Source organism: Macrotis lagotis, chromosome 5 (assembly GCF_037893015.1).
Source record: "Macrotis lagotis isolate mMagLag1 chromosome 5, bilby.v1.9.chrom.fasta, whole genome shotgun sequence".
NCBI lineage: Eukaryota > Metazoa > Chordata > Mammalia > Peramelemorphia > Peramelidae > Macrotis > Macrotis lagotis.
The window spans coordinates 242,770,537-242,891,227 of record NC_133662.1 but is presented as its reverse complement, the minus strand read 5'-3'; the positions used below and the strand labels follow the sequence as shown (position 1 = coordinate 242,891,227).

General features: G+C 44.1%; 1 protein-coding gene and 1 non-coding gene across 2 annotated transcripts; both read right to left on the bottom strand.

Moving 5' to 3' along the window:
- Positions 1-8,081: 8,081 nt before the first annotated feature.
- LOC141490274 (U6 spliceosomal RNA) lies at positions 8,082-8,184 on the bottom strand. Its single transcript, XR_012469129.1, has one exon. It is a non-coding gene; the product is annotated as a U6 spliceosomal RNA (small nuclear RNA).
- A 3,093-nt stretch (positions 8,185-11,277) lies between these two features.
- Positions 11,278-75,494, bottom strand: DOC2B (double C2 domain beta). Its single transcript, XM_074189161.1, has 9 exons — positions 75,062-75,494; positions 51,935-52,014; positions 39,120-39,194; positions 33,811-33,920; positions 31,769-31,895; positions 28,119-28,276; positions 22,162-22,243; positions 20,034-20,130; positions 11,278-17,816 (listed from the first exon to the last, which is right to left on the bottom strand). The coding sequence occupies exons 1-9, from the start codon at positions 75,438-75,440 to the stop codon at positions 17,680-17,682; spliced, it is 1,245 nt and encodes a 414-aa protein (XP_074045262.1). The 5' UTR covers positions 75,441-75,494; the 3' UTR covers positions 11,278-17,679.
- Between the last annotated feature and the right edge of the window lie 45,197 nt (positions 75,495-120,691).

The following is a 120,691-nucleotide window of genomic DNA, read 5'->3' as shown; positions in this document are numbered from 1 at the left end:
AAATATGTTTAACAAAATATATATTAAAATGCTAACCTGACTGTTCCCTACTGAAGGGGGGGGGAAGGAAGGATGGAGAGAAATTTTGTAACTTGGAAATATGCATGTACAAATGGATGAAAACTTTAAAAATAGTAAAAAGAAAAAGGGAAACAGGTACAAGTAAAGAGGGGATGGCCATTGCAAAGGAGAAAGTGCTGTATGTGAGTGGTGGACCGTTTGCCTGGATGACAATGTGGAAGGGGGAATGTCCAATTCGACTAGAGGAGGTCTTGTCTAGAGTGGCTGACTTGTGTAGGGTTTTAAGTGGATAAAGCACCGGCCCTGGAGTCAGGAGTACCTGGGTTCAAATCCGACCTCAGACACTTAATAATTACCTAGCTGTGTGGCCTTGGGCAAGTCACTTTAACCCCATTGCCTTGCAAAAACCTAAAAAAAAAATATAAAGAAAAAGCTACACAGAAGAGCTTCTAAGTTTATCCTAGAGATAATAAAGAATCATTGGAATTGGCATGAGGAGTCACATAGTTAATTTGTAAATGCAGAACTGTTTTCTTTTAAAAGGAAAAATAGGAATAAGCAATTAGGTATAATGCAAAGAATCCCAGCCTTGGGAATCAAAACTAGGTTGAACTTCTATCATGGCTGTGTGGCCACTAATTTGCTGTATCATTTTGGCTGAGTCTCTTATTAATTCAATGTATCTAAAACTGAACTTACTGTTTCCCTCCACACTCTCCCCCTTCCAAATTTTTCTAGTTCTGAGACCCTTCAAAGATCTCAGCATTGTCTTTGATTCCTTTCTCTTCCTCATGCCATATATTTGAAAACTTTTGAGGTTTCTACCTTTGGCAGCATCCCACCATTTCTCCATCCCCACCCCTCTCTATTGCGGGATAGATTATTTTAGGGAGTGATTGGAGACAGAGACACCAATTAGGAGGCTGGGACTCTTTCCATCACACCTATTTGCTTATTCCTGTTTTTCTTTTATATTCTGGATGTGTTCCTGTGCCTAGTCTATTGTATTACCACTACTGTTATTTACTGCCTTCCCCCTCAAACTTTTAAATAATGTGGATTGTTCTTTTGAATTTGTTTTTGTACTTAAGGCTTGTGTTTCCATTTTTCATATTTATATGTTTTTTTCTGCTTTGGGATTTGTTACTATTATTTTTTTGGTCCCTAAAGGAGCCACAGTACTTTTTGCTTATTTTTTTCAGCATCTTTTAAAAAATTGTTGCTCTTTTATTTTAATTTTTCAATTACATATGTCATACATACATACATATTTCAACATTCATCCACTTGCATATTTATAAGTTATACCTTTTTCTACCCCCCTCCCTTCCCAACTCTCTCCCCTAAGCTGTGAAGAATCTGGTAAAAGTTGTCTATTTGTGTTTAACATGTTTACGTATTAGTCGTTTTATGTATGAGCAATTAGGACTAAGGAAAAAAGAAAGAAAACTGTGGGATAGGAAGGAAAAACGTAAGAGAAGTTTTAAAAAAGTGAATATATAGTATCCATTCAGATTCTGTTTGGTTTTTTCATTTATTTGTTTTGTTTTTCCTCTGGATGTGGATGGCCTTGTCCATAGCAGGTCTCCCGGGGTTCTCCTAGCTTTCTGAACTGCAGAGAGGCGCATCCGTCACTAACTTGTTGTCGATGTGTACAATGTTCTCTTGGTTCTGCTTCCCTCACTCAGCCTCAGTTTGGGTCATTCCTTCCATAGAGCTTTGTTCTGAGGAAAGTGAAAAAAAAAAGCTAAAAGTATGTAAGGGTTAGTGGAAAGAATGGTAGGTTTGCAAGCAAGGAACCTGAAGTATATATACTGGAGCATTAAGGCCCTGACTCCAGTTGGGACTGGCTGTGTGATCCTGGGCAAGCCCCTTCCCCTCTCTTCCTTTAAAACAAGGGTGGTATCATGGTGATAACTTTGTGAGAAAAGTGCCATGGAAGTGTTAGCTCTTTGGAAAGGACCCAATGCCGTTGATACCAGCTGCCTGTTCTTGGCCTAGAAAGCCCCCTGGGACAGGGATCTGGACTCTACAATCCTGGAACAACATACTTGGGAGCCCACAGGGAAGGCGTATAGGAAATCTGACACCAACCAAAAACTGACCTGCCATTTGGGCCTTGTTAATAAAAACCACTGAGAAATTGGTAGCAATTATCATAGGGTTTTGCTTACTTTCAGCTTCAAAACAACCTTGTGAAGTAGGTCTAGTGAAAACCCCATTTTGCAGATGGGACAACTTAGGTTATGCATCTTTTCCATGGTCCAACAGTTGACATGGGTCAGAGGTAAGATCTGAACCCAGGGCATCTTGATTCTAAGTCTGTTTTGCCTCTGGACCGGATCCCTTCCAGCTTCCTCTCTGCCTTTCCTGCTCTGCTGCTCTCGTTCCCTGCCCAGTCCTGTAACCACAGGAATCCCAAGAACCCCCCCTTTCCTTTCCTCCTTGATCCCAAGATCTTCCCTGAGGCTAATGATGGATGCCAATCCTGTTGCTTCCCCGTCCTGAGCCCTAGTGGCTTATGCGTTTCTGGCTCTCTCTGACGAGGTCAGAGGCACAAGCTGTCCCAGATCACTTTCCCTCCGGTCCCCCTCATTTTGGGTCACTCTTGTGCTCTTCCAGTAAATGATGTGGAATAAGCCCATTCAACCAAGGGCCAAATATGTGTGTGTGTGTGTGTGGGGGGGGGTGTGTATGTGTGTGTGTGTGATCCAAAGATAAAGGAAACTCTGTGTGTCCTTAGGCCGCTTGGGTTCTATAGGGAGGGAGATAGAATATTGACATGGAATTTAAGGAGAAAAAGAGTGAGCATCAATCATTTCTTAGGGGTCAGGAGACCTTGAAGGAAGCCAAGGATTCTAAGAGGCAGAAAAGGGGAAGGAGGGTATCCCAGGTATGGGTGGAAGAGACTGCTGATTGCACAGGCAGCAAGTTGTGACTAGAATGCAGTGTGTGTGGAGGGGTGAGAAATGTGAAACAAGGCTAGAAAGGTAGACTGGGGCTAAACCAGGAAGGACTTTAACAAAGAAAGGACTCCCTTTCTCCCTTTCATGGAAATAGGACCCTGGAGAAATTGTGAATGAGAACTTTGGAAACCAGGGACATTCCCCCATTCTCTGGACTCTGGAATATTTAAGCATCACTGGCTGATTAAGGGAAGCTGATTGTGGAGAACTCTTCTTGTTCCTGGGTATCCTTTCCTGATTTGTTTTGCCCACCCTGGCACTGTCCCCCTTCTCTTATGGAAGGGTTTGGAAACTCCTCTTGTGTGCCAGTGTGAGTGGCCAATGGGGAAGTGTGATCACCTGTCTTGAGGCAGAAGCAGAGCACAAAGCCAGGTCAAAAGTGATTCTGAACACTCACCCCAGGCAGCAGAGTTCAAGTTCCATCAAGATGGAAAGATCTGGAGTATGGGCCTGGCAAGAGACTGGCATCGGAGGAATGGCATCCCTGGCTACATTCAGAGGGACTGGTGATCCATCATGAGTCTTTGGCTGTGGAATCTCAATAAATCATCATAGAGGGGTTGTGGCCTGCATCAGAGCAGGGAGCATAAATACACATGGAATCACAGATCCAGGAAATGTTGAAGTAAGTAAACTGGGTTGGATGTGGAGGAGTTCCTCTCTAGGTCTTGTGTGATGGGAGCCCATTTTTGGCCTAGGAATGCTGTTGGGTTCAAGGCCAGCATGCCCTCCAGCCTAGTTGCTTCTTTGGATGACCTTCTGTTCTCTTCTATGTACATCTTTCTAAAAATACTTTACTAATTTTTTTTAAGGTTTTTTTTTTTTTGCAAGGCAATGGGGTTCAGTGGCTTGCCCAAGGCCACACAGCTAGGTCATTATTGAGTATCTGAGGCCGGATTTGAACTCAGGAACTCCTGACTCCAGGGCCGGTGCTCTATCCTCTGTGCCATCTAGCTGCCCCATTAATATTCTTACTAATTACTAATATTCTTTTTCAAAAGCATCCACTTGTTGGCCACATCTGGAAATGCAAGTTTCATTCTAAACTTCCTGCCCATCAACTCTCAGAGAAAGCGTGGAATGCTTGCTTCATCCTGGTCTTCTGGAACTGTGGTGTTGATGCTTTACTTTGAATTTTTAGTGGTTTTCCTCCTCCAGGTTATAGTCACATTTTTTAGTCATTCTGTTTGTTCCAGCTTCATTTCATATTGGTTCATATGAGTTCCCATTCAGATTCATCTTGTGGAGTCCATTCCACAACAGCCTTCCACATCCTCCAGCTTTTCAACCAACACTGCTTCCACCAACTTGAATTAATCGAAGCCTGACTCCTCCCAGAGTGTACCCTTGTATCCCTATCTAGTGGTGACTTTTTTTCCCTCCTTTTCCCCTCTCTTCCCCACTCCCCTCCAAGGGTCAGTAGTGACACTCTCAAAGCATTCTTCTCCCCCTACCCCATCCCTCAATCATCTCTTGTGTTACCCACTATTATATCTTGGTTTCCAAGTCTTCCCCCCAACTTTTTCCATTAGCTTCATGTATGGTTCGTGGGCTTCCTCTCTATTGCCATCATCCTGGGGAAAATTTGAAATTTATGTTGTAACCTCGTTTAACAACCCAACCATAGCATTCTGCAAATTTCTTAACTTGAATGACCTTCTTATTTAACTTGTCCTAACCACACCTCAGCTCACGTCATCTCTCACAATTTCTCCAAATCTAAGATCTGGCACTTGAAACTTCCTCCCTGATCACCTTCCACAGGTGACCTTCCCCTTCTTCATGTGGGTTCACTCAGTCGCTTTCACCGCCTTTGCCCTTTGGTCCACGTCTGTTCTCTTAGTCCACGATTCACCCACTCTGGCTTCATTGCCTTCCTGCCTTGACCCTATGGTTTACCACTTAGCCTTTTCAGCAGATCTTATCCTAGATTCCTGACCTGCTATTCACAGTTTGGGAATTTTTATTTCTGAATCACCTCTGCCTAACACAGGTCAAAATTCTCCACCTGGGGAGGCAAAGAGGAATCCTGAGCTTTGTTAGGAGTTTGGACTGTGGACAGTTGTAACAGAGGAGAAAGGGAATAAGCAGAGACTGAAGTGTCTGAGGCTAAGCAGCAAGGATCTGGCTCTTCTCAGGGATGAAGGAGCTCCTCAAAGGAAGCAAGTTTCAGTTACTCCAAGGATCCATGACAAGGGAGCTACAGGCAAGATCTGGGAAGATATAGAGGAAAGAGAGAGAAGCTCTGGAGGGTATGTGACCCTCATAATGGCAGCAGAGAGGCCCACATTCCTGGGATATGTTTTAAAATAAAGCAAGATATATAAAGTGCTTTGCTAACCTTCAAGTGTATATAAATGCTGGTGGTGATAGTAACCACTGAACCCTGAAAGCCTTGTTAAACTGGATGACTTGCTAGCCCTTTTTTTAAGGTTTTTGCAAGGCAAATGGGGTTAAGTGGTTTGCCCAAGGCCACACAGCTAAGTCATTATTAAGTGTCTGAGGTCGGATTTGAACCCAGGTACTCCTAACTCCAGGGCCAGTGCTCTATCCACTGTGCCACCTAGCCCCCCCTTTTGCTAGCTATTTTTCTGGGGATTCATGTGATTACAAACTTTATTGCAATGCTAAAGGTAATAATCTTTTTCTTTTCCAAATTTTTATGTTTTCTTCAAGTTCTTCACATTCATTTTTTAAAATATGTAAGATTCATATTCTCTCCCTCTTTATCCTCATATATATGCATAGAAGTAGTTAGCTGGCTCAGTGAATAGAGCTCCAGGTCTGGAGTCCAGGCCTCTTGAGTAAGACCTGGGTTCAAATGTGACCTCAGACACTTATTAGCTGTGTGAACCTGGGCACGTCACCTAATCCTCTGTCTGCCTTCATCCGTCAAAGAAGGAAATGGCAAACCAATCTTTCCCAAGATAGTATTGGTGTGCTGTGGTCCATGGAATCATGAAGAATGGAAAACGATGAACAGATGCATAATAACATACATGTGTAATCATGGTAAATATATTCCATATCAGCCATGTTGTAAAAGATAACAGACCAAATAAGAAGCCCATCTTCTCTCTCTCTCTCTCTCTCTCTCTCTCTCTCTCTCTCTCTCTCTCTCTCTTTCTCTCTCTCTCTCCCTTTTTGATTTTTACAAGGTAATGAGGTTAAGTGACGTGTCTAAGCTCAAACAGTTAAGCATATATTAAGTGTCTGGGGTCAGATTTGAACTCAGGCCCTCCTGACTCCAGAGCTACCCATGGGCTACCTCCTAGCTACCCCTGAAGCAAACGCATCTCAAGAAAAATAAAATTAAAACAGTATGCTTCAATCTGCAGAATCAGTTCTTTCTCTGGAGGTGGATAGTTTTTTTTCATCATTGATCCTTTGGAATCGTTTTGGATCATTGTATTACTGAGAAAGCTAAGTCATTCACAGTTGCTCATCATGCAGTATTGTTACTGCTGTTACTGCTGTTACTGTGTAGATTGTTCTCTTGGTTCTGCTTACTTCACTTAGCCTCAATTCACACAAGTTTTTCCAGGTTTTTCTGAAATCATCCTGCTCAACATTTTTTATAAGAAAATAGTATTCCATCACATTCATGTGCCATAGCTTGGTAAATCATTCCCTAATTGATGGGTATCTTCTCTGTTTCTAATTCTTTGCCTCCACAAAAAGAGATTCTATAAATATTTTTGTATATTTATGGGTTCTTTCCCTTTTTCTTTGACCTACTAATGGTATTTCTGGGTCAAGGGGTATGTGTAGTTTTATAGTTCTTTGGGCATAGTTCCAAATTGCTTAGCAGAATGGTTGGATCAGATCCCAACTCTACCAACCATGAATTAGCATCCCAATTTTTCCAACTCCCCTCCAACATTTGTCATTTCCCTTCTCTGTCCTTGTAGTCAAACTGATGGGTGTGAGATGATACCTAAGAGTTGTTTTAATTTATATTGTTCTAATCAATAGTGATTTAGAGCATTTTTTCATATGACTATAGATGACTTGGGGGCAGCTAGAAGGCACAGTGGATAGAGCTGTAGACTTGAAATCAGGCAGACACTTTTTCCTGAGTTGAAATCTGGTTTTAGACACTAGCTGTGAGGGAAAGTCACTTAATCTTATTTGCCTCAGTTCATCATTTGTAAAATGAATGCAGAAGAAAATGGCAAACCCCCTCCAGGAGCTCAGAGGGAGTCACAAAGAATCCGACATGATTAAAACCACTCAACAACAACAGTAAATTTGATACCTTCTTCTGAAAACTGGCTCTTCATGTTCTTTGACCATTTACCAATTGAGGAATGATTCAAGATGATAGTCTCTGGCCAGAAACTGAAGACCTTTTAGGCAGGAATGATGCTTCTGTTCCTGGTTAGCTGCTTCAGAGGCAAGGACTTCAGAGTAAAAGACCTATTTGAGGGGGGCAGCTAGGTGGTGCAGTAGATAGAGCACTGGCCCTGGATTCAGGAGTACCTGATTCAAATCTGACCTCAAACACTTAATAATTGCCTAGCTATGTGACCTTGGGCAAGTCATTTAACCCCATTGCCCTGCAAAAAATAAAAGAAAAAAGATCTGATTTTTTCCCCCTAGGAAGTTGGCATTAAGTGACCTTCCCAGGGTCACACAGCTAGTATCTGAGGGCAGATTTAAACTCTTGACTCCAGGGCTAGGTCCATCCACTGAACCTCTTAGCTGCCCCTAAAAGGGCCTATTTGGGAACTAAACTGGTGGAGGAGATTGGATCTGGGAGAAGGACTGGAATTTCTAGACCATGGTCTCCTCTTGAGGCATGATGCTCAGAGATAATAGCTGACATTTAGGGTTTGTAGAGAGCATTTGACGTCATGCTGTTTAGTTTGAACCAGAGATGAGTCGTACCTCAGGAGGGTCGTACAAATGGAATCCAAGGAGATGAATCTGAATGGGGGAGGGAGAAAACTGCTTCTGTCTGCCCAGCTTGAAAACACAGAGAATGACTATAGGAAGAGCATCAGAGACACTGCCAAGTCTCTGAGCATGTCCTATCCCTATCCAAAGGAGGAGATAGAAAGGTGGGGCCCTGCGGGAGGCAGAGCAGCATCCTGCATCGTGGGACGCTTCTCAGATCTGTGTGTCATCCTTGTGCAGGGCCATGCTAATCTTTGTATCGTTCCAGTTTTAGTATATGTGCTGCCAAAGTGAGCACGCTGCGAAGATAGAATCGGGAAGTTCAGTGGTCTGAAAAGAAAGGGATGTATTTGACAGTTATAGCAATAGAAATAACTAGCCATGGACTTGGGTGAAGGAATGAGGACTTGAGGACACAGCTTTTAATAATGGGAGGATTATTATTCATTATTACTGTGAACTTCAGAAGGAGGTTTGGGGGTTTTTTCTTTTGGTTTTTTTTTTTTGCAAGGCAGTGTGGTTAAGTGGCTTGCCCAAGGCCACACAGCTAGGTCATTATTTAGTGTCTGAGGTCAGATTTGAACCACTGCGCCACCTAGCCGCCCCACCCCTGGGGTTTCTTTTTTTTCTTTTATTCTTTTTTTTGCAAGGCAAATGGGGTTAAGTGGCTTGCCCAAGGCCTCACAGCTAGGTAATTACTAAGTGTCTGAGACCGGATTTGAACCCAGGTCCTCCTGACTCCAGGGCCGGTGCTTTATCCACTACGCCACCTAGCCACCCCCCTGGGTTTTCTTAAAAGAAGTTTTTCAGAGAGAGATGACTTTGTTCTGGACATTTTGAGTTTAAGATGCCTTCTAGGTGTAATGTCCAAAAGACACTCGTGATATTATCTCCAGAGAGATGATAATAGAACTATACAGAATAAAGGGGGGGGGGCTAATATAGTCTTAAAATATTTTGAGGGGTTATCTAGGAGATTGATGAGGGATGATCTGATGGGTATAAAGAGAACCAAGATTTAAAAATAAATATTAAAACTTGTTTTTGCCTTTAACTTGGAAAATTTTTCAAAAGAGAGAATCAAGAAAGCAGTTTCATGAAAACACAAAGAATGAATAAGGCATTTTTATAAAGTGCTTACCATGGGGAAAACACTATTCTACATGTCAGGGACACCACGAGACAGGTAAGGGAGCCCCTGTCCTCTTGGAGCTTCCGTTCTAAAGGAAGAAGTAGCACATTTGTTTTCCTTTTTTTTCTTTTTCTTTTTAATTTGCATTTTTATTTGTTTACACATTGCTAAAAATTCTCATGAGAAATAAAGTAAAAAAAAAAAAGAGGAAAAAAATGTGCTTCAGTTTGTGTTCAGATGCTGTCAGCTCTGTCTCTGGTGGATCACATTCTTTATCATAAGTCCATCAGAGAAGTTACTTCCATAGTTTTCCACAACTGCTGCTGCTGATTGTAATTTCCTCCATCCATTCCTCCCCACGACCATTTATTATATTTTCTCTCTTTTCACTCTATCCCTCTTCAAGTGTGTGCTATGGGGCAGCTGAGTAATGCAGTAGACTGAGCACCAGCCCTGGGGCTAGGAGACCCCTAAGCCCACATCCCACCCAGCTCTGTGGTCCCAGACACGCCACCCGATCCAACCACCTGCAAAAAGTAAAACAAGGAAATGTTTTATATCTGATTATCCTCTCCCATGAGCCCCCCCTCGCCCTGTCCCTTTTCTCTCATTCCTTTTCTCTCCTTTTTCTTCTAGATTTCTGTACCCTATTAAGTATGTATGTTGTTTCCTCTCTGAGCCATTTCTGATGAGAATGAAGGTTCCCTCACCCCGCCCCCCATCTTCCCCCTTTCCATACCCTTGCAAAAGCTAAGAAATAGCACATTTGGAAGGTGTCAGCTATAAGTCAGGTGGAAAGATCCCTTGGTCTTTAAGACGCAGTCAGACAGCAGATGGTAAAGTCTCTTCTCTAATGTCTTTTCCAGTGATATAGTCATCTATTTCTGATGATTATATTTGACAAGACCAAGGACGTGGGTAGCATGAGCTTTACTTTCTGAGTCTTCAGTATGTAGCTACAGAAGCTGCTGGAGCAGTTGCCAAGCTCTGTCTCCTGGGATGATGACTGAGGACATGGAACTGGAAAGATTGTTGTCCCAAAGTCTCTTGGGCTCAGGGTCCTGGGATGTCTCCATTGGCATCTGATGGGAGATGATGGTGTTAGTTTGAATGACCTGGCACATGCTGCCCCCTTATTTAAAAAGGAATAGAGAGAGCTGAGGGGGTCCAGGAAAGGGTGATCAGCATCAGACTCAAAATCTCAACTGAGATTAAAGATCATAAATTTGTAGTATAAGAAAGCAACAGTGAATTCTGGGAGCAGGAGGGCCGAGTAGTGTGAGAAACCCAGTGTTGGGGTCTGGCAGAGTTTAAGTGGCGATAGGAGAAGGGTGTCAGGGATTCCCGAGGATTGTTGAAGAGGTTCCCTAAAGGGTCAGGATTGGGAAAGGAGAATAACTTGAGTGGGAGGTGATAATATTGAGGGATGAGGGGTTGACGGTCTTAGTGAACATGAAAAACGGGTCCAAAGTATAAAGCAAAGGGAGAGAGGTGGAATCCGTAGACTACGAACGGATCAAGGAGTCTAATAATGGAAGTGGAACACTAGGGAGGGATGACAAGGACCTGGCAGTAGTAGTCATGTATGTTACTTCCAGCTTTCTTGGCTCTACATCAGTTCATAGAAGTCTTTCATCATTGCTCCCTCCCATTCCTTTGCCATAATTCTTTCAGTCAATTCTGTCAGTGGATTGGGCCCCCATCCCTTCACCTACATGATGTCACAGCATCTGGCAATGCCTCTGGTATTCTTAGTGAAGGGGTCAGTCTGGTTCATTGATCAGAATAGTCATTCATGGCTCTAAATTGGCGAAGCGAAGGAGAGCAGGGAGGGATAGTTTACCCATTGGATGACCGAGTTAGTATCCGAAAAGATCTTGATACATCCAAAGAGCAGGTTAACGGCTCAATGGAGAGAGAGATGTCTCTAGGCCATAAGTCTGCTTGCCCCCAAAATGATCTGCATTTTATTATTGACTTATTATTACCTGAGGTAGCTTTGCAAAAGACACAAAACTAAGAAGAAATAGCAAACCCTTTAGATGAAAGTTAAGAGTCTTGGGTTCAAATACTTCTTTTAACCCTTATCAGCAAGTATGTGATTGCAGTCAAGCCTGTTCATTTCCCTATCTGTATAATGGGAATAATAATACTGATATCAACTCCCAGGTTTTTGTAAATCTTAAGATTTCAACAGGGTGAGTAATTTCCCTCCTCTCTTCCATCCCTTCCCCCTTCCACCACCCTTTGATGCCTTTTCTTTTGACAGCCCCTTCATTTCCAAACATTTCTTTCCTCATTGCCCTAGCCATCAAGCTAGGGTCCTCTCCAGTCATCCTGATCCATATCTGGTCACTGGACCAGAGGCTGGTAACCTTGCACAGCCCCCTCACTCAAATGCAATTCACTCAGATGTCATGGGATCACCTCCCTGATATCATGGTCTTCGTCGAGAAGGAAGGACACACAACAACTAAATCTTCTAAAACAGAAGCAGCCAGGGTAAGATCTCATTGGCCTTTTCATTTTACTTTGGATTATATGTCATTATAAATATTAACAAATAAGACCCGAAAAGGACACTGCTGGGATAGATCATACCGAAGTACAAAATCGATTTTGTGGGAGGCAGTTTAAGGATAATTTCTGTGACCCTCACATTGTAGCAAAACCATTATCAAACATGGAGGTTTTGAGTTGACAACAGTGAGGGTCCATGCATTTGTTTATATGCTCGGTTAGAAAAGTTACAAAGGGTGGAAACGACATGCACCGTTCCTCCTGTCCAGGCCTGTTTACTCCAGGGTCCCCCCCCCCCCACCTTGGCTTCCCATCAGCCCATCCCCCCCATGTCCCCATCCCCGGATCCTCTGCTAGAAGCAGCAAAGCTGATGTCAGTAGGGGACTGCTTCAGTTGGGGAAGACTGGTCAAAGCTTGGTCAGTGACCGGGAGAAGATGGCAGCTACACGTGTCTTTAGATGACCTCTTTAGAGCTGGATGGGACCTTAGAGATCAACCTCCTCACTTTACAGATAAGGAAACTGAAGCCCAGAGATGAAGTAACTTGTCCAGTGTCACTTGGGTAACATCTTAGGGAATGGACACACCAAAGTTTTGGGCAATCCATACATAAATCATCCTATGTGACCCTGGAATGTGGTAAAGGATATTTTGGGAGAGGTGGTACGTGAAGTTCCTTTTGGACCAATGGGTAAGTCTGGGTGCAGTTTGGAATTTATAATTTGGTTTGGGTGATTTGCCATGGTGACATTCCGGAAGGTTCAGGAGTTGACTTGTGATGCCATAGGAGTATGGAGACATCAAGCCTCTCCTTGACTTGTGGGATAGAGCTAATGCAGGCCTGGGCCCTGAGGGATTTGAGCTGGGGACTGCTCCCTGCCTCCCTCCTTTCCTCCTCTTCATCTCCTTCTCAAAACCTAGAGACTCCTTTCTTTCCCACCATATACTGAGCCTGTTTCCCTGCACTAGGGTATCCCCTCTTTCTGGTGGCTATTGAATCTCCCTTTACTAATGGGTTCTTCCTCCTATAACTCTCTGTATAGCAGCTAACCTTTTTCTGGGTTTTTTTTTTTTAGTTTTATTTTTTTTTTACAACGCATCAGTGCTTTCTTTTTTGTTGTTTTTTTTTTTAAAGTTTTTGACCAGGCAGTGGGGTTAAGTGACTTGCCCAAGGTCACACAGGTAATTATTATGTGTCTGAGACTGGATTTGAACTCAGGTCCTCCTGACTCCAGGGCTGGTGCTCTATTCACTGTATCACCTAGCTGCCCCTAGGAGGTGCTTTCTTTTTTTTTTCTTTTTTTAGGTTTTTGCTAGGCAATGGGGTTGAGTGGTTTGCCCAAGGCCACACAGCTAGGTAATTATTAAGTGTATGAGACCGGACTTGAACCCAGGTACTCCTGACTCCAGGGCCAGTGCTCCATCCACTGCGCCACCTAGCCGCCCCCTAGCAGGTGCTTTCTTGACTCTCTTTTTGTCAATATGATATAATGGAAGAAATCCTGGACTTGGAACTGGATGATGTGGGTTTGAATCTTTTGCCACTGCCCCTCACCTCTCTGGGGGGGACTGCACTATGATCATAGGACTTAGAGATATAAGAAAGCCTTAGATCGTCTAATCCAATATCTTACAGATGAAGAAACTGAGGCCCATAAAGTACCTTTCCCAGGGTCATATGGGTAATCTGAGGCACCCTGAAACTCTAAAATTCTGTGCTCCCCCCCTTCCCTAATGTGAGCAAATGGCTCTCTCTCTCTCTCTGGACTTTGCACTAGCTCTTCATCCATCTACTCACTCCAACATTCTGTGGTTCAGAACCTTCAGAGTCAGACAGCTAGAATCACCTCCCAATGGGCAAGCAAGGGGGACAGAGGGCCAGATACTCCACCTGAATCACTGCTGGGACCTCACCTGGTGAGGTCCCTGTTGCTCTGGGGCCTCAGAAGGAAGACAAGACTCCTAAGCGCCCGAGTTTGGAGGGAATGGTGGGGAAAACATGCCAACCCCTGAACATGCATAGGTCCTCCCTGTGTCTGCTCATTGGGTCAGGAGATTGGAGCAGTTGAGCCGCGGGGCTTGTGGGAAGTAGGGAACCAGGGAGTGGACAGGGTGACAGAGGCCTTCAGAGAGGGTCCTCAGTAGCCCCGTCAACTAAACCATTTCATCAAAAAAGGCAAGAACCAGGCTGCCGGGAGGGCAAGGGGCAAGGCAAAGCAGATGGCAGAGAATCCAGGCTCCTTAAGATTTGAGAGGAAGGGAGGAAAGACAGCAAGATGGGCAATTCCAGAATAGCGAATCCAGAAGTTATTTTTGTGATGTGTGTTTTGTTTTTGCTTACAGAATTGCAGGTTTGCCATAGAGTCAGGGTGAGGGGGGAATGTCCGGGCTGAAAGGCACGTCTGAACCCATTTATTTCAACCCTTTCATTTTACATGGGAGGAAACTGAGGACCAGAGAAGGGACTTCTGTGTAAAATGAGAGAGTTGGACTCGATGTCACTTTGGGTCCCTTCCAGCTCTTCATCCAGGATCCTGGTACTGGAACTGCCCTGCCGGGTCACTTGTCCTTTGACCTAGGCTGACCGTACGTGCCATGACTAATATTAGAGGAAGCAAGCTCAGAGAGTTTTGGAAAGCTGGGTGCAGATTGAGCCTCAGGGAGAGAGCGGAGAGCAGTTTCTGTGTTTTCTTTTGGGTTTTCCCATTTGCCCTGGGCAAAGCTGGGACAGGACTAGCTGTCTGTACTCCTCAAGATGCCAGCCAATAGGGCTCATAAATGAAGGGGAGGGTGCATATACATTAATGGGAGAGAGCTGGAGCAGGGAGAGTCTGGAGTATGTGTATTCTAATGGGACATCTAGAGACATCACCCCCTCCCTACCTCTCTCTTAACTCACTCTTGATATCATGATGGGCATTGCCAGTCGCTAGGGTGAAGGTGGGCTCGCAACCTCTGGGGCCATTGTCACATCTTGGTATTGGATGACTCCATCTTCACCAAGGATGAGCTTGGTTGGGAAAGTACTTTGGGACATTTCTGCCTTTGGGGGCTTCCCATAGCCATACACCCTGCAAGACTGGGGAGGCAGGGGCCTCTTCCCTTTCTGCTATCCATTCATGTGACTTTGAACAAGTTGCTCCCTCTCCCTGGCCTTCCTCTGAGATGATGTTGGCATGTGTCTGGGGCAGCTTGATCCATTCAGTTGCTGGTTCAGAGACTGCCCCTTCGCCGAATGAGCTGGCTGCCCATTTCCAGCTCCTTCCTAGCCACTTAACTCTTACTTTCTCTCAGACTCTCCAAACGACTGAAAGGTAATATCTCCTTGATATTGTTTCCCCAGCCTTGGTTATTTGACAGGTGTGTCTCTTCCCCAGTGGGCAGAGTGTGACCCTGACCTTGACCCTTCCCTCAAAACTTGGGGGAGTCTTCCCCAAAGATCACCATATAGGCTTGTATGGGCATGTAGGACAGTGCCAGGATCAGATTTGTCAGGGCCTGACCATAGGAGTCAAAGGGAATCTTCTCCCCTCGAGGCAGTGGGTTTTTGCAGGAAGTAGCACCTTTGGTTGGCTCCTCAGGGTTGGGGGATCACTCCAACCAGGTCCTGGTGGGAAGGGAAGCCATCAGAGGAGGAGGAGGAGGAGGAAGGAGAAGCAGGGTGGAGGTGAGCAGAGGGATGCTGATCAGGGCATTGCTGTAGAACTGCACCTCAAAGATTATTCAGTGTACCCCCCCATTTTACAGATGTGGAAGCTGAGGACTAAGAAGAGGAAGAGATCAATTAGCCCAAGGTCACCCTCACAGGTAGAAAATTGCAAGCCTCCCTCCCTCTCACGGCCCCTTTCTTTTTCTTTTTTTTTTAGGCTTTTTTTTTTTTTTGCAAGGCAAACAGGGTTAAGTGGCTTGCCCAAGGCCACACAGCTAGATAATTATTAAGTGTCTGAGACCGGATTTGAACCCAGGTACTCCTGACTCCAGGGCCAGTGCTCTATCCACTGCGCCACCTAGCTGCCCCTCTCACGGCCCTTTTCTCTGGAAATATTCCTGATGCCCTGGGTTGACTGAGTAGACCACTCAACTTTTCAGGAAGATTAGTCTTCTGGAAGTCTTCTCTTCTCAGATGGTTCCCATATGGTCTTTTACCATGGGCCTGGCTGGAGGGGAAATGGGAAAAACCCTTCAGAGCAACAGGGGGGATAAAGGACTAAGCAGAGGGAAGACAGGGTAGATCTCGATATTCAGTCGGCACAAAACCACCTCCTCTCTTGTCCAACTGATAGAAAGCTCAAACAGGTTTGGTCATCACCCTTTCTTCTCCCACACTCTTGACCCAGAATGCTCCCTGCCTCATTTTCCACTCCAGGGAAATGCTTTCTCTGCCTCCACCCTTAATAGAGACTTTCCTGTGACTTATAGAATGTTCCACGTCCGACCCAGGCAGCTAGGTGGCTGCATGGAGTGTTGAACTTGGAATCAGGAAGACTCATCTTCCTGAGTTCAAATCTGCCCTTACTTGCAAGCTGGGTGACCCTGGGCATGTCCCTTGACCCTGGTTGTCTCAGTTTCCTCATCTGTCAAATAAGCCAGAGAAGGAAATGGCCAGCCTGCTCCACTATCTCTACCAAGAAAACCCCAAATAACAACCCCCACATTACACCATCTAGACTCATAGTTGTGTGTGTGTGTGTGTGTGTGCGTGTGTGTCTGTCTGACTGTTAGTGGCAGCAGCCCTGGGTTTCTACTTGGGCTCTGCTGCTCTCATTCCCTGGGGGACCTGGCAAGGCCATGCAGTGGCGTGGATGATGCCCAAGGTCCCTTCCAGCTCGAAATCCTGTCATTTCGTCAGCAGTTAGGGCCATGTTATTTCTTGGCGATCATATCCTTGACTGTTTAGGGAGGAGGGAGGAGAGCCTCCCTCAGGTCCTGTCAGGTCAGGATGGGCTCAGGGCATGGTGACTAACAGCGGGAAACATGCATCTTAGTCCCCTGACCCTCAACTCTGGGCCTCATGTGGAGGAAAGGCAGTGACCTGGTGGCTGGAGCCTGGGCCTTGGACCTTGGGGAAACTGGTCTCTTCTAAGAGCCTCAGTTTCTTCATTTGTAAAATGGGGTACAGGGGCAGCATTGCTTTGAGGAGGGGTGAGAGGAGGAAGATCGGCCGCCGTACCCCCTTCAGGCCCGCCTGGCCTTCTTGAGGAGGGTCGGCTGGCCGCCCTCTTTAAACTTGCCTGGTCTTCTCGAGCAACTTGACCTTTATGGCTCAGTAGCGAGGAGCCAGTCCCGTAGCAAGGGAGGATTCGGCCTCTTCCTGGATCACTTGAAACATCAGGGTGTATTTGGGTGGTTTGGTTTGCCTTTGTTGGATAGAGCCTTAGGACCTCCCATCTCCCTGGGTTGCCCCGTGGGCCTGTGGCCACCAGCTATCACCACCCGAAGTCCTGAAAGTCTTTTGCCCCGCTGTAGAATGTCTGGCCAAGGAGAGATCTTCCCTGTAACAGGTGGGTCAGTAGACTGGGGAGTAGAGATCTCTCCTATACTCTTGGAGGTCTCCTGCAATCTCAGACCAGCTGTTGGATCTTAGGCTAGTTGTCACAGAGGAAAGCCATGGCACTGGGACTCAGAATCCCAGGCTGCCCCTTCCTACAGCGTCCCCCCAGCCTCATTTACTGCTCTGGGGTTAGAACTGGGCACCTGATGCCAACCCCTTAGCTCTCCCCTGCTTGACGGTCAACCCACTCTGGCTTTATGCTTGGCCCCATCCTGGGCCTATTTCTGCCTATCCTTCCTGCCTTCCTGATATGGTGCCAACTGGACTCGGGTAGGGGCATACTCTCCTCTCCACCCCCTCCCTAACCCCTGTGGCCCCTTTGGAGGCAGAGAGAGAAGAAGGGGGCACAGGGACCAGAAGAGGGGCCTGGCCCCACCTCCAGCTTCCAGCAGTGGGGGGCAGCTGGCTCTCGGGGCCCGTGTCTCCATCCCTCTGAGACCCAGCCTGGCACCATTCCCAATGTCCAGAGTGGACAGATGAGGTGGCGTTTTTGCGTACGTGGTGGTTCAGGAGCCTTTTGATGCTGCTGAGTAAACATGACTCTCAGACCCTGAATTGTTGCTGGCACGGGGTGGGGTGGGGGTGGAGGTCAGTCACTGAGGACAGCCCCGGGCAGCTCGTTGGTCAGCGTGTGCCAGCGCTCGATTTTCTTGTCCTTGTTTTTTAGGCAGTCAAACCAGTGCTTTAGGCGTTCGCCCTTGGCATTGATGCCCAACACCACGCCTCCTGAAAAAACAAAAGGGACCTGGGTCAAGAAGAGTGGCGTGTTTTCATTAACTGAGATACACCTGAGATGTGATCACAGGCAAGTCAGGTGACTCTCCTGTGCCTCAGTTTCCTCATTTGTACATGGACTATGTGACATGGAGAGGATCTCTATGGTCTTCCCTGGCTTTAAATTCTACAAACCCAGAACCCCAACTACTCCAGGGGAAGAGATTCCATACATCGCTGACCATACCCTCTCCTGTTGGAACCTTTCCTTGGTCTCAGGGACCCACCAGCCTAGTTGAATCTGTCTCTGGGGGTTTGGCATCTGGCCCTTGAGTCTTGTCTCTTGTGAGCTCAAATGGGCCCAAATAAAGAGCCCTTGCTGATGCATCACCCGCCCACCTGACTGTTCTGCGAAACCCTCTCAAAAGAATCCAAATCCTATCAGAAGCTCAGGTATAAATTCACCCGGGTTCTGATTTGGGAGCATTTAATGGAAACATCAAAGTTTCCACTGCCAGTTAATTCACTGTGTGACTTTTCATTTAGTCCCAACCCCATCCTAGGCCTCAGTTGCCTCTTCTGTAAAATAAAGGGGTTGGGTTAGATAAGTGTTTCCCAGAATAACAGGACCAAAGAATTCAAGTTTGAAATACATCAAAGGAGACCATGAGAATGGCGTTCCACAGCCAAGGTCTCGAGCCCCCATATTTAATTTGGGGTCAAAGCTTTGATAGGGATGTTTGTGGAAATCACTGGTGAGGCAGAGGCTATTATGGGTCAGTACAGGGATCGGAATCTCAGATGGGACAGAGTCTCACTAGAAATCTTCCCATACCTGGGAATTCTGGCAAGGAAGGAATACTGAACTTGCCAGCAGGGAAAATTCAGGACTGGACATCAGCCAGCAATGGAGGGATTGCATAACTTAGTGCCCAGTGGGCAAGATTTATAGATTCCATGGACATCCTATGGTTTGTGGGTTGACCCTGTCTTATCTTCTTCCTCTTGTCCATTCCCTACAGTTGTACTGGCAGTAGGGTGACCATCTCAGTTGGTAGCCACCATTTTCTAGATCCTGGTGGCTGGTAAGAATGGGTATATGGGTCACTCCATCAGTGAGTCCTCTGGGAATTTGTGGAGATAGGGTGGTTCCCTCAGCCCCAAGCTTTATGGGAATGTGGGATCCAAGCACAGAAGACTCTCTCTACATAATTGCTGACATTGGCATTCCTAATCGGTAGCCAGGCCCAGACAGGAGACAGGGTTTTTATAGAGTCTCTCTCCTTTTGGTTGGAGAAAAGGGCCAGGACTCTGTTCCGAGAGGGACAAGGGGCCGGGGCTCCTGCTCGCTGGGCTGGGTTATGTCTCTGGCTCCGTCGAGTTGGATGTGAAAGTGATTAGAGCCAAGGCTGCAGAAAGGAGAGTCTGGCGCCTAAAGACCTTCACAATCTTCTTCTGTCCTAGCCTTCCAGGCTTATGGGGCATTACTTACCCTCCTGCATTCTGCTAGCCAACTCAACTGACTTTCTTTCTATTAGATGATGGCATCACGCCTTTGCAATGGTCATCCCCCCCCACCTGACTGTACTCAATCCTCACTTCCATCTAACTGAATCTCTTTCAGGGCAGCTTAGACATCATATTCTACATGAAGCTTTTCCTGATCTCCCCCCGCCAACCTTTAACTGCCAATGGCCTCTCTCCCCAACTACTTTGAATTTATTTTCTCTACATTTTTCCTGTGCATCCCTTGTTGTCTCCTCCTGTTAGAATAGAAGATCTTTGAGAGGAGGGATTATTTCATTCTTTGTCTGTGTATCTCAGCACTTGACTTAAAATAGATTTAATAAATTCTTGTCTGATTGCCCCTGGGGTGAGATGACCATGTTGGTTTGGGGGTGGCATGGGTATTTTCTCATAGAAATTCTATTCCTATCAGGTGCAATCCAAGGTCCCATGGGACAGCCCTTGGGAATTGTTGGATGGACTAACTCCAGCTTCTCTGACAGCTCTGACTCGGTGGGATTCTCTGTCCAAGGCTTGGGATGAAATAACTGGTACTCATAGAATTTACATTACTTGAACTCCTTCCCAGGAAGCTATGCCAACCACAGGTTGGAGTCCCCTCCCTTTCAACTTCTCAGTAGCTTTCCACATCCAAGGAAATCCCCTCTGATAGTGCCCTGGTCATAAGGAGGACCCCCCCTTGGGACCCCTTGCTTTCCTTACCAATGAAATCATTTGATTTGCCGATATCATAATCCCAAACAGTGACCTCCAGGGTCTTCTTAGCCAGGTCCCCGTGCTTTATTTCATAGCAGAATTCCTAATGTCCAAAAAAAAGCATTTATCAGCACAGGTTGTATGACCCAGATAGGCTTGGCGTAGTCACTGCCAGATGTGGATGTCATTGGAAGAAGCTGGAATTTTGAGGCTGAGGGGCAAGGGATGGATCCTGGCTCAACTACTACCTGAGGGACCTTGGGGAAATGACTCGAGTTCCATATGCCTCAGTTTCTTCGTTGTAAAATGAGGAGGTCATAAGATGAAGGATCTTGATCTGGAAGAGAGCTCAGAGGTCGTGGGGTCCAAATACTCCTCTCCAGCCCTTTCCCATTTCCCCTTTTTGATTAAGAAAGCCAAGGCCTGGAGAAGCTAAATGACTTGTCATGAAGTGATCGAGAGGCATCTAAGAAGGAATTAACTCAGCTATAAGATTTGTAACCAAATCTTTTGGTTCTGGACTTCAACAAACCTCTGCTTTAAAGTGAGGGGGGCACCCAGAACTCACCAAAGGTAGCCTGGCCTCAACCTCAGTCAGCCTCTCTGCTCCCTGGTTTGTTTTTGGGGGCCAAGCAGAACTGATCCCTCTTCATGTGCCCACCCCTCAAATCTTGGGGACTCAGAATCAAGGAATCAAAGTATTTGATGGCTGTAGCAGAGGAGATATTCCTTTTATACACATGAAGCTGATCACCCCAAGGGCTTTGGAACCTGCTGCTATGGAGCAGGGACCTTGGGTGTGTGCTACTTTCGGGGGAGTGGGTGGGGGTGCATGCCCCAGGCAGATACAAGATTGTAAATGGTAGCTTAAAGTCTGACTTCATCCTAGAACTCTCAGTTATCCCGGGATGAAAGGAGAGTGAAGAAAACCAGGCCAGGGCCATTGGGGCTTTGGCTGAGGGATGGTGTGATAGCATTCACAGTCCCTTAGCAATAGAGAAGCAACCGAACTGACACCGAATTATCCAGAATAATTAAAGTCGGGAGCAACCAGATGGTGGGCTGAGTTTAAAGCACCACCAACAACATTTAACTGGCTATTTGATCCATGTCAAGCCTCTCACTGTTTTCAGCCTCAGTTTCCTCATCTGTAAAGTGAGGATAATCATAGCACTTTCCTCACAGAGGTTTTGTGACGATCAAATGAGATGCATTGTAAGCTTTAAAGTGCCATATATATTAGCAATTATCATTATTGTTTCTTCAAGTTGTATTTTCTACTAAGGAGAATTGCGTCCAGGAGTACTTTGGTTTTCAGTGGATTATGTGTGATTCTGTATTCCCTGCCCGATATATTGTCTTGGTTATTCACACTTGACCTGGCCCCTCTTACAGTCTGGGACCTTCTGCATGGTCTCCACATCTGCTGCCTCTTCCCCTTCCCCTTACTTCTCACTACAGTATCTGACTTAATCATGTTCTCCTTTATCAAGCATGTATCCTTAATAAATAATGTTTGTCAGGGGCAGCTAGGTGGCACAGTGGATAGAGCACCAGCTCTGGAGTCAGGAGGACCTGAGTTCAAATCTGGCCTCAGACACTTAATAATGACCTAGCTGTGTGGCCTTGGGCAAGCCACTTACCCCCATTGCCTTGCAAAAACAAAAAAAATGCCCTTTAAAAAATAAATAATGCTTGTCCCCTTCCCTTACTCCCCTACACATTCCACATTCTCATCAATCCATCCCAGCTATGGTCCTTCCATAACATTTACATCCCTTTCTCTTTGTGCTTTTGCCTTGCTTTCTGCTATATTGTCTCCAAATTATCTCACAAGTATAATTTATATATTTTGTGTTTTATATTTTTGTATTTGTACTTCATGGAATGTAAACTTCTTGAGATCTTATTTTGGTTTTGTGTCCAACACAGAGTCCACTATGTAATAGAGACTGGATAAAGGACTGCTGAATGAGGGAATCAGACCTCTTTGTTCAGGGTGTGAGACCAGGCATCCTGGAACCCCCAGGGTTTACTCCGACATTGTAGGAATACTGGGGATTTGCCTGCCTGCTCAGCCAATTGCCTCTTGCTTTCAAGCCAGCACCATCACATCTCCCTTCTCCCCTGGTACCTCATTGAATTCTGGATTCAGTGTTTTCTTCTTCACGGCTGTCTTGTGTTTGGATTTCTTTTCCACATCAGGTTTCAGATATCTGAAATTATAACCAAGAAACTAATCAAGATTAGGAAGTGCCAGGAGATTGGATTGGGCTGGTGAGCTGGAAACTTTCTATATCTGAAGAAATGTTTTCAGGGACTTCTCTTGCCACTGAAATCTAATTTAATTCAACTTTTGCTATGCCAAGAGGAGCCATTGGCAAATTTTTGAACTGTGCTTTCATTTATACTACCATTCCCAAGGCCATTTATTAATAGGTCCCAGTAGGGGCAGCTAGAAAGTGGTGGTGGTGAAGATGATGATGATGATGATGATGATGTTCATCCTTATTCTTGAAGAAGACCACATCAGGGAGGTGGTGCCATGACAAGCACATGAATTGGATTTCAGTGAGGTGGGGCCATGCTAAATCATCAGTCTCACTTTCTCCTCCAGAGCCATCTGCTCCAGTGGCCAGATATAAATTAGGATCACTGAAGATGGCCCTGGATGTGATGTAATCTGGGTTAAGTAACTTGCCCAAGGTCACTCAGTAAATGTCAAGTGCCTGAGACTGGATTTGAACTCTTGTCCTCCTGACTCCAAGGTCAATGCTCTATCCACTACTTCACCTAGGTGCTCCTAGAAAGGTGTTGCAATGGATAGAACAGCTGAACCTGGAATCAGCCCTGAGTTCAAACATGGCCTTCGATTCTAACTAACTGTGACTTCCCCCTGTTTGCCTCAGTTTTCTCATCGGTAAAATCACCTGGAGAAGGAAATGGCAAGTCACTTGAATATCTTTGCCAAGAAAACTCTAAAATGAGGTTGCTACAACTGAACCACCTGAACAACCACCACCACAACAAATAATGTAAATTTTTTTACACTGGGCGGATGAAAGTGGGTTTGCATTTTCATTTAGATTTTACCAATTTCCCTTCTCTCTCTCTTGGGAATCGGACTCAGCAAATACTTTGATATGTTAACCCTACTAACAAGTAAGGGGCATTCTGAGTATATAAAGCCATAGGGACAAGAGCACGGTTCTCCACTTTGCTCACTATTAGCCCTCTTTTCCTTCCCCTAGAACACTGAAGATTTCTTAAAGAGGTGGGATAGCTCAGTGGCAAAATGCTGACATTGGAATCAGCCCACCTGCTTCAGATCCCATCTTTGTCTCTTACTCTATCTGTGAGGACCCTGAGCAAATCACTTTGGTTTTTCCCTCTATAAAAAAATGGAGGATGGATCAGAGGGCCTTTGGGGTTCTTTCCAGTTCTAGACCTAAGAAGCTATAACTCTGGTCCCTTCCTTGTTCTCATTTATTAAGAGACTACTATGGGGCAGTCAGGTGGCGTAGTAGATAGAGCATGGGTCCTGGAGTCAGGAGGTATGAGTTCAAATCCATTTCAGACATTTAATAGTTACCTAGCTGGAGCTGTGAACTCATCCAACCTTTCTGGAGAGCAATTTGGAATTACGTCCAAAGGGCAACAAAAATGTGCATACCCTTTGATACAATAATACCACAACTGGGTTTATACCCTGAAGAGATGATGAAAAAGGGTAAAAATACCAGCCCTGTTTGTGGTGGCAAAGAATTGGAAATCAAGTAAATATCCTTCAACTGGGGAATGGCTTAGCAAACTGTGGTATATGTATGTCATGGAACACTATTGGTCTATTAGAAACCAGGAGGGGTGGGAATTCAGGGAAGCCTGGAGGGATTTGCACAAACTGATGCTGAGAGAGATGAGAAGAACCAGAAAAACACTGTACACCCTAACAGCAACATGGGGGTGATGATCAACCTTAATGGACTCGCTCATTCCATCAGTGCAACAATCAGGGACAATTTGGGGCTGTCTGCAATGGAGAATGCCAGCTGTATCCAGAGAAACAATTATGGAGTTTGAACAAAGACCAAAGACTATTACCTTTAATTAAAAAAAAAAAACCCGTTATCTTGTTATGTAATTTTGCTATCTCTTATGCTTTATTTTTCTTCCTTAAGGATATGATTTCTCTCTCATCACATTCAACTTAGATCAATGTATACCCTAGAAACAATGTAAAGACTAATAGACTATCTTCTGTGGGGGTTGGGGAGAGGGAAGCAAGATTAAGGGAAAAATTGCAAAACTCAAAATAAAATCTTTTTTTTTTTTTTTAGATTTTTTGCAAGTCAATTGGGTTAAGTGACTAGCCCAAGGCCACATGGCTAGGTAATTATTAACTGTCTGAGGCTGGATTTGGATTGAGGTCCTCCTGACTCCAGGGCTGGTGCTCTATCCACTGTGCCACCTAGCCACCCCAAAATAAAATCTTTCTTAAAAAAATAATTACCTAGCTGTATGACCTTGGACACGTCCCTTAACCCCATTGCCTTGCCAAAAAAAAAAAAACAAAAAAAAAAGAGAGAGAGAGAGACAATTATGTACTAAGCCCTGGAGATACAGAGAAAGGCAAAATACAGACTCTGGCCTCTAGGAGTTCCTAGTTAATATACCAAAACTATGCATGGATTAGAAATAATATTTTTTCCTTCCTATCTCGTGCTTTTCTTTCTTTCCCTTTAGTCCCAATTCCTCTTACCCAAAATGACTAATATGTTAATATGTTAAACACAAATGTACATGTATAATTTTTATCTGATTGTTCACTGCCAAGGGGAGGGAAAGGAGGATGGTAGAAAATATGTCATTTAGAAATTTGCAAATGGATAAATGTTGAAAAACTACCATAGCATGTAACTGGAAAAAATAAAATATCAATAAAAAATTGGATATAACCAGTAGAGGGAAGGTAGAAGAATTATGGGAATCAGGAAAGACTTCCTATTGATTGTGGGATTTTAGTTGGGATTTGAACCAAGGCAGAATGCAGAGCATTCCAGGAATGAGGACTGCCTGGCTGGAGTGGGTTGGGTATCAGGGAACATTGATACCAGTGTCACTGAATTGTAGAGACATGGGGTGATAGAAGGTCTAAGAAGACTGGAAGAAGAAGGTTATAGTGGATTTTATATTTGATCCTGGAGGTAATGGGGAGCCAAAGGAGTTTATTGTGTTGGGGAGGGACATTGAGTTGGGGAAGATGATGACTTGAGTGACTGAATGGGGGATGGATTGGAGTGGGGAGAGATTTGAGGCAGGTAGACTCACCAACAGCCACTGGAATTGTTCAGGAATGAGGAGATGAGGGCCTGGACCATGGGAGTGATAGTGTCAGAGGAGAGAGGGTGGCTTATTTGACAGATGTTACAAGATTAAAATCAGTAGACCTTGGCTGAAGGTGGGATATTGGAGGGAATTATGATACCGCTCACCATTTAAACAGGGACAAGTGCTTAACAAATGTAATCTTGTTTAATTTTCACAACAACCTTTAGAAGTAAGGGTTAATATCCCCATTTTACAGATGAGGAAACTGAGGCAGACAAACATGAAGTGACTTGCCCACTCCCACATCCAGGATTTGCAGCCAAGGCCTGTTCTCTAGGCAGTATTACACCTTGCCTCTCAGGTCAGTGATGTCCCATCTGAGTGACCAGGCACAAGTCCTTATATTCTCTGGGGCATCAGTTTTCTCATTTGTAGAAGGAGAGGCCTCTGAGTTCCCTTCCAGATCTATCATACTCTTTTTTAGGTTTTTTTTGCAAGGCAATGGGGTTAAGTGGCTTACCCAAGGCTACACAGCCAGATCATTATGAAGTGTCTGAGGCTGGATTTGAACTCAGGGACTCCCGACTCCAGGGCCGGTGCTCCATCCACATACTCTTAATTCATTTTTCAGAAATATTATTTCCAGACCCAGGAACAAGGTTGCTCAATCACACAGATAGAGCCTGTTTTTCTGGCAAGGGAACTGAGGTCACAGAGGAACCGTGACTTGCCTGGCCTTGGTCGCAGGTAGGATTTGAACTCAAGAATTCCTTGCCTAGCACACAATAACTAATGCAGAGCTGCTGTGGGTGGCAATGTGCCTTGTGAACACAGGGGGGCACTGTGGTTCCACTAGAGGATTGTCTTTCGCTTCCCTGACCTTGAAGCCACTTTTTAAAGCCTGCGTTCCAGAGGCGCAGGAGCCGGCCTGAGTGTTGAGAACACAAGAACCCAGGCTGCCAGTCTTCTAGTGTTTTACAATTTGCAAAGGGGCATTTTTATATCTGGGAGCTTCCAGCAGGCACAAAGTCGTATTTGCCAAATGAAGAAACTGAGGCACAGAATTTGTTCAGCCTCATATAGCTGCCAATAAGCCTGGGAGTCTAAACCCGGATCATCCAAGTTCAGTCCTTTTACCCACTATATTTTGTTGCTATTCAGTTGTTTCAGTTGGGACCCCTTTGGGGTTGTCTTGGCAGAGATACTGGAGTGATTTGCTATTTCCTTCTCCAGCTCATTGGAAAGATGAGGAAACCGAGGCAGACAGGGATAAGTGACTTGCCCAGAGTCATATAGCTAGTAAATATCCAAGACGGTTTTGAACTCAGGTCTTCCTAACTCCAAGTCCAGCTCCATCTAGCTCCCCGAGTTTAATCCACTATAAGCCAGTCTTCCAAAACAGTTTTGATCCTGTATCAGTAAAAAAAATTTTGAGCATGTATCCCCCCCCCCCCCATATATATTATAATACATATTCTCTGTGACTTTCTGGGCTAATCCAAAGCATAAGGGTTTGGGGGAGGAGAAGAAGAAGGGGTGGGTGTCATCAATCACTGAGGCTGAACACGTGGGGCATCTGCTGCTGAAGATATGAAATGCTGGGAAGTTATGGGGAGGCTGCTGAATTTTCCCAGCAACATTTGGGAGCCTGCTGCCTCGAGGAGCTTGTGGCCCCGGCAGACACGGCCCCAGCTCCAAGTTTGCCTCGTAGCTGAGGATGGAGAGAGGTTTAGAAGGATAGTGATGAGAAGCAGGTGGGGTTGGGGTAGAGAATACTGGTTAGTCACTGCCCCTTGGGCTCATGCCATTCCCAAAGGGAAGACCTCTCTTTAGGAGACTTGGAATTTAAAGTATATTGTCACATTTTCTTCTGGGGGAGACTGGAAGTAAGAGTCACCTTGGGAAAGTCATTTAGTCTCTCCTGGCCTCAGTTTCCTTCTCTGCAAAATGAGAATGTTGGATCAAATGATCCTTGAAACTCTAAATCTATGTTCCCAGATTTCTTTTGCATTCACCCCTCTGAAGGACTGAGTATGGGCCTAGAGACAAAGTTGAGGCTCAGTGAATTCCCCTCCCCGAGGTTCTTGTGAGTTTCTATCAGGGTGGCTCCCATGGACCTGAATTCCCTGACCCTGGCTCAGTCAAACTTGGACCCCATGGCTGCCACCACCCTGAGCTTGCTGCCTCCTAAGACTCAAAGGGGCAAAGGAAAAGGGAATGAGCATTTATTTGGCACCTACTATGTATCCTGGTCAAGCCCTTCACCCTGTTTGCCTCAGTTTCCTCCTCTGTCAAATGAATGGGAAAAGAAAATTGCAAACCACTCCACTATCTTTGGCAAGAAAACCCCAAATGGGGTCACAAAGAGTTGACTGTGACTGAAAAATGACCGAAGCACAAGAACTCTGCAAGCCTCGGGGTGGGTTTTACAACTTTTATCTCATTCAGTGGTTGCAAGAACCCTGTGAGGTAGGTGCTATTGTCCACATTTTACAGATGAGGAAACTGAGGCAAGCAGAGTTAAGAGACTTGCCCAGGGTGACGCCACGCCACTAGTGCGCCAGAAGTTGAGTCCTGATTCTAGGGCAGCGGCTCTGGGCAATATAGTGCCCCCTAGTGGCCCCAGGACCCGAGTGAGCAAATAGCTTATCCCTAGACCTAGTTTCCTTGTCTATTAAAGGAGGGGGTTCATCAGGCCCTTGTAACTGTAGGATGCAGGAGGGAGGGGCGCTTCATTTGGATTCCCCTCCCTCTCCCACTTACATTTTCACATAGGGGTCAGAGTATCCATTGGCATCCATGGCGGCCAGATGCGCACACCTCACGATGCCCACCAGCAGGCCCTGTTTCTGGGAGCTGTACTTTAGGGATATCAGGATCCGTCCTCGCTCTTCCAAGGACTTGTCTTCTGTCTTATCCACCTGTAGGGAAAGCACAACAAGGATGGTGGCAAAGATGGCCTCCGACCTCTTACAGTCATGACCACTGCGTCATGGATCAGCCTATTCTGGTCTGCCAAAGAGAGGTTCTGCTCAGACCAATGAGCCCCCCGCAGTCAGACTACTGGAAGTGGGGTTGGGGCAGGGAGCAGGGTGCTGGGTGTGGAATCGGGAAGACCTCAGACATTTACTACCTGTGTGACTCTGAGCAAGTCACTTAATCCCGATCACCTTTCATTTCCTCAGTAAAATGAAGGGGTTGGCCTCAATGGCCTCAAAGGCCCCTTTTCATCTCCATGACTCAAGATATTGTCACCAAACACATTCCCAGCAGAGCCAGAGTCACCAAGACAAATGAGGATGGCACCTTGCTAAGTGGAAACTGAGATGGGTCCCATGTGACATTTCAGAAGTGACTCAGGGAGGAAGGGGGGCAGAAGATCAGGAGATGCCTATTCCCAAATCCCCGAACCAGAATAATATTAAAGCCATATTAATCATATTCAAGTCAATATTCTCTGTGCATCCTCAATGTGAAGATTATTCTCTACCTGAATTCTTCCTTTTGAGGACCCAAAGAGAGGGTGGACTTGTCTTGGGGGGGGGAAGGATGACAGGTGGATGGCCCAAGGTCAGGGAAGACTGAGGGAGACCCCCTTAGTATGTTGGCAAACAGGAAAGGAGAGTGGCATGAGATGGGGCAGGCATCGCTATCTACATCCTTCTGAATCAGGGAGACCACAGAGGCACTGGAGAATCTGAGTATTAAGGTCATTGCCCTTTATGTATGAAATCATATGTATTTATCTTTATAACTATAGCTGTGATGAGGACTTTAAGAAATGTAATCCTGACTCCTAGATGGCCATGTGGAACAGTGGATAGAACACTGGGACTGGAGTCAGGAAAAACTGAGATCAAATCTGGTCTCAGATATTTATTTAGCTGTGTGACTGACCTTGGGCAAGTCACTTATTCCTGTTTGCCTCAGTTTCCTCATCTGTAAAATGAATTGGAGAAGGAAATGGCAAACCACTCCAGTATCTTTGCCAATAAAATGCCAAATGGTGTCATGAAGAGTCAGCCACGACTGAAATGAAGGAGAAACAAATCTTTCTCCTAATTTCATTGATATAGGGAGATCCTGATAAGGAAATTCCCTCTGCCAATGCAGGTCACAGGTGGACCCTTCTGCAACTGATAGACTTTGAGAATTGCCCAACTCAAGTAGGAATGGATCCTCATAAAATCACAAATTAACATCTCAGTTGTATTTAACAATTTTTTCTAAATTTTTTGTTTTTTGTTTTTTTGCAAGGCGATGGGGTTAAGTGGCTTGCCTGTCTGAGGCTGGATTTGAACTCAGGTCCTCCTCACTCCAAAGCCAATGCTCTATCCACTGCACCACTTAACTTCCCCTAAACATTTTTCAATTACATTTGAATCTGGTTCTGATCCACACTCTGGACAATGTATTGGCCTGAGGGCTGTGAGTTTGTCTTCTCTGGCCCAGAGCAGCATTACGAGGTTAAGTCACTACCCAGGGTCCCTCAGGTAACAAAGGTACCACCTGAGCTGAAGCCAGCTTTGTATCCATTCTGCCAAGCTGATTCTCTTATCAAAGAGAAACTGGAGCCATAATCACAATCCTGAGCTGCCTATCCCAGTACTGAAAAGTAATAATAGTAATAATCGAGCATATTTATGTAGCTTGGAGATCTGCAAGGCATTTACCAAGTCCATTGATATAAGATTCTCTCCTTTTGGTGGAGATGAAGGTCCTGTTGTCCCATTGGGCATGAGGGTTGAGAGAACATAAGCATTTGCCCATTCTTCCTTGGTGACTCTCCAAGTGAAAGTCTTCATCAAGAATTGAGAGAGAAGGGGCAGCTAGGTGGCACAGTGGCTAGAACACCGACCCTGGAGTCAGGAGGACCTGAGTTCAAATTTGGCCTCAGACACCTAATAATTACCTAGCTGTGTGATCTTAAGCAAGTCACTTAACCCCATTGCCTTAAATTAAAAAAAAAAATTGAGAGAGAAGAGGGAAGAAGCTAACCCCACTTCAGGTTGCTGAAGAAAAGACTGGGATGGCATGAGAGGAGTTGGCAGTCTCCATTGTGTCCCCTCTTCTCAGCTTGCTCCTCTAGAGACTTTGGGGAGTTTTCCCTTGAGTGCGATTTAGGTCCCTCTCTCTAGGTTGAGCTGAGTGATCTCACTTCCAATGGGAGAGTCCCTCTACTCTGTATTGTCTGACATAGATTCTCCTATTCTCCTTTCTCTTATTTCTGCTATGATTTGTATACAAGGACTTCTTTCCTCATTTTCTATGTGTGTGTGTATTCATTATGGAATTGGTATTAGGTTGGGAAGGGGGTCAAGCCTGGGATCCTCCTTCTCCCATAGTGATCAGAAGTTGGGTGGAACCCAATCATAAACCCAAGATGAACAATGTTTAAGGAAGCAGATCAATATACTTCTAGCCTAATACCCAGCTTTCTCTCAGATCTTTTTGTCTCTCTGATTCTGTCTCACTGTCTCTGGCTGTCACATACTCACACATTTTATGATGGCAAGTCAGAATTTCCTCGGTGTGACTGACACGTTTTCATTATAGACAACTAAGTGGTGCAACGGATAGATCTGTGGTCAGGAAGACCTGACTGATACTGGCTCTATCTAGTTACCCCTGGGTATTTAATAAATCCTTTTTGATTGATTCATTGGTTGATAGTGGGAATTTCCTCACTGGCCTTTGAGGTGGAGTAGAAAGAATCTTGTCTCTCTGGTTGGATTGTGAGCTTTCTTGAGGTCAGAGACGATGTTGGACAACCTTCTAGGTGTCATGGGACCTTCCTATGTTTGTGCTGAGCTCTGGGGGACATGATGGAGTCACTCACAATAAGCCCCCTGATTGCGAGGGCAGTAAGCTAGCCACATTTCACTCCATGAATACTTTGCAATTGGCTCGTGGGAGCAGATAAGGGCCCTCAGAGCTGTAGGATGGCAGATCTGGAGCTGGAAGGGACCTCAGAGGCCATCTGAGTCTGTTCTTCATTTTACAGAGGAAGAAACAGACCCAAAGTCACAGAAGAAGATGGAATCTGAACCCAGGTCTTCTCATTCTGAGGGTAGCTAGGTGGCATCAAACACATAGAGTGCCAGAGTTAGAGACTGGAGCCAGAAAGACTCATCTTCCTGAGTTCATCCTCCCTGAGACACCCTAGCTGTGTGCCCTAGACAAGTCATTTAACTCTGTCTGCCTGTTTCCTCATCTGTAAAATGAGCTGAAGAAGGAAATGGCAAATAACTTTGGTATTTTCCCAAGAAAACCTCAAATGGGGTCATGACTGAAAACACTTGAACAACAACCTCTTATTCTAGGATCATCTTCTTCATCCTGAATCAAAATGAAGTTTATTCTGGTGCTATCAGGAATCCAGCCACCTGAGGTTCCCTGAGAGCTTCACTTACCGGCAGCTGTTTCTCCAAACAGATGCTGAAGGTCTTGGTCTGGTTGGGTTTCAGTTTTTTCAGAGGGATCCGAGTTTCCCCAATGAACTCATTGTGGCGGAATTTATCCTCATCACAGACAGAAATTCTGGAAAGTAAGACAAGTAACCTATTGTAGAGAAGGGTCCTGTAGCCACCATTAATTAATGTAGGAAGGGGTTGAAGGGGGGAGCAGGAGGAACCTGGCCAAGAGATTGGCTCCTACCAATATCCTCTTCTCTAAGTAGAGCCAAGAGAGGAGGCAGTGGGGGACTCCAAGTCCAGGATGTGGCGTTATCTTGACTTAGCATTAATCTGTAAATCACTGAGGCCTCAGAACTAAGGAAACTTGGATTCCGGTCCTGTACTATGAGATCTAGGGAAGTCACTTAACTTGTCTGGCAACTCTTAAAGACTACATAAAGGTATTGCCTCCAGTCTCAGAGGAGGAAGTTTCTTCTTCTGGGACTTCTCTATGCCTCTGAAATCCAGTCCCTGTCCCTTTTTTTTTTAAGGTTTTTGCAAGGCGAATGGGGTTAAGTGGCTTGCCCAAGGCCACACAGCTAAGTAATTATTAAGTGTTTGAGGCCGGATTTGAACCCAGGTACTCCTGACTCCAGGGCCGGTGCTTTATCCACTGCATGACCTAGCTGCCCCGCTAGGTTCTTTCAAGCCTTGGCTTATTTGCCACCTCCATGAAGCCCTCCATTGTTTTTACTGAAATAGCAGTAACCAATGTTTATGGATTTGTGCAGATAGTTATATCAGGAGGATATAAACCATTCTGTCTGTGCATCTCTGGTGCCCAGCACCAGCTTAGAGTAGGAGCTTAATAAATGGTTATTCTTTCCAATTAACTTATTGAGCAAACATTTAAGACTCTATGGTATGCTAGAATCTGGGGTTACAAAAACAAAGTCATCCTTGCTCTTTAGGGGTTTCTGTACTAGGGGTGTGGTGGGATGGGGCATTATAAACACAGAAATTGAAAACAAAATACAAATGAGTGATTTAGGGGAGAAGGGCAGCAGCAAATGTGAGAATCTTCATGATAGTGACTTGGCTGAGCTCTGAAGGAAACTGGGTGTTTGGTGATGGGGACAAAAGAAGAGAGAGCTGATGCATATGGGGCACCAGGAGATGGAGATAGGACATTATGTTGTTTTGGGTTTTTTGTGAAGCAAAGGCTTAAGGGACTTGCCCAAGGTCACACAAGTTAGTAAATTTGAACTCAGATCATATCTAGCAGCCAAGGTGGAACATTATGGACAAAGAACAGCACACAGGTCACTGCTTGGAAGGCACAGCTTGGAAAGAAGGGAAATGTGCATTAAGCTTGAGAAGGGAGACCAGAATTAGGGCATAAATAAGTCTGTATCTCATCCAAAGACATAGTATCCTATCTCAAGAGCTGGATGATCTAATTACAGGGTTACCCAGTCCAGTCTGTTAGGAAACTGAGGCCCAGAGTGACTTAGCATCTCAGGTGGGATCTGAATTTAAGTCTAACATCTCCAAAATATGACTTAAGAAGGGGCCATTTAGCTTTCTTGAGCAGGGAGTGACATCAGAATGGAATAGAAAGAACCCAATTGTCATCCATAGTAGTAGGGATAATGGCTTTGCCCAATGGTGCTGGTGGGAACCATGTTAACCTAAACACCTGGTCCCTGTGGGGGCCCATCTGGTGTTCTAATTCTTAGATAAACTTGCTTGGGCACAGGTTGACCCTCCAGTCCTTATTCCTTGCCCAGGCTCCCTTGGTTCAGGTTTCCCACTCATTGCCAGGAGAGCCAATTTGCCTAGCAATCCCCACTGTGTTTGGATTGAACCAGCTGCTGACTGGCTCTCCTGTCTGAATGAACTTGATAATTTTACATAGAAATAGAAAATAGAGAAAACTCATTAGGGGGAAAAATGGTTCTTGAAGCTAAGACTGTATCAGCTCTTTTTAGCTCCCTCCTGACTGGGGGGAATAAGGGAGAGAGAGAGGGAGCCAGCAGCCAGCTCAGTGGGGTCCTCACCTTAGTGTCTTCCGGATCATATCTTCATCTGTGATTCCATAGTAGGTAAGGGTCTCATTCCAGGTGGGGTTTAGAGTATTACGAAGGGTTTTGGTTCTGAGTTTATTTGCCTGGAAACAAAAACAAAAGAAAAAGAAACAAGGTAGATGAGCTAGTTAAGGGCCCAGAGGATGGCCCAAGGGGAGCCTCTGGGATAAGAGCCAGGGGGATCAGCTGCTTTCTCTGCCCTGGGGCCTTGGGCCAAGCTGGTCCTCCCACCACAAAGCCCCAGGGAAGAAGAACTGTGGAGTAGGCAAACTTTGCCCTGGAGCACCCAAGCTTCCCACCCCCATGGCTTGGGGTATAGTGATTGTCCTTGGCTCTCATCTGCTCTCAGGAGAGGGACAGTCATTTACCATCTGGACAAATTTCAATCATTTGGTGGTTCCTTCTCCTGGGGGGAAATCAAGGCTTTTAATTCTGATTTATTTGTTTAATGAAAAGTTTAGTCCTTGATGCAGGCTATTAGACCAGGTTCCCCTTCACCAGGGAAGGAGAAGGGCTATGCTGATAGAGACAGCAAGATTGACTGATGACTACCCATGAGTCCACTGGAACTCAGAGAAATTCTATCATCCATTCTGCTTAATCTTTTCTAAGAGAATCCAGCTTCCCAACTCCCTTTGTCCACCCCAGTAGGAAAAACACACAGACATCTATGAGTGATCTAGAACCAAAAAAGGAGTTAGATCCTTGGCGTTCTCCTGCCTTTATATCCACCTTTTAGATTCCCTATTTCCTTGAGCAGAATTTAAACTGGAAGATATATAGAAATACAACACCTATCCTGATTCCCCCAGTGATCAGTTTTTCCCTGAATTATAGAGTTTTTATAATTCTGTATCTCTTCCAATAGAAAGGAGTGTCCTTGAAGGCAGATACTGCTCCATTTTTGTCTTTGTATCTCCAGCACTAACCCTTTTGCCTTCTTCTCGTGGCAAGACCTCCATTCTCTCCACTCAGCCAAAAGAGCGACCTCAAGTGGTGGGATGAATAAAAGGTATGTTTTCTTTTTTTTTTAAAGCAAAGAAATCTTATTTTTGGGGGGTTTTTTTGAATATTATAATTTTTTTCCCCCTTAAGCTTGCTTCCCCCACCCAATAGAAGGCAGTCTGATAGTCTTTACATTGTTTCCATGCTATACATTGATCAAAATTGAATGTGTGGAGAGAGAAATCATAAAAGGGTATGTTTTCTGAACCAGCTTCTACCCAATCAGTAAAGCCCAGAGTTAGAAAGCTTAGGGAAAAGTCTTTCCCCTTGAAATTCAGAAATCTGACTAGCACCATCCTGAAATATCTAACCTTAGAAAGCAGAAAAGGAAGCATTCCTCAATGAACCCTGCCCAGGTGCAGGATCCTGTCCTGACCAGATCCTCAGCACTATGTGGACCCCTGGGGGTCTTGGGGTCTAACCCCCTCATTTGCAGAGAGGCATAAGTGAGGTGCCCAGGTATACACAGGGTGGGGCAGAAGAAGCCACAGGTGTTAAATGGGGTCATTCTAGACAAGGTCGGCCAATGCAGGCCTTGCTAAAGAGATATCACAGAGGCAGACAAATGAAAGGATGGCCTTGGGGAGGGAACTGTTCCTTTTGCATCCGACACATCTGTATTAGACTTCCCAAAAAATCCGATCCTATGTGTGAGTCCCAGCCTGGCCGATCATTGCTTCAAAGAAGAAAAACCATGATCTCTGGGCACCCTCTGATGAGGGATGGTGACAGTTGCTTTTTGATTACTCCCTGGGGCTCCAGAGCTAGGGACCATTGGCAGCCTGGACTCCTTTCCCTTTGCATCTCTGCTTCCCGTTGCCAGAGCTGATGTTAAACACAGAAGACCTATCAAGCCTGTGTCGATGAGGGCTTTGGAGCAGAACCCGGAACCCCCAGGGAACCCGTAAGATCACATCTTCCTTTGTGAACTAGGAGGAAGCAAAGACTGTGGACAAAGGGGTCTGGGAAACCAGACATGAAGTTAGCACCATTCAGTCACGGGCTCAAAGATGGTCGGTACTTTCTGTATTGTGGGGAGCTCACATGGTGACTGCCTGTTTGCTCCACACCCCAAAGCTGTGAAGTGGGTGGAGCAGGTGAGGAAACTGAGATGCAAAGTATTTTGTTAGATAGAATCAAAGCAACTTGCCCACAGTCACGCAGCAGCTGTCCCGAACTGTTCCAATCACACTGTGTGATTGTTTTCGAGTGATTTCATTGAAATAGGGGGCTCTCCATTTTACAGATAAATTAAGAGACTTATTGGTATAGGAGGCAGTGAGTAGCTGAGACAGGTTCAGACTCAAGTCTTCTTTTTATTATTATTTAAAAATATTTGTTCCCTTAGGTCTTCCTGACTCCAGGCCCCACAATCTATTCTCTATACCCACTTCTGGGCCTCAGTTTCCTCATTTTTAAAGTGAGCTCTAGATGGATCATCCCATACTTCATTTTAATCTCTTTGTCTGCAAAATAAGGGAGTTGGAATTGATGACATTAAAGATCCTTTGCCATTTTACACGTATGATCCTGAGGTCCTTTCCCTCCTCTCCTCTCTTTCTGTCCTTTGCATCCATTCCAAGTCTCTGGTTGTCCCTACCCCCTGCAGCGCAGCGCCCTGTTGGGCCCCAGGGAGAGCTGGGGGCAGACCTGCCCAGCGCCTTGCCGGAGAAGCCCTGGGCCTGATTATTTCAGGATTGGAGGGAGGCTGGAAAAGGTAACTCAATTAGGAGTAGGAGAGAGAAACCAGGACACCCGAGTCTGGTTTGCAAGGCCGGACCTGGGACATGTGACCTGGCAGAGAACCTGGGCAGCACTAGCCAGCTTGGCGTGTTTATCCCTCAGGCACTCACCAGCCCCTCTGTGGCTCAGCCTTCACCTAGCAGAATTCCCCCTCACTCTCTTAGATTGATTTTTAGACTTGGGGGTAGGTGGAGATTGGGGGTATTTTCAGAAACTTCCAGTTGTGCTATTGAGAACTCAAAAGATGTAGCCATTTTCTCAATCTGGACCTCAGTTTCCCTATCTGTAAATAATTGCAGTTAATATTTATATAGTTTGCTTTTGAGACAGGGTCTCCCTCTGTCTTGCCAGGCTGAAGCCCCTCAGAAGCCCAGGTCAATTCTGATCAAGTTTCTGGCCTTGGTCAGTTCATTCCTCCTTAAGGGAGTCCTGAGCCCCACTCTCAGGGGCTTGCCATCCTGGTGCTGACACCTAATGGGCTTAGCTCTCCTGCTGTTCTTCCCATATGATCCTCCATCTCCCACCTCTGGGCCTTTGCCCGGGCTGTTCCCCATGCCTGGAAGGCTCTGTCCCCCTCACTCAGACTTCTTGGAATCCTCAATTTCCTTCTGGACTCAGTTTAAATGTCACCTTCTGGAGGAGGTCTTTCCAGCTTCCCTACTCCCCAGTTCCATCCACTCTGAATATATCTGGGATATAACTGGTTATTTATATTTTTTCCTCCAACTGGAATATAAACTCCTTGGAGGCAGGGACTCTTTTTGCCTTTCTTCGTATCCTCAGAAGTTAGTATGATTCCTAGAATATGCTTGTTGATTGGTTGAAAGAGTACTGGCGCTAGAGTCTGAGAACTCACATCCAATTGCTTACGACCTGGGAGATCTTAGGCGACACATCTTCCCGTCCCTGGGCCTCAGTTTCCTGAGAAAACTTTCAGCTCTTGAGCTATGATTCCCTGATTCTATTGGCAGTGGGAGCTACTGAAAATTTCTGAAAAGAGGAGCAAAGATATCAGAGCTGTGTGCCAGGGAGACGAAGGAGTAGTGTCTTTTTTTTTTCGGCAGTGGGGAGAAGCTGGAGGTGGGGAATCTAGTTAAGAGGCCATTGCAATATTCTTGGCAATAGATAAGGAAGTCTTGAGCTAGGAGGGTTGTTATGGGAATTAAAAAGATGAGACAGCTGGAGACATACTTCAGAAGTAGACCTAGCTGCAACAGATTTGATGGGGTAGGGTGGAGAAGGGAGAAGGGGAGGGGGAAGCCCAAGTTTCTGCAGATAGGAGCATGGGTGAGTTGGGGGGGAGGATTGTACCATTGACAGAGGGGTGCCAGGAAGAGGAGCAAGTTTTCTTGCCCATGCCATCTAACAAAGTGATGAGTTCTTTAAGTTTATGGTCTCTCGTTTGATGTAAACCCCAAGGGAAGCCACAAGTCTACGACTTTCTTCTAATTTTCTATGACTTAGGGACTTGGGTTCTATCACTGTGTGACTTTGGCCAAGTCACTCCCTGTCTCTGGGCTTCCAATTTCTCTGCTAACTCAAAGGGAATGGCTAATTGATCTCTAAGCTCTTTCTATTATGCCCCATTCTGAATCATTACTTGGCCTATTGTGGTTCCTGATGGAACCCCAAAAGTATGGTTTGGTAGACAAAGCACAGTTTTAGAGACTGAAGTCTTGGGCTCAAATTCTACCTGTGACATTTGCTCACTGTATCAGTGAGCAAGTCTTTCAACTGTCCCTGTTTCCTTCCCTTTTAATGAGGGGGCTCTGAGGGCTTCTGAGGGAAGATTCTGGGGTCATAGTGGGAAATTGGTGTGGAGAGCAGCATCATGGAAATAACACAAGCTCATCTTTGAGAGGCCAGTGGCTAGTGGTCATGAGTAGAGAGCAGACCTTATCATCAGGAAGACCTGGGTTCAAGTCCTGCCTTGGACATATCCTGGTGTGACCCTGGCCAAGTTAGCTACCCTCTCAATACCTCAGGAAACTCTCCAAGGCTTGGAGTTGCAGAGAAGGTGTCACTCTGTCTTGGTGGAGGGGCTTTCCTAACTAGGAGTTCCCCTGCTGAGTTCTGCAATAGTAAGGTTTTACCGATATTATCTCAATTGATTTTCATTACTCCATGAAGTTATTATACTAGTATTGTGGTCATCATGCCCTCTCAACAATCATCTTTTTTTTGCAAGGTTTTGAGTTTTACACTTCTTCCCCGTCCCCCAACAGAAAGCAACTGAATATTAGCTATACATGCACCACCATGCTAAACATAGATCCATGTTAATCATGCATGCCCTTTCAATGTATGAAGAAACATTCTGATGCTCAGAGTGATTAGCCCAGAATGATATGACTTGTTTCTGAAGTGAGATTTGAACTCAAATCTTCCTGGTTCCTAAATTTGATCTGTCCTACCGGGTTGATCATGTCTACCCTGCCACATCTAGGGTTTGGGACTCAGGGGCCCCTCTGGGACCTGGAGGCTGTTCAAAGATTGACCTGCTTGCGGCAAGACAGAGAAGAGGCGGCTCTCACCTTACTTGCTCCCGGGAGCAAATGCAGTTTGACGTATGGATCTGCCAGCCCATTATGGTCCATTGGCTTCAGTCCCTTAATAAAAAGAGAAAAACAAAGGCCATTGAATTGATTATAACAAAGAACAGCCCATGGCCACCTGGGCATCTGGCTAAGCAGACATCAAGAAAACTGCCTCCCACTGAAATCCATTTCCACGCTCAGGACTTTTGTTTCTGCCCCACCCTTCTGGTTTCCATAAGGGCTGAGCTGACCCCTTGGACCCAGGAGCTCTGGATGTCCCTGTGGCTGCTCCCCTGAGGCAGTCAGGGAAAGGGGCTATCTATGTGGTCAGGCCCAACAGGATCATCTGGTCTTGCTCTGTTCTCTATGTAGCCATTGATCACACCCTTATCTCTACATGACCATCTCCCAACAAAGGACAGCATGAGAGTGGATGGTTTGGTGCATGGTGATCTCCACTTATGGAAAAGGATTCCAAGGGCCTGGCTCAGAAATGCCTTCCTTTGTATTCCCAGAACTTAGTAGTGGGCTGGGCAGCCAGTAGAGACCGCAAATGTTGAAAGATTGATGGATCTTGGGCTACAAAAGGTATGGTGCAGTTCTGCCTCATCTCAGGAGCAAGTCAAGGCATCACCCTCATGATGTCATTGGTCCTCTTCTAGAATGAAGGACAAACATCACCACAACCAAGGGTAGAGCAGGTGCATAATATATATTTGGAAAGACCCTTCCCCTCTAGGAAGTGTCTTCTCTGCTTTCCCCCTTTCCTGTATCTATCTTTCTCACTCCCACATGTTCAGGTAGCTGCCAAGTCTATGGATCCTCCCTCCTGCTTCATCCTCTCCTGATCACTAATGTGGTTACCGTCCTCAATCAGTACTTAACACAGTGCCTGGCATACAGTAGGCATTTAATGAATGTTTATTGATTGCTTGATTGAGTAGCTCAGGTTCTTGTTGACTTTCCCTTGAACTATTCTAATAGCTTCCCAAATGGCCTCCTTCCCTCCAGTCCTTTCTTCTCTCCAATGCAGTTAGTCAATCATACAGGCATTTATTAAGCTCTTATTGTATACCAGGCACTATGCTAAGAGCAGGGAATAAATTGGAAGGCCAAAACAAGAACCTTGCTTTTATCTTTTAGGATGGTGGTGGGAGGGGAGAGCAAAATGCAAATGACTGTGTAAATTCATGATATATAGTATAATTTGAAGATAATCTCAAATAAAAAAGATTGGGGGAGGGTGGGGAAAGCAGGAAAAATCTGCAGAAGGTGAGTCTCATGGCAAGCCAGGAGGCAGAGGTTCCAGCAATGAGAGGATAGCCAGTGAAAGCCAGGAGATGGCTTAACTTTTCAGCACTCTCCAATAGACATCATTCATTGGAATTATGCCCAAAGGACAATCAAAATGTGCATACCCTTTGATCCAGCCATATTATTCCAGCTATATCCTGAAGAGACCATGGAAAAGGGTAAAAATCCCACATGTACAAAAATATTCATAGCAGCTCTTTTTGTAGTGGCAAAGAATTGGAAATAGAGGAGATGCCCATAAACTGGGGAATGACTGAACAAAGTGTGGTATACATATGTGATGGAACTCTATTATTCTATAAGAAATCATGAGTGATGGGACTTCAGAAAAGCCTGGAAAGATTTGCATGAACTGATGCTGAGTGAAGTGAGCAGAACCAGAAGAACATGACACACATTAACAATAGAATAGGGTTACGATCAACCCTGATGGACTTGTTATTTACAGCAGGACAATAATCAAAGACAATTTTAAGGGACTTGTGATGGAAAATGCCATCCGTATCCCGAGAAAGATAGGTGGAATTTGAATGAAGACCAAAGCTTATTATCTTCAATTTTTACAAGTCATCTTATGCACTATCTTTTTTTCTCTCTCTCTGTTTTCTTTCTTTTGTTTGGATCTGATTCTTCCCTCACAACATGTTCATTATTGATCTATGTTTAGTATGGTTATAAATTTGAAGCTTATATCAGTTTGCTTTCTGTCATGGTGAGGGGGGGAGGAAAGGAGAAAAACTGAAACTCAAAACTTTGTTTAAAAAAAAACGGACGAGCGGCTAGGTGGTGCAGTGGATAGAGCACCGGCCCTGGAGTCAGGAGTTCAAATCCAACCTCAGACACTTGATAATTACTTGGCTGTGTGGCCTTGGGCAAGCCACTTAACCCCATTTGCCTTGCAAAAATCTAAAAAAAATGTTGGGAAAAACTACCATTGCATATAGTTGGAAAAACCAATAAAATATTAGGAGAAGGGAAAAAAAAAGACATTCATACAGTCAATCAGAAAGCAGTTGGTCTATAAATACTTATTAAATGCCTACTATACAAAAAGTTAAAAGACAGCCCCTGGCCTCATGGTCTAACAGGGAAGACAGACATGCCAACAAGATAAAGACAGGATAGTCATCACAGGACAGTCTGGTCTCCAACCTGGCTGCCAAAATAATCTTCTTGAGGGATGGGTCTCACCCTATCATTTACTGTGCTCAAAACCCTCCAGTGAGTGGCTCCTCTTGTCTATGGGGAAAAATACAGATGGGGCAGTCTAGCATTTCAGAAGCTCCAGAATCTGGCTCCAGCCTGGCTGTATGTTCAATCCCGTTCACGTCCTCTATATTACAGCCAAAGCTAGCTTTCCTCATCTTGTTCTGTTTTTCCCTGCCATCATGAATTTGAGCCAGGTATCCCCCCAGCCTGGATTGCACTACCTCCTCATCTCTATTCTAATGCCTTCTCCCTGGCCACCACTCCCACAGCCTTCTTCACAACAGCTTCCCCAACACCCCACAGAACAAGTCTGGGAGGAACTTCCGCTCAGTGGAATTGCCTCTTTTCTCCACTTATGGAATCTTGATCAGCTCAACTTCGCCATTTATCGACTCTGAATGAGCTGTGTCCATCTATCCCATTTACCCTCTCTTGAGAGCAGAAGCTATCTTAGCTTTTGTATGTGTACCCGAGCTTAGCAAAATATTTGCAAGTAAAACATAGCAAATCAAATAAATGACTTCTTCCCTCCTTCCCTTCTTTTCTTTCTTTTTCTTCTTCTTCCCCTCCCTTCCCCCCTTTCCCTCTCTCTTTCTTTCCTTCCCTGTTTTTTCCTTCCTTCCTTCTTTCCTTCCCTCCCATTCTTTTTTGTCTTTGTCAATTTGTCTGTTTTCCAGTGGATTTCAAGTCAGAAACTTAGTTTTGTCTAGTTTTGTCTCCGACATCTTGTGAATCTCACATCTCTGCTGAGGATTCTTTAGGCCCGAGTCCCATAAGAGGTTGCATCAGTGGCCTTCCTTGAATGCAAATAGAAGCGAACCTAGCAGCTACCCTGTAACATTTCCACTGGAAACGTTTGAGAGTTTAATAATTTAATTATTTCAATGCTCTGCCATTCAAAGGTTCCTTTTTGCTGTGATGGTAAGAGCATGCGGACTCCCTTCCCTATGTGGATACTGATGCCGGCCAAGTCATTTGCCTCCCTTCTCTGGGCCTCAGTTTCCTCTTCTGTGAAATGTTGGGATTAGATGTTGTGCTGAATGGTGGTCGAAGGCTTTACTCTATTACTTACTAGCTGTGTGACAACTTGGACAAGATCACACCCTCTCCAAGCCTCAGTTTCCACATCTGCAAAATGAAGAGGGTGAACTTGATGACCTCTGATGCCCTTTCTAGTTCTAAATCTATGTCCGTAACACAGGGAGCACTTAATAAATGCTTATTAACTGACGGATTGGTCCTATGAGTTCAAGAAAGCAGTTCTGGAAAAGGCCATTAGTAGCAGCATGGTTCAGCAGAAAGAGCAGTGGCTATAGTCTGAGGTCCTGGGTTCAAATCCCATCTGTGATATTTTCTACTTGTGTGACCTTGGACAAGTCACATAAACTCCATGGGCCTCAGTTTTCTCCTCTGTTATGTGAGGAGGGGGTTGGACTAGATAGATTGTCTTTGACCTTCTTATCAGTTAGACTCAGATTCTGAGAATCCCCACATTTGGGTCCCCCTGGCTCTGAGAAAGGATCTTCTCTTTCATGAAACTATAGAAAAGGAAATGAAGTCAGAATCAGAATGAAAACTATAACACTGGCTTTAAAATTGAAAAGGAATTCTCCTTGGAGTGCTGGAGGAGGGTCCCAGCTGCCAAGAAGCAGGATTTTCTCATTGACTGTGGGGAAATTGAACAAAGACTAGCAAGAGGCCTGAAATCCCATATTTTTTATATGAGAGAAGTTGATTAAACTGTTGGGGTTTTTTTTGGATGACTTTTGTAATTACTGCTTACAAATCCATATTTCAGAATAGCTCCCAAGCATATTCAAGATTGTTCACCATTGTAATCAATTTTAAAAATCCCCATGGCCCATGGACTAGTATGGATTTCTGATTATGTAGCCTAGTGTTGTGGAAGGAGAAAAATAAAAAATAAAAACTCCTTCAAACTTGGATCCTTTACTTAGTCTGACCTTTGGCAGAGGGCATAAACTGAGAAAGGGTAAACCAGAGAGAGGAAAGTGACATATTTGAGTTAACAGATGATAGATAGATAGAGGAATAGAGAATATTTATGAAGTTGTAACTATATGCCAGAGGATACAAAAGCAAATCCTACGTGGTGAGCTGGGTAGTTCCAGGATTTGGATTGTTGTGCATCTTTTACGATGGGTTTCTGGCAAGGTACTGTTGCTTTTTTCAGAATTTTTGGTAGGTGTTTCTTTATATGAGCAAGATTAATAAGATGCACATTGGAATTGTGTATTTATACATTATAATTTACAAAGATTTAAAGATCTTCCCAGCCAAACCCTAATTGCTATTTCTTGCACATCACATCTTCCACCATTTTGCCCAGATTTCCCACATGCTGGAAATGCTCTCCCTCCTCTCCTTTGTCTTTTAGAATCCCTAGCCCAGCTCAATTGCTATCTCCTGTAGAAGCTTTCCTGGGTCAAATTGTTTTGTGTGTGTGTGTGTGTGTGTGTGTGTGTGTGTGCACGTGTGTGTGCGCGCATGCGCGCGCCTTCTGACATTATCTACATCAGATCCAGGACATCTCAGAGCTCAACTCAGAGGCCATTCTCTAATTGAGGTCTTTTTTTATCCTCCATCTCCCCCCACCACCACCACTGAATTCGCAATCTCTTCAAATCTCTTTGGCTAACATCATATAACATTTACCTATCTATGCACATGTTGTATCTCCCTCTCATCCCAGGAAGCTCTTTGAAGGCAAAGATTTTCTTCACTTTTTTTGTAATTATGTCCCCATTATGTAGCATTGTGCTGGTACCTAGTAGGTGCCTAATTAATGCTTAATTGAATTGAGTTGAATGGAGATGTTCACCTGCATGGACTCATCCCTTCCTCCCCAACTGGGAAGTTCCCTCCAAATTGGACTTTTGAAACCAAGCTTTTCCTCATGTCCTGCTGCTGCTCCCTACCTACTTGTTCCCCAAATTAATGCAGTCATTTTTGAAACTTTCTCCCTGGAGCTAAAGAGTTCTGACTACTGAAAGAGTGAGTGTAAATCCCCCCCTAGCCCACAGTCTTCAGATCATGTTTTATTTCTGAATATCTTGCCATCTGCTCTGCTACTGCCCACTCACCCTACCTCTAGCCTTAACACATCCATCGATCATTCTGAGAACAAATCAGCACTCCATTGCTTTTGGAAAGAATGTGCCGGTCATTTCTTCTGCATTTCACTCACCATTCCATGAGATTTTCCCAGACCTCTTTCCTGGGTCACCACTCACCTCTTTATGCTTTTCCCCCCCTATTAGAGTGGAAGCTCTTGGAAGTCAGGCAGCATCCATCTCCCTTGGCACAGAATAGGTAGGCTCCTGGTAAATGCTTATAGTCATTTCTTAACTCAGTCCTAGTTCCAAGTCCTGAGGTCCTAAAGATGCTAGACCTTCATCCTATGTATTCAGTCTGATACTCTCTCCAGTAAAAACAAATAAATCAAACCAATCGACCTCTGCAGTGGTTTTTCCCACATTTGGACAGCCCCTTCACTAATTCCTGCTAAGGCCCAACTCAAAACTGTCTTCTTGTCCATAGAGTGGAATCTAATTGTCCTCCAAATCCCATGAAGTCAGCTTGGCTTGAATGACTTAGATGTGGGCACCAGAAGGCAGGGGAGGGGGCAAAAGACCTAGGGTTGAATTGTTCTGCTTTGCTTTCTTACACAAAGAGGGCTTGATCATTAGCCTTTCTCCTTCCTTTTTCATTGCTTCTCTTCTCACTGTCTTCACAACTGCTGGGTGCCTTAGAAGGAGAAGGAGGAGGGCTCTGGCTAATTCAAAGGCAGAGTCCCAGGGGTCAGGGAAGGGATCATCACTTGGCAAGTCTGAGTTTTGTTTGCCTTTGTCCAGATTGTCTCTCTCTGTCTCTCTTTGTATGTGTATTTTCACCTTTAAGAGGGAAAGAGAATGGACAGATGAGTCTGACCTCCTACCCACTGAGAAACCTGAGAATCTTGGTAATTACACATCTCTCTGTGATACTCACTTCTTTCTTTCCATCCTCAGACCTGAAGCAAGGCCTTTATTTCCATTGTCCTCTTGTTTAGGAACCAAACACTTTTGATCAAAATGGCTCCCATGGCCTGAAATGTATGCTTAGAGATCTGCATTGTTCTCTCCTCAGAACCACCATGCAAAACTCTCCAAGGGCAGGGATTGTTTTATCTTTATATTGGTATTGGCAGAGAGCAGTTACTAGTGCAAATGTTTGATCATTGATTTTCTTTTCTTTTCCTTTTTGGTTTTTGTAAGGCAATGGGGTTAAGTGACTTGCTCAAGGTCACACAGCTATTATTAAGTACCTGAGTCCAGATTTAACTCAGGTCCTCTTAACTCCCAGGGCCAGTGCTCTATCCCCTGTGCCACCTAGCTGCTCCAATAATTGATTTTCTATCTACCAGCCTGTCTGAGAAATGGTGACTTCCAACCTAATCTTTTGGTCACCCTGGGCCCTAGCTGAGGCAATGAGCTCCACTAAGCTCTAAGGGGTGGAGAGCTGGGGCAGGGGAGTGGAGGGAGAGAGAAACAGAGACAAAGAGAGACAAAGACAAAGAAACAGAGACAGAGAAATACAGAGAAACAGAGACACATACTCAGACAGAGAGATGGAGACAGACAAAGACAGAGAGATAGATGGAAAGAACTAGTGGCTGGCCCATTGGCCCCATATATAGTTCTACTTCCCCCTTCTCTACTTCTCACAGCTAGTGCCTCTCCTTTCCAACTCCCCCAAATCAGTCCCTAAGACTGCTCTGACCTTTCTAGTCCTTGGTCGGATTCAGGTTCCATCTCTCCCTGCCATTCCCCACCCCAAGTCTATGTCTCCCAGCCCTGGCACCTGTCCTGAAGCCCGGCCCCCCCTTTCTCCTGCCCTCCCCCAGAACATCTTCCACAAGAAACTGAATATGCTGAAGAAGGTTCTAATCTTTCCTTTTATCATGGATCTCGAATTCCAGTCATAGTGTGAGGCCCATGTGAGAGATTTCGGATCTAGGGAGATTAGGCCAGAGGTCAGAGTCATAACAATTAACATGTATAAAGCCCTTTAAGGGTGTAAAGGTGCTTTACATGGAGTATTTCATTTGATCCTCTTAATAACCCTGAGTGGTGAGTGCAATTAGCATCACCTCCATTTTACAGATAAGCAAACTAAGGTCAAATGAGTTGGAGAGATACACCCAAGGCCAGACAGCTACTAAGAGTTAGAGGCTGGATTCAAACTCAGGTCTTCCCAATCCTTCCTTTCACCAAAAGGTCAAAAGGAGGATATCTCCCCATTCCCTGATCCAGAGCCACAAAGGCAGGTCCCACTGGGGAGTCTTTCTTTTCTTAAGGTAAAATCAAAGAAAAAAGAGAGAGAAAAGGAAGGAAGGAGGAAACTGGAGTGGTTAGGAGAGGTAGAAACCATTTGGTCCTTAGTTTTAACCCTTTCTCCTTCATTCCTCCCTTCTCTGACCTTTAACATAGACACACCTAGAGTCACACAGACAGACCTACACACACATACACACACACACACACACACACATACACAGGTTCATACTTCAGAAGGACTCCAGGGACACTGAGACCTGGGATATCAGCAAAGGGATCAGGGCATAGTTGGGGGGAAGAGGACAATATTGTCAACCAGAGTCTCTTAACTCTTCCCTTAAGCAATCAAATTCCCTCATTCTTTCCCCTACCCTGGAGGCAGTTGGTGTGGGGCTTGGATCTGAGTTCAAATGTGACCTCAGATACTTCCTAATTTTGTGAACCCCCAGGTCAGTCACTTCACCCTCTTTGCCTCAGTTACCTCATCTGTAAAATAAGCTAGAAAAGGAAATGGCAAAGCAATCTAGTATCTTTGCCAAGAAAACCCCAAATAGGGTCACAAAGAGTTGATCATGACTGAAACAATACCTCCACCCTCTGTAATTGTTTTATTTCCCACCCACATTTCCTGAAGAAAAACATTTACCAAAGCTGTGGGACAGGCAATCCATTGAAAAAAGGAATCAGAAGCTAGAGATCTAACGGGCAAAGGGGAAGGAGAGCAGGCTAAGGGTCTATTGGGGCAGGAGCTGAGTCATCCAAAAACTTGCATCTGATGATGCTTGCCTTTCGTTCTCCAAGAGGTTCATGACATCCCGGGAAGTGATACAAGCACATGAAATGGATTGGACTGAGGTGGGGGGCTGTGCTAAGTCACCAGCCTCACTTTCTCCTCTAGAGCTATCTGGGTCCAGTGGCCAGATAGGAATCAGGAGGACTGGAGATGGCCCTGGCTATGAGGCAATCTGGATTAAATGACTTGCCCAAGGACACACAGCTAGTAACTGTCAAGTGTCTGAGGCTAAATGAGAACCTCCTGACTCTAAGGTGTTCTAGCTACTGTACTACCTAGCTGCTCCTAAAAGCCAAAAACATGCAAAGACCAGTGGTCATTTATCTCCCCCTCTCACCCCAATCTGGCCACAAAGAAGTCTCCTGGCCACTGCAGGGATTCCTAATTTATCAAAGGCAGCAGTAAAGCAGAAGGCCTGTGAAAGAGAGTCAGATCTGGGGTTAGAGAGCCTGAATTCAAATCTTTCCTCTTGGGCAAGTCACAGGAACTTCCTGGGCCCTGGAGCCCTCAACTACTTGAGGGTAGAAGCTCTAACCAGTCCCCTGGTGCTAGATAAATGAGCCCCTGAAAGGGTTTAATTCAGACCAAGTTTAGCTTCTAGTCCCTTGGCCTAGGGGGACATTTGCTAAATAGTTCTCTAAAAGGATCAGAGACAGTCCAGTCTCCTCCCCCTTTTACAGAAAAAATTTAGGGATTTGCCAGAGCTTGCAAAGGTAGTAAACACCAGAGTCTGGCTTTGCACTCAGGACCTCTGACTCCAAACCCAGGTTTCTTCCCACTATGCCACTCTGTCCTTTTGGGCCCCGAGAGGCACCTGAGGTGGGTTGGGGAGTTCAATCCAACTCTCTGGTGGGCTTGTTTGTCTCTCTCCCATTTATACCCAGGAATTCCTTTTATTGACTAGGGTGTTGCACCATCTCCCAGGACTTACAGTCCTGGGCTAAGTTATTTTGTAGCCCCAGGCAGCTGTTCAGTCGTATCTGTTGTCAAAGTATTAGGAGACACCCTATTTTCCAGCCCAGCTAGTCCCAGCAAGCAAGCAGCGCTAAATGATCTGACTCTGGCATAACAACAATCCTTTGCGCTCACCCTCTGGATGATCTCACTCTCTGGCAAAATCACATAATTCTTGTATTGCTTTGACCAGCGCCAGGTGCTCTCTGAGCTTAGACAAACATGAGACAAGCTTAGACAAGTTTTGATTATAAACTCTGCCGTGAATCACACTTGTCACATAGTTGCTACCCCTCATTATCAGGGCTACAGCTCACTGGGCAACCATTGCTTTAAATATTGACTTTGTCTTGGGTCCTTCCACTAGGGTTGGAGCCCCAGAGCTTGTGTCTAGATGCCTTCTTTGCTTGCTTGCAAGTCATTTCTTTCACTTTGAAATTAAACTTCTGTTTGATTCCTGACTCTCTTGTCTTTAGCCTGCTCAGTTTGGCTCTGGCCATCCACAGATTAGAGGTTGGTTCCATCCAAATGACACCATTTGGGATCCCCTGGTAACTGGCTGGAGCCCGGACCTGATAAAAGGTTTGCAAGAGAAACTCCTATCTGGGGCCCCCCAATTCACCCTATTCCCAAGCATTTAGTCACTAGAGAATTTGAGAAATTCAGACACAGTGTGGATGACTCTATAGACCCCAAACCCACTATTGGGAAAATGTTTCTAAGGGCTCTCTTGGTGATGGGGGAAGTTTTGAATCATCATCTTGCAAGGGAAAGACCTTTGCTTGACCCTCTTATTCATGGAATCTCTGGTATTCCATGCTCACTAGAGAACAGGAAAAGGAAAATGGAACTTCAGGAAAGCTTGTAGCTTTTCTGTTTTCCTGTTTCAGCCATCTAAACATGGCTCTTATTTGGGAGTAGCTACTGAGAGGTCTAATAGAAGCCCAGCTAGGCTATCACAGGATCTATCACAGGATCTACCCACAGCACTTACCTTTCTATAGACAAACTTTGGCATCTTCCTTTCCAAAAGTGAGTGGCAGAGGAGTGAGATGGGAATGAATGGGAGACAGAGGATTGGGACAGGAGAGCAAGAGGAAATGAGAACAGATTGAAAAACAGCGACTGGCAAATGACCATCCCTCACTGTGGGCAGCCACAGGAACCCAGGGGGCAGTAAAGTGTGGGTCAACCCCAGAGCTGGGCTGTTGTCATTCCCATGTGAAAGTCATTGTATAATTCTGACGTGCCAATAAAAGATTTAAAATGCTCCAACCCCTGGGGGATGGAGAGTGAATATTGGGATATTCCAAGCCTTTGGAGGTTGTGTTGGGGGACGGAGTGAGTTGAGATTTTAGAGCTTAGCCAGAAGATTAAATTCATGATCAAAATATTTCCTCAGGCACAGTTTAGCCATAACCAGGTTGTTTGCACTCAGGACAGTTACCAGAGAGAGTACCCAGGGTTGGCAGAAAAAGAATGTGCCTTCAGTTGAGGTAGGGAGAAGGGAGGCACAGGACCTCAGGTGGGATCATATACCCCTCCCTATCATACCATCTGGTAACTTCTTATTTTAACTAATTGTTCTTCCTAACTAGGTGCTAGGAATTGTTTCCACACTAATGAAACTCAGCACCCTGAAGCAAAACCCAGATTGTTCTGTTTAGTTATAATTCAGGACTCAATTTTGCCCAAGTCTTTCAGAATGGACATAGCCCACCACAATGGAGAATGTCTGCTGCACTACTTACTCCAGCCCTGACCTGGGGGTAGCAGAGAGAATCTGCTCTGCGTCCCATATGTGCCTTTTCCATGCCCTGCCCTTTATCCCTGGAAAGTGCTTTGGGAGAAATTCTATCACATTATCATCAAGTTAGTCCTCTGACCCATTCAGGCCTGCCTCTGAGGTCTCCTTCCCCCTCTCTCCTGGTCCCCTTGGCCAGGGGGAGGAAGAGGATTGGAAAAAAGAAATTAAAGCATATCCCCCTTGCTGCTTCCTTCAAGTTACAACTAAAATCTCACCTTCTTTAGGAATCTTTCCCTTCTAAATTCCAATAACTTTCCTTAATTATTTCCTATTTATCCTCTACAGAGCTTACTTTGTATTTACTTATTTGTATGTGGTCTCTGCCATTAGATTGTTGTTGGTTTTTGCAAGGCAATAGGGTTAAGTGACTTGCCCAAAGTCACACAGCTAGGTAATTATTTGAGTTGGATTTGAACTCAGGTCCCCCTAACTCCACGGCCGGTGCTCTCTCCACTTCGCCACCTAGCTGCCCCTTCTGCCATTACATTGTAAACTCCTAGAGGGCAGGGACTGACTTATCTCTTTTTGTCTCTACAATACCTAGCATAGTACCTGTACATTGTAACTACTTAAGAAATATTTATTTATTCATAAATTGATTCTAAGGGCTCTTCCAGCTTTCTGTCTCTGAGCTCATGACCAGAAGAGAACAGAAAATCATCCCAGAATCCCTTGGGGCTCTAAAAAGTGGTAGAATGGCCACTCCTTCCTATTCTGCTCACCTCCAGCTTAAGTCCCTGACTCTTCCTTCACTTATTTAGCCGGGGAGCTAGATAATAAGAGTAATTGTACATATTGTGCCTTCATTTTTTTTAACTGCCTTAATGCTTATATAGGGCACTTTATTTTTTTTGCAGAGCACTTAAAAATATTATTTCATTTTATCCTTACTACAGCCCTGGGAGGTGGGTATCATCATTATTAACCTCAATTTACAGATTAGAAAACTGAGGCAAGCAGAGGTTAAAATAACTTGCCCAGGGTCACACAACTAAGTGAATATCTGAGATGGGATTTGAACCCAGGTCTTCATGGTATCACCTCTCTGATGTCATGATTTTCTTCGAGAAGGAAAGACAAACATCATCATCATCATCATCATCATCTTAATTCCACATCTGGCACTATCTGGGAGAGTAAGGGATGCTGGTACTTATCCCCAAGTTTCTCCATCACCCCTGGATTCAAGGAAGAGCAATCTAAGCAGCTAGCTTCCACTTCCCTCTCCCCATGGGAGTCTGGCTGTCTTGTCCAATGCTCCTGGCAGTACCACAGCTGGCATGGTGCTGTGAGTCTGCTCCTTGGGGGGTTCCCCTTTTCTCCTCCTCCCTTTCCCCCTCAGCTTCATCCGGCAAGAAGCAGCTGGTATCCCAGGAGGGTGGGCACACACACATACCTTGGCTTTACTGATGGTGCAATGAAGGGCATTGTTTTCCTGATCGTAGAGCAAACTGAAGTCTAAGGTCCCCAAAGCAGCTGCAAACAGACAAGAGCATGATTAAGTCTGGGCAGGGTATACAAGACACAGTGCTGCTCTTCTGAGGAGGAATAAACACCGGCCCCATAACCCCAAGCCTTCTGGATTCATCTGGAGAGGACCCTGTACTGGGAGACCCACACAGAGAAGGGTGATATTATGGGGGAGCTCCTAGCCTGAGAACATCATGGCTGCTTAGGCAGGGTTGAGGGGATCACAACTTCAAAAGTGATGACTTGGTGTGGGGGGGAGATAGGGAATTTGGGGTGGGGCACCCCTGTGATCTGGAAAATCCACTTAAAAATTTTTTGGCCTTGCTTTGTAACAGAGAAGAAATTTGATTTTTTTTTCCTTTTTTTATGGGGTAGTTACAGAACCTTATTGTAAATTTGGGTTGATATTGTACAATACTATACAAACATTTTATGCATTTCTGAGTGTTTAGAGAGTCAGTCTCAGGGTCAGGAAGAGCTAAGTTCAAGGCCCTTGGCCACCATGTGCCAGCTGGGCATATTATTGAAACTTTTAGCACCTTAGCCAAGTCCCTAAGAGGATAAATTTCAGAACATGGTTAATGGACATTGCATGCCAATGAAATCACAGATCTATTAAAAGATGTGACAAACACCAAGAATGCAAAGAGCCTGGCCTTCAGGGAGCCTCTATTCTATGATAAGGCTGTGATAATTCGAAGTAATATGGTCCCAGGACTCAGATGAGGAGAGGTGGCTTTTCTAATACCCAGAGAGTGACATGAAAAAATCTAGAACATGAGCGTCCGACCTTTTTGCTCTTCTGAACAACATCAGTCAATAGTGGCTGAGGCCCTTGACAAGTTTTAGTTGGGTGATATGGCCCAGGAGAGCATAGGGTGGGACACTCCATGATCTCACAGAGAGCAAACTAAGTTATACATGTTTAAGTATGTTAAACACATTTCTATATTAATCATGTTGTGAAAGACAAGTTAGAACAAAACTGGAAAAAAAAACCCCATAAACCAAGACCGTGTATTCTGGCATCTGTGCTTGTATCTTACTTCCCTACTGAAAGCTGAGACCACACCTGGGGTAATTTTGAAAACCCAAGAATGGCCTGGCATTCTTACAAGTAACCAATTGACATGTATTTATTAAGCATATTGTGCTAAGTGCTAGGGATCTAAATAAAGGCAAAAACAGACCATGGGGGCAGCTAGGTGGAGCAGTGGATAGAGCACCAGCCCTGGAATCAGGAGGACCTGAGTTCAAATCCAGCCTCAGACACTTAATCATCACCTAGCTGTGTGGCCTTGGGCGAGCCACTTAACCCCATCGCCTTGCCAAAAACAAAAACAAAACAAAAAAAAAGCGCCCCAAATAACCAAAAAACTGACCCTGTCCTCAAGGACCTCCCATTCTAATAGGAAAAATGGCATGGAACTAACTAGGTACATTTAAGACACATTGAATGGAGGAAAGAGCAGCTTGGAGTGGAAAATAATGGCCACTCAGTTCTAGACATTTCCCCTTATTTTGTCTGCTGCCCCTGGCTTTCCCCTTCTCTGAAACAAACTTCAAGTTTTCTAGATCACTGACATGTCCATGTGCCTAAGATATCAGAGGCTGGAAACCTTATCTGATACATCTGAGAGAGATTATCCTTCCTTATCAAATACCTGGCCTTCTGTGGGAAAGGGGGGAAAAAGACTGAAGGAGTAACTAAATGATTACTTGGGGTAGAAATCAGAGAATTCCTTGGGGCCTGGGGTCCTTTGCTCTCTGCCCTTCCTTTGGTCCCCTCCTAATGGATGTCTCTAAATGAAGTGCCTTCCTTTTGGAAGTCCCAGTCAACTGAATAAAGCCCTATTTCTTTTGGGATCATTGGTCTGATTCCTTTAGTAGTGGGGAATCTCTCAGTCCCTAAAGCAGCTTAATATCTCTCCTAAAGTCTGGCATAGCCTTCCCTCTACTCCCTCAGGTGTATTTAATAGTAGTGTCACTCTCAGAGGCAATGCTCCAACATTCCCATGGCAACCATACTAATCCAGGCCCTTCATAGCCTCCCACCTGGAGGACTATTGCAATCACCTCCTTGGTTCCTTTTTCCTCTTCCCTCTGACTCTACCCTTTGACCCCCTATTTTACCCCATCCTTAATGTTGCCTCCATGGTCATCTCTTTTTATTAAAATTTATTTATTTTTCCAACGATATGCAAAGCTAGTTTTCAACAATCATTTTTGGCAAGGTTTTGAGTTTCACGTTTTTCTCCTTCCCTCTTCCCTCCCCCCCTACTCTTGCCAGAGAGCAATCTAATATAGGCTATACATGTATCGCTATATGAAACATATTTCCATATTAATCAGGACAGCTTGGTGGTGAAGTGCATAGAGCACTGGTCTTGGATTCAGGAGGACAAGGAGTTAATCCAGACACTTGCCACTTACTAGCTGTGTGTCCTTGGGCAGGTCACTTCACCCAGATTGCCTCATATCCAGGGCCATCTCCAGTCCTCCTGATTCCCAGATGACTCTGGAGGAGAAAGTGAGGCTGGTGACTTAGCACAGCACTCCCTGTCCCCCTCGCTTATCATGGTATCACCTCCCTGATGTTGTGATCTTCTTAAAAAATGAAGGACGAACATTATATTAATCATGTTGTGAAAGAACAAAAATGAAAAAAACCTTTTCATAAAATATAAAACAAATTTTAAAAATTGAAAATGGTATGCTTTGGTCTGTATTCAGGCTGCATAGCTCCTTCTATGGATATGGACGGCATTTTCCATCACAAGTGCTTTGGAATTGTGTTGGATTATCGGACTGCTGAGATAAGCAAGTTTATCATAGTTGCTCCTCTCCCAAAGTGTCAATGTATACAATGTTCTCCTGTTCCTGCTCATTTAACTCGGCATCAGTTCATACATGGCTTAATCATTTCTGTCCCACCACTTCCCTTTCATGCTGCTTCATTCTCAAATGGACCAACCATCAGCTTGGCCTGAGGGTGGCTGGCCCCACTCCATTTCTCTCCATAGTCTCTGGCATAATCCTGGGTTCCAAGACCTTAGCTCTAGAGATAGAGGATACCTCTGAGGTCATCTAGTCTAACCCTCTTAGGTTATAGTTGAGGAAACTGAGGCTCCTGGAGTTTAAATGTCTTCCTCTATTCATACAGATAGAAAGAGGCCAAGACAGATTTGAACTCAGGTCTTCCTTGATTCCATTACTAACTAGATAGAATCCTTGGAGAATGAATTCTTTTGGATAGCCAAGTATCTCAGAGAGTTGCACCTTAGCTCAGTGATAAGATAGCTTTTATTTCTATTTGGGATAGAAATCTTACTACTATAAAATGTGGAATGAATTTTCTAACTTCTTTAAATAGAGAAAGTTGAAGCAGAGTTTCATCTTTTTCCTTGATTATTTCTTGAATATCAATCATTATGTGGGACTAGAAGGTAAAGATAATGAATTCTGGCCCTCGTCATGGGCTGCCAGGACAGCTACAACCACCTCTTAATCTGTTCTTCCCCCTTCCCCTCATCCTCACCCTTTCCTTTGCCCAGTTGATCTGCCCTCCCCAGGCTAGTGAATCCTTCTGGGGTACAGATTCAAGCATGTACCAACATCTGTTCAAAACCCATGGATGCAGTAGGGAGGAAAGAGTAGTGGACCTGGAGTGAAAAAGATTTCAGTTCAAATCCTAGCTGAGACACTAGATTTATGATTCTGAGCAAGTCACTTAATTTCCTTTTTAAAAAAAATTTTTTTGCAAGGCAGAGGGGTTAAGTGTCTTGCCCAAGGCCACACGGCTAAGTAATTATCAAGTGTCTGAGGCTGGATTTGAACTCAGGGACTCCTGGCTCCAGGACCTGTGCTCTATCTACTGTACTACCTAGCTACCCCAAGTCACTTAATTTCTATGAACCTCAGTTTCATTATCTGCAAAATGGAAATAATAGCAACATTTACCTCACAAATCTTATTAATTAACCAAGAAGCATTTATTAAGTGCCTATTCTGTAAATTACCTTAAATTAATATGGAAATACTATTTATTATTTTATTTCAGGAGAAACAGCATGGCATGGCGTCTAGAGAGCCAGTCTTAGAGTCAGGAGTCAGGAGTCAAATCCAGTCAAATCCAGCCTGAGACACTTATGTGTGATCCTGGGCAAATCACTTCACCTCTGTCTGCTATAATTCCCTTGATGTAAAATGGAAATACTACTACTACTACTACTACTACTACTACTACTACTAATTGCCTTATGGAGTTGTTATGAGAAACAAATGAGATATTTGTAATATGTACATTACTTGTAATTTTTAGTGAGATATTGGCAAATAGTAGACACTTTATGAAAGATTATTCTTTCCTTCCCCGTTCTCATTCTGGTCAGTCCATCTATCCCATCACAACCTATAACTATTACCTCTGAATTCCAAAATTCTTTCCTCTGATCATAACCACCAGCCTGTCTATCTTACTTGTATATTTTTCTTCATAAAAATTATATAGTTAGTAAAATTATTTTTATTTCCATTTTACAGATGAGGAACTGAGACTTAGGTTAATACTAATAACACACATTTATGCATCACTTTAAAGGTTGTGAAGCTTTTTGTACAACATATCTTATTGGATCCTTACAACAACCCTTAAAGTGTCTTTATTTGGTCTGCCAGTCCATTGAGTTATTATCCAATATTTTTTCTTCCTTTCATGGTCCAATTCTCAGGAAACGTTACCTGCATTTACCAAGTCCACTCTCTCCTTTCCTCTTTTTTTTTCTTTTAAGGTTTTTCCAAGGCAAACGGAGTTAAGTGGCGTGCCCAAGGCCACACAGCTAGGTAATTACTAAGTGTCTGAGACCAGATTTGAACCCAGGTCCTCCTGACTCCAGGGCTGGTGCTCTATCCACTGCGCCACCTAGCCACCCTCTCCTTTCCTCTTTTGCATTTGGCTCCTGACCCCTCCTGCTTGCCTGAAACCATCCTCTCCAAGTTTGCTGGTGAACCATTAGCTCTTAAATCCCAGAGCTTTTTCTCTGTAGATTTCGACTTTAGTGACCACCACTTCCTCCTCCTGGAAGCTCCCTTCTGCTTTGGCTTCCTCTTGGCTTCTTCCTCCTTGATCTCCTGTTTGTTCAACCTCTTCTCCATCTCTTTGACTGGGTCATTGCCCCATCTCCCATCCCCTAACAAAGAGGACTCCTAGGTTCTTCCTTTAGCCTTACTCTCACTCTACACTCTCTTGGGGAATCTCAACTGCTCTCAAGGCTTCAATTTTTAGGTCTATTCAATGGGCACAAATAGCCCTGGCCTTAAAGTCTCCCCTGACTTCCATCCCCTTAGCAGCTGTTGCCTGAATCCTTAGGGTTATAGATTTAGAGAGGGAAAAGGTCTTAAAGACCATTCAGTCTAACCCCCTCATTTTACAGATGAGGAAACTGAGGCAAGAGAGAAGGTAAGAGTCTTATGGGATCATAGATTTAAAGGGGAAAGGCCATCCAATCTAACCCTTTATTTTAAGATAAGAAAGTTGAGCCTCTAGGAGATTAAGTGATTTGCCTAAATCACATAGTAGCTAAGTGACATATGGATAGATGTCTCATTGGCATCTCCAACTCAATATGCTCAAAGCAAATTCATTCTGTTCCCTTTTGTAAATCCCCCTTCTTCTTCCCATCTAGGTAGAACAGTCAATTGAGCCAATAGTCAATAAATCTGGAGTTAGGAAAACCTGGGTTTGAATTCTACCTCATGGATGGCTGCATGACCCTGGGCAAGTCACTTAACCTCTGTTTGTTTCAGTTTGCTCAACTGTAAAATGGGAATAATAATAGTGATAGCACCTACCTCACAGGATTACTATGAGGAACAAACAATATAATATGCAAACCTTTTAGTATTAGTATTACTATTACTATTACTAATAATCTGACTTAGTGCCAGTTGGAAGTTTACTAGCTTATTTTATCCACAGAAGCCTCGTGTGTTTAGTACCTGGGGTAGGGGACGCCTCCTCCAATCCTATTGATTCCAAATTCACTGCCCGACCCATAGCAGTAGCTTTCCTCTTGCCCCCAAAAGGAGGAGTGACCTGGTGTATTGGATAGTTCACTGAACTGAGAGACCTTGAGTCTAGTCCCAGCTCTGTCACTAATGAGCTGTGCATCCTTGGACAAATTACTTTCTCTCTCTGAGACTCTATCCCCTCATCTGTAAAATCGATTCTTTCAATCAGTAAACATTCATTTGATGCTTATTACATGCATGATGGGGATGAAATAGGTCCTTTCCAGCTCTAATTTTCTTTGATTCTAAAGCAGTCTTAACTAGGAATTCTTGTACCCAGGGCAGATTCAGTTGCAGGAGGATTAATGAAACAAACACCAGCTGAGCCTGTTCTCCAGCAGAGGGAGTCATGATATGAATCCAAACAGCCAGATTTTGATTACCCACTCCAATAATGAAAAACAAGGTGGGGGGGGGAGGCACTGCTAAGCCTGCCTCAGAAAACATCTCCAGACAGTGAAGAAGTAAGTCTATGTGCCAACTTATCCAGTTAAGATCTATTCATCCATCCGTCCATCTGCCCAGCCATCAGTCTGTCTCACATATATGTACATGGACACATGCACACACATATGTATATAAACATACACATACAATGCCTATGCATACACATACATACAAATCTATTTATCCATCCATCCATCCATCCATCTACCCATCCATTTATCTATCTATCTATCTATCTATATCTATCTATCTATCTATCATCTATCTCATCTATCTATCTATCAATCTCTATCTATCTTTCTATCTATATCTATCTATATCTATCATCTATCTTTCTGTCTCTATCATCTATCTATCTATCTATCTATCATCTATCTTTCTGTCTCTATCTATCTATCTATCATCTATCTCATCTATCTATCAATCTCTATCTATCTTTCTATCTATATCTATCTATATCTATCATCTATCTTTCTGTCTCTATCATCTATCTATCTATCTATCTATCTATCTATCTATCTATCTATCTATCTATCCATCTTCTTTTAGAGTTGGGTTCTCTTCTGTACAAGTCCATCCTGCCCCTTTCTGGTGAAGTTTTCTTTGGTGTAAGAATGAAAGTGTGCTGGTTAGAGGCACCACAGTGATGGGACTTTGGGCGTGCCAAGGCTAGTGGTTCAAAATTGAAAGAGAGGAGGTCATTATTCCTCAAGGTATGAGGACAATAGTTGGGGAGGAACCATGAGGGGAGAAAGCATTCATGTATCCCATTTAGATATCGGCACCCTAGAGCAAAAGTCTGTTCTCCTTGCCTTAGTTACGCCTCTTTTTTTTTTTTTTGTAATTTTATCATATCTGTTGTTTCTATGTTATCTTTATTTCTGAATATAACCCTTCTCTTTCCACCCCAAAATCCACATCTTTTAACAAAGAATTTTAAAAAGACAAAGACCTTTGATAAAAATCAATGCACCAATTATATTCTGCAGTATTCACATCCATAGATTTCTAACTCTGCCAAGAATGGAAGAAGGTTCTACCTCTGTTTTAAAACATGGGGCCCAAGGTAACTTGCCTGATTTGTCAACTCTGTCTTCAGATCACAAGGAGGCCTCTGGGACTCCTTGGGGTTCTGTGGTACTCTAATGATTGTTCTCCCCCACCCCCAGAAAGCATTAGGGAGGGCACACTGCTTAGGAAGAAGGCTAAGATGAAAGGCTTTGAGTCCAAAATTGTACTCTTATGTGTACAGTTTTTTGGTAAGATGGTTTTCTATGATGCCTCTATCCATACACAGGCAACCAGCCCTACCCTGCCTCAGTGGGCATTATGAGATTGGAATATGAAGACAAGAAGGCAATGCTCTAAGAGGGGACCAAAAAAAAATAGACCTCGCAAATGTGAGGGATTGTTTATTAAACTTCAGGCCTGGCCCATTTACCCAACTGGTCACCTACACCACCAGGAGAAAACTGGCTGCTTCTGCTCTCTTTCCTAATTAATGGGGGGAAATCACCCTGTTTGGTGGCTGACTTCTTGATGGCTCTTGGTTCAGGTTCGGGGAGCTTGCTACAGAAGATTCCTCCTCTCACAAGAAATCATCTGATCCACAACAGGGCCTGCATGACTTTCTGTAGGAAGGGAAGATATGAGGCTGGGCTTCCATTGGGGCCCTGCTGCTGGGCTGGGGGAGGGGGAGACTCAATGGGACTAGGTTTCCTATGTTACCTGAAACCTAGGCTCCCAGAACCAGGGTGTCCCTACATGTTAGTCCATGGGGAAGTGGAGAGAAGGAACAAGGAAGGGGGCCTAGGTAACAGCAGTTCAAATAAACTTCAGAGAGATGATGGGATATATTCCAATCCTTACTTCCTGCTCCCTGGAGGCTTTGTTTCCCAAAGGGATGTGGATTATAGGTTTATAGACAATACTAATTAACATTTATATGCTGCTTTGTAAGGTTTATATGACTCTAGAGTTCAAAAGAACCTTAAAGCCCATCCAGTCTAATTCCTTTATTTTACAGATGAGGAAACTGAGCCCAGGGAAGTAAAATTATTTACCTAAGAACACAAAGATAGTGTCAGAGGAGGGGTATGGAAGTGGTTCCTCTGATTCCAGAGTCAGTATGCTATCCATTATACATGATATCTTTTCTCTCATTTGATCCCCATAAAAGCCCTGTGAGGTGGGAGTTATCATTATTCCCATTTCCAGATGAAGAAATGGAGGCTAGGAGAAGTGACTTGCTTAGAGTCACACAGCTAGTGAGTGTTGAAGGTAGGATCTGAACTCAGGTTTTCCCATTTTCATGTCCATCACACTATCCATTGTACTACACTGTCTTTCAGATCATAGAATAAGGGGTAGAAAGGAAGGAAACAAGCATTTATTAGGCACCTAAGTGCTTTACAATGATTATCTCATTTGATCTTCACAAGGACCCTGGGATGTTAGGTTCTCTTATCATCTTCATTTACAGTTGAGGAAATTGAGGCAGACAGAGATTAAGTGACTTGCTCAGTCACAGAGCTGGTAAGTGTCTGAGGCTGTATTTGAATTCAGATCTTTCTGATCCCAAGCTAAACCTAGTCAATCAAGAAGTCTTGGATTTGAATCTTGCCTCAGATGGCTACAAATTTTGTGATCCCAGGCAGGTCACTTTAAGTCTCTCAGTCTCAGTTTCCTCATCTGTAAAATGAAGAAAGTTAAACAATGACATCTAATATCCCTTCCAGTTTTAAATCTGTACTAAGAAATTGAATAAAAGTGATAGCAAGGGAGTGGAGAGGAAGGAATGGACAGGAAAGGGAAGAAGAGTCACCTTTAGAGGTGAAAAAGACTTGGTTCAGTCACCTTTCATTTTATGGAGGAAGGAACTGATTCCCAGGGAGCAGAGTAACTTACTGGAGGTCACCCAGACAGTAATAGCAGCACAAGATTAGACTCAGATCTCCTGACTTTAAATCCAATGTTCTTCCTTCAAGTCTGAGTGCCTGGAAGGATAGCAGTGCCCTCAACAGAAATAGGGAAGTTTGGAAGAGGGAGAAAGAGAATGAGACCCATTTGGAGCATGTGATTTGTAGTGCCAGGGGATCTTCAGGTGGAGGCAAGGGGCTGGAGCTCAGGGAGAAGCTCAGGTTGCATCTGGAAGCTTTTGAGTCATCCACCGAGAAGTGATATTTGAGCCTCTGGAAGCAGATGAGATTGGTAAGGGATCGAGATAGAAATCAAGAGAGAAAAAAGAAGAGGGCACAGGATGGATTTGCAGACTCTGAGGATAGGAGAACAATGAGGAGCAGTCATAGAGGGAGGAACCTCAGGAGGAGAAGTGTCATGGAAAATGTGGGAAGGAAGAATGCCTACAAAGTGAGATTGGTTAACGATGTTGTGAGGTACAGGATGAGAAAATGGGCCTTGAGAAAAAGACAACAGATTTAGCAATTGATACCTCATTGCTGACCTTTAAGAAGGCTGTTCTGTTGACTTGAAAGCCAGAATGAGGATCAGTTGAGAAGTGAGTGGGAGGTGAGGGAGTCAAGGCAGTGAGTGTAGATGGTTTTTCTTGGTGTTTGATGGAGAAAAGAAAGAGAGCAATAGGATGATAACTAGAGAGATGACAAGGTCAAATGACAGTGTCGTGTTTATGTTGGAGAGGATATGGGAGATACCTGGACACATTTGTAGACAGTAGGGAAGCAGTCCACAGAAAGGGAGAGATTGAAGATGAGACAATGGCAATGATTTATTAGGACCAATTCCTAAAGAAGGTGGAATTGATGGCATAAGGGGAGAGTTGATCTTCATGAGGAAAAGAGTCAATGCATCCTCTGAAAACTGGAGCCCCGGAGAAAGGCTGGGTGAAGACTGAGAGGGTTTTGAGTGGGAAGAGAAAAAAATTCACTAAGATTCAATTCAATTCAATTCAACAAACACCTACTATGTTCCAGATATGAGAGATACAAATGCAAAAAAGAAACAGTCCCCGCCCTTAAGGAGCTCACATTCTCTTGTGGGTGGTATGACAGACCCATAGATCCAAAACAAATGCACTAACTGGGATCCTGGATAAGTCATTTAACTCTCTCAGACTCAGTTTCCTCATCTATAAAATAGGGGTAAGAATAGCATCTACTTCTCCAGGCTGTTGTGAGAATCAAACAAAACAATACATATAAAATATTGTATAACGTGAAAGATCCCTATTAATGCTAGCCTCTTTTTTTTTTTTTTAGTAACTTGAGTTTCCTTCAAAGCTCCATTCAAGTATCATCTCATAAGAGGTCTCTACTGTTCCTCCCTATTTCTAGTGTCCTCTCCACTCCAGAAAATCATTACCAATCAATAATCATTATTAAGTGCCTACAGCCTCATAACAGGCATTATGCTAAGTGTTGGGGAATACAAAAAGAGGCAAAAGACAGTCCCTGCCCTCAAGGAGTTTCCAGTCCAATAAGGGAGACAACATGCAAGCAAATATATTCAAAGGAAGATATATACAGGATAAATTGGAAATAATTATTAGAGAGAAGGAATTAGGATTATATATTATAAATCTATTTTTGAGACATTATATATCTATAAAGAGATATATTGGGATATGTGTGTGCACTTACATATACATTTATATTATATATATATATATATATATATATACATATTTATATATTAAATGTTGTTTTTCAGTCACATCTCTCTCTATGACTCCCTTTGGGATTTTCTTAGTAAATATCTGAGGGCTTTGCCATTTCCTTCTCCAGCTCATTTTACAGATGAAGGAACTGAGACAAATAGGGTTAAGTGACTTGCCCAGGGTCACATAGATGGTGAGGTTGCAGTTGGATTTGAACTCATGAAGATGAATCTTCCTGACTTTGACCCCCCCCAGCACTCTATTCACTGCACATACATATGCAAACATAGCTGAAACATCTCAGACTTATAAGTGAATAGGAGCATATATGATTATATATTATTTCTCATGTTTTGATAGATATTATATATAAATATAAATAAATCTATATAAATCTATAAATAAATCTATATCTATATATCTATATATCTATATATTTCTATGGACTTATCTTTGTCCGTCTTGTTTCCTTCTAATAGTTTCTTGTACATAAAAGGTACTTAAAGATGCTTTTTTATTCATTCTTAAAATAATTTTTATTTTATTTATCCATTTTAATATCATGAAAACTCCTCAAGGACAAGACTTCTTTACCTTTTGTCTTTGCATCCCCACCACATAGCCCAGAGAATTGTCATTCAGTCGTTTTTTTCAGTCATGTCTAACTCTTTGTGATCCCATTTGGGGTTTTCTTGGCAGAGATCCTAGAGTGGTTTACCATTTCCTTCTCCAGCTCATTTTACATATGAGGAAACTGAGGCAAACAGGGTGAAGTGACTTGTCCAAGATCACACAGCTAATGTCTGAGGCCAGATTTGGACTCAAAAAGATGAGTCTTTCTGATTTAAGTTCAGCATTCTATCTACTGAGCCATGAGCAGTCCTATGTAGGATCAGAGTAAGCCCTTAATAAATGTTCTCTTGCTTCCTGAATGAATGAATGAATGAATGAATGAATGAATGCCACTGGCTAATATGATTCAGGAATGGAAATGTTCAGAGAACCATGAGGTCACTGCAGACCTGAGTCTGTTCTGTGACTACAGACTTCATCCTTTATCCTTAATAGTCATTCTGACTCTCTGGACAATTGATTGCCAAGGGTTAGTGGAGAGAGCATCATGGACCATCCCCACTTCTGAAGAATAAATCAAAACCTGTAGTCAGGGGCTCCCTTTTCATATGTGGGAAAATGATGTTTAAAACTTGGCTGATCTACACTTGTGCATAAAAGTAAGGGTGTATGTAGATAGGGTTTTTTGAGATTCCTTTACTGACTTCTAAAAGTTCTGGGGGAGATTAGACTAGAATCTTCTCATTGTGCTCTTATTCATTCCCATTGCATCGTGGGTGATCCCTGATGCAGGCTTATAAACATCTACTTGCACACTCACAATTTGAGCCAAAATGGAGCTAAAAGGTTTCCTAAAAATAGGAAAGTTCTTACACTGACTTTAAAATGGGGAAAAACTCCAATCATTTAAAAAATTTAGTTATTTAAAAAAATTTTAAAATTCAGCTAACTTTCTACTTAAGTAACGAGCTGCCCTACATTAGAAAGGAAAGTCTTAATGGTGAGGAAGGGTGATATCCTCTCTGAGATCCTCAGTCATTCAATACTCTCAATACTTTATTTTTTAAGTTAATTTTTTTTAATAAACAAGCATTTCCCCCTAACCACCACTGGGGGAACAAAAAAAGAAAAACATATTATAGAAATATCCCCAGGAAACCCAAACAAATGACCACATGAGCCATGTCTATTTTACATATTTAGCTCAACACTTCTTTGTTAGGACCATTACTTCTGTTCTCAAATCACTTTCCTTTCTCTCCTGCCATAACCCATTTCAGCTTTACACTATGCTCCATACTTGAATCCTTTGCCCCTTTGTTCTGTCTCTGTCTCTTACTAAATCTCAGTCCTGGATAATTCCCACATTAGATTCCTCTCCTCCTTTTCTTTTCTTTTTTTTTTTTAGTTTTTTTTTTTTTTTTGCAAGGCAACGGGGGTTAAGTGGCTTGCCCAAGGCCACACAGCTAGGTAATTATTGTGTCTGAGGCTGGATTTGAACTCAGGTCCTCCTGACTCCAGGGCCAGTGCTCTATCCACTGCACCACCTAGCCGCCTCCCCTCCTTTCCTCCTTTTCAAAAGCCACTGCATATAGGTGGAGGAAACCCTTACAATTGGCCTAACTGGGTGTATTATAAGTCCATGTTATCCAGCTTCAACCTGTCATTGCTATTCTTCCTTCCTTGTGACTGAGGGGTAAAAACAATGAACTAGCAATCCATTAAGGGTTTCCTGAAGTGGGTGAATCTTGGTGATCTTGAGTTTCAACTTGGCTCCCCGTACTGGTCGGGGAGCCTTTTATCCCTCCCTAACTGATACGTTAGGAGGTGGGGGAGTGGATAAAGTAAAGTAGATAGAGGGCCAGGTCTGAAGTCCAAAAGACTCATCTTCTTTGAGCCAAATCTGACCTCAGGAACTTAGTAGTTGTGTGGCCTGGGGAAGTTATTTAGTCCTATTTGCCTCAGTTTCCTCATTTGTAAAATGAGCTGAAGAAAGAAATGGTGAACCACTCCAGTATCTTTGCCAAGAAAACCCCAAATGGGATCATGTAGAGTTGCACACAACACAACACAACAAGAAGACCAAATGGTACTTCCCAAGAACAGATGCTCCCTTATTGCGGGGGATTAAGAGAGTCTCTATACACAAGAAAAGTTTCCAAATAACTGAAGTTTGTCCCAAAAGCTACCCTCAAATATTAATATTTTCAGATGGAAAGCCTTTTAAAAATACATTGAAGGGGCAGCTAGGTGGAGCAGTGGATAGAGCACCGGCCCTGGAGTCAGGAGTACCTGGGTTCAAATTCGACCTTAGACACTTCCTAATGACCTAGCTGTGTGGCCTTGGGCAAGTCACTTAACCCCATTGCCTTGAAAAAAATGCATTGCAGTTACTCCTTCTTCCTTAAACTAGGGCTACTGGAAACAAATGACCAGAATCATCAACATTATTGCCCTAGTTTGTAATGGAGTAGTGTCCTCACTGTCTATTGAGGAACACAGGGCTGACTGCCCCTACACCAAATGGCCACAGGCTACTATGCTTTTTGGGTCCTCATGTCTGTTTTTTTAAAATAGCTTTTCCATCTCCCTTGGTGATGCCTGCAATTATTTCTTGCTATTCTTGGTGTGACTGACTCCTGCAGCAACTCTACCCTACTTCCAGTTTGCTGCTTCTAACCTGTTAGAGACTAGGGAAAACCATATTTCCAAGATTAACAATGCATCTAAACCAAGAGTTAATAGGACCTGAGGGATTCTCCCATAAATAAAGCAGAAGCAAAAGGAGCAGCAGCTGCTTATATCATAAAGTGTATAAGTTTTAGCATCTGACCTTTGCAATATTTATTCTGGCTGTTCAGAGGCCCCTTCCCAGATAAAAGAACTATTTCATGGGATTTAGGGATGGAAGGAACCACTGAGATTATCTGATCCAGTCCCTTCATTTTACAGATAAAAAAGCCAAAGCCCTTCCATTCCATCTTCCATACAGCTGCCAAAATCCTCTTCCCCAGGCATGTCTGTCCACATCACAGCTCTGCTCAAGAATCATCAGTGGCTCACTAACAGTGTCTCTAGGACAAAAGGCAAATTCCTCAGCTTAGCATTTAAAATCCTTTACAGGCTGCTGCCAGCCTACTTTCCCAGCCATATCACATTACTCCCCTTGTTATTAGTCTTCTTTCTATTCCTCAAATTCAGCATCGCATCTCATCTTCCAGCCCCATCCATGAAATATACTCCATCATCTATAGCTTTGAGATTCTTTAGCAGTTTCCAGGGTTCAGCTAAGGAGTTGTCCTCTATGGGAAACCCTAATCGTTAATGTTTTCTTCCTCTTCCTTCTACAAATTATATTGTACTTGTTTATCTGAATAAATGTATTTTTCTAGTAGAATGTAAAGAGTGCGGTATGTTCTTTTTTATTTTATTTTTTATTTTTTTTTCATTTTTTCATTTTTTTATTTTTTTGGGGGGGTATGTTCTTGATTTCTTTTTGTATTTCAGTTTCCAGGACATAGTAGATATTTTTAAAAAAAATCTTTTGTTAAACTGGTTTATTTGCTGGTTTGTGGGTTTGCCATTGGCCTAAGTTGAAATTTCTTACTTTTATTAATTCCTCCTTAGATTTTTGGCATTTAATTGGGGATTTTTAATTTGTTCTTTTTTCTAGCTTTTTAAAAAAGTTGCAAACCCAATTCATTGATCTCCTTTATCTTTTTTGTTTGTTTGTTTAGTTTTTTGCAAGGCAAATGGGGTTAAGTGGCTTGCCCAAGGCCACACAGCTAGGTCATTATTAAGTGTCTGAGATCAGATTTGAACCCAGGTACTGCTGACTCCAAGGCTGGTGCTTTATCCACTACACCACCTAGCCACCCCTCCTTCATCTTTTAAATTGAGCTTTCTTAAGAAATAAAACAGGTGAAATGAATGTTCATTAATAATTAGCCCTCTTGTGTGGAGGCAGTGCAGCAAGAATTCTCTCCCTCACCCCAATAGTACCAATGGAATTGAATTTAGAGAGGGAATAACATTACCCTAGTCTTAGCAACAGAAATGGTGCCCTTAGTCTCAAAATAACTCAACCCATATGGTCCTGCTTCAACACCAAGGTCTGAATAATGTTTCAGTCTTCAAAGAATGAGCAAAATGGGTTTGGTGAAAAATGAAATGTAAGAGTCACATCACCCATCATTGAGGACCATTATGGTAGACAGGTGCTCATTTGGTGAGAACAAAGGTACCAGCAGCAAGACTTATCATTCTCCTGGACTGGTTAAGAGAGGAAAAATAATGGATAATGTTGACATCAGTGAGGATTTGGATGTTAACCTCCTGCAGATGGAATTTGGAATTTTCGTGAAATATTTTAGCTTCGTGAATAATTGAAACTCAAAGGGTGGGGTGGCCACTTGGAGCCCAGTAGGTCCCATCCACTTATCTTTCAGAGGAGCAAACTAAGCTCCAAGAGGAGAAATCACTTGCTCAGGGTTAGATGGCAAGTCGCTTTCAGAGTTGGAATTCAAATCTAGAATTAAAGCTTCTTTCCCTGCACTAGGAGGATGGCTGGCACCACATCCTCATTTTGAAGGGGAGGGAGGGTTGTGGGTCAAGGAAGCTGTGCTTGTGTGGATTCTTTGGTTTCCAGTGAGACTGTTATTTTTTAACTAAGATTCTAAGCAAATTTCATATAATGACTGTAAGGTTCACTGATGACACTGGCTGATACCAACATGATCCAGCCTTTGCTCCTGAGCCAGAGCTGGATAACGTCCGGGCTTTACAGTAACCTTTGTTATTCCTGCTTAGTTTAAGACCAGAGTGTGAATTGAGCCAAGGAAGAAACTGCTAAGCTCCTTAGCTCACCTATTTCTGTAAAGAGAGGGCACGCTCAATGAAATAAGAGATCCAAATCAATGAGAGATTTGGGTGAAATGATGATGTCATCAGGGAAAGAATGCTCAGACTAATCAAAATTTCAACCAGAGAGGGCCACCGGTGCCTGGCAATGCAGAGGCTGAGAGGTGTCTAAGGCACCATGTGGGGGGCTGATTTTAACGGTGGCTTTTTCGCCTATCCATCACTCTGGCTTTCTTTGAATTACAGTAAGTTCTTGGCTCTTACACTTATGGCTTGAGATGACCATTCCTGAGAACAGGAATTAGAAGAAAAACATCAAATAAGAAACAAAAGAACGTAAATAGACCTCACTTCTTCACCCTGTGTCTCAGAGAGAGCAGACGCCCTAATTTTCTTTTATCAGAACAAAGATAATCCAATAATTAGGGCAGCAAATAACATAAATCTGGCTAAAGCTGCCATGAGCCATCTGGCCTGAATCATCCCGGCTTAGACTCCAGAAATTGGTTATTGGAGGGATGAGGTGGGGCCAGGCCTGGGCATGGAATACCCAGTGGGAATGAACATTTTGCTCAGCGTGGATCACCAGGGTTAGGAGCAGAGTTTTCCTGGAGACCAACATGGAGAATTTGCCGTTCTCCTGGTTTCCTGAGGCATAGCTAGACCCCATGGGTAAGTGATCCTGTAGGATGGGTCAGAGGCATCTTCAAACCCATCTCTGCCTTACTGTCACATTCTTTTTTTTTTTTCCTTCAAGATTCAGCTCAAGGCATCACCTCCTACAGGAAGCCTTTCCTGATTCCAGTTGCTAGGGCTCTCTATTTCTCCCCTCAAATGATCTAATATTTCCAAAACTGTTTACACAATCATAAAACTTCCATACCTAACCAGAAGCTGAGCTCCTCTTTAAAAAGGATAACTGGTATTTTATATGAGGGTTACAAACCAATTTTCACTGGGAGATTTAGAATGGTAAAAACTAGAGAGGGCAATTAGACCAACCTCTTCCATTTACAGCTGAGGAAACTGAGATCTAGAGAAAGGAAGGGATAGAAATGAGAGTCCAATCTACTCCTTCACAATACTTCAAAGTTTTATCATCATCCCTGTTTTATAGGCGTGAAAACTGATGACTTGCTCAGGGTCATATAGTAAATAAATCTCCAGGCTGGGATTTAGTCGTGGACCTTTCTGACTTTAGGTCTGGCCAGCCCAATGTTGTCAGGACAGGAAATGTTTCTTTCCTGTCTTTGTTTCCTTAGCACCTAACAACAGGCCCTGGCTGGGTAGAATTTAAGCTGTGCCTGTGACAAGTTCCTTCCCTTGTTTATTTGGCCTGGGAGTAGATGAGGGACATGAGGTCCATTGTTAACCCATAGTTTGGGTTTGGTAAATTTAGAATTGTCACTTATGCTCTCTCCATCAGATCGTTACTCATTGATTGAGCATTGACTGCATGCAGGCCTCATGCTGCAGCATATTGTGCCTTGGGACATCCTTGGTGTTTTGCAGTGTAGAAGCCACTGAATCCAAATCCCCTCTCTATTGTACAACGGAAGAAAGTTCCTTGTGTCTGTGGTATAATGAACTCTCTGGAAGGAGAAGACTAGCATGCACATACCAATACTGCTACTTGACTGACAAACATTTATTAAGCTCCTACTATGTACTGAGTATTGTGCTTAACACTTGGGTGACTTTGGGCAAATCACCCAACCACTCTGGGTTACAGTTTTCTCTTGTGCAACATGGACTAGACAGAGGCCTTCGGAGTCCCTTCCAGCTGCTCAGTCCTTGACAAAGATTGTGTTTTAGAACATTAAGGTGGAACAGGCTCATCTGCCCTCAGGAGGTCCTGAGTTCAAATCCAGCCTCAAATCCAACTGAGTTGTAAATAGGAATTATTTCAACTGGGAGAAATTCCCCAGTGGCTACAGAATCAGAGAAGTCAACATGACTTGTGTCAGCAGCTGGTGTAGGAGGAAGAAGAGAGTCTTCTAGTTCTGGGGGGTGATGCACAGGAATGTTTGGGTGGGAGAACCAGGGAAAAGAGAGTCTTCTGGGTTTGGGGGTGGTGGAAAGGAAGGCTTGGCCAGTGAAGTCCGGGAGAATGGATCTTGGGGGAAGGGGGAGTTAGGCTACAGGGAGGCAAAGTCCCACTGCCCCTGGACCAGTTCTGCATTGTGAGGAAACACGTTGGGATACAAAGTTTATAGCAGCAGAACCAAGGATAGAAATCATGCTTCCAAGTCTTTTCCTCTCTGACACCACCTTCCTTAGTGCTTAGTGTAAGGTACATAGGTAGTAAGATTCTGGAGAAAGTGTTCTTGAAGGAATGAGTATAATTGAGAAGAGAACTGGGTTGAAGGAAACAATACTGATCTTAATAAGTGTGAGACTTCCTGAATTTCCAGGAAAGAAATCTGCTTCTAACCATTCAACTCAGGGTCCAGGTTGTTAAGCCCCTGTCCTGGAAGGGAGGTCCTGGTCTAAGCAAGAAATCTGACTATTCTTGTGCTTTGATTCCTACCCCTGTCCTTCCATGACTCACAAAGCAGGAATGGAGCTGCAAATGGGAAACTTAATATTCCTTCATCTCCTTTAGGCACCAATAGGAGCTCTTAGTCTTTCCAGGATTAATCAATCAATCAAAAAGCATTGATGAAATACCCTTCCTGTGCTGAGCCCTGTCCAAAGTTCTCGAAAGAGAAAGGAAAAAATAATCCTTGCCCTCAGGAAGCTTACTTTCTCATGGAAGGAATAAATCTTACATGAACTAGCTAAGTATGTGGGAAATATATCCAAGGTAAACACAACTTCCAGGGTTGGGTGGCAGGGCACTAGCAACTTGGTGAGTTGGGGTGGCATCAGAAGAGGCTTCATGTAGGAGGCAGAAATTGATCTGAACCTGGTACTTCTTAGGAACCAGTGCCATTGACTCTCAAGGACTGAAGTGCAAATTCTGGCTGGAGAAGGGTTGTGTGGTGAATGGGAAGTCACCTGAGTGGATTGATGGAACTGGCTTATACAGTAGCAGGGGCAAGGAAGCCAATTCTGCTCTAGTCCTGCCCAAAGTATTCATGCCCCTTCTGATTCTAAAACTCCTTATTCAAGAAGACCTCAGATATTTGATATTTCCTAGCTGTGGGACTCTGGATAAGTCATTTTAGCCCAATTGCCTTACATCCAGGGCCATCCTGAACTGTATCTGACCACTGGATCCAGATGGCTCTGGAGGAGAAAGTGATGCTGGTGACTTAGTACAGCGCTTCTCACTCAGATCCAATTCCTGTATATATCATGACATGACCTTCTGATGTCTTGATCTTTGAGAAAGGACAAGCAAAAACAACAATCCTACCCAAATATGTGTCCTTTTTGATTCTAAAACTTCTAAAGAAGTTGGATTTTTTCAGGTCTGACAAAGGTATTCTAAAGTAGTGCAGGAAACTGAATTTTGGAGTCCAAGGATTGGGTTTTGAAGATCAGTTCTGCTATTTGCTATCTTTGTCATGTCACGCTGTGTCTCAGTCTTCTCCTCTGTAAAATGAGACTTGCCTGGATGGCCTCTCAGCGCCTTTGATCTCTAAATTCTGACTCTTGGAATGAGGGAGCTTCCCCCTTTGCTCTATTCCCCCCAATTCTTTGCCCCAGACCACCCAGAGAAACTTCATCATTCCAGGATCCCCTTTGCCCTGGAGAGAGCCTAGAAAGTGCAGATGGAAAAGGAACATGAGGAAGCACATTGACTACCATCTAAGGGAAATCTATCCAATGATGGGATTGGACTATGGAGCCCTGGGCTCCCTTCTAGCTATCAGTGCTGTGCCTCTCTTTTTACCTCCTTCTCACCCCTTATCATGGAAGGTCCTGGCAAATGCTACTGTCTGTGGTGTCTGTCTTTTCTGACTCAGGCTTCCTTCAGATTTACCTTACTGTCTTTGATCAAGACACTAGATGGGAAGGCTGTAGATCTGCAAGGGACCTGAGACCATCCAGGTCAATGGCCTCCTTTTAGAGTTCATGCCAAGGCTTAGAGAGCCTGTGTCTATAAGTCACACAAATAGGAGGAAGGCTGGGAGGGGTTCAGTGATTTCTCTAAAGTTTCACTGTCAGTAGGAAGGCTCAGAAAAATTCATCATCTATCCAAAGTCACACGTCTGTAAGAAGGCTCAGAGGGGTTAAGTGATTTAGCCAAAGTCACACAGCCAGAGGGGTTAATCTACATACCCAAAGGCCCCAGCCAGTAAGAAGGCTCATTAGGGCTTAGGGCTCAGAGGAGGTAATGGATTTGGCTAAAATCACAACTGAGATCTAAAATGTGAAACCAAAGCCTTGAAATCCAAACCTAGGACTTCAAGCTCCTGCCGGAAAGCACTGCTTCCCACTCAGAGTAGCAGCCACCCTCCAAGAAGGTGGGGGTCCCAGGGACTACCCAGTACCAGCCTAGACCCTGCCTCCAGGCCGGGGCTGTCCCTTCTTGGAAAATTCTTAAGAAAAGGGTGTTTGCTTCCTCCCCCCCCCATCTCTTTCCTCCCAAGGCTGAGGGTCAGGTGTCAGTGATCTCAAGTGTAACAAATGCAGACTTTTCCAGGGTGCGTGGGGGGGGCAGCTTCCTCAGTGCTCCCCAATTTGTGTCTATGTCAGCTTAGTGCGGTCCTCTCTGCTTCCCGTCGCCCCTTGGGGTGGGGGGGAAGGTCCCCTTCCCCCTCCCTCCACCCTCAGGGGCAGTGGGGAGACGATTCAGAGCGGTCCTAGAGTGAGTCCTCCAATCCAGCCCAGCCAGGGCTGGGGTGGGGGGTCCGCTGTGAAAGGGGCAAGCAGAGCAGCAGAGGCGTAACAGGTGAACCGGGCCGGGGAGGGGGAGGCCCCGGGAAGCCCCTGAGAAGGGGGACAGGGGGCTGCCAAGGGGCCGGGAAAGGGCAGGTCGGGCCAGCTCTGCTGCGGCGGCTGCCTGCTGCCCGCCTCTGCCAGGGATGATGATCCGAATGTTCTGGGGTCCTCCCCTCCCCTCCCCCAGCTCCCTCTGCTTTTCTCTCCCCTCCCCCTCCCCCTCCCCCTCCCCTGAGTCCCCGGGTCCCGGAGGGACGAGGCTCAGCTTGGCCCCGGCGGCCGGGCGGCCGACTTCAGCAACTGGTGGCCGTCTCCCCGGAGAGCAGCACCGCCCTGCCGGGGCAGACATCGCCAGGCTGCTCGGGGCCCGCAGCCTGGGACCCGGGGCTGGGCCCGGGGCGGGGGGAGGGGGGCTCCGCGGCGCCAGGACGGGGCCAGAGGGAGGAGAAGAAAGGGGGGGGGCCTGACCGAGCATCCCCCCCCCCAGTCACCGGGCGGGGGAACAAAGGGAAGGCGGGGTTGGGGGGCATGTGTGTTGGAGAGGCAAAGTGGGCAGAGTGTGTGTGTGTGTGTGTGTGTGTGTGTGTGTGTGTGTGTGTGTGCTGAGGGATGAGGAAAGCGTGGCTGGTGTGTGAGCAAAGGGAATGTGTGTTTGTGTGTGTGTGTGTGTGTACTGGGGAAAGGGAACAGTGGGGTGTGTGTGCAAGGAGGGAACGTGTGTTTGTGTGTGTGTGCGTGCAAGGAGGGAACGTGTGTTTGTGTGCTGAGGGATGAGGAAAGTGGCTGGTGTGTGAGCAAAGGGAATGTGTGCGTGTGGGTTTGTGTGTGTGTGCGTGTTTTGTGCGTGTGTGTACTGGGGAAAGGGAACAGTGGGGTGTGTGTGTGCAAGGAGGGAACGTGTGTTTGTGTGCTGAGGGATGAGGAAAGAGTGACTGGTGTGTGAGAAAGAGGGAATGTGTGTTGTGTGTGTTTGTGTGTGCTGGGGTGTGTGTATGTGAGCAAAGGGAATGGGTGTGTGTACTGGCGGTAAGGGAAGAATGGGGTGTGTGTTCAAAGAGGGAATGTGTGCGTGTGTGTGCTGGGGGATAAGGGAAGAGTGTCTGGTGTGTGTGTGTGTGTGTGTGTGTGTGTGTGTGTGAGAGAGAGAGAGAGAGAGAGAGCGCAAAAAGGGAATGGATGGATGTTGGGGGTAAAGGCAGAGTATCTAGTTTTGTATGTGTGTGCGTTTCCTGGGGGCAAGAGAATGTATATGTGTGTGTGTGTGTGTGTGTGTGTGTGTGTGTAGGGAAAGGCAGAGGGTGTTGTAGGCGGGGAGGGGCTCTCCCTTTGTTATGCTTGTTGTGTTGTGTGTGTTGAAGGGGGGGAGTGTCTACTCTGTGTTGTGTCAGCAAAAGGAGAGCGTTTTGGGGGGTGAGGGAAGTGGGGAACAGGGGCTAGTGGGTTGTGTGAGTTATATGGGAGGAGTGGGAAGAGCATTTGAGGTGTGTTGGGAGCGAGTGAAGACAGTTACGTGTGTGTTAGGGAAAGGGTTTGTTGTATGTGGGGTGTGTGTGTGTGTGTGTGTGTGTGTGTGTGTGTGTAGGCGGGGCGGGGGATGGGAGGAGGACGAGAAGAAAAGTCGGATTCTTGAGAACTTACTGCAGTCGTCCGACTCGTAGCCCTCCCCGTCTAGGTCTTCCTCGGGCTTGCCGGGGCCGCCGCCGCCACCGCCGGGCTGAGGCGGGGGCTGGGGCGGGGGCTGCCGCGGGCGGCTGGGGCCGGGGCCGGGGCCGTAGGCTCCGAACAGCTGGTCCACATCCTCCTCGTCGTCTCTGGGGGGCTCGGAGGGGCTGACGGAGGCTTGGCTGCCGCCGGCCTGCAGGGAGCCGGGGCGGGGACCCACCGTCGGGAGCCCCCGGGGGAAGCGGGGGAAGTAGTCGGAGATCTGCTTGATGGGCTTGATGGGACCCGGGCAGACATCAATGGCCATGTGCTCCTGGATGCTGATGGTGGTCTTTTCTCCCCGCCGGAGGGTCATGCAGGCAGCTCTGGCCCCCCCCCTCCCCGAGCCCCTCGGAGAACCAGCCGGGCCGGGCGCACGAAGCTCCCGAAAGGGCGCGGGCAGCGGGGCGCGGTGAGCCGGGCGCCGGCGGGCTGCGCTTCACCGAGAGCCGGGCTCTGCGCCGCTGGCCTCCCCCGAAGCCCCCGCCGCCGCCGCCGCCGCTGCCTCCGCCTCCCCGGCCCCCGTGCGCATCGCGCCCGCTCCCGCCGCCGCCGCCCCCAGACGGTCCGGAGCCTGCGAGCAGCGGCCGCAGAGCGCGCCGTCCTGGGCTCAGCCCGCCGCCAAGTGCGAGGCCACAGCGGCTGACAGGCAGGGGGTGGGCCCTGCCGGCGTCACTGGGTAGCAACCAAGCAGGATGGAGGGAGCGCAGGAATGAGGGCTGCGGGACTCGCACACTCACCGCCCAGGCCAGCGGAGCCCGGCGCCACAGAGACCCCCTGCCCCCAGCACCCCCTGCGGAAACTCCCTCATCTCCTGGCAGCTGGCAGAGCTCAGGGTCAGGGTCCCCAGCTCCTCAGCCAAAGGCAGAAAACAGGCACTTCCTTGCTTCAAGGCCCCTGGGGGGGGGGGGGGCTAGAATTCAAATCATGACTCTACGACTTCTAATAACCATGATGTTTGTTTTATTTTCGAAGAGGACCGCGACGACACCAGGGAGATGATGCCACGACAAGAACGGGAATTGCATTTGAGTGAGGGGAGGGGGAGGCTGAGCTAAGTGCCAGCCCCAGTTTCTCCTTCAGAGCCATCTGGGTCCAGGGGCCAGATAGGAATCAGGATGGTTGGAGATGGCCCTGGATCCGAGGCTATAGGGTTGCGTGGCTTGCCTACTGGGTGATCTTGGAAGAGATAGCGCCCTGCTCTGGGCCTCAGTTTACTTATCCATCGAAGGAGAGGCATGGGTGAGACGCTTTCTCAAATCTCTTTCCAACTCCAAGGTAGAATAGTAATAATAACCCGCATAGGACCTCTTAAGCTCTTTCTTTGTATGGTTGAGAAGCAATAGGATTAAATGACTTGCCCAAGTTCACACAGCTAAGTATTAAGTGTCTGAGGCCGAATTTGAACTCAGATCCTTCCAGATCCAGGGCTGGTTTCTCTAGCCACTGTGTCATCTAACTGCCCCCCCCCCCTTAATTTCTTTACACAATCTTTACAACAACCCTCCCCATTTTACATGAGAAGAAACTAGAGAGATGACTTGCCCAACTCTTCTGACATTCACAGGTTTTTCTCCTTTCAAATAGTTTAGGTGGTCCAAAGTACATACAAAAAGAGTGCCAACCCCTACTGTGTGTTCTCCTGTGGGTGGGTGCCCAGCCCTCTCCCACAGCTATACCTAGTGTGGTCTAGAGAAGGACCCATGGGGATACTTCCTTAGGGGATACTGGCATGGCTGGCCTCTGGGCTACATACCCATTCCCTTATTGCAGACTTGCCAGCAATTGTGAATCATTCCTCCTAACAGAAAAGTACAGTATGGCAAAGCAATGGCCATTTCTGACAAAGTATGGGTCATTCTGTTCTTAACAGTTCCCTCCCTCTGTTGAGAATGTGTCAGAGCTCTGGAGTCAAAACTAGTCCTTCTCCTCATCTTCCATCCCAGTCCCTTCTCCCTCCCTCCCTCCCTCCCTCCTTCCTTCCTTCCTTCCTTCCTTCCTTCCTTCCTTCCTTCCTTCCTTCCTTCCTTCCTTCCTTCCTTCCTTCCTTCCTTCTTTCCTTTCCTCTCCCATCCTTTTCTTCTTCTCTTCCCTCCCTTTCTCCCTCCCTCTCTTCTTTCCTTCTCTCATTTTCTTTTCTTACCTAACAACCTAACACCAACATTTTTTTTTTTTTTATCGTGTTAGAAGGTGACCGGGGTGGGGTAGTGCTTGACCCTGTATTGCATAGCTTGCTCATTAGTGTCACTTCTACAGGCTTCAAGACATCTGGCAGCTCTGGCGGGGGAGGGGTGGTAGAAAAAGACTCACTATGCAACATTTCAAAATGCTTTCTTGGCTCAACTCCACCATAACTGGGAGTCTGGGGCCTGGCTCTCTCACGTGTGAAGTCATATTTGTTCCGTGTCTTACTGTTGATCATCGGTTTGTCATCCATATAGACCTGCTACTCAACACATCGATGAAGGTGATTGTCTTCTAGTGCCAGATCATGAGAAAGATAGCCTGTCTCTTGATTCTCCCCCCTCCAGCCCCAGTCTTCAGCAAAATGGAGCTTCATTCTGCAGGGGTAGAATGAAATCTCCACTGAAGCTCAACTGGTGTTTGAAGTGGAATGTCTGCTAGGCAGTCCCTTTCCTGAAAGATCCCAACACTTTTGGTACAACTTTTTTTCTTTTTTCTTTTTCTTTTTTTTAGATTTTTTGCAAGGCAAATGGGGTTAAGTGGCTTAAGGGGTTAAGGCCACACAGCTAGGTCATTATGAAGTGTCTGAGGTCAAATTTGAACTCAGATCCTCCTGACTCCAGGACCAGTGCTCTATCCACTGCGCCACCTAGCTGCCCCCCCCAACACTTTTTTTTGAAAGTCAAACATTGGTCATCCTCGTCTCCCAGAGGTTGAAAGAAGCAATGCTCCTTTCCACCTACCTATTAAACAGTTGGATTACTGTCCCAAGGCCTGCATACCATGGCGTGACATTTTAGGCACTTGGCTGGAGGCAATCCGCCATCAATCCACAAGCAATTATTAAACAATGCTGTGTATCAGATACTGTCCAAATTATTAGGGATTTAAAGAAAAAGCAAAAACAATTCCTGCCCTGATTCTAGTGGGCTTTTCTCCTTTTAGATATTACAGGTGGTCAAAAGTACACATAAAAAGAGTGCCAGCCCCTACCATCTGGTCTCCTGTGAGTAGGTGTTCAGCCCTCACCCACAGGCGTACCTGTATGTATATTACACATGCACATATAGGAACAATCTACTTTTTATGAACACATGTATGTATCCATAGATGTGATTCCTACTGAATAAGATGCAAGGTAACCTTTGAGGGGAGGGCACAGGGATGGAGGAGGACAGGAGCTGAACAGGACTGAGATAGAAGGAGACCTCCTTCAGAAGATGATATTTGAGCTGACTCTGGAAGAAGTCCGAGATTCTGAGATGGAGGTGAGAAGGAAGGGCATTTAGAAGCACTGAAAAGCCAGTGAGCGTGAAGGCAGATGGGAGATGGAATGTCACATGTGAAAAGACTTGGAAAGAGCTTATAAAGAGTTTGAAATGACAAAGAGAGGTGATGCATTTGATCTTCCAGAGAATGGAAACTCCTGGAACTTATTAAATAGGGAGGGTGACAAGGTCACACCTGGGCTTTGGGAGAATCTCTTTGGTCCCTACTGGAAGGTGAATGGAAGAAAGGCAAGGAGAACAATTAAGACGCTATTGCAGTAGTTCAGGCAAGAAGCGAAAAGGATCTCCCAACCACTATGAAGGAAGAGAGAAGAGAATATAGACATTCATAGAAATTATGAGATTTGCCAACTGATTGTATCTGGATCATGAGAGTGATAAGCTAAGGATTAATACTGAAATTGTGACTCGGAGGAACTGGCAGGATGCAGAGTGCCCTTGACAATAATAGGGAAGTTAAGAAGAGGGGTGCTTTTTGGGGGGAGGAAATAATGAGTTCTGTTTTGGATATAAATTTGAATTGTAAAGGCTATCCTATTTGAAATGTTCATTAGGTAGCTGGTAACTCACCAATCAATCGGTATTTATTAGGGCACTAGGCAGTGCAGTCGATAGAAAAGTGGCCTTGGAGTCAGGAGGATGAGAGTTCAAATCCAGCTCAGACACTTAACCCTGATTGCTTCACATCCAGGGCTATCTCCAGTTATCCTGATTCATATCTGGCCACTGGGTCCAGATGGTTCTGGAGGAGAAAGTGAGGCTGGTGACTTAGCACAGCCCCCTCACTCACATCCAACATTTGCTTGTCATGGCATCACCTCTGTGATGTCATGATCTTCGAGAATGAAGGACAAACATTATCATCATCATCATCATTATTTTGGGCCTGGCACTGTTTTAGTTATTTGGGTAACAATGCAATGAATGAAACAATTCCTACTGGGAGGGACTTATACAGTGTGGGATTGGAGCTCCTGAGGGAGAAATCAGAGCTAGAAGTATCAATCTATATCTATAAAACTATTGCTCTCTCTATATCTAACAATCCAAAATTTTGTTGTTGTTATATTGTTCCAATGATGTCTGACTCTTTATGACCCTATTTAGGGTTTTCTTGACAAAGGTAATGGAGTGCTTTGCCATTTACTTCTTCAGTTCATTTTACAGATGAGGAAACTGAGGCAAACAGGGTGTAGTGATTTGCCCAGGGTCATACAGCTAGGAAATATCTGAAATCAGATTTGAACTCTGGTCTTTCTGACTCCAGGCCAGGCACTCTATTCATTGGGCCACCTAGGTGCCTATAATATAAACAATAATATGTGTAATATATTTCTATATACATGCACCTAAATGTGTAGCCTATACACGTATGAAAACATATGAATATGTGCATATGACACATCTGGGAATCTCCAGCTAATGTCAGAAGCAGAACTGAAGCTTAAGCCTCCTGGATTTTCCTCCGATGTGCTTCTAAATCCTTTTTTCTCTCAGAGGAGGGAAGGGTTATTGTTAGCGGACCAGAGTCATCGTATCGAGTCATTTTGTAAAATATGATATGTGTCCCCAGTTATCTGTCCATCACTAACCTCCCCAAAGCAAGCAATTCCCACATTATCCTTCTTTCCCCTTAATTCCGCATGCAACTTAAAACCAACTCCTTTTTATTGTTATTTTTAAATTCAGCTTCATCTCCCACCAGGCCCATCTCTGTCCTCTATAAAAAGGAAATGAAATAAAAGCAGTTTAGCACAACTAAATAATGTTCCTTAGATCCGATAATAGTTTTATATGCAGTGTTCCAAACCCATAGCTCCACCTTTGCAAAGGATGGAGGTGGGATCTGCATTGCACTTCACTTTATAATCCTAATAATTGATCTTTGTGGAGAGTTTTCAAGTGTTTCTTGTTGGAAATCTCCAACAGCCCTGGAAGGCAGCTGCTATTATATCCCCCCCCCCCCATTTTCCAGAAGGGGAAACTGAAGTACAAAAAAATGCAGTGATTCACTCAGAGTCATAACTAGTAAAATGTCAGAGAGAAGACCTGAACTGAGACCTTCCCAAGTCCAAGGCTCAGTTTTTTTAGTCTTTTAGGGAGTAACAGATTATTGATCTTCTCTGGAGAGGAACTCCTCAGGGTTTGGGGCTGTGATCTCCCTGATGCCTGTGATGAGTTGGAGGATGGGCAAAAGAAGGGGCATTGTGATTTCCATGTTCCCAGTCCCAGAAATTTAAGGAGAAAGGAGAATAGAGTTGGGAAAGGCGGGAGATGTTGAGCTCCTTCTAAGGACAATTCAAGGTTTGGGTGGGGTGGGGAATAACAAAGGCAGTCCAGCCTCCCACAGGACTGGACAGGCTCACAAAATTGGATTTCTCATTTCCAGGAATGTTTAAGGAGATTAGTCCTCAAAAGTCACACAAAAATGACTTTTCTATGACAGAGAAGGCCGTATCACTAAATCTATTACATAATGTCAGCTCAGCATAATGAAAATGTTTAAATATAATAAATTATAAAGTAGCTAGTATTTGTAAAATGCTTTGCTATTTACCAAGACTTGTCTTCTCTGTCCCTCTGAGATGGTGTTCTCCAAGGTCACCGATAATCCCCCAGTCACCGGATTCTGTGACTGGTTCTCAGTCCTCATTCTTTGCCTCTCAGCAGCATCTGACTCCCCTCCCTCCCTGTTCCTTCCCAGGTCTCCATAAGCTTCTGGTTCTCCTCCTTCTTCTCCATCATTTCATTTACAAGTCTCTCTGATTAGAATGTAAGCCTGCTGAGAGCATGACCTTTAAGCCTATAGATTTAGAGCTGGAAGAGCTCCTCATTTTACAGATGAGGAAATAGAGACCCAGAGAAGTTACTCAGTATCACATAGCTATTGAATATGTGAGTCAGGATTTGAATCTGGGTTTTCCCGATCCCAGGTCAGCTTTTTATTTACCAGCTCCACACTGCCTCATTATGTTACAGATGAGGAAACAAGCCCAGGGAAATTTAGGAACTTACTCAAGGTCATGTAGGTAGTAAGCACAAGGAATAGGATGTGAAATGACTGTACCACAATAGAAGCCATGCCTCTTAATTCATGACTGGCTGTTCTTTCCTTCCATCCACACCCTTCCATCCACATCTTCAGTGAGAGTGGGAGGGCAGAATAGCAAGCAGCAGAGTCATTATTTGAATGAAGGTCCTGTCTCCAAATTCCAGTGCATCCATAGACTCATCATTGATAAGATGTTGTTGCAAGTGATCAGACAAGACCAGACCTGTCCATGAGTAATGTACAATGTCTTTCTGTCTGTCTTTGCCATCGATGGACACAATCAGTGTCCTTCCTAACATAGAGAGATTGCCCTGCAGTTGGTGAATTTTAAGAATGTTGTGGCCCACCGAGTGGGATGGAACCTTCCCAGGAGGACAAGAATGTCTTCATTTTGGTTTTTGTATCCCCAGTTCCTGGGATACAATAAACATATAATAAATGGTAGAAGAGTTCAGTGTTGACTCAGTCTTCCTCAAACTGAAGTTAGAGAATTTATCTTCAATTAAAATCCCTATTTGCCTGTGCCCACTCACCTTTACCCCAATTACCCCATGCCCTCCTTAGTGGTGACTCACCCAGACAAGTAGCCTTCCTGGGGAATGACCCATGCTCCTGATCTACCCCTTTATCTTCCAAAGAATAGTAAGTTCCAATGAATGTATTTGAATTCACACTATTCAAAGTTAAGATGGTAACTGGTCCTGACCCAAGGAAATAAGCTGTCTGCATTTGAGTACTGGCACCATTTCAGGAATTCTTTCTTCTCAACAATCAAGATCTGGCTGTATTTTGTATTACATTCTCCTAGCATCTTGTTATCTGTTTTCCCAGTTGACAGAGGACTTCCTCCTCTGACAACCTCATCCACATTGATAAATTATTAGGAAATGTGCCTTAGTAGAAAGTGACCCGGCTCTGGAGCCAGTTCAAATACTAACTTAGTGACTAATTACAAGTCATACAACAATCCTATGCCTCAGTTTCCTCTTCTGTAAAGTGAGCAGTTTGGAGCAGATGAACTCCTCCCAATCCCAATCTATGACTTTGCCAGGAACATATTTATGTTTCAGAAGGAGCCTTCTGGAGACACGGGATCATCACCAAAAAGAAGATGTGATCAATCAAAAGAATGGATTTCATTTACCAGAGCAGGTTGATAGAAAAGAAAAGTATTTAGGGCAAGTGGACCTTTCAGGATGTGTGCAGATGACCTTAGATGTTGCTGTATGGGCGGGATCTAGGTGGCACTGAGACCAGACGCCATCTGGAATATTCTTGGCACTTTCAATAAATCTCACTTAGGCCTTTATATTTTCAATGGACTATTTGCCAGCCATTGAGTATATATAGATGAAAGATGAAGGAGGGGGTGGTAGGCAGTTAGAGCTAACAGGGGCCCTCCTCCTTGCTTAAGTGATGGGACTCAAGAAGCATCAGCTCAGAAAGAAAGGATAATGGTGCTGTGTGCAGTCTGGAAAGAGCACCACAGAGCTAAGGAAACAGATTTCCTTCCTCTCAATAGAGAGGTGGTGGGCTATGGGGGTGGAATGCTGTACATACTGTCACACAAGGATGATGTGTCTTTGGGTTTATGTAGCTTAACTGCTTCTGTTTGTTAAGAAGATAAGAAGAACACAGACCTTGAATTCAGAAGACCTGAGTTCAAGTTCCACTTTTTCAAACTTTAAGCGATTCATTTCCCCTTTATTTGGGAGCCAAGTGCCAGTATAGACTCAGAGAAAAGGTGTCTTAATTTAGAGGAAAGAACCAAGTCATAGAATTATAGTTATAGAATCTGAATTCAAATTCTGCCTTTGCTAGTTCTGATTATGTGATCTTGGGGACATTTCCCCCCTCTATAAAATAGGGGTGTTTGGTTAGATGCCTCCAAGTTCTCTTGCAATTTTAAATCTTTTAGGCTTCTTTTAAGATCTTTTTTTTTTTTGCAAGGCAATGGAGTTAAGTGGTTTGCCCAAGGCCACACAGCTAGGTAATTATTAAGTGTCCGAGACCCGATTTGAACCCAGGTGCTCCTGACTCCAAGGCCGGTGCTTTATCCACTGCGCCACCTAGCCGCCCCCTTTTTAGGATCTTTTTAAAAGAATCTTTTAGGATCACAGGATCTGATTTAACCAAATGATGATGTTTCTCCCTGGGTTGGGACTGACTTCCAAACTAAGGTTCTCCCAGCAGTCAATGAAAGAAAAGAGCTAAGGAAGTCTGGGATGGTCCTTAGTATGTTTCACTACAAAAAAGGGTCCCTTTGTGTTTTCCCCCTTTTAAAATCCTACTTAGAATAACCCAGCAACTAAGCTAAGAGAAACCCAAAGGGATTTTTGCTTGGGTAGTTGTTTCAAAGATCAGAGGATAAGTTAGGTAGATAGGGCCCTTTCCACAGGGGGACTAGAATGAGGGGAATCTCAAGAGAGAATGGGTTCAAATCCTGCCTCTGATGCTGAGTGAGTGGGCCTGAGCAAGTCATTTAACTTCTGTGCCTCATATTAGCCAATGAAGAAGTTGAATTAGATGACCTCTGAAGTCTCTTCCAGTTCTAAGTCAGTGAGTCTCATTTTAAGACTTATAATGGGTGGCTAGGTGGCACAGTGGATAAAGCACCGGCCCTGGAGTCAGGAGTACCTTGGTTCAAATCCGGTCTTGGACACTTAATAATTACCTAGCTGTGTGGCCTTGGGCAAGCCACTTAACCCCATTTGCCTTGCAAAAACCTAAAAAAAAAACACTTATAATGACTGGAAATCAAATTTGATGCCCCCTCCATCATTTATAAAACCCACCACAAATGGCTTTTGGATATCTGTTCCATGGTTCCTGGGCTTTGTGTGAATGTTTATGGATAAATGGAAGCTGACTATAACTCCCCTCATCCTCTCCACCACCATCAGTAGGGCTGTGTGCTCGGATTAGAGGCTGAGGTTAGATCTTTACCTGCCAGGGAGCGATTTAGCCCTGGATTAGCCTGTCTCTTACTGTGGATCAGATGCTAGGAACAGATGATGCTGAACCCATGGGAAGGAAGCAGCCAGAAATAACCTGGAGGTGACAAGATGAGGACCCTCGATGATAACAGAGATAGAGTGTATAGGCCAAGGGGACCAAGTGAAGCCTGAAGTGCAGCCCCTTCCCTCAAAAGGAATCAGAGAAAGGCAGCCTTGCCCCCTTCTGCTAACACAGTGTGACTCACTGGAGTGGGTGAGCATGGGACAAACCTCCAGATCTGTAGATCCTGTGGTACAATAGAGATTTATTTCTCCTCTTTTGAGCATGTGCAAAGTGCCCTAGAGAGGCTCCCCCTAGCCTTTACCTCTCCCCCTCCCCCCACTCCTATCAGCACTTTGGACAGAGCCCTGGAGAAGATCACAAGAACAGACTGAGCACAGAATCATTGACACCATGACCACAGTGACAGAAAGGAAGATAGAATGGAAAAACCTCAGGACTCTGGACATGTGGAACCACCAGTGGACACTGTGGAGAAGCACAGAGCTGTTGATTTAATGCTGGAAGGGATCTCAGAGGCCTCATTTTACAGATGGGAAATTAAGTGATTTGCCATTTACAATTAGTGTGTGAGGTAAGCTATGAATCCAGCCTTTCTTGACTCCAAAGTCTAACACTCTACTCACTATTTGTTACTTTCGCTTGGTAAAGCTTGGTAGAGAGGTGGTGGACTATTGGTATGGAATGGAGAGAGACAGAGACAGACTGTGTGGTCTTGGGCAGGTCACTTACCAGTCTAAGGCATGACTTTGTCCTCTGTAAATTGAAAGAGTGGAACTCAATCTTGAAGGACTCTTCTGACTTTCGAGCTATGACTCTATCAATCTCAAGACTTCTAGGAAGAAATGATTTATAAACCTTAATTTTTATAAAAAATCTTTTCTGCCACCCCATCAACAAATCCTCCCTAGGTCTCCCTTTCTGAGCTGCATATACACCCAAACCACCATGTGGTCTTTCTCTCATGAATTTTCCCCTTTTTCCAGGAGGCTTTTCATGACTGAGCCAAAAGGAGGCACCCACTTGCCCTCACTTTGTGTTTCCTGATCCTTCCTGTGGAAGAGATGGAATCATGTAGCAAGAAAGAGAACTGGATTTGGACTCAGAAGTTCTGGGTTTGAATTCTGATGCTACTACTAACTAGTAGTATGACCTTGGATAAATCTCTTAATCTCTCTGGGCTTGTTTCCCCTTGAAAATGAGAGAACTGGACCAAAAGGTCTCTAAATTTCCTTGCCCTTCCCCATCCAATGATCTCTATATAATCCCTGTAGAGAAAATAGACTGCCCTGGACCTTCACAGCAAGACTAAAGACAATCTCAGGCTAGGAAAAGAGCAAAGCCATTAGCTTTATTCATTAATTAGGGTCATGTTTACTCATCTGTCTGTCTGCTAAAAGCATCACTGTATTTAAACTCCCTCCTTAGTCTACTGTGGCAGAGCCTGCTTGTGAGGCCCCTTCTAACCTTACAATGATTCCAGGATAAGTGAGGGAGAATGGACTTGGGTATCTCCTCTGTCTATACAAGGCTTCCCTCTGCCTTCAGACAGGGACCAGCCTCATTCAGCAATACATTTCCACAGTCCTCAGGAAGGCACAGAATCTTAATGAAGCTGACAAAAACTAATTCCTTCACTTGGTGGCGAACCTGTGAAGTTGGAAAGTGCTTCTTTGACTGGCTCCCATTCTTCTCTTCACCCCCTAGATTCCTCTTCTATCCTGTGTTCCCTTCCTTCAGCTAACCTGGCCCATGTCCTGTTAAGATATTAATTTATACCAATCCACTTATACCTTACATAATGCTTTACTCATTTGGGGGTGTTGGTGGTATTGTATTTTAATTGAATGCTCTTAAAGATCCAAAGGAATGAAACTCTAATGGTTGAAACCAAGGATGGATGGCTAGGTCCTACTGCTCTGCTCACTACACCCAGAAGGGTCATCTACATTAGGCCTCACCTCCCTGCCCAAGCAAACTACAAACAGGATCCCCACCCTAACCCTTACTTTCCTGCCAATACCCCCTTCCCCTTTTCCTCTCCTGACCATATGCTGATTTCCTTCTTCTTCCTCTCCCTCCCTGTTCCTGCTAGAGGAAAGGCAGAATCCTTTTTCCACTTCAGCTCATGGGCCCACTCCTTTCTTGCCAATGATAGTGGGTGGGTGGTGGGTCCCCTCCAGTCTCCCTTACTCTGAAGGGAATTTGTCCTACAATGCACCTTAAAGGCTCCTAGGTTTTACCATCCTGCCTGCAGCTGAACCCTTCTATATATGTTTTTCCCCTCCCTGTTAGAATATAACTTCCTCGGGAGCAGGGACTGAATCATATTTTTTTCTTATAGGTATCCCTAGAGCTAATCACAGTGTTTGGCAAACAGTAAGAACATAATCAATACTTTTTCCTTCTTCACAAAACACAACACAAACATAGGCTATTATCAGTTCCACTGAGGCAGGTAGGCCAATCACTTTTGGGTTAGGAATCTTATACTCTCTATGTTCAGTATTTATTCTTTTGGACTGTTTGTATTTAGAGTGTAAGATCCCTGAGGGCAGGGACAACCTTCTTTATTTTTTGTATCTTCCCAGAGCCTAGCTCTGTATACAGTAAGTGCTTAATAAAGGCTGACTACATTCGATGTCCCATGGAGATCAAGGACTCTGTCCTTGTGATTCTCCCCTGACAGGGACTGGTCAAAGTAGGTACTTAATCAGAGCTAGGAAAGATAACTAGGGCAGGGCAACTGGGGATTTTTATCAGGCACTGACATTTGGGGGTGGGAAGCTTCCTCTCTGCAATGGGTCAGAGGCTGCCCCCTTTGTCCATTGTCTTCCAATAACTCATGTCTCCATGAAGGAAGATGGGGGAAAAGTCCTGGGTGAGAGGGCAAAGAAGGGGCCTGAGAGATCAGCAGGCATCATTGGGACAGGAAGGAGACAACCCATCCTGTGTGTTCCCTTGGGTTCTACAGAATATTCTATCAATTCCACCTACCTCCACAGCTGAATGTGTTCTAACTGCTGGGATGCCTAGCTTCAGCTCTGCATTTAATTTAATTTTTTTAAATCAATGAAACATTTGAATGAATATGTGAACCAGGGAGAGGCAGGGGACTGCATGTGGTCCAGCCCCAGCGAGAACTAATTTTTTTTTTTTGGGAGGGAAGCAGACTTTAAGGAAAGGAGCAATTGATATGATATACAGGCTTCAGAATGATGAAGGAAAATGGAGAAGGTGGAAGGCTGGGGATGCTGTGGAACCTCACCCCACGCCGTGATTGTCTACTCTATCATCTGCTGCAGCAGCAGCCCCAGCCCCAGCAGCAGCCTCAGCAGTAGCAGCCTCCAAGCTTCGACATTTAAAAGGCAGAGAAGCTGGTGATCAATCAAACCCACACAGCACAGGGAATCCGGGGAGATTGAGATGACGGTGGCGGAGCTTCACTGTGCTGTCTGATTTGTTGGGGGTCCCTCACTCAGAGAGGTAATTTAGGAGAACATAGGAGCTGGCATCTGGGAAAGCTTTGACCTGGGGCTCCTCAGAGGGAAACTGAGACTCCGTCACTAGCAGTTCAAATCCAATTTCATTCAACAATTATTAAGCACCTCCACAGTATCAGACATTGTTAGACACTATGAGGAATTTCTTTTTTGGATCAGACCTGTGATTTCATTGATTAGAGAACTCCCAGATGGGAAAACTCCCTCTTCTAATATAGATGAATGTTCTCCTGCAATTTCTAGTCTTAGTAAGTTAATTAGTTCATTGAGTGATTAAGTATTGTCAAAGGGGCAACTTGAGCCTTCATCTCCCTGATACTGAGGCCAACTCCATTCCTAGCGGTATGCCATTCTCAGCACTGAAGAAATAGAATAGAAGAATAACCAGTTGCTGTTCTCATATGCTTACTATGAGGTAGCTAATGGTGCAGGGGATAGAACACGAGACTTGTAGTTAGGGAGCCCCGCGTTCAGATCCAGCTCAGACACTTGCTAGCTGTGGGACTTGTTACTTAATCTCTGCTTGCTTCACTTTCCAAGAGGATTGTGGGGAGCAGATGAAATGATCATTGTAAAGAGCTCAAAGGCTATGGAAGTGATATGGGAAGTGATATGGAAGTGATATCAAAGGCTATGGAAGGGATAAAGAAATGGATCCCATTACCATGGGCCAAAGTCTGTGTTCCAGATGTTGGGGAAACAAAGTCTAGAATGACATAGTTTGGGTTTTTTTTTTTTAGGTTTTTGCAAGACAAATGGGGTTAAATGGCTTGCCCAAGGCCACGCAGCTAGGTCATTATTAAGTGTCTGAGGCCAGATTTGAACTCAGGTACTCCTGACTCCAGGGCTGGCACTCTGTCCACTGTGCCACCAGGGCTGTCCACTGCTCCACCTATCCACCCCTTGGTTTGGTTTTGATTGTTGTCTTTTCTGCTTGAAATAATCCCTGCCTTCAAAAGGCTTATTTTTTTATTTTTTTTTTCTGGGACAACGAAATTAAGTAACTTGCCCAAGGTCACACAACCAGTAGTCAAGTGTCTGAGGTCAGATTTGAGCTCAGGTCCTCCAGGGTTTTTACTTTATCCACTGCACCATCTAGCTGCCCCAAGAGGTGTATATTCTACTGAGGGAAGCAATAATTTGCCCCAAGACTTGCAATGCACCCTTGCTGGGCTGGCCCCTTGCAAATCAGAAGTTGACCCAAGTTCCAGAGTTTCTCATCACAACAAACACATGAAGGAAGGAGATACATCATTTATCCATAAACATCTTGGAGACTGGGCATGCCCTGTTATTCATTCATTCATTCACTCTTCAACAAGCATTTATTAAGCACCAGGCACTGGGGTAGGCTCTGGTTATACAGAGACAAAAAACAAAACAGCCTCCATCCTCAAAAAACTTACTATCTATTGGGACTAGATAACACACACACACACACACACACATATTTAAATGTAGAATATATCTAAAGTGATTTGATAGACTGGGGAGGCCACTCTTTAGGAAAGTCTTCCTGAAAGATGTCCCTTAACTTTCAGTTGAGTTTTTAATTTTTTAAGAGGCAATCAGGGTTTGCCCAAGATCACACAGCTAAGGAAATGTCAAGAGTTTGAGGTTGGATTTGAACGCAGGTTCTCCTGACTCCAGGGCTGATGCTGTATCCCCTGCACCACCTAGTTACCCCTCAGTTGAGTTTTGAAGTTAGAGATTCTAAGAAGCAAAAGGGGGAAGGACATATATTCCAAACATGGGATGAGAGATAGAATGTTATGTATGGGAAAAATCAGAAATGTCAGGACAGCTGGAATGCAAAAGACATGGAAGAGAGTACTGAGAAATAAGTCTGGGAGGATGAGATGGACCCAGATTATGAAGGAATTTGTTATTTTTTAGGTGGGCAATGCATCTAAACACCTTTCAGTGTTTCTATCTTTGGTTTTTCCAAGGCAGTGGGGCTAAGTGACTTACCCAAGGTCACACAGCTAGGTACTTAATTATCTGAGGTCAAATTTGAACTCAGGTTCTCCTGACTCCAGGACCAATGCTCTATCCACTGTGCCACCTAGCTGACTTGGGAATTTGTTATTTTTTTTTTTCTAGAGACAATAGGGAACCATTAAAACTTCTTGAGCAGGGGAATAACATGATCAGGTCTGAACATGAAGAAAATCACTCTGGTAGTTCATTGGAGGATGGATGGAAGGGGAGAGAAGTTGTGTGAAGGATTTTGTCCAGGCAAAAGGCTGAGGGCTTAAACCAGGGTGGTAGCAATGTGAATAGAGAGAAGGAAGTAAATGTGAGAACTGATGAAACTTGACGAATGGTTAAAGGTGAGGGGTGAAGGAGAAGGAAGAGTCACCAATGATGTCAAGGTTGCAAATGTGGCTAACGAAGGTTAGTGCTATCCTGGGCAGAGATAGGGAAGTTAGGTGTGGGACTGGGAAGAAAGAGAATTAGTTCTGTTTTGGATAAGCTGAGCTGAAGATGTCTAAGGGTCATGTAGAAGAAAATTGCCCAGTTGTTTGTTGGCGATATAACATGTGATCATCTTCAGGAATAAGGTTTGGACTGGACAGATTTGAGCAGAGCGATGCTAATTGAACCCAAGAGTGTTAATGAGCTAATGAGAAAAAATGTTTATTTTTCATTTTTGAAGAGAACCACTGACATCACAGATGATGTCTTGACTTGCTTGTGAATTAGATTTAAGCGAGATAGAATTTCACAGAGTCATCAGATTCATTTTCTCTTCCAGTCATCAAAGTCCAGAGTCAGGGCAAAAGTCAAGATGTTCATCCTGATGATTTGGGATGCAGTGGATGACTTTGACACCTTTAATGTCTGACCAAGTTTTGAGTGCCCCATAAACTTGCCCCAGTCATCTTCATGGCCACTAGAACAAATTGTTCTCATCTGTCCATTCCCATGCTTGGGGTAGACAGCCCTCTAACTCCTCAATGAGTGTGAAGTCTCTTGATTTCCTTCAGCCTGGTGTAGTCTGTCTGCCAAGATGGCTTTATCGGGTGTGGTCACTGGTCATGCTATAGTTTCTTGGAGTATCAGGTGAAAATTGGGTGAAAGGTAGACACCAAAGATGGATGAGCAGTCCTGAAATGCCTCAGTAAACCTTTGCATCAGTGGTTCTGGTTCTCTCTGAAAACTCCAGGAAAAGCTACATCTCCATATAAGGGGCAGGAGGGTAGCTCGGTGGCACAATGGATAGAACCTCTGCCCTGCAGTCAAGAGGACCCGAGTTCCAAACCAGCCACACACTTAAGCTGTGTGACCTGGGCAAGTCACTTAACCCTGTCATTCCTCATTTGTCAAAAGAGCTGGAGAGGGAAATGGCAACTTCTTCCAGTATCTCTGCCAAGAAAACTCCAAAGAGGGTCATGGAGAGTTGGACATGACTGAAATGACTCCACAACAATAAAAGAGACAGGGCATGGATGATGATGTAGCAGAGAAAGATTAAGGAGGCCAGACAGGTAGGAGGAGAAACAGGAGAGGGCAGAGTCATGAAAACCAGGCAGGCAGAGCATGTAGAAGGAGGGACTAATCAGGTCATTGAATTTGGCAACAATGAGATCCTGGGTAACAATGGAGAGTACAGTTTCAGTTCAGTGATGAGATCAGAAGCCAAATTTCAAGGAGTTGAGAAAGGAAAGGGAGAGGAGAAAGTGGAGGCACCAAGCCTAGACAGTTTTCTAGGAGTGAGAGGGAGGAGAGATGTCATACTTGGTCTCCAGGGCTCCTGAGTTCTCTCCTTTGTCTGTTTTGGTTTTTGCAAGGAATTGGGGTTAAGTGCTAGGTCATTATTTATGTCTGAGGTCATATTTGTGCTCAGGTTCTCCTGACTCCAGGGCCAGTGCTCTATCCACTGCATCACCTAACTGCCTCTCTCCTTCGTAAAATGAGGAGATTGGACTAGAGTGGTTCTTAGCTTGTTCCTAGCTTCAACATTCTACGGTTCTAGGGGTGTGTTTCAGTGAAATGGTAAATGAACAGAGAATTAAAAGTTACTATTTCCTGCCTGTCAAAACTAGCCATTTTTTCCAAACTATGATAATGGAGCAAGGGGAGAGTGGGCTCACAAGGTTTTCCCCAAAACACCACCCTCTAAGGGTGATTCTCATATTTGATCCTTTGAGGTAGATGATATTATTACTATCTCTTTTTACAGTTGAAGAAACTGAGACAGCTAGAGTTTAAGTGACTTGCCCAAGGTCACACAATTAGTAAACATATTTGGCTAAATTTGAATTCAGATTTTCCTGACTCCTAAGCGCTGATCTAAGCGCTATATCTGTCTAAAATCTTAAGAGCCCTCCTTTGGTGATGTTTGGAGGAGCTGAGCTCCACTCCCTCCCTGGGAGCATGAGAATGGTAAGGTATCCGAAGAGGATGAGAGGGAGAAAGAAAGGGAGGAGATGGAGAAAGGAGAGAGGGAGAGGAGAGATGGCTTAATTTTAGGGTCTTGATCATGTCTGTAAATAAGTTTTTCTTGACTGATGGAAAAATGAAAAGAAATGAGTGCAGTAGAGAAAGGGGCAAAAATATGATTTCATTCATTCACTAAACATTTACACTGTACTACATTTAGGAGATGAGACACAATATGAAATCGGTCAGGATCTCTGCCCTCCAGTAGCTTATCAGTAATGGGGGGACATGGGAAAACATGAGCCATATTTATATTCACATGAACAAAGACAAGCAAATGGCATTCAAGAACATTCATGAGATGGCTTCCAGGTAATCCTAGACCCCTGCATGGCCCTGGGTTCCTTAACCTGGGAATCTCCCATGGGCAACGGATTATATAGAGGGGGTGGGGATGGGGTGAGACCAGCTGGGGAGCTGGAGGAAGAAGGTGGGAGATTGGTGCTCTGGTTATTTGCTCCACAAAGCCTTCTCTTACTCAACATCCTCATATCCTGTGCTAAATTAAGTCACTTAAAGTGGGAAATAAGATTAACTGTAATCTCTAGGGGTATGAATGAAATAAAACTATTTCAAGCTGTGGCGCTGCCTTAACCCAACCTAGTCCAGTCCAGGCCAGTCCTGTTAGTCCAACCCAGTCTGTTGCAGTTCAGTTTGGCCCTGATCAGTCCAATCCAGCCTGGTCCAGTCCACAAACACCAAAAGGAAATTAAACTCTAGGTAACTGTAATCACCATTATTACTCCCAGAAAAGGGGTACTGAAATGCATCGGGGTCTTTTAGGCACAGAGATGGGGAACTAAAGAGACAAAATGTTGAACACCTTATCAGCCCTGGCTGCTCTTAGTAGTTACTGCTTTTGTTTAACCATTTTTTTTAGTTACAAAGAAGGGTTCAGTGCTGTTTTAGTGGGATAGAAGAGGGTAATGTGTCCACACACATTACAGTCATGGGTGTGATGAAAAAAAAAAGACATTAATAAAACTCATTTAGAAATAGAAATACAAAAGAGGGTCTTGAATTTTAATCTTCTCCTGTTCTGTCCCAACCTCCCCTGAAGTTCTGACCTCTCCTAAACTCCTGATACCTCCCTTTCTCACCCCTCTCCTCTACTGCCCTTCTCTCCTCTTCTCTCCAGATCTCTTCTCATATCCCATCTCCTCTCCTCCAGTATTAAGTTATATTATGCTTTGTTATTCTGAGTACATCTCTGAACTGCCCCCAAGAGGTCTAAGGCTAGCTCATTTGGGCAGAATATGTTGCCAGTGAGACCAAAGTCATGAATTGAATCACCCTGTGGACCAATTAGTCATGGCCACTGATGACACCCTCAATCTTGGCAAGTCAGTTAAAAATTTCACATTGCTAGCCATTAAGAACATTAGATGAGAGAGAAAGAGAGAGAGAGAGAGACAGAGGGAGGAGAGAGACAGAGACAGACAGAGACAGAGAGACAGAGAAAGTGAGAGAGACACAGAGAGACAGAGACAGAGACAGAGAGAGATAGACAAAAGACAGACAGACAGACACAGAGAGACAGAGAAAAAAAATGACTCTAGACAGTCCAAAAGGCAATTCAAAGAGCAAACCTTCTTTTGATGGTGGGTCAGGAGTGTGACCTTCATCTAAGAACAGCAGCCCCTGGTCTGTGTGAGACCCTGCCAGAGCCCAGGATCCCTCTGGCCCCAGGTGCCATCTTGGAAGTACAGAGTCCGGAATGGACTCCTCCTTCTCATCTGACCTCCATTTGTACACTGAGAATGTCTCCCAGGATTGCTACATTTTCTTACTCAAACTCAAATCAGGAAAAATATTCTTTCCCTGGAAGAATTTATCTTCTTGTTATTTCCATTAGCTGACCCTGTTACAAGTATGTGAAGTGCCAAGCTGTTTTAATTCCCACTTTATTAGTACAGTACCAGAGCTGAATAGCAATGTTGAGCTCCCTTGCAGAGATTCTGATCAGGAATCCATTTGTTGGCGGGACAGAGAAAAGACGGGCCCTCTCACAGAGAGGGTCTCTCCCCAATCCTCCTCCTTGCCCTCTACCAGCGCTGATGCCTCTAAGTGAGGAGGGCACCCTACAGTGTTCTTCTCTTTTCTAGAGAGAAGTTCTTTGCCGGAGGCTGGATACTTGGAAAAATACTGAGGCAGCATGGCTTCTAGTTTCTTCCCATGAGCTTTGTGACCTTGGGTGAGCCTCTCCTTTCTGGATCTCAGCATTCTCCTCTTACCAAATGAGGAGTTTGACTAGGCAACATGGAGCAGTGGGAAGGGAAAGATGGATGGACTTGGAGTCAGAGGACCTGGATGCCAGTCCAAGTTCTGGTTCTTGCAACTTGTGTGACCTGGGTAAGTCATTTCTTTTCTTTTTCTTTTCTTTTCTTTTCTTTTCTTTTCTTTTCTTTTCTTTTCTTTTCTTTTCTTTTCTTTTCTTTTCTTTTCTTTTCTTTTCTTTTCTTTTCTTTTCTTTTCTTTTCTTTTCTTTTCTTTTCCTTTCTTTTCCTTTCCTTTCCTTTCCTTTCCTTTCCTTTCCTTTCCTTTCCTTTCCTTTCCTTTCCTTTCCTTTCCTTTCCTTTCCTTTCCTTTCCTTTCCTTTCCTTTCCTTTCCTTTCCTTTCCTTTCCTTTCCTTTCCTTTCCTTTTTTCTTCTTTCTTTCCTTCCTTCTTTTTTCTTTCTTTCTTTCTTTCTTTCTTTCTTTCTTTCTTTCTTTCTTTCTTTCTTTCTTTCTTTCTTTCTTTCTTTCTTTCTTTCTTTCTTTCTTTCTTTCTTGGTTTTTGCAAGACTATGGGGTTAAATGACTTAATTATTAAGTGTCTGAGGCCAGACTTGAACTCAGGTCTTCCTGACTCCAGGCCAGTGCTCTATCCACTGTGTCACCTAGTTGCCCCTGGGTAATTCTGAGTCTTAGGTTCTTTATCTGCAAAATGTTGGGTTAGACTAGATGGTCTCTAGCAGGTCTAAGACTATGCTTTCATGACTTTTAAAGTCCCTATGAACATTAATATTCTATTATCTTTGGAGACATCACTGATTAATTTTTTTAAGGGGTTAATATTTTTCACAGTGTTCAGGCTTCCTGAAGGGCCAAGAGATTAAGGACTGTGTTGGCTGTGGAGGGCCTCATCGTAGAATTGGTCATAGAGTCATAGGAGCACAGATCTTGAACTAGGAGAGAGAGATCACAGAGGCCATCTAGTCCAACTTCCTCATTTTATAGATTGGGAAACTGAGACCCAGGGAAGTCAAGTGACTCATTGAAGGTCACACAGCTACTAAGTGTCTGAGGCAGGATTTGAACCCAGGTTTTCTTGATCCCAAATCTAGTGTCCTGTTTGCTGTCGTACACTAGTAGGGTCTAGTGTCTTCATTTTACTGAAGGGTTCAGTACAAAGGAGGTAGAGGTCTTGTGATTTATGATCTTATAGGAACAAGGGGGAACTTTCCATCAGTGCTTATTGGCACCTACTGTACAAGTTGTAGTTCAGGAGAGTTGTTGGACTCGAAGACTATCTCTGCCCATTACTCCCAGAACTAAAGACATACATTTTGAAGGAAAGGGCATGGCAAGAGGCCAACTCCAGTAAACTGCTCTGGGCCCTTGGAAGTTCTCCTGGGCAGGGACCCAGCAGGGCCTCTCTATTCAAAGGGCCTTTTCCAGCTCTCTTCAGGTCAGTTCAGGGCTGGTCCTGCTTGGCTGGTGTCCCCAAACCACAGGCTGGGCATTGCTCAAATAGCACCTCATTGTGGGTGTCTTCCCAATTGGCAGTGGCAGAAGGAAGATCCCCTCTGCCGGTCACATGCTTAGCTTCTTCAACAAGAGACAGAGCCAAGTGTGAAACCAGTCAGATGGCCTCAAGCCACTGCTTAGGACTCAGTCATTTAAGCTAAAAGGGGAAAATTCTGACCCCAGAATTTGAGGTCAATGCATCCTTCATGTTATACCCCCATCTCTATTCATCTCTCAGCCTCATTGTTTAGAATTGTTAAATGATAGCTTGAGAGTTGGAAGGGACCTCAGAGGCCATTTCACCTTACCCACTTATTTTACAGAGAAGGAAACTGAGGCCCAGAGAAGTGATTTGGAAATGCAAGAGTCCTCAGAAACCATCAGGCCAACCCTTTCATTGTAGTCAGGGGCAGAGGTAGAGTTTCATTTTATTCTGCCTCTGGAACTAGCCCCCATTCTACTGCCTCCCAAATTCTCAAGGGGCAGTGAGGGAACATGGGGCAGTGGAAGAGAATTCCAGGAGGAATTCTACCTGAGTGAGACTCTTTGGCTCTGCCACTGATTCACTTAGTATAAGACCTCATCCACCCTCCTCTGGAATTGAGCAAGTTTCCTTACTGATCTCCCTGCCTTTGGATATGGGACCACAGAACATGGGGACAAAATTTGCCTTTGATATTTCCTGCCTCTGTGGCCTTGGGCAAGTCATTTAACTTCCTTAGGTCTCAGTTTCCTTATCTATAAAATGAAGACTTGTTCTGAGCTTGCTTCAAGGTCCCTTCAAGGGCTAGATCTCTGATGCTAAGTCGCTTCTCCAATCCATTCCACATACAGTTGCTGGTCAACAGGATTTTCTACAGACAAACCCTAATTCAAGAAGCTTCGTGTCCTTCTATGACCTCCAGGATCAAGTCCACATTCTGCTATTGGACATTTAGAGCCCTCCACAACCCGAATCCAGTCTCTTTTCTGGCTGATTACATGGTCCTGTCTCTCCTTCATGTTTTGGATGGTCTTGTCAATTATTTGCTACAGGCGATTCCTGCTGCCTGGTGTGCCCTTTCTTTTTTCTCTTATTGACCCCAATCTAGGAGCACCATGATGTCCCTTACATTCTTCTAACCTTGGGGTAACTGCTCCCCCTTCTATCCCTTAGCTCTCCCAAGATAGAGTCTGGATTTTTCCAGACCTTACTTGAGACAGAATGGCCAAGTGAGGAAGAATGGGGCTCATAGATGATAGGTTTAGAACTGGAAGGGACCTCTGAGGCCATTGAGTTGAATGTCCTCATTTTACAAATAGGGAAACTGAGGCCCAGAGAGAACAACTTTTCAGGATATACTTTTGGCCTCTCACCCAAGTCTTCCTTTGCCGATGGCCAAACTCCTGATGGGACGAGGGGTGGGGAGGGCGGGGTGGGCAGTCAGGAAAGAAGAATCCTAGGAGTGACTGGATCTAGTGATCCATCAGTATTGGCCTTTTCTTAATTAGCCTTGCTGCTTTTCAAAACTTACCGTCCTCTGCCAGAGTCCAAGATACAATAGGCCTTTTCTAAGCTGGACCGAAGGCGGAAGAAGACAGAGCTTCTGGATTCCATCCCACTAGGTTGTCCTTCCAAGCCTGGATCTCAACTCTAGAAACAGGATTTCCCTGTGCTGGGAAGGTCACCTCTGACAGTATTAGATTTCTGTCAGAGTCACAGGACCCTTGAAGGGAAGGGAGAGCCACCTGGGGGCCTGAAGTTTCCCTTGGGGCCTGACCTTGAAACCTCCAACTTCTCACAGCATTTTCTCCAATCTATAAAAGTTGGTGGGGGGGGCAAGATGTTTTTATTTTTGTTTTGTGTTTTGACAACTTAATAAAAAAACAAGCTATTGCACAACTGTCAAGGTGAATTTTTTTAATTTAAGGCAATGGGGTTAAGTGATTTGCCCAAGGTCACACAGCTAGGCAATTATTAAGGTCTGAGTTTGGACTTGAACTCAGGTCCTCCTGACTCCAGGGCTGGTGCTCTATTCACTGTGTCACTTAGCTGCCCCTCAAGGTGAATTTTTAAGTAACTAAGGCAACAAATAAGCACTTTGGATCCTAATCATCCCACATGGGTAGAAGAAGGTATGAAAAGTTTGGGAAAGATGTCTGGGTTGAAGTCTCTGATTTGTCTTTGCTGTGATAAAGTCTTCTCCTTTCCCAGCCTCAGTTTCCTCAACTGTAAAATGAGGTCATTGGACTAGGGGATCTCTAGGGTCCCTTCCAATTCTGACATTCTTAGGACTCTCCCAGTTTTCATTCTATGTTCTAAGGTCTTATCGAACCCAAACAATCCAAGTTCTAAAGTTCTAAGGTCCCTCTAAATTCTAAATTTCCATCTGATGTTCTGTGTTCTAAATAAGTCCTATCCAGTTCTGACGTTTCATGTCCTAAGGTCCTTCCCAATCTTAGCATTCTATATTCTGAGACCCTTCCTAGCTTTCATTTTGTGTTTTAAGATCTAAGTTCTGGCATTCTATGTTCCAAAATTCCTTCTGGCTCAGACATTCTGTCCTGTGTTTTCTCCTGGCTTTAACATTCTATCTTCTAAAGAACCTCCCTACTCTGACATTTAAGGTTCTCTGTTCTAAGTTCCTTTTTTGTTCCAAATTTCCTTTCAGTTCTGAAATTCGATTTTCTGTATTTCTTGATATACCCTGATTAAGTATCTATGTTAAATCTCATACTGTATTAGGACCTGGGGGCAATACAAAAGATGAATAGGGTCTGGTCCATGCCTTTCATTGAATGTGTAGAGGTGTAGGGGGGAAGGGAGGGGAATATGGAACATACAAATTCAAAATGACACCCAGATATGTAAGAGAGGCAAACCAACTGGTTGGAGGGGGTGGCATGCTTTGACAATAAGCATACACAGACTTCAGGGTCAACTTATGCCTTTGTTCCCTTTTAGGGAAAGGGAAGGGCATTGGAAATCAAAGTGTTTCCTTGTTTTTTGAAAGATCATTTTGTTATCTTTTGCTTTAGATTGCCTAGATTTTTCCCCTGCATCCATTTCTTCTTCCTTCTTTTTTTTTCTTATTTTTTGCAAGGCAATGAGGTTAAGTGGCTTGCCCAAGGCCACACAACTAGGTCATTATCAAGTGTCTGAGGCTGGATTTGAACTCAGGTCCTCCTGACTCCAGGGCCGGTGCTCTATCCACTGTGCCACCTAGCCACTCCTTCTTCTTCCTTCTTAGAAAGCTATCCTTGATACAAAGCAGCTTAATATTAAGGAAGTAAGATCTGAATTGGACTTCACAAGCTGGGCAAAGATTCACTGGGTGGAGAAGAATGGAAAAGGCAACCCAGATATTGGTAGCAGCATGAGGAAATGCACAGAGGTGGAAAATATATATAGTATCTGTAAAAACTATATTATAAATAATACCCTAATATTTATAATATTAGTTTTATTATTAATTATTAATTATTTATATTATAAATAGCTATCTAGAAATCTATATACAAATATGTAAATATATATTTAAACATATGGACATTGTTCCTAGGTTTTCTGTTTAGTGGCAATATTTTCTATAGATTCCCCCCTTCTATGGGGTCCAAGTTTGTCCTTATTGAGGCTGCCATGGTCTCCCTTGCATTGTCAGGTCCCATCTAATTGACTATTCCCCTGCCATTGAGCAATTGGCTGGATTCTAGTTTTTCTCTCATCTCATAGGGCAGCTCTAAACTGCTTTGTACAAGGAGTTGTTTTTTCCTTTTCAGCATTTTCTTGGGCTACCTTCCCAGTAATGGGATCACAGAGGCGAAGGTTATGACCTGTTTTATGGCCTTAGTTGGGTTCTGCCAGATTGTGCTCCATTACGATCCTATGCCAGTAGTGTATGTGAGTGAGGGTTATATGTTTCCCCATAGTCTTGCCAATAAGGGCCTTTTTCCTCATTTCTATTTATTATTGCCAGTTTAATGTGTGTGAGATAGTACTTCAGAGTGGTTTTAATCTGCATCTCTTTAATTACTGGTACCTCCAAAGGAAGCACATTGGCAAATTGGAATGCATTCAGAGGAAGGGTAGCCAGGGGCTTGGAGACCATTCAGGTGAGGGTTGTTTAAAGGAACTAGAGATGTTTATCTTGGACAAGAGAGGTCTCCTGGGACATAGTGAGACTCTGAAAGATTCCCATGTGGAAGAAGGGCTAGTCTTGCTCTGCTTGGTTCCAGAAATAGGAATAAAAGACAGTAACTGCATAGAAACTGGTTAAGTTTGGAGATAACGGAAAGCTTCTCCACAATGAAAGCTGTCCAACAGATCATGTTGTTTGGGAAGGAAAGGGATTATCTCTCACTCAAGGTCTTCAAGGGAAAGCTCGATGATGAGCTGGTGGAACTACTGTCAAGGGATAGCTTGTACAGGTGAGGTGACCCAAAGATTAAGAAGCTGAACCAAAAAGCCAGAAGATCTGGGATCAAATCCAATCTCAGTCATTCACTAGCTCTGAGAAACAGAAACAGACTGACAGAGGCAGAGAGACAGAAAGTCAGAGAGACAGACACACAAAGAGATACACAGATAGAAGCAGAGAGACAGACAGAAACAAAAACAGAAAGACACACAGAGACAGAGAGAGAGAGAGAGAGAGAGAGAGAGAGAGAGAGAGAGAGAGAGAGAGAGAGAGAGCTTTTTTAAAGATCTTTTATAGCACCAAATCCTATAGTGTGGTGGATTTGGAATCAGAGAATCAGAATAAAATCCTTGCTCTTTTGCTGCTATCTCTGTAAGCCCAGGCAAATCAGTTAACCTCTGGGCCTTCATTTCTTCCTTTATAGAATGAAAGATTGAACTAGATGACCTTGGAAGTTCTTTCTAACTTTGACATTCATCTGACTATTCTGGGTCTTGTAACTACCTCAAGAATGGGGAAAATGCACTCAGAAAAGATGTTTTGGAGCTGTTCTAGAAATATGGTGTCAAGAGATTAGGAAGTGGGAGTTTTGAGTTCCAATGAAGAAGGCTTGGAATGGATAGTAGCTGAAACTTGGGCCCCCATCCTCACACACAGTGGCCCAAGTCCCCAGAACATGCAAATAGAACATATAAGCCAGAAGTACTGGGCACAGAGTTCTCTCCAGGATTTAGTCACTGTAAACACAATAATAGCTAGCAATTATATAACGCTTTAAAGTTTTCATTGAGTTTTACATCCATTATCTCATTTGATCTAAAATGATTTGGTGATTTTTAATAAGAGACCTGACCCAGCAATATCATGCCAACTTGGTCTGTTTATAGGAGGGAGTAGGGCGGTATTCAAAGAGCAAGCCTCCCCCCTTCATACGAAGTCCTACTGTGTTAATTGCTCCCATCATTTCTCTTTGGTTCACCTTTTTTGTTACCTTGACTTACTGAGGGAGGGGAGAAAACTTAGCAGTAAGGCTGAGAAATACCCTCTGGCCAAAAGAATTAGTAGTCAAGAGAATGGTGAATAAGGAGCCTGGGGAATGGGAGAGATATGAGACCGTCTTGCAAGATTAGTTAGGAAGAAGGAAAAATGAGGATTGCATACGATTTCAAACCTGGTGAAGCAGATGGACTTACCTCATCAGCAGAATGGGCAGAGTGGTGGAGAGCAGAGAGTCCTGGCAATAAACTTGGATCAAAATTCTACCTTTATAGTTATTCGTGTATGACTTTAGGCAAGTCATTCGACTCTGTGAGAAGCAGTTTCTTTGTGAAAAAATGGGAATGATGTTTTTCATTTCTCTTTTTAAAAAACTGACTTGCTCATGCCAACAGGGCAACAATCAGCGATAATTTCATGATGGAGAATGCCATCTGTATCCTGAGAAAGAATTGTGAAGTTTGAACAAAGACTATTACCTTTAATTTTTTTTAAAAAGCTATCTTTTTATGTAATTCTGCTACATTTCATACTTTGTTTCTTTCTTTTTTAGGTTTTTTTTTTTTTGCAAGGCAAATGGGATTAAGTGGTTTGCCCAAGGCCACATGGCTAGGTAATTATTAAGTGTCTGAAATGGATTTGAACCCAGTACTCCTGACTCCAGGGCTGGTGCTTTATCCACTGCACCTCCTAGCCGCTGCTATGTTTTTTTTCTTAAGGATAAGATTTCTCTCTCATCACATTCAACTGAGATCAATGTATACCATGGAAACAATGTAAAGACTAACAGAATGTTTTTTGGTGGGGGGAGGGAAGCAAGATGGGGGAAAATTGTAAAATCCAAAATAAATAAAATCTTTCAAAAAACTGTATATATAATATATACACATTTCAATTACACGTAAAACAATTTTTTAAAATTTATTTTTTTATTAAAGATATTATTTGAGTTTTACAATTTTTCCCTCAATCTTACTTCCCTCCCCCCCCACCCATGGAAAGCACTCTGTCAGTCTTTACTTTGTTTCCATGTTGTGCCTTGATCCAAATTCAGTGTGATGAGAAAGAAATCCCATCCTTAAGGAAGAGACAAGAAGTCTAAGAGGTAACAAGATCAGACAATAAGATATCTGTAAAACAATTTTTTTAACATTTTGGTTTTTTAAAAATTTTGAATTTCAAATTCCCTCCCTTCCTTGCTTGCCTCCCCACTTCTTGAGAAGGCCAGCAATTTGATACAAATTCTACATCTGGAGACATGCAAATCATATCTCCATTTTAGACATGTTACAAATGAAAATACAGACAAAAAACTCCAAGAAAAATTACAAAAAAGCTTGCTTCAAGTGCATTCAGACTATCAGTTCTTTCTTCAGAGATGGATAGCATTTTTCATCATGAATCCTTTGGAATTATTTTGGATTATTTACAACTAATCATTGTACATTGTTGCTAGTACAACATACAACATTCTTTTGTTTCTGCTCAGTTCACTTTGCATCAATTCATGTAAATCTTTCCAGATTTTCCTGGAATCATCCTGTGCATCATTTCTTATGGCAAAGTACTATTCCATCTCAATCATATACCCATAACTTGTTCAACCATCCCCAATTCATGAGCCTCCCTTCAATTTTCACTTCTTTGCCACTACAAAAAAATGGTGCTAGGAATATTTTTGTACATATAGGTCCTTTACCTTTTTCTTTGATCTCTTTGGGACAAAGACCTAGTAGTGGCAGGGGCAAAGGGTAGGCATAGTTTTATAGTCTAAGGGCATAGTTCCAGATTGTTTACCTGAAAGGTTGTATCAGTTCATAACTCCACCAGCAGTGCTTTAGGGCCCCAGTTTTTCCACATCCCATTAAATATCCACCATTTTCCTTTTCTGCCACATTAGCCAATCTGACAGGTGTGAGATGGTACCTCAGAGATGTTTTAATTTGTGTTTCTTTAATTAATAGTGATTTAGAACATTTTTTTCATATAATTATAGATAGTTTTGATTTCTTCAACTGAAAACTGCCTGTTCATAGTCTTTGACCATTTATCCATTGAGGAATGACTAGTTTTCTTATAGATTTGACTCTGTTTTCTATATATTTGAGAAATGAAGTCTTTGTCAGAGAAACAATATAAAATTTGGAAAATGGGATTAATAATGCCTGTAATAATAATTTCTAGGGTTGGCCTGAAGAGTCAATGAAATAATCCCTTTAAACTTTGTAAAGTTTAAAGTTTTATATTTATTGTTATGATCTAAATGGCTAGCATCTTAGAGAGAATCTAGTTCATTTTGTAAACAAAGTGAAGCCTAGAGAGAGACAAAGGGACTTCCCCAAGATTGCATAGTTTTATACTTTTATGGATAGCTTTTATTTTTTATACCACCTTCTTTCCCCAATACATTCTTCCTCTTTCCTGACTCAATGAGCCATCTCTTGTACTTAATGAAAAAGAAAAAAGAGACTTTCTAAAAATAAGATCAGAGATTTGGAGATGGAAGGGATCTTTGAAGGTCACTGGGTACACCCCTTTTCATTTTACAGATAAGGAAACTAAGGTACAGAGAGGTTCAATTGCATATCCTGAGTTACTCAGTTAGCAAGGGTCAGAGACAGGATTTGAACCAAATTCTTCCTTACTCTAAGTACAATCTTAAGGAGTGGGGGAATGGCTTGTGCAAAGGCAGAGTCTAGAGACAGGAAAACATTCAATAGACCATTCTGGAATCTGCATTCCGAATAGGTAGTTAGTAATGAATAGGGACTCAGGACATCCTTCTTTCCCCACTTATGGTGAGAGAACTAACAGAGAACACTTAACCAGGATCCTTAGCTGGGAACGCACAATCATTCATAATCTGCCTCCAGTCTCCTTTTCCAGACTTTTTTCTTTTTACTAAATTGTTAAATTTATAGTTTTATATATAATCCTTTTTATTCCTTGTCTATTGGAATATTTGTGTTTGTTATGATACTAAGTGCATAATGTTATAATATTAAGTGCAAAATTCCAGACTTCTTATATATGAATCTGGCCAAATTGATTTGTTCAATATTTCTCCGAACTGTATACTCTGTCTCTCCAGACTATGCATCTTGGCTTCCTTTCCCCTTCTCCTCTTAAATCTTTTTTTTTTCAGGTTTTTGCAAGGCAAACGTGGTTAAGTGGCTTGCCCAAGGCCACACGGCTAGGTCATTATTAAGTGTCTGAGACCGGATTTGAACCCGGGTACTCCTGACTCCAGGGCCGGTGCTCTATCCACTGCGCCACCTAGCTGCCCCCCATTCTCCTCTTCCAATAGAATCTCAGCATTCCTCAAGGCTCACTCATGGGCTCCTTCCTTACAGGCAGCCTTTCCTGGGTGAAGTGTTCTTTTCCTCCTCTAATGACCATCTATATCACTCTTTTTATCCTTCCATCTAAATGTATACCCTTAGATGGCAGGGATAGTCCTTCCCTTTGTTTATGTGTCACCAGCATCTGGAAGGAGCCTTTTTGTGATATTGGTTGGACTGATTTGGATTTAATTCTGTGGGAAGCTAGGGATGGGCTACTCAAAACCTTGCTCTCATAGCCTAACAAAGGTCTGACTGAATCTAAAGGAAAATATGAGTTGCAGAGACTTTAAAGCAAATTTATGTTATTATGGAAAGAACTGAAGCTTGGAGTCTGGAAACTTGGGTTCATCTTAGGCTCTACAGTGAAAAGGTATAGAGAACAAAGAGATGAACTTCTATTCATTATAAGATTGACCACAGGAGGATGACCTTTCCTTCCTTCCTTGCTTCCCTCCCTTCCATCCATCTTTCCTTCTTTCCCTCCATCCCTTCCTTTTTCCTTCCTTCCTCTCCACTTCTTTCTTACTTCTTTCCCTCATCTGTCCCTCCCTTTCTTTCTTCCTTTTTCCTCTCTCTCTTTTTTCTCTTTTTTCTTCCTTCTTCCTTCTTCTTTCCTTTTTTCTGTCTCTCTTCCTTTCTCTCTCTTCCTATCTCTTTCTCTCTTTTCTTTCTTTCTCCTTTCTTTCTCTTTCCTTTTCTTTCTTTCTCTTCCTTCCTTCCTTCCTTCCTTCCTTCCTTCCTTCCTTCCTTCCTTCCTTCCTTTCTGTAGGTCATTCACAGTGGCTCATCCTACAACATTGCTGTTACTTTGTATACAGTACATTTCCCATTGCATCTGCTCATAAAATCTTTTTTTTTTACTGAGAGCATCCTGTTCATCATTTCCCATACAGAATAGAATTTCATCTCAATCACATGCCATAATTTATTTGGTCATTCCCCATTGGGCATCCCCTCATTCCCCAGTTCTCTGCCACCAGAAAAGAGCTGCTATAAATATCTCTATACATGTAGGTAATTTTCTTCCCATATTTTATTTCTTCTGGAATATAGACCAACAGAGGCACTGCTAGGCCAAAGGGCACCTCTTATCATTCTTTTTTTTTTGTGAGACATTAGGGTTAAGTGACTTGCTCAAGGCCACCCAGTCAATAAGTATCAAGTATCTGAGGTTGGATTTGAATCCTTTATCATTCTTTCCAGATGAGGAAACAGGCTCAGAGATTTGATGGACATGCCCAAGGTTACAGAGCTGGGATTCAGACCCAGGACTGCTAATGGTAAAGAAAAATGGCTTGGTGTGTCTCAGAGGATCCAGGTTCGAAAACCACGTCTGAATTCACTTCCCACATAATCTTGGGGAAGTCAAAATCATCCTGGGCCCCATTTTCCTTGACTGTAAAATGAATGGATTGGTCTCCAAGGTCTCTGAGGTCTCTTCCTGCTCCCACATCTATAATCTCATACTTCATATCAAAAGCACTGGAGTGAATGCCCCTGAGGAGGCCATTCCTCCTTTCTGAGCTCCCTTCCTCAGCTGTGAGAAGACAGCAATAACACTTGGGCTCCTGATCCTTTAGGCTGGTTCTAAACAGCACTTTCATAGACCTTGAAGTTTAAGGAATAGGGACTTAATATGAAAAATGTGATCTGTTTAATCTCCATTATTGGACTATAACGTCCTCGAGGGCAGGTTATTCCCCCCCCCCCCCCCACACACTAATTAGGAACCATCTACATCGAGGAGGGGCCTGCACATTACTGGGGAATTGTACAATAGAGAGAATCTAAGATTCAGCTCTAGAATTCCCACCTTGTTTAGCAAACAATAAAAGGGTAATTAAAGACCTGACATGCCACATTTGTGCAGATTAAATTACAAATCTCTTTGCCAAAGTAATTAACCTCCTCATTTTCTCCTACCAGGAAGTCGATGCAAACGGGGTGGTGTTGGGAGCCAGATTCCTTCAGGGCTGAGTCAGCCCTATGAGTCACCTCAAGGTGCAGACTCCCCCTCTCTCTCCCCCCAAATGTCAAATGTGGAAGTTAAACATAGGATGGCTTTGCTCATGCCTGCTGTTTTTATCTGCTAGAGACCTGAGTCTCTTTGGGTTCTTAGAGTCACTTTGGGTTCTTTGAGGCCTTTCTGGGCCTCAGTTTCCCTATCTGTATAGTGAAGGTTGGGACTAGCTGAATTCTAGAATTTCTCTCAGCTCTGATATTTTATTTGGATCTTGACTAGGACAGTTTGGAGTCAGAGAGGGAAAGGGGGACTTTTTAAAGGAACTTGCTTCTGGAGTAAAAGGGTCCAATTTTTATTACTGGTTCTGTTCCCTTATGTGACCTTGAGAAAGTTACTTAGGATCCCTAGGTCTCAGTTTCCTCACTTGTAAAATGAAAGGGTGGGACTAGATTACCTCTGAGGTTGAAATCTATGGTCCTTAGGCCTGGCTGACCCCAGTCCCTTGCCAGGGCAGTCATTCCCAAGTATTTGCCTTTGGTTTCTTATAAAATCATAGAACTTGGAACTGAAGGGCCCTTCAAGGGGTCATCCTGCTGAAATTCCTCATTTTACAGGTGAGAAACCTAAGACCCAAGGAGGAGAATAGACTTGATCAAAGTCACCCAATATCATCTTGGAATCTTTCATGGATAGAAATGGATTCTCCAAGGTTCTTTATGGTCACCTGGACTGAAACCAGGTGAGGGAATATTAGAGTATGGTTCAAGGACTGGCCTACAGATGACTGAGTCTGTCTCTGTCTTCCCTTTTCTCTTTCTATCTCTCCCTTTCTTTGTTCCCCCTCCCCACTTCTTTCTCTCTCTCTCTCTCTCTCTCTCTCTCTCTCTCTCTCTCCCCCCAGTGGCTACACACTCCAGATGACAAAAGTTAATTTATAAAGGAAAATAGGATCATGCAGCTGAAGCTGGAAAGAGGCATCAGAAGTCATTTAATTGAATCTCCTCATTTTACAAATGAGAAAACAGAGCCCCAGAGAGATTAAGTGATGGATAGGATTGTAACTTTAGAGCTAGAAGAAAAATCAGAGGCCATCAAATCCGACCCCTTCATCTTACAAATGGGGAAACTGAGACCCAAGGAGCTTAAGAAACTGTCCCATAGTCATGCAACAAAATTTGGATTTGGACCCAGGTCTCTTGACTCCAAATCCAACCTCCTTCTTTCCTCTGCAGCAGGTCAAGATATTTTGCCTGGGACCCTAAGCCAAGACCGTAGACCAGGATGAGAGATCCTCCTTACAGAATTAAAGCTTAGAGAATTGTAAATTGTTTCAATTATAAAATGAAACTCATCAGATTTGTATTTAAGGAATAAGTAATTTTAAAGACTTTTCTAAGAGAATCATTTAGATTGAGTTGATTTGGGGCAGGTCTTGAAGGAGCAAAATCTGGCAACAAGCAAGGCTGTTTTTTTTTCTCTTACAGTTTTTCCTCTTGCAGAAAACAAGGCATATCTGCATATATTTTCTCTCTCTCTCTCTCTCTCTCTCTCTCTCTCTCTCTCTCTCTGTCTCTGTCTCTCTCCCTTTCTCTTTTCCCCTTTCTCCCCTTTTCCTTTCCCTTTCTTTTACCCTTTCTCCATCTTGCTCTCTCCCTTCTCTCTTCCTCCCTCCTTTCCTCCTCTCTCCCTTCCTTCTCTCCCTTTCTCTCTCCCCTTTTTTCCCCTCTCTTCCCCTCTCCTCTCTCCATCTCCCCCCTTTTTCCTTCTCTTCTCTCCCTCTCCCTCTCCCCCTTTCTCTTTCTCCCTCTCTCTCCCCCCTCTTTTTCTCTCTCCTCTTTCCCCCTCCCTTTCTCTCTTTCTATCTCTATCTCTTTCTCCCTTCCTCCAGCCTCCCCCTTCCCCCCAGGTTCTTCTAAATCTCACCAATCATTACAAACCTTTACTTTCTTGCTGATAGAGAGTAATGACAAACCACATTCTACAGGAGCATGGCTTATTACCAAATACTGGAATCCAACAAAAATAAACAAATTCAGAAAAAAACAGACCCCGGAGGTCAGACAATCTAGCCTATCTAGCTCCAGTTTTGGATGTCCAGCTTGGCTCTTCCTTGGTAGGCCTCTTTCAAAGCAGGCCCCACTAGCACTGGGTTGGAATTGGCTCTCTTGAGTGCTCTGGTTCTAGGACCACTTTTAGGCAATGAGTGTTTAATGAATGTTTGTTGATTGAGTAACACCACAATGGAGTACCAGAGACGGGTCTCTCCATCACTAGCCTGTAGCCACTAAGAAGAATCTACTTCAAGTGTTGTTTATATGGTAACTGGAAGGATGTTGGGAAGGTCCCTGCAGCCCCTCAAATATCTCCATTACTCATTCTTTCTGCAAACATTTCCTGAGCCTCTCCAATGTATGAGGCACCGTATTGGAGCTTGCTATACAAAGATGAATAAGACAGCGTCTCCACTCTCCAGGAGTTTACAGCCTAATTGGAATTTATTTTCCATCTAGGAAGTGACCTGATAGTGGCCAAAAAAATAAAAACTTCTATTCTTAGCAATGTATTCCTGTGAAGCTTGGAGGTTTTCTTCATTTTTTTTCGAGCCCCTTATTTTGTTACCTGTCCATGCCACATTGTGCTACAGTGGATGAAGGTCACCTGCTTTCTCAGCATCCCAGGTAACTCTCTAAACCTTATCAGTTGTAGAGTTCAGCTGGTTTGCTAGAGAAAATGCTTCAGCTGAAACTAGAAAAAGTGACCTCACAGCGCCCCTCCGAAAAATACATTCCTCTTGGGAGAAACTAGTTTCTATCCAAATTCAGATATTCTGACCTCATTCTTCCTCACTCTGACTACAGTGGCTGAATCTAGGATGTTAGGTCTAGAGCTGGGAAAGAGCTCAGGGACCAGCTAGGTCAACCTTGGTTTTCAAAGATGAGGAAACAGAGGCCCGGAGAGGTTAAAAGTCACACAGGTACTGAGCAGTCCTTGAATCCAAGTCTTGTGAAACTTTCTTTTTCTTTTTTCCCCTTTTTTCTTTTTCTTTTTTGCCAAGCAATAGGGTCAAATGACTTGCCCAAGATCACCCAGCTAGGTAATTATTAAGTATCTGAGACTGAATTTGAACTCAGGTCCTCTTGACTCTATCCACTGTGCCACCTAGCTACCCCCCCCCCCACCATGAAACTTTCTATTGTATCATGCTGTCTTCCAGGGAAGGAGGAAGACAAACAGCTCACATTCACATGACTCATTTTCCTGTGATGAACAACAACCTAGGATAAGCATATTTATACCCATTTTACAGATGAGGCTCAGAGAGGATCAGATCAGGTATGCAGGTACTGAGTTATGTAGCAGTCCAGGACTCAGAACCCAGATCCCAGTGATCCTCTCCACATGGGAGGAAATGCCTGTCTAAGGTTTACTTTTTAGGTTTTTGCAAGGCAAATGGGGTTAAGTGGCTTGCCCAAGGCCACACAGCTAGGTAATTATGAAGTGTCTGAAACCGGATTTGAACCCAGGGACTCCTGACTCCAGGGCTGGTGCTTTATCCACTGCGCCACCTAGCCACCCCTAAGATTTACTTTTGACTTTCCTGGAAAGGTAAGAATCCTGGGGCAGGGAGGTGGGACCAGCTGCAGTAGCTCATACAAATGCCAATGAAGATTGTTCCGTAAGTCTTCTGTGGCACCTGTGCCAGGATTGACCCATTTCTACCTTAAGCCCTTAAGCCATTCTCTTATAACACCTGAGTCACCTGTAAACTGATTTCTAACAGAGAGTCAGGTCCCTTAGGATTGGGTTTCTGGATGGAGGGCAGGTTGACAAGAGAAATATTGAAGGATGATGGCAGGGATTGGTTGAGTTGTTTCCTAGGATCCCCCAGGTCAAGAGTATTCTCTTTCCTTATCACCTCTGCCTTTTACATTTCCTCAACTTCCTTTGAGACTCTAGGGTTCCTTCCACAGGAGGTGATAATTCTTCCTCAATTTTTCCTCCAACCCCTCTGCTAGTACCCTTCCCTCTGAGATAATCTCTCATCTTCTCTCTCTCTCTCTCTCTCTCTCTCTCTCTCTCTCTCTCTCTGGCAATGGAGTTAAGGTGTTAGGTTACCCAGCAAGCAAAAATCACGTGTCTTAGACTGGATTTGAACTCAGATCCTCCTGACTCCACAGCAGGTGTTCTATCCTCTGTGCCACTAGCTGCCCCTCTCATCTATTCTCCATCTACACTGTATGCTCAGGGTTACTCACATGCTTAATCTCTCATTAGACTGGAAGTCCACTGGGGGCAGAGGCTGTGCATTTGCTTTTTTTTGGTATCCTGAGCCCTGCATGTTGTTGTGATTGTTTAGTCGTGTCTGTTGTGTTTGACCTTTCTGTGACTTCATTTGGGGTTTTCTTGGCAAAGATCCTGGAAAGGTTTGCCAGGTTTTTTCTCTAGTTCACTTCACAGATAAGGAAGTTGAGGCAAGTAGGGTTAAATAATTTGCTCAGAGTCTGAGGCTGGATTTGAACCCAGATCTTCTTGACTAGGCCAGATGCCTTCTCCTGGTACGTAATGATCACTTAATAAATGCTTGCTGTGTCTTTCCCCCTTCCCCGAGTTATCTCTACTTATTCCCCATTTACTCTAAATCTACTTAGTTATCTTATTGCCTCCCCCATTAGACTTAGACTTAGACATTTGAGGGCAGGCGGGGACTGTGCCTCATTTGTCCTCTTTGTATCCCTTCCCCTCAGTGCTGCCCCTAGCATGCATGGAAGGCCATAACTAAAGCTTGTTATCTGGCTGTCACTCAGATGCTGAGGGCCTTGAAGAGGGTAACTCAAAGAGCAACGTGGATGGAGAAAAGATGTTGAATCCATAGCTGAAAGGACCCCAAGAGTCCATCAACTCCATCTTACAGATAAGGAAACAGACCCAGGAAGGTTAAGGGACTTTGCCAACATCACACAGAGTCATAGGCTCCTAGATCTAGAAGGGACCTCAGAGGTCAAAAAATCCAAGTCCCTCATTTTATAGAGGGGGAAACTGAGTCTCTGGAAAAGATTCTAGCTCCTCTAATATAAGGATTATGATTTGTTCAAGTTCACAGAGGCAATCAGTAGCAGATCAGGTAGGACTTGAACTCAGGTCTTTGATTCCAGATGCCAAACTCTTCTCCATCTAATCACATGGGCTTCTCAGGTTGCTTGGGTTGATGAGGAAAGGGTCTGGAAACCAATATCTTAGCAATTTTCCTTGTGCTTGCCAGATGAGGGCCCCCTATCCTGCCTTCCCTCCAGGTTTCAAGAGCCCCCCTCTATAAAGAGCAGTTGTCTCCATGAAGTTGGGAACTTTTCAGTGTCCGGGAGCTGTCCAAAGGGGAGCAGCTGACTTGGTGGGGTGTGACTTTACCACTTTGGAGGTCTTCGGGCAGAGGCTAGAACATCACTAGTCAGGGATGGACTAGATGATGTTTGAGATTTGGGGGTTCCAGAAGACAGTGATGCTATGAGTCCTTCAAAAAATGCATCTATGTAAAAGTATTATTTTTGTTACTTGGGAAGAGAGAAAAAATGTTATTTCAAAGAGATCTTAGATCTATTCCAACTCCTTCACTTTACAGAGGGAGGAAACTGAGGCTCATGAAGGGAAAGGGACTTGATCACGGATCGGAGACAGAGGCAAAGTCAAAAGCAGAGCCTTGGCCTGCTCCCACTGCAAATTATTAAGGACTCCAGGGAGGGGCTGAGTGTGTTGTGTGGGAGGGGAGCTAGGACCAGCCACGTCAGCAGCAGGGATTAGCTGGCTCTCACCTGGGGAAGCAGTGAGCAAGGCCCTCGGGGATGGCTCATAGGACCCTATATTTAGAACAGGATGGCAACTTGAGACTCAGTTCTAGGGTGAATAAATTCTGTTGGGGTGGAGGCAGAGCTTGGGGTGCTGACTGGGCAGGGAAGGGAAGTAGGGGAAGAATACCAGGGGAGAGAGGGAATTACCTGAGGGTCCTGGTTCCAAACAAGAAAAGAGAGTGTCTGCTCACGGTTTTACTGACCTGTCCTGCCCAGGAGGGTACTGTGACTCAAGTTCAGTTAGAAGGTTTTGCCCACCCCTTCCAGCTCTGCCCCCTGCCAGGCTCACCCCACTTCACCGAGGCTATGCTCCTACACGGAGGGACGGGTTTAATGCTGGCTCAGGAATCCAATGGGGCCTCAGGCTCCAGAACACCCAGGAGCTGGTGTAGATTTAGACAGTAAGTAGGTTATGGACAGTGTGGCTGGAATTTTAATCTATTTGGTCTATCCAGGGAGGGCCCCAAGCCAAACCGGGAAGTGAGGGAGTCTGACCTTCCTCACTCTTGGCTTCCTTCACCTCAGCTTCCCTCACCCTAAGCCTGCTTTCCCCAAAACATATCTTGTTTCCCTATACCCTAGACTCCAAATTTTTCCTCTTTCCCAGGGAGGCTGAGAGATGGGCTCAAAGTCACATGGGTAGAGAATATCAGAGGTGGAATTTGAATCTGGTTCTCCTGACTCCAGAGTCAGGGCGAGCATGCAGGGTGAGGAGCAGAACATTAAATGTTAGAGCTGCTGAACTATCAAAGGGATTAAGGATGAAAGAAAGAGGGAAGGATTCGACAACTGTCATTAAGTATTTCAGACAGTTGTGGTACAATGGTTAGAGCACTAGGCTTGCAGTCAAAATCAGATCCTGGACACTACGTTAATCTCTGTCTGCCTCAGTTTTCTCAACTATAAAAATGGACATAATAATAGCTTCTACTTCCAAGGGATATCTGTTCTTCCTTCCCACCATCATATGGCAGAGATCTCCAATCTGATCCAAGGGAGGCAGAAGCAGCAGTAGTGGGTTCAAGTTACAAAAAGCACCTTTAGATTTGCTTCCCAGAAGTCTGACTTGCCTCCAAGTGGAAAGTCAGCTCCAGAGGTGATGGATGCCTCCTCCCTGGAGAGCTTCAGGAAGTGACTAGATGGTCCCTTGCTGGCCAGCAATGGTGATTAGACCAGAAGCCCAGTAGGACCTACCCAACAGCTCCACAGTTCAGTGAACTGGAAAGGCTCTGAGAGCTAAACTGTTCGGTCACTATCATTTTATAAAGGAGGAAATTAGAGTTTATCCGAGATCACACAAGCATCTTAGAAGCAGCATCAGAACTGTATTAGTTGGGGCACAGGAGAGCGCCCCAGACTTGGAGCAAGAAGACCCAGGTGGAGGTGAGAGTGGTTTATTGCAAATATGCCGTCCTAATTCTCCCCATAAATTACTGAAATGTCCCAGAAATGGCAATATTTAGGCAGATAGTAACTGAGTCAAGGCAGTGAATACTACAGGATAAATATACCGAAACCCATGGTTTACTGGAGCTGGCTTTACAGGCTTAGAAACTAATTGTTAAATTTTCAGTGTGTGCAGTGGATAAAGCACCGGCCCTGGAGTCAGGAGGACCTGGGTTCAAATCCGGTCTCAGACACTTAATAATTACGTAGCCGCGTGGCCTTGCGCAAGCCACTTAACCCCATTTGCCTTGCAAAAAACCTAAAAAAAAAAAATTCAGCGTGAACATTTGTACCTTGACAAAGGACAAATGCTACAAATCAAGGCTTGATTTATTGTTTTGTTGATTGTCTAGCCTTAAAAACTTGTAGAGAAAATACTATTGACACAGACTAAACTCAAAAATGTATCCTGAGGATAAATGTGTTTCTTCTGGAGAACTGATTGTTAAATATTTACCAGAACCACCTGTCTAAATCACAACAGTTTGAGTTATACAAAAGAGAAGCTCACAGATTCACATTCCAAGCCTATAAACATTTAAAATCCCCAATAATCAGGTTTCCCCTTATTTATTCATTCATTCATTCATTTATTTATTTGTTTGTTTGTCTGTCTATCTAGATATGTGTTTGTTTGTTTATTCACTTATTTATTTATTTATTATTATTATTATTTTTAGTTTTTTGCAATGTAATGGGGTTAAGTGGCTTGCCCAAGGCCACGCGGCTAGGTAATTATTATGTGTCTGAGGTCGGATTTGAACTCAGGTCCTCCTGACTCCAAGGCCAGCGCTCTAGCCACTGCATCACCTAGCTGCCCCCCCTTATTTATTTTTCAATCTTATTTGAAATTACTCCCCCTTTCACTGCAAACTCTGGAATTATGCCCAAAAGGCAATAAAAATGTGCATCCCCTTTGATCCAGCAATACCACTCCTGGGTCTATGTCTTGAAGAGATCATGCAAAAGGGTAAAAATATCACTTGTACAAAATTATTCATAGCAACCCTCTTTGTGATAGCAAAGAATTGGAAATTGAGTGAATATCCATCAATTAGGGAAATGGCTGAACAAATTGTGGTATATGTAAGTTGTGGAACACTTTTGTTCTTTTAGAAACCAGGAGGGATGGGAATTCAGAGAATCCTGGAGGGATTTGTGTGAACTGATGCTGAGCAATATAAGCAGAACCATCAGAACATTGTATACCCTAACAGCAATGTGGGGGTGATGATGATCAACCTTGAAGGACTTGCTCATTCCATCAGTGCAACAATCAGGAACAATTTTGGGCTGTCTTCGACGGAGAATACCATCTGTATCCAGAGAAAGAACTGTGGAGTTTAAACAGTTTCTTAAAGTGTCTTATGTATTACATAATTTTGCTATCTCTAATATTTTGTTTTCTTCTCAAGGAGATGATTTCTCTCCCAACACATTCAATTTTGATCAATAGATATCATGGAAACAATGTAAAGATTATCAGATTACCTTCTGTAGGGAATGGGGGGGGGAAAGGGAGAGTGGGAGAAAAATTGTAAAATTCAAAACCTTACAGAAAATGATAGGTAGAAACTACTATTGTATATTGGAAAACAAATAAAATATTATAAAATTAAATTAAAAAAATAAATTACTCCCCTTTCCACACTCTCTATTCCAATCAGACCAGTATGGGAGCTGCTCTCTGCACCTGATAGTCAATCTCCCACCTCCAGATCTTTGCACGTCTTCCCCCTTGCCTAGAATATACTTCCTCCTTGTCCATATCTGGTAGAATCCCTAGTTTCATAGTTCAAGCATCATCTCCCACATGAGACCTTTCCTGATTTTCCCAGGTGCCAGCACTCTCTCTCTGGAGTCTATGCAGTCTTCCACTTTGAATTTGCTTACTTCTTGACAAAGGCTTCTAGCTCTGCAGCTAGGCAGCCCTCCTAGTCCAGCCTCCTTATTTTGCAAGTGAAGAAAACGGAGACCCAGGGAGGGAAAACTGGCTTTATCCCCAAGTGGAACATGAGCATCCAGAGGGCAGGAATTGTTTCATTTTTCTATTTTGTCTTTATAGTCCAGTCCTGGCATGGTTTCTGGCATCTAGTAGGTACTTAAATGTTTATATGCTTGCATACTTGGGTCTGGGAAAGCTGCCAATGGAGATAATTGAGTCTAACCTTTATACTAAAAGAGCCGAGAGCATTTTTATTCCTTACAAATGAATAGTTTTCTATTCACTAAACTATGTGACCTTTTCCAAGGAATATCTATATTTCTTTAGAAATATATGTTCTATGTGATACACTTTAATATTACATATTATTTATATGCATAAAATGATGATATAGATTAGCCCTGCTTTAAGATTCTTTCTAGTTCACAGAATCTTAGAGCTGGGGGCCTCAGTGGGTATCTATCTAATATGTGTGTGTGTATGCACACATATATCTATACATCTATGCATACGTATGATACATATATACACACATATGTAGTTTAACAAGAGGAGGTAGTGTGCTACAGTTGATAGAGAATCAGACTCAGAGCCAAAAAGATTCATCTTGAAGTTCCATCATACTGTATGACTTTGGACAAGTCATTAAACAGTGTCCATCTTGGAACAGGTCCCCACATTTGCCTATGATTAGGAAGCAATAGACACAAAAGAGGCCATCCAAAGCAGACTCAACCTAGTAGAGATAAAGGGCATGGACTTCAGACAGAAGATAGGGGTAGGGAGTAGGGGGAACCAGAACCAACCACCCCCACTCCCCCATCATTCATCTCAAAGGAGGCAGCTATACAATTCTGATGACTCACAGAAGAAGAGAACTGAAGAGGCAAACTATCTATTTGCATTTTCATGAAGTCATCAGCTCTTTGGCCAATCAGGGGGCTTTTTGTCATCTCAAAGATCAAGCCCTTTAACCCCCATACACTCAAAAACTGCCAAGCTTCCACCCAGAACCAGCGATGGCATTTCTGAGCTTCCTCTTACAGATGTCTCTCCCTACGCTTATAAATACAAACATACAAAACAAGTGTGAAATCAGTTCAGGGAGGGAGGGTGAGCACTAATCACTGGGGAGAGGCCATCAGGATTGGCTCAGCTCATGGAGGAGGTGGCTCTGGAGCAAAGATCTGTCTGAAGGGAAGTGGGGATTCTCAGAAGCAGAGCTCAGGAGGGGCAATATCCCAGGGCTCAGAGACAGTTTGTCTAAAGACAAAGGGTGGAGTGTGGAGTGTTGTGGATGGGGTTAGCAGAGAGTGGGACTGCCTGGTTGGAACAGAGAGCCTGTGAGGGGGAGTCCTCATTATGTTCTGAAAATAACTAGAACTTGAATATAGTTCTAATGGCTTATTTGGAAATTTCAGTTTTAAAATGTAAATTAAAATGTTCAAAACAATCTCAGGAAATTAATTTTCTGTTTAAAAAGTGTTGTGATATTGAAAAACATGCAAGGCAGCTTGGCTTGGTGAATAAATATACTGTATAGTATGTCCTCAAGTATTAAGAATATAAGCTTCTTGAGGAAAGGGATGATTTCCTTTCTTCCTCCCTCCCTCCCTCCTTTCCTCCCTCCCTTCCTTCCTTCTTTCCTTCTTTTCCTTCCTTTCCCTTTCTTCTTTTTCTTTCCATCTTTCTTTCTTCTTTCCTTTCCTTTTTTCCCTCCCCTCCTTCTTTCTTTCTTCCTTTCCTTCCTCCCTCCCTCCCTTCCTTTCTCCTTTCCTGTCCTTTCCTTCCTTCTTCTTTCCTCTTCCCCTTTTCCATAACAGCAGTCCCTGAATCAAGCCTTGCTCTGTTACCTTATCATGGAGTGGAGGTGACATTGAATTCTCCAAAGCTATGTTGATAGAGTACCTGGGATGGACCAGCTTTGAGAACAGATGTTCTTCATGCCTGTCATTTCAGAACCCCGCTAGCTAAGTTGTTGGAGCGCATCACCAGTGGTTTGGACTTTTTTTTTTTTTTTTTTTAGGTTTTTGCAAGGCAGTGGGGTTAAGTGGCTTGCCCAAGGCCACATGGCTAGGTAATTATTAAGTGTCTGAGACCGGATTTGAACTCAGGGACTCCTGACTCTAGGGCCAGTGCCCTATCCACTGCGTCACCTAGTCGCCCCTAGTTTGGACTTTTGAGGGATGGATTTCCTCCCCCTTTTGTTTTGTCTTTGACTCTAAGAGTTCCCAAAGACAAGATAGGAAAAAAAAGGAGACTGAGTTCTAATCCTCTTGGGTGGAGGGATCCCAAGGCTCTCTCCTTCCTCTCTCTCTGAGCACTGTATTTCTATTCATGCAGCCCCAGTACAGATTTGCTTTTCTGGAAACCATTTCACATTGTGGAAGCTCAAAGAGTCTCATTGCAGTCTATTAAAAACTCTAATTCTTCACACTTCCAGTCCTTGGCCCAGTGCCTGACTGACAGTAAGTGTCCATAAATGCTTGTTGACTTGTTGGTTTGCTGCCCCCCATCCTGCCCGGCCAAGTCTTTTTGCCACGTGACCTATTGTCTGGCCATTATTTTCCGCCAAACATCTTCTCTTTGGTTGTCTTGCTCATAAACAGGGGATGGCCGAGTCATACCATGGCTAGAGAAGTATAACCAAAACTTCTAGTTTGCCTTCCCTCATGGTGGGCTCCAGTGAAAAGCTAGGGGAGATTATTGAATGTGAAGGGAGGGCAAGTTAAGAGATCTTCAGACAAAGATTCCCTTCTCTACAGGCAGCGTGGGCCAGGAAAGAGTTCTAGATTTGGATTCCAGGGACCTGAGTTCAAATGCCACTTTTGCCACTTACTACTTGTGTGACTCTGGACAAGTCATTTAAACTTGCCTGGACTTATCTATAAAAGAAGGGCGTTGGATTTGGTGCCATTGAAGGGTCCTTCTTGCTTAAAGCTTAAAAGCTTTAAAGCATTTAACAGCATTTATGTATTTACTTTTAAAAGTTTACAAAGGGGGTGGCGAGGTGGTGCAATGGATAGAGCACCAGCCCTGGAGTCAGGAGTCCCTGAGTTCAAATCCGGTCTCAGACACTTAATAATGGCCTAGCTGTGTGGCCTTGGGCAAGCCACTTAACCCCATTTGCCTTGCAAAAAAAAAAAGTTTACAAAGGAATGCAGAGACAGCATGATGATATGGATAGACCAGACTTTGGAGTTAGGAAGGCTTGTGGGCTTCATGAATATCATAACTATACCTATAAAAAGGGCAGTTAGGGGTACCATACAGCACAGAGCACCAGGTTTGAAATCAGGAAGACTTAACTTCTTGAGTTCAAATCCAGCCTTAGACTTAGTTGTGTGACCCTGGTCAAGTCACTTGACCCTGTTTGCCTCAGTTTCCTCATCTATAAAATGAATTAAAGAACAAAATGACAAGCTGCTCTAATATTTTTGCCAAGAAAAACCCAAATGGCCGGACACAATGGAAAACCCAACAAAATGACATATTCCTAAATATGTACATATGCTCTACCTCATTAGAATGCAAGATCCTTGAGGGCAGGGAATGTTTCACTTTTGTCTTTGTCCTGATGCATTGCAGGTGCTTCATCAATATTTGTTAAATTGATTGATTGGCTCAAAGACTTGTCTCTGACACGGTTAGCTGCCCATTTATGGTATTCCATCAGAGACCCAGATAACCTTCTAAGCTATCAGTTGCAGACCAATTGGGACTTTTCACACTGATAAAAATCACAGATCCAGCAGCTACCTTCAAACTCCCCAAATCTACAAACAAGACCCCCAAAACATTTTTTAAAAAAATCATATTGCTTATATTGATCCTTTATTTTACCCCTTCTTATTAAACAATCTATCTAGTACCTTTACATAGACACACACACACACACACACACACACACAACCAAACTAAATGATCGTCTATCTACAAGCGTTCATTAAGGGCTGGCTGTATGCAGATTCAGTTCTAGGCTCAGAGGGTGGTTTGGTTGTTGTCCTTCCTTTGAAGAGAACAAAAATGACATCACTATGTTGGAGAGAAGGTACAACGTGTCCCATTGAGGCTAATCAGACCAATATAAGCTTGGAGAACTCTCCCCCAGGTTGGGTACAAATAGTTCCATATGAACATTTGGAGTGGAGATGTCTCACATTTCTTTTGACCTCCTAGCAATTCTGCTTTTCTCATAGAATATTACATCTTCTTTGATGTGGGCATACCATTCTGGGCAATCCTGTGCCAGTTTCCCACATCTTACAGATAATTTCAAAGTTCTTCAGGGAGGCCTTGAAAGGGCTCCTGTAATGCTTCTTATTCTTTTCAATGTTTTTAACCCTTTATTTTATATTATTTTTCCCTCAGCAACATGTAAAAACAAGTTTTAATGTTCATTTTATTGACATTT

Bases quoted from the DNA above. Each gene is read 5' to 3' on its own strand.
- DOC2B (XM_074189161.1), bottom strand. From the start codon at position 75,440: ATGACCCTCCGGCGGGGAGAAAAGACCACCATCAGCATCCAGGAGCAC. The intron at 39,195-51,934 runs GTATGTGTGTGT...CTTTTTATTAAG, and splicing joins GCACCATCAGTAAAGCCAAG to GGACTGAAGCCAATGGACCA. The intron at 33,921-39,119 runs GTGAGAGCCGCC...TTTTGTTTCCAG, and splicing joins TGCTCCCGGGAGCAAGTAAG to GCAAATAAACTCAGAACCAA.